Source organism: Canis aureus, chromosome 2 (assembly GCF_053574225.1).
Source record: "Canis aureus isolate CA01 chromosome 2, VMU_Caureus_v.1.0, whole genome shotgun sequence".
Classification (NCBI taxonomy): Eukaryota; Metazoa; Chordata; class Mammalia; order Carnivora; family Canidae; genus Canis; species Canis aureus.
Window position 1 is genome coordinate 55713671 of NC_135612.1, and position 144179 is coordinate 55857849.

The following is a 144179-nucleotide window of genomic DNA, read 5'->3' on the forward strand; positions in this document are numbered from 1 at the left end:
ATCAGACAGAACTGGTGGTTCCTATAGCAATCTGTACATATATCTTTTACACTTTTTATAGTAATATTTTACATATCTCTTTCTCACACTGGATTGTGGTCTTCTTGGGCAAGATGTGTTTGTAATTCATCTTTGTGTGACCACTTCTTAGAACAATGCTAGAAACATGGTAGACTCTCTAGGGATATTTGAATAAGCTTATTAGTGATTTAACATCGCACCCATTCTTAACAGTAGCTAATAGCACAGCTGGAGTCAGGTCAGTATGGTAGGAGGAGTAAGTCTAGAACCATGAGTCCAGTACAGATGCCACTTGCCACGTGTGGCTGTTGAGTGCTTGAAATGTGACTAGTCTGAAACAGGATAACTGTGAGTGTAAAAGACATAAAATTTCAAAGACTTAGTATGAAAAAGAAGTAAAATATCTCAATATCTTTGATATTGATGGCTTGTTAAAACAAGAATCTTTTGGACATATTGGCTTAAATAGAATGTATCATTAAAATTAATTTCACCTGTGTTCTTTTATGTTTTAATGTGGCTGCTATAAAATTTAAGAGTATAGGGGCACCTGACTTACTCAGTTGGTAGAGTGTGTGACTCTTAATCTCGGGGTCTTAAGTTCAGGCCCCATGTTGAGTATAGAGTTTACCTAAAAAAAAAATTAAGATTACACATGTGGCTCACATTATATTTCCATTGGACAATAATGATCTGAGCATTCATTCATTGAACGAAGATTTCTTGAGCACCTCCTTTGCACCTCCTCTGCTAATCTAAATGATAGGAACAGAACTATAAAAAAGATGGACCAGGGCAGCCCGGGTGGCTCAGTGGTTTAGTGCTGCCTTTGGCCCAGGGCCTGATTCTGGAGACCCAGGATCGAGTCCCACGTCGGGCTCCGTGCATGGACCCGGCTTCTCCCTCTGCCTGTGTCTCTGCCTCTCTCTCTCTCTCTCTCTGTGTCTCATGAATAAATAAATAAAATCTTAAAAAAAAAAAAAGATGGATCAGTACCTGACCTCAAGGAGCTTACATCATAATGGAGAGAGAGAGACACAGAACAGGAAACAGACATGTAAACAAGATGATTTTGGATAGTATAAGTGCTATGAAGAAAGCAAAACTTGAAGGAGAGAGTGAGGGAGGTTCAGGAGGATGGTCATGTGAGGTCTTCTTGAGTTGGTGGGATCAGAACCAGAGAGACAAGGGAGGGTGTAGGACATGGGATATGGTACAAATCTGAATGGACAGTTTGGATGCAAACTTAAAAGGTATTTGGACAGGAAAACTCATAGGACTATTGTAATCAGAGGAATTTGGGATTGGCCAGAACTGAGGTAGATTCCCAGGTGTCTGGCTAGGACAGCCAAGTGAGTGGTGGTGCCACAATATGTGAGAAAGCTGGCATGGTCTTGTGGCAGATGAGGAACTCCATTTTGGCCATGTTGAATGTGAGGTGTCTGTAGGATGCCCATGTGGCAGGGCTGAGGGAGGAGGCCGGTGCTAGGGCCCGTTAATCTGGGATCTCTCAGCATAAGCATGGGCACCAAAACCAAGTGTGGATGAGAAAGCAGAGAGAAAAGGTGGCAAACGGAGAGGAGCCTCTGGCCCAGGGAGCACATGGGAACATGTTTGTGCATGTGCCTACATTGAGGGGAAGTCACAAGGCAGCCAGGGAGTTCAAGATATGAGAGAGAAGGGGATCCCCGGGTGGTGCAGTGGTTTAGTGCCTGCCTTTGGCCCAGGGCGCGATCCTGGAGACCCGGGATCGAGTCCCACGTCGGGCTCCCGGTGCATGGAGCCTGCTTCTCCCTCTGCCTGTGTCTCTGCCTCTCTCTCTGTGTGTGACTATCATAAAAAAAAAAAAATATATATATATATATATTTATATATATATATATGAGAGAAATATATATATATATTTATATATATATAAATATATATATATATTATGAGAGAGAAGGTAAAACTCACACAGCCAGGTTTGGGTGGGTGTTGGTGGAGGGGCTGCATTGGCCTCAGGGATTGGCTGGGAGGAGACAAGGGGGCTCAGAGGAGGTATTTGTTGTCCAGAGGAAGAGGGAGTTTAAGGATAGTGACAAAGGAGTAGTTGTGGAAGAGGGTGATATCCAGGTCAGAGGTAAGGACATCTCTCTAGAAAACTTGGATATATCACAATTTGGGCCAAGCTTTTTTTTTTTTTTTTAATTCATGAGAGACAGAGAGGCAGACATAGGCAGAGGGAGAAGCAGGCTGCATGCAGGGAGCCGGATGTGGGACTCCATCCGGGGTCTCTAGGGTCACACCCTGGGGCTGAAGGCGGTGCTAAACGGCTGAGCCACCCAGGCTGCCCTTGGGCCAAGATTTTATCATTATGTCCTCAGAGTTGGACGTAAGCCTCCCAGAAGTACCAGGAGAGGGGATTAGGAGAACTGGCTTTGGAAAAGTTGAGTGGCCCAGGAGCAGGTAGGTCACAGCCTCTTTGTGGCTCATTTTCCTCATCTCTAAAATGAGCCGAATGATGTCGTCAGCTCCCTGGCAGCTGCACGCTTAGCACACTAAGTACATGTCACCTCTCTGGGTCGCTTGAGCTGCATTCTGTCTGAAACTCTCGGTCCTTCCCTTCGGGGACAGTAGACCAATCCAGGCTCAGTCCCAGGGGGCTTGCTGAGACCTAGTCACCAACATGGTCAAGCAGCCAGGGCGATACTTGGCACCCTTCCTCTCTACAAGCATGGGGCTTCTGTGGGACTGTGGTCTGAGGGCAGAGCCTTTGCCTTCCAGTCCTGTTCCCTACGTAGGGTCTCCCGCAGCTTGTCCTGTGGCAACCTGGCCTCCAGGAACCCTGCCTGGAATAGAAACGAATTCCCCACGCTCTGGTCTCATTAAATCCGCATTTCTCCCAGTGTCAGTTTCAGTCCAAAAAGTGGGAATTGCAGGAGACAGCGGCGTTCCGAGCAGCGCAGGGTGAGCACTTGGTGCCTACCAGCTCAGCTAATCCCACCCTACCCTGACCTGGGTCACGCCCATTGGACACAGAAGGGAAAAGAGCCGTGAGTTAAGTAACTTGACCAAGGTCAACAGCAAGTGAGCGAGCACCAGGGTTTGAACCGGGGATTCGGACTCTGCACCGATTGTGCCTGCTGCCCGCCGTTGGCTGCTCTCAGAGAAGATCCAAGGTTTCAGGATCCTCCGTGCCTCCTGTCCCTGGGCCTAGGGCTCCCCACGCGGACGATCCCGCGGCCCTTCCCGCTCGCACACCCCGGGTCTGGCTCGACCCGAGCCCCCCAGGTGGTCCACGACCGGCTCCCGGCCGGGCGCCCCCGCCCCCCAGGGCGCGCGCCTCGGGGGACACCTGTCCCGGCAGGGTCTGTCTGCCCCTCCCCCCGGCCCCGGGCCCGCTCGGCTGCAGGGAGCTCCCGGGCGGCTGCGGGCCGGCGCGTCGAGGGGGCGCTGCTGAGGGCGCGGCGCGGGACGCCCCGAAGGGCACGGCCGAGGGGCGCGGGCGCTGCCGGAAGCTGGGGCGGGGCGCGGCGCGGGATGCGCTGAAGGGCGAGCGGCGCGGCGGCGGCGATGAGTGCGTCTGCGGCCACCGGGGTCTTCGTGCTGTCCCTCTCGGCCATCCCGGTCACCTATGTCTTCAACCACCTGGCGGCCCAGCACGAGTGAGTGGGGCGCGCGCGGCGGGGGTCGCGCCGGGGCGGGGGGTGGCGGCCAAGTGGCCTCCGCGCCGCGCGCGCCCCAGCAACTTTTCCGCTGGGGCTGGAGCCGCACACGGCGGGGCAGGGGCAGGGGCAGGGGCAGGAGCAGGGGCAGGGGCAGGGGCAGGGGCAGGCAAGGGGAGGGGAGGGGAGGCGCGCGGGGGGCGCGGGGGGCGCGGGGCCCGGGGGCAGGGGTCGGGGCGGGGGGCCTGGCCGGGGCGGCGTCCTGGACCTGCGGCAACGGTGCAGGAGCCAAGGCTGGGGCGCGCCCCTGCCCGCGCGGTGCTGGGGGTCCGGGTGACGGAGGTCAACGAGGCCATGCCCCTGCCCTTGAGCAGCTCTGGGGCAGGGCTGTGGGGGTGCAGACCCCACCAGCGACCAGTGTGGCCAGGTTCTCTCGGGTCATGCCGTGCGCCTTTGCCATTTCCCAGGGACCTTTCCATGTATGGACACACACATACTTCTCATTTCTTATTAATTTTAGAAACTGTTGTGAATGACTAGCAGAAATAGCCGTGGACCAGCAGGCAGAGACCTGGGTTCGGGGCGTGGCTTTGGCACTACCCGGGTGGCCTGACCTCAGTTTTCTGGTCTGTCAAATGGCCCGTATTTGTATCGTGTTGTCCGGATCCAAAGAGACCTGTTTGTGGAGGGGCGGAGGTGGGGCGGGCGCGGGGGGCGGGGGGGCGTGTAGGACAGAGCAAGGAAGCGAGGCAGAGCGGTTCAAGGCCAAGGAAATGGGTGGGGCTGGCTTTTGGGTTTAGTTCAAAGCAGTGCCTCAGTCTTGTGTGAGGGATCCCTGGCTAAGCCACCCTGCACCAGGCAGCTGCAGGCCTGCCCAGGCAGCGGGGAAAGGTGCCAGGCCTCCGTGCCTGCTGGTGCTCCTTGTTGTCTGTGGGGACGAGGAAGTTAACCTGTTATGTTTCCCACAGCAGTTGGTGCTAAGGAAATTGCATCAGTCTGCATGCAGCAAACCCTCTCCAGACCTTCAGGCTGCAGATAAGTGTCTGCCTATAGGGCAGGGACTTCTTTCTCCCCTTCCCTCTCTGCGGGGACCACCACTTGGGGACAGCCTTATCCAGATGGGCCCCATCCATAGTGAGCACTCCGAGGCACTGGCAGTGACTGCTCGTGGTCTGTCCCAGTCTCGGGGTGCAACTCCTGGAAGACACAGCTCTGGGCAGCAGATGTCACATGGCTGTGAATATAGTGCCCTGCATTTCTACAATGGCATTATAGGCAGCTCAGCAAATATTTATTGAATACATATTCTGTGCTTGACACTGTTCCAAGTGTTGGGGATATAGCTATGGACAAGCCAGGAAAGGGGGAAAGCAGGTGTTGAGACAGACATCACTAAAATGTGGCAACATGAGTGACTGAGAAGGGGAATGGTGGTCAGGGGAGGCTTCTTGGAGGAGGTGACTTGAGGTGTAGGAGGTGACACACAGGAAGTTGTGGAGACAGAACCTTCTAGATAGGGGAACGGGGAGCAGTAAGAGGAGATGGGCACGGTGGTTGGGCAAAGGGGTATTTTGGAGGGGCAGCAGGGCCAGTTTGAGGATGACTCTGAGATTTTGGCCTCAGCCGCTGGCAGGATGGTGATGGCATTTACTGAGCACACACTGAATTATGTATTGCCGTATATTATTGAGCACATTGCTAACCCTGCAGAGTTTTGAATAATTGGTTCCAGTCATTCTTCTCCTCCCCTTGCAGGTTAAAATCGCAGTGGCTCTGGCTCCTCTGTCTTCTTCCTCCACTCCCCTCTCCCAAGTCCCCTTACACATTGGCCCCAGGCCTGGACTAGCATGTTTCCTCCCTGCGGTTCCCCCTGGCGCTGGCACTCTCTGCCCCGGGGCCATGGCACAGCCTCCCCAGGAGCTTCCTTGCCCTGGCCCTGGGATGCTTCTTAACTTCCTGCTCCCTTGCCCTTGCTCACGCTGTTCCCTCAGGACTTGACCTGAGATCTGACCTGACGGTTGAAGCCATTCCTGGACTTCATGGCCTGGGGTAAAATGCAATGTCTTTCTTTTCCAGACCCTCCCCCTAAGCACATGTGTGTTCTCCCTCCACCTAGCCCTCTTGGATTGTACTTTTCCCACGGGAGTTACTTTCCTGTGGTCAGAACGTACCTTACCAGGCCACAGCTCATCTTAGTATCATTTGGCTCTGCTCAGGGCCTTGTGCACCCCGGGCATTCGCTTAGGTCTGAATTAGTTGGATTAGTCGAAGCTTTCTTCCCACCACACCTTTTACAAAAGTCTAAAAAACAAGAAGCAAGGCAGGGTAAGGAGTCAGAAAAGATTGGGATCTCTGTCTCTGTTTCTGTTTCTCTCTCTCACACACACACACTTTCTCTCCCTCTACTCATGCTCACCCATAAATATCCCCTCTGAGTGGGTGTCCCTTCATGGAAGGACGTCAGTAATCCCCCTCATTCCCAGACTAGCAACTTTTTCACCCTTGGGTTTGTCTCAGCCCTTCCCCACACCTCACTCCCCCCCTGCCCCCCCCCCCCCAAGTCCCTGCTGGATCCATTTCTCCCTGTTCTAGGAGGTTCTGTACTTGGTAGTCACTGGGATGCATACAGGATCTGCTGCCCCAGTTTCTCTTCATTCTGTGCTCCTCCCCCAGGTGGCGAATGTGAGAGGACAGGTGAAACAGTTTACACTGCTCTCGCATACTTCAGAAGAGTGCTAGCTGCGTGGTGGTGCTGGTGTAAGTGTAGGCCCTTAGTAGGAGCAGGGATGGGGTTATTCCCTGGCCACCACCTGCCTTGGGCTGTGATTAAAATGCTTGTCAGCTTACACAGCACACCTAACCTCTTCCCTTTTCATGGGATGCTTCAGTCCAGTATCATGTTCCTGATCCCAATCAGCTTCCTTTTCCATCCTCTGCTCCTTTGGCTTTCCCCTACTGGAGGAGCCTAGAGCAGGCACTAATGTGCACCACTAGAAATTTCCTATTTCAACATCTTACCTGGACATTGACACAGTCATTCTCATCCTTATCATAGAAGTGTGTCATCCATCCACCATCTGTCATCCATTCCTTCTGCTATCCATCCATTATCCATTCATTCACCATCCACCATCCATCTATCCATCACCCATTCATTCACCATCCACCATCCATCATTTGTCATCTATTCATGTATCTGTCCATCATCCATCCATCCATTCATCCACCATCCAGTCAATTGCCATCCACCACCCATTCCCACCATCAATCATCCATCCATCATCCATCCATTCATCCAACATCCATCATCTATCAATTCATTCACCCATCCACTATGCATCATTCTTCCATGCACCATCCATTTATCTATCCATTCATCCACCATCTGTCATCCATCTGTCCATCTATCCATCCATCATCCACCATCCACCATCCATCCACTATCCCCCATCCATTTTCCAGTGTCCATTCATTCATTATCTACCATCCATCCATCCATCCATTTCTCCTTCCTGGCTTCTTCTCCCCCTCCTTCCCTCCCTCATGCATTCATCAATTCTTATATACCCTCATAGAAGTCCCCAGACAGACTTTCTTTGTCATACTCATCCAGGTATCCTGAAAAAAGTTGCATGTTCCCATGCCCCACTCCAAGGTATTTTGTAGGTGGAGAGTGGCATTTGGAAATCTGGGTGCTCCTGATGTCCAAATCCTTTTTTCCCCCCAACTCTTGGGGCCTGCGGCCAGGGGCCAGGGGCCAGGGATACAGCTTTCCTGCACCTGTGACCAGTCTCCTGGGGGCCCATCTATCTGCAGGTTGGATGGATCGCTTCCCACCTCCTGACTGACCTCTCTTATGCTGAGGGCAGGTTTTTAACACCCATTACAGCTGAAGGGTGTGGAGTGAAATCTAGCATGAGTGTGTTCCCTCAGCTGTTGGTAGGTACTGTTAGGTTGTAGAACCCATGACTGAGAAAGGTACTTTCAGAAGTTCCAGGGGCATATGGCAAAGGTTATCCAGAAGTTCTCTTGTCAAACTGTGGTGCTGTGCAGGGGTTTCAGCTGAGGAGTGGTGCTTGTGGCAGCCCTCAAAGGCTTTGAAGAGGCTGTGGTGTGCAGGCCATTGGAGAGGGCCACAGGATCCTTTGTCTAGAACTGAAAGCCCTGTTTGGTAATGGAGCTGTAAGAGAGTATCCCTGTAGGACCAGAGGTGACATCCTGGGTGAGAGAGCTCAGAGTCCATTGAAGTAGGACCCTCCACATAGACAGGGACATCCTCCATTCATCCTCAGTGCCTGGCAGATAGGAGTGCATCATAAATTTTATCCTTACTATGTTTTTTTTCCTTACTATGTTTTAAGATTAATTAATAAGCAGATGATGAAATGACATGACTTTGCTAAGGTTGCAGAGTTAGGTGGTAGCATAGTAGGTGCTGAATCCAGGTGTCTTGACTGCAAACTCAACCAAGCCTCGTGCCCTAGTGCTGCCCCACTAGGGAGGGGCCTTGGCCCCCGGTATGGTGTCTTTTCCCTATGCCCATCCTTGCCTCACCTTACTGTCTGGGTGAGGGGTTAGATGCTGGCTTGCCGGTCCTGGGTGTGGGCAGCTGGCTTTATTGTGGCCGCAGGTCTGGCCCAAACTTTTCCTTGTTCATCCTTTGGCTCCTTTGATTATATACATGACCCGTGGCCCTCCCTCCTTGTCCTCCTGGAAGATATGTGTAGTCAGGACTCCAGGATTTCCTGGAGCTCAGTCTGAAGGTTTCTGGCTAACACTGAGGGAGGGGGCAGATTCAGTGGTTAGGCCCATCAGCCACTGGGGAACAGGATTTGGACGAGCAGGTAGGTAGAGGCAGGGGGGTAGTGGCCATCTTCAGGGTGGGGTGGGATGGTGTGGAGGATGCAGGTCTGTGCAGGTGCACAGGATGGGAAGATTGAGGACCTGGTGGTTCCAGTTTCTGAAAGTCACATGGGTGGCCTGGGGGGGCAGGGGCAAAGTGCTGCAGCAAAGCCAAACCTCACTAACCCCACAGCTCTTGAACTGTGTGGGCAGAGGCAGAGGTGGGAGCGAATGCATTCAATAGCCAGGAAATTCCACGCACCAACATGTTTATTTCGATAAGTGACCACCTCCCTGTTCTGGTCGTTGCAGTTCCTGGACGATTGTAGGGGTTGCTGCCCTCATCTTGCTCCTGGTCGCCCTGCTGGCTCGTGTCCTCGTCAAAAGAAAACCACCCCGGGACCCCCTGTTCTATGGTACGTCTCCCTTGGAAGGGAACTGTTGGTGTCCACCAAACGGCACAGCTCTTGGGCCTTTGCCTTCACTGGCTTGTGCCTCCATGAAGTCGGTCTCCAATTCCCTGAGTTCCCTGGTGAAGTGGCAGGAAGTGGAGGAGTAATTCAGGACAACACAGTCCTCCGCTCCAGACCAACAGGGCCTCCAGGCCACAGACCCCGCCCCTTCCCAGTGGGGATCATGGAGGAAAGTCTTTGGCAGGGCTAGGCAGGATGCCCCTCCGTGCCTCCCCCCACCCCCTACTCCCCAGCCGTGCTCTGACCTCTGACCTCCACTCTTGCAACATCTTACTGTGCTTCCTGCCTGTGCTTTGCTTCTTGCCGCCCCCTCCACCTGGCCTGGAGCTTTGCTGCACAGTGTCTTGGTCTACACGTTTGTATAGTGAGGAAAATAATATTGCTCGCCATGGACGGTTGCTACAAACATTCAATAATATTTATAAAATACTCCAACAGTGCCTGAAAAATACACATGTGCATTGCATAAATAAAAACTCCACCAACCAAGCACCTGGCCTGGCCCTGAGCACTGTAGCCATATCAGCTTATTCAGTTGGCATAACAAATACCCTCCACTTACAGATGAAGAAGCTGTCTCAGAGACACTGAGAATTGTGGTCAAGGTTTTCACTAAGAACATCATTGACCCCAGAACCCAGAACCCACACTCTGCTTTGGGCCACACTGCCTCAGGCTAAGCTGCCCCCGTCTTCAAGTGCTTCCCTTGCCGGAAACTTGACCCGACATTTCCTCGTTCAGTTTCTGCTTCAGGAATGCTGCATATCAGATGCCTCCAGATCGCGGTGTCCTGGAGCAGAAACAGACATTTTCTGTTATCTCCCCCCACCCCCCTGCCAGCTTTACTGAGATATAATTGACATCTCACACTGTACAGGCATGAGGTCTACACTGTGATGATGTGATAGGCATCTACACTGTGAGGTGGTGACCACAACAAGGTTGTTCACCATAGGGTCCCTCGCCTCACATAATGACCTTTTTTTGGTGTGTGTTGAGAACAGTAAGTATGCAATGAGGTGTCGTTAACCATAGTCACCACACTGTAAAGTAGATCCCTATGACTTACTCATCTTTGAACTGGAAGTTTGTACCCTTTGACCAGCATCTCCCTATTTCCTCCAGTTGCCAGCCTCGGCAACCACTGTTCTAGTCTCTGAGCTCAACTTGTTTAGATTCCACAGATAAGTGAGATCATATAGTCTTTGTCTTTCTCTGAATGTCTTATTTCACTTAAGATAATGCCCTTGAGATCCATTTATGTTGTGATGGATGGCAGGATTTTCTTCTTTTTTTATGGCTGAGTAATATTCCATTATGTTTATGCATATCTTCCTTATCCATTCATCCATCCATGGATGCTTAGGCTGTTTCCATGTCTTGGCTACAAACATTTATTTTCTTTGCTCATGGGTCTGCAGGTTGGCTGAGACTGCTGTGCTTCGGGCTCTGGGGCATGTTCAAAGCTGTACCATGTTTCTCCTTGTTCCTGGGCCAGTAGCTCCCCAAGATGTCCCCTTCTCATGGCAGAGGAGACTTAGAGTTGGCCATTCCATTGGCCAAATCAAGTCATGTGGCTGAGTCCATCATTAGTGCCATGGGGAATATTCTCTGCCCACAGTGGATCTTGGCAAAGATGGGGAGGGAAGAAGAATTCTAAGTAACTGATTTCCCAACTTGCGTATAAAAACCCTGGCCCTTAGGTCAATGATGTAACTTGCCCAAGGTTGGATAGCCAGTGGGTAGATGAGCTGGACCTATCTGACTTCCGGGCTCACACCACCTGCCTTTGTCTGACCCTAGACTACCTTTCTAGAGTGGTCTCCTGCCACTGTCTTTCCACCCCACCCCATGGAGTCCACACTTAGCTGCCTTCTGTCTCTCCCAGCTCCCCAGGGTTGGGCACCTTTGCTCCAACACCCTTAGTCCTGTGCCCTAGCGTGAGCACACTGTGGCCTCAGAACCAGGGCCTGTCACCTCTGACCCAGCTCTGACACTCCCATCAGCCTCAGTGATCAGATGCTGAACGCTTTCTTTCCCGGGAGACATATGGTGGCTGACTGCCTGCTGGCTGATCTCAACTGCAAGATCTGGTTCACAGGCCTGGGAGGCACAGGGAGGCAGGGCCTACAGGGCAGGGCACATGGGGGCCTTGCACTCCTGTGGAGGGTGTGAACACTGAGGCCCTGGCTGCAGACTCGGAAGGGTTGGCTTCCCTTCTCTGGGACGTCACCTCTCCATTTATTTTATCGTGGCTGCTCTTATGTCCACCTTTGAATTCTTGTACTCCCCATGCCCACCACATGGCTTCTGGTTTGTTACAGTTTGAAAAGGTAGCCTTGCTGATAAACTGACAGGCACAAGTTTGATCCCTTGCCTTGTAAAAAGTCTAATTCCTTAGCTGTTTGTTGCTGGTGGTTTTAAGCCTGTTTAGGAGATTCTCACCACCTGAGTGAGATTCTTGGAGACAATGTGGCTTTGCTTCTTTCATACTCAACTATGCCATCTCTACCCATTTTAAACATCACTGGCCTTTCTTTTTAAAACTTGCACACCAAGGGGATCCCTGGGTGGCGCAGCGGTTTGGTGCCTGCCTTTGGCCTAGGGTGCGATCCTGGAGACCCGGGATCGAATCCCACATCGGGCTCCCGGTGCATGGAGCCTGCTTCTCCCTCTGCCTATGTCTCTGCCTCTCTCTCTGTGTGACTATCATAAACAAAACAAAACAAAAAAACGTGCACACCAATAAATAAATAAATAAATAAATAAATAAATAAATAAATAAATAAATAAAAACAAAAAAACTTGCACACCTGGGACACCTGGGTGGGTCAGAGGTTAAGCGCTTGCCTTTGGCCCAGGGTGTGATCCTGGAGTCCTGGGATCGAGTCCCACGTCAGGCTCCCTGCATGGAGCCTGCTTCTTCCTCTGCCTGTGTCTCTGCCTCTCTCTCTCTCTGTGTGTCTCTCATGAATAAATAAATAAATAAAATCTTAAAAAAAAACCCAAAAAACTTGCACACCCACTATTGTCCATCTGTAGGATCTGCAGTGTGGAGTAGAGCGAACAGCAGATATGCTGTGAGCTGGCTGCAGGTGCAGGTGGGACACAGGTGGGGTCCGGGGTGGCCGCTTATAGGTTGTGGAGGATGGATAGGGTGGCCTGGTGGGATCCTTTGGGTAAGTGTGTCATTCTGTCCCCGTGGCAGGTGTCCTCTTGGAGAGAGCACTTGGGCAGTGCTGCTGAGATCCATAACACAGACGAAGGTCCTTTTGTGCAGGAGGGACCTTCTGTTACTCCATCTTGACAAGGCCCACGGTGTCTTCTGGAAAAGATTAAAAACAAGTCATTGTTTTTGGTAAATGCCAAGGTCTTAGTCATTGCCTCCTGAGCTGCTCCTTTTTAAACTACTGCTTTATTGGGGTGCCTGGCTGAGTGCCGGTGGAGCGTGGGGGTCTTGATCCTGGGAGTTGTGAGTTCAAGCCCCACGTTGGGTGTAGAGATTACTTCCAATAAATAAAAATAAGTAAACAAGTAACTACTTCTTTCTTTGCTCTAGTGTATGCAGTTTTCGGATTCACCAGCGTGGTGAACCTCATCATAGGACTGGAACAGGATGGAATCATTGACGGGTTCATGACGCACTACTTGAGAGAGGTATGGGATGATTTAGCGAATGTGAGCCTTACGCCAAAGGATCAGCCACCCAAGTCACATTGCTCACAGATGAAATCACTTTATGTAGTGTAAGGGGGTGAGATCCATGGTATTTCTTTTACTGTTGCATACGTAGGTGGTTGATTCATGTGGAAAGTAAAGTAAAAAGTTAGGATTAGATCATGGGAGGTACTTTTTCCAGCATTCGGTTTTATATCTCCTCCCTCACACCTGGTCCACTACCTTCCTCCTTTGCTTGTATTTAACATACATGAAGTGTTCTAAGTGAATTTAGTACTTGGTGTCTTATTATTAGAACATTACTATATCCGAAAGCCCAAGTCAGTCTTATGTGTATAAACTAGAGAACACTGAGGCATTAAATGAAGCCATTTGATTGTGATGATCCTTCCCTCACTATCATCATATTATAGTGCTACCTGCCCTTGAGAGAGCTAGTCCTCTTTCCCTATCTTTTTGTGTGATGAATCCAGCCCCAGAGAGGTTAAGTAACTCGCTCAAGATCACACAGGAAAGCACAGTCTTAATCTGTGCTTTAAATAATGGAGAACTTCATATGTAAGCAAAGGAAGTTTGGACTTTATCTCACCTTTGAGGGAAGATTTTAAGTCAGGGAATGATACAGTCAGCTCTAGGAAGGATGGGCTTAGAGCGGGGTGTCAGTGCTGTGAACTGGGACACAAGTCAGGAGGCTTTTGCAGGACCAGCAAGCACATGAGGATGGCCTTGGCAGAGCCAAGCATGGGAGGTAAAGGGGAGGGAGGAACTTTGGAGACTTTGAGTGGTTGGAGTAAGTAGGACTCAGGGATGGGTTGGGGGTGATGGGGAGGGTAAGATCCAAGAAGACATCCTGCTTCCTGCTTTTGGAAAAATGCTGGTGTTATTAAAGCAGAAGAATTCAGTCCTGTAGACAGTAGCTGGAATAGACTCTGGGGCCCAGGAGCTCTCTGACCTGGCAGGGAGATGGCACAGTCCTAGGAGCAGTGATGGAGACACACATGAGGCACAGAGTATGGGCACTCCTTGGAGATACTGTGGGTTGCGTCCCAGACCATCCATTGCAATAAAGCAACAATCACAATAAAGTGAGCCACATGAATATTTTAGCTTCCCAATGCATTATTTATACTATAGTCTATGACGTGTACATAGCATTATGTCTAAAAACATACATACCTTAATATTAAAACAGTTTATTGCTCAAAACTTGCTAACCATTATCTGAGCTCTCAGCAAGTCATCATCTTTTTGCTGGTGGAGGGTCTTTGCCGTGAGGTCGATGGCTGCTGACTGATCAGGACAGTGGCTGCTGAAGTTTGGGATGGCTGTGACAGTTTCTTTGTATTTTTTTTTTTTTTGGAAATATTTAACATTCATCTGAGATAGAGAGCATGAACAGGAGGGCATGGTGAAGGGCAGAGTGAGAAGCAGACTCTCCACTGAACAGGGAGCCTGACATGGGTCTCAATCCCAGGACCCCAGGATCATGACCTGAGCAAAGGCAGATGCTTAATTGATTGAGCCACCCAGGCACCCAGGCTGTGACAACTTTTTAAAATAAGACAACAATGCAGTTTGCCAAGGACGAGGAGAGTGATGGTGAGACATAGGCAGGTGAGGCAGTCAGACCGCACCCAACAGTCACCATCTTATATGAGTGCAGCTCATAGGGCCTCCAGACAGTCACAGTAGTCCATCAGAGATCATGGGTCACAGATCAACCAAAACACAGATCACAGATTGAAATATTGCCAGAATTACCCAGATGTGACACAGAAACACAAAGTGAGCAAATGCTGTTGGAAAAATGGCCCCGTCAGACTTGCTTGATGCAGGGCTGCCACAAACCTTCAATTTGTAAAAAAAAACAAAACAAAACAAAACAAAAAAACACAATGTCTGAAAAAAAAAAAAAACCACAATGTCTGCAACACACAATAAAACAAGGTCTGCCCTTGTGCAGGGGAAGAATTGAGTCTGGAAGCAGTGAGAGTAGTCCTCATTGCATTAGTGACACTGCTCTAGCATTTTTTAAAATGGCAATGACATGGGATGATAAACATTTTCCAGATAGACAAGGGCCGTGGAGGGCATTCCAAGGAGAAGGGACAGCTGTGTCTCCTCACGGTCAGCCTGGGGTGGAGGTGTGCAGGGATGATGCCAAGTTCATCTGGGGACACGTGGAGTTGTGGGTGGTTGAGGGACATATTGGCAGATGTTCCAGCTGGCAGGGCTTTGCAGGTCTTGAGCTCAGAGGAACGTTCCTGATAGGGAGATTTGGGAGCCATCTCAGTGTAGATGGTACCTGAAGTCTGGAAAGAGCTTGCTCATGAGAAGGAGGAGAGAAGACGGCTGAGGGTGGAGTGAGTAGAACTTTGGAGGCCGTGGCTAGAAGAAGAGCCCTTGCCATGCACTGTGGGGGGATAGGCCAAGAAACAGGAGGAAACCTGGAGAGTCTGGGACCCCTGTGTCCAGAGTGGGGAGGTTTTGAGGAGCTTTCGGCTGCTGGGAGGCCTGTGGTTGAGCTGGTGAGGGTGGCAACCGGTGAGGCACACAGGGGCTGAGAAGGTAGGATGGGGTGTCGTGTGAAAAAGTCTGCAGGGCCAGGTTCTGGGTGCCCAACTGTCAGATGGAGGAGGCGGGGCCCGGGCCTGCAGTCGGCAAGCAGCTTTGGGAGCATTTTGAGCAGAAGAGCGATATAAGAGCTAGGCCTCATGAGTCTTCATTTGGCAGGTGGATTGGAAAGAGGAGGGAGACAGACTGTTTGGGACTGGCTCGGTGAGGGGCACTGTGGGCTTGAACCAGGCTGGGTGGAAAGGGAGGGTGGCCTGGGTGACCTCAGAGAGACAGAATTGGCAGGACTGGCCCGCAGACTGCATAGGAGAGAGGGATGACAAAATGGTCCTGGGGTGTTGAGCCGGGTAGGCTGACTGCTATCCTGTTCATCCAGAGGGCTGGGCAGGGCTCGAGTGGGGGGCAGAAGCTGAGGGGTGAAGGGAGTCCAGGAGAGTTTGAAGGGCCCATGGGCTGTCCAGTTAAAGACACCCATCAAGCCAGCAGGAGAGGCTGGCCTGGCTCCAGGGGCCACGTGTGCACATGAACGACCAAGTCATAACATTGGATTGTACTGTTGAGTCAGAGCGTGTTAGAGAGAAATGACTTGGGCCAGGCATGGGCACAGAAGTCCAGATGCCGTGTTATTTCTACCTCCCCTCCCCCCCCCAGTCTTTATGCCCTTGGATCGTGGGGACAGACAACAGAGCTCTGTTGCCTCTTTGGTAGAGCCGAGTCAGTTGTGTGAGTCCCATAAGGGAGTTGGGGTGCCCATCTGTCTGTCATTGGGTGTGGGAAAGATGTGCCTTCCTGGGGGTCCATACAAAGGTGAATGATGGTCAGCTGCTGGCTGTGGGAAGCAGGGTCTTCCCCGGCCACCCCTCTGGCCAGAGCCAAGCGCCTCAGTGACAGATTTGACTTGGCCTCGGTGAGTTAGCCGAGCAACCAGGGCTGCCCATAATGCCACCTGCCTTGTCTGACCCAGCGGGTCTAGGTGCTTGACCCAGCAGGTCAGCTCACAACCAGGTGTTCTGCAGGGCCCTGCACTGCGGACTAGTTGCGGCAGCTCCAGCTCACCACTGGGATTCAGCATAGCTACGTCTGGGCATGCTGACTCCAGCCGGCTCTGCTGTTTTACGTGCCTTGAAGTCCAGGTCTGCTGCTTTGTGTGGAGGTCTACTGACAGCAGACTCCTCTTTTCATCTTTCCCCAGGGTGAGCCGTATCTGAACACTGCGTACGGGCACATGATCTGCTACTGGGATGGCTCTGCTCATTATCTGATGTATCTGGTGATGGTGGCAGCCATAGCCTGGGAGTAAGTGAGTCAGTCTGCTGGGTGTGTGCCTTTGCCACCTTGGCAGCCCATACGTGGGTATGTAAGGAAGCCACGCGTGTAGAGGGAGAGACACAAATGGGACACGCACGTGAACACATGCTCTGTGGACACACGTGAGACATAGTTAACACAGGTTCTCTTCCTGGCACAGCTGCCTTTTGGACATGTCCCTTTGGATGATCCCACACCGTGGTGACAGCTTGGGCTGTCACCCCTTCAGCTTCTGACTGTTCTCTAGGAAGTCTTATTTGCAGCTGGCTTCTCAGGGAGTGTGTGTGTATGCACACAGGGATAAAGATAGAGGAGCAGAGTCTTACATGACCATTTCTGTTTCTGGGGATTGGTGCCCTAGGTCTGCCATGTGGAGCATCGCTGTGGGCTCCTTGGAGACCCCTGCCACGGGAGACTGTGTTGCACAGACCCCTGAAGTGAGCAGTGCTCTCTTTGGCTGAATTTGTGGGACCTCCCTGTCCATGGTGGTTATACCCACAGCTGCTCCCTGCTGGTGTCCCTGTAAACCCAGAACGCGAACCTTTTGGGGCAGGGTCCTTTCAAGCCCAGCCAGCTTCCCAGGCCTCCCCGTGGCTCCAGGTTAGAGAAAATGATGCATTTTTGCACCATAAGAGTTTGAAATTCAGCTTGACCTCGATCTTGAGCTCAGGGACAGCTCCAGCTGAGTTTTAGACTCTTCCAGGTACTAGCCTATCTCTTCGTGAATGTTCCTAAGCTTCCAGGGAACACATCAAGTGTTTCTGAGAATGCCTGGGCTCTGCTTGCAGGCTGCCAGGAGTGGGCTGTAGTTTCTTTGGCTCAGTTAGCATCCTGCTGGGGAGAAGATTCTTGTTTTGTCCTGCTCACAATTCCAGTCTTTGTGAATTGGCCTCATGGGAATCTGCTGCACTTGCCTTGGGGCGGTGGGGCAGGGCAGAAGCAGTATTGTCCACCTCTGGACAGGGAGAATCTCTTTTTGCTCTCTCACTGCCCCTTACGGACGTGGGTTATCAGGGTTATTGGATGAAAGAGCTTTTTGTCAACACAGCCTATTAAGATTAGGGGTCTGTGTCTAGCAGCTCCTTTAGAACACGGGAAAGGTCTCAGGATCTCCATCTTTAGGGCTCTGGCCATGATCCTGACACCAGGGAAAGTCCATTTAACATCCTGTTACTCATACTTACAGTGCTTTAAAATACGGGTCCAACTTCCTTTCTTTTTTGAAACTTCTCTTTCCTTTTCTGCCATGAATTTCATGTGACCCAGTGAAATGCAGGACTCCTTTGAATGTGACTGACCTTGCCATAGTTTAACAGATGATCAGGGCAGCAAGCATTAATTCCTATTTGGAAGGACACAAAGAGGGCTCTGTAGTAGATCACAGATGGAAATGAAATTTGAGCACTAGGGCTCCTTAGGGTTGATTTATTACTATTGATTTAGTAAGTTTCGATTCATATACTTTACTAGTTAGGATAACACTAATTAGATCATCTTTTGCTAATAGTATTGAGGATAAGTGCACCAAGCCAAGATTTTTTTTTTCGTTGCAGGGAAAGTTATAGAACCATTGGCCTCTACTGGGTTGGATCTATTATTATGAGCATTGTTGTTTTTGTGCCAGGAAACATTGTGGGTAAGAAACCTTATCTTAAAAAATTCACTTTCCTCTTCTGAAACAATGGGGGAGCACTTGTAAGTAGAGAAGTTATCTTGGTTGTTATTCCAAGCTTCCCAAGAAGCCGTTATGCAGAATTCTTCCTTTTCTCCTCTGTCATCTCACCACTTAAGAAATGCTTTTGAGCAACTCTCAGAAGTGTACACTGAACAATCAGACAATCTAAAACCAGTGATTCCTGACATTTAGGATCTAGAGGAGGTATTTGTGGCTACATGCAGTGTGCAAATATTTCTTACAACTTTTTGTATCATATGTAACTCTTGACACATTCAATAAATGTATTTGAGAATTAAGACTCTCGAAAGCTAATGTAAAAGAGGTTATTATTTATGCATGCAAAAAATCAGGGTTTTATGTTAAATATACTCTAGACATATAGTAGCTAGGACATGCCTGGTCATAAGCACCTTGTACTTTGAAATTGACTTATTTTATTTGGCCTCGTGAAGAATATTGTCTGGTCTACAGTACAATGTTAAATGACTTGAGGTTGGTGTCCTAAATGTTACTGGTGTTTTGATATGCTTTTTGGCAAACTTCTGACTTTCTTTCTCTCTTTCTTTTAAATAGGGAAGTATGGAACTCGTATTTGCCCTGCTTTTTTCTTAAGCATACCATATACTTGTCTTCCTGTCTGGGCTGGTTTCAGAATCTATAATCAGCCATCAGAAAATTATAATTATCCCTCAAAGGTGATTTTATTATGTTAATTGTAACCTGTTGCCAAACTCACAGGGCTCACTCATATTTGCTGGCTACTGAATGGCACCAGGCCTCTGTGTCCTGGAGCACTTGGGGCAGCCCATATGACCGTGCTGATTCTGTGCACTGGTCATGCCTCAGTTACAGTGGCAGAGATGGTCTGTTTCTGGCTGAGTATATCTGCTTCCATCGGCCTGGCTGTGCTTTCTGGAACTTCACACTGGCTGTTCCCATCAGAAGCTCCAGTATGGTTTGTCTGGGGCTGTTAATGGCCTGGCGTTTTGAGCATCTGGGCACCTCATTCAGAGGTACCAGTGCATTTACTGCCCCAAGGGGAGGCTGGAGAGATACTGCTGTTTGAGGCAACACACAACAGCCTCAGGGTGTAATTTACCAAGAGATCCAGGCACAAGGACATCTTCTGAGACACCTCCCTTCCATTCACAGCAGAGGTGGTCGAGGTGAAGCAATGCTGGCTGGGCAGGTACTCTGTTAAGGTCTTCATTTCTAAGCTAGTAACATCTAAGTTTCTCTTCCTTTTATAGATATTAGATCCTTAAGCAAGATCCTTTCAGCAAAGTGATATATGAAAATTTGAATTACTAGAGATTATCAGAACATGATTATTCATTTTTACTATAATATTTACAGTAGAATTCATTAAAATACGTGGTAATTTACAAACACTTCATTTGTAGACAGTTAGACACCTGCTGTGTAAAGTCAGGTTGACAGAATGACAGCCAGTACTCCCTTACATCCTTCTGAGGAATGAGGTGGTTTTTCAAAAGAAGCAAGCAGTAACCATCGCCTTGGGCTCCAATGCTTTTACACTCTCCTTGTCAGTATGTCAAGTGTTCATGCCGCAAGACACATAAAACTGTTTATCATTTTTTAAATGTTAAAACACAGTGATGGCCAGGGAGAAATGGACATTGTCATACAGTGCTGTAGGGAACATAAATTCAGACTCACTCTGCAGTCTGGCAGTGTTATCAACCTTAACAAATTTAATCGCTTAACCTAGTAATTCCACGTCTAAACCCATTCTCAGATCATCAGAGAGATGGTATCAAATATTTATGTATAGAATTGCTCATCATCACATTAATAGTGCAAATGCCTAAATGTCCAACAATGAGAGAACGGCTGAAATATGGTGCTTCCACATGACATTACATTTTAGAAGAGCTTTTAATAATGAGGGAAAGTACTTATAATATAGGTAGATGTTGAGTGTCAAAAGAATGAATACAAAATTGGTTATATATAAAGTCATAATTTTGTAAAAAGTAAATGTAGAAAATTGTAGAGACTCTTAATAGTATGTTGGGTTAATGGTTTACCTTACTTTTAAAATGAGTGTATCTTACATGTATAATCACAACACTGCTATTGCAAAAAAAAAAAAAGAAATATGACTCATAGAGCTCGAAGGTCCCTTTAAGATGACCTGGCCCAATCTCATTTCTCAGATGAGCAAACTGGAAGTGGAGGTGAGGGACATGATCTCTATGTTAGGTGGCTGGCGGTTTATGACGTGAATCACCCATCTGCAGAATTCTCTTGCCATCCAGCACCATAGCACTTATGCGTCAGTAGATCTCAGAGACTTCTTTGGCACTTTGGGACCTGCTCATTGGTTACAAACTCTGTTTTAGGTTGTTCAAGAAGTCCAAGCAAAGGACCTGCTGAGAAGACCATTTGATTTAATGTTGGTCGTGTGTCTCCTCCTGGCAACTGGATTTTGTCTGTTTAGAGGCTTGGTAAGCACAACAGATCAAAGTAACATAACAAACAAAAAAAAAGTATGTATTGAATCAGACTTCCTAATGCCCTAACAAAACATTCCTCCTGCTGGAGCCTGGAGAGCTGGCCCTGCCGGCTGTGGCTCTTTTGCCTGCTGGCTCAATCCCCAGCTTCCCTCTCATGGGGTCGGCCCAGCTGGGCCGCTGCATGCCCCCTCCTTCAGGTCTTTGGATTAAGCCCACCCAGAAGTTTCCTCATTCCCTGATTTTAGGGTGCCTGAAAAATTAGCTAGTAGAGTCTCATTCTTTTGGTTTCTTTGATGTTTCTGACTTAAATGTAAATGTCTTTGGGAAGGGTGGTAACAGAAGACTCCAAGACCACTGTGGCACAGAGCGTGTGTTGTGTTCTCAGAGGAGTAGGGAGGTGGGGTTGAAGATGGGGCCAGAGTAAGGAGTTAGGATCCTAGCTATTTACCAGCTGTGTAGCCTTGGGAAAATGATATAACCTCTTTGACCTCAGTTTCTTCTATAAAACAACAGTACGTATCTTTCGGTACTGGTTTGAAGATGAAATAAGAGAATAAACATCAAACACTTATGGAGGGCCTTATATGTGGTAAGTGTTCAATACATGGGTGTTACTATTTTCATTGATAGATCATTCTTCGCAATGCCCAGAAACAAATTTGGGCAGCTAGAATCATATGGGTAATTATATTCAGCTTTAGTGACAATCACTGTTCTAAGTCTGCTGGCATTGTTGCTGAGTTGAGCTAGCTAGTAGGAGGAATGGCAAAGAGAAGGGATGTAAAGGAGAAAGAGCTGTAGGCTTTGTTCAGACCACAGAGCAGTAAAACTTTTTTTTTTCCTTAAGTAAGCTCCATCCCCAACATAGGGCTTGAACTCATGACCCTGAGATCAACAGTCACACACTCTACTGAGCTGGTCAGGCATCCTTAAAACTGTTCTTTGGTTAGTTTGCTCTAATTTTCAAAGCGAAAAGAACAATAGTAGCAATGAAAATGGGCCCCAGCTGTATTCTTGCACAGCCATATCCATTCCTCTGTGCATGAGAAAAAGGTGTGCATGTGGGTATTTGCATGCTTGGTGGGCTTTTCAGTTTGGGTCCACTTTTACCAACTCTGCCACTGGCCTGTGTTCATAGATGTTATCTAGAAGGGACATTTATGGCCAGGGACATGAGAAGTGATGCATGAGAGATGTGACTCAGAGGGGACCTGGTTATATGCCAAAGATACTGTGTTTCTTCTGTGGCGAAGAGTCTGCTGTGCTCCCTTTTAAAGTGGACACAGGATTGGCTTCACACAAGAGGACCCTGCTTTCAGATCAACCTTCACTGCCCCCAAAGGCCATGTACTCTGTGAGGCACTGGAGAGAGGAGGCGGCTGTTTCTTAAATTCTGCAAAGCATAGTAGGATGAATTTGGTGTAAGAATGTCCTTTTCTTTCTGCAGGGAACAGCTGGCTAGTTGTTCCCAGGAAAAGTCAAACTGGTAATCTAGTGGGAGCTGTGCTTCAGCTGGTTGAAACCTAGATACTTAAGAGATACCCAAGAATACAGCATTAGTTCTTTCCTACTCCACTATTCTTCATCTCCTTTGAGCAGATCCGTAGAATATTTCTTTTCTTCCTCTTCTACAGTACACAGTTTTTGTTAAATAGCAAAACAGCTTGTGGCTGAGCCTGGAACAGTTAGCCTTATCAGTAAACACTGAGAATAAGATGTGATTGTAACTTTAATGAATTCGTTTTTTGTTCTCAGATTGCTTTGGATTGCCCAGCTGAGCTCTGCCGATTTTATACACAATTTCAGGAGCCCTACCTAAAGGATCCTGCTGCTTATCCTAAAATCCAGGTCAAGTAGTTATGAAGCCTATGGATTTCCTTTTTTTAAAAAAATATTTATTGTTTAAAATTCATTTTTATTTTTTTTAGATTTTATTTATTCATGACAGACACACACACACACACACACACACAGAGGCAGAGACGCAGGCAGAGGGAGAAGCAGGCTCCATGCAGGGAGCCTGATGTGGGACTTGATCCTGGGTCTCCAGGATCACACCCCGGGCTGAAGGTGGCGCTAAACCGCTGGGCCACTGGGGCTGCCCGCCTATGGTTTTTCCAAAGTTAATTTTCACTCTTTAAGAATGGGAACATGTAGGCCCATGTAGGAAATAGGAGTTAGTGTTCTCCAAAATAAAATTGTTAATCTTTTGTGCTTTTCATCAGGCCAAGTTAACTGTTAAGTTGCTGACAAGGTTATTTCTCTGTTAATACAGATGCTGGCATATCTGTTCTATTCTGTCCCTTACTTTGTGATCGCGCTTTATGGCTTAGTGGTTCCTGGCTGCTCCTGGATGCCTGACATAACACTGATACATGCTGGAGGTCTAGCTCAGGTACGTTCTGAATAGAACGTCCACTGGGGATCTGGCTCTCCGGGTTGAGTAACACCAACATTTCTGCTTGGTGTTTAAGGGTGGAAAACAGGTGCTAGACACATCCCCTTTTGTTCTACAATTCTTTAAAGACATTTCTGCATATGCATTTTATTCAGATCTCACAGTAACTACTTGGTGAGTGTGCCATCCAGCTGTACAGGTGAGGGAGCTTCTGAGGCCCAGTGAGGTTACAGACCTGTCTCAGGTCACACACCCAGCAAATGGCACCGCTGTTTTAGTGTGCTGTTTCCCAGTCTCTGAACACCATGGCTACTAAAAAAGAATTGAGAGCCATTATCTTTAAGACGTCTCAACATGAGAGGTCAGAATTCGGTTATACTGCACTGAGCCAGGGAAACTGGGTTTGAGGACATTCTCCTCCTGGGGAAGCAGGGCCAGTCATGCCATTCCTTCCCCCTTGCCACTTAGCCAGTCCCTGGCCTAAAGTAGGTGTTCAGTGAATGCTGACTTCATTGGACCGGAAACAAAGTGATCTATACAAGTGTATTCTTACACAAAGTACATTTTTACAAGCTAACAGCTAGCAAAACAAACTGATCTTACCAACAATGAAGAAAATTATTAAGTAATTTTATCCCCTCCCCTTGCTATAAATAAAAGAGAAACAAATGTCTTGTAACATCATTCTCTGCATCTTGCTCTTTGAGCAGGCCTAAGGATTAGGCTCATTTGGAAACTGTCAGCAAATACAGTTAATTACAGTCATGGTGTAGGAACTAGGATGGCAAAACCATACTCTGGCATTTCCTGGAAAAAGAGCTACAGTCTTTATGGGTTAACATTTTGGGCTGAATCCTTGCAGTCCAAGGTAATTCTTAATTACAGAATTTGAATATCACTATCAAAAAAGTTGGTACAGCACCTGAAGTAAGGGTTCCTGTTCTTCCCTTAAAGGATCAGTGGGGGAGAGAACTAGTATTTACCCTCTTTGCAGATCTCTGAATAGCTGGTTCCTTAGGCTTTGGTTTGGGGTCTTTATTTCCATATCTGTCAATACCAACTATAAGCTTCCAGTTCTTTTTTTAATCTTAGCCCAAACTGTTCCCAGACTCCTATGCCTAATCCCAATTTCAGTGTTTTCACTTGGCTGTCTTGCAGTGTCTAAGATAGGACCCCTGACCTTCCCTACACCTCATCCCCGTCTTCCCTCATCCCTGCAAACAGCTCTTCCCCGCTTCCGGCAGCTTGTCACACATGCAGTGCTTAAGCCTTCCCATTCCCTTAGCCCTACATCTAGCCTGTCACCAGGTCCAGGTAGTCTTTCTCCCGAGTAATCCTCAATCCCACCACTGACAGCTCATTGCCCTGCAGTGGTCCGAGCTGTCATGGGAGGCAAGCCAGCCTAAGTGTTCTACTTACCATTTGTGTGAGGATAGGCTGTGTGCTCTGCTGGAGAGGCAAATACTCAGTGGCTTAACACAGTAAAGACTTATTTCTTGGTTGTGCAAAGATTATGTGGGATATTTTCAAGAGTCTGGCCTGGCACAAGCCCGACTGCAAGGGAAGCAGGTAAATGTAGTCTTTCTGTGTGGCCCAGGAGAAAGTTTGATGAAATAGCATTATCCTGGCAGTGCCTTCTTCTTTTTTTTTTTTTTTAAAGCCTCACTTAAAGGTAAGAAAGCAGAGGTTTAGGGCAGCTAGTTACTAAATGGCAGGACAGGGATACGGAATCCTGTCTGATCCCAATGCCCATGTTCCTCTCTGCTGGTTTCCGTCTTCTCATGCAAACAGTTAGCTATGGTAGAGTCCTACAGCACAAAGCTAGACTTTGTATGAATGTGGGGGGTTGGACAGCCCCTGGGGGGTGGCAGGCGGTGACATGTGAGTGGGGCTCCGTGTGCAGTTAGGCTGGGGAAGCATTTAAGTGTTGCAGTATGCAGCAGTTCAGAGGGTAGAGTAAGCCTGGGCTTCTGTTTTCTTGGCCTTACTCTCCTGTGCTCCCCAGGAGAGGGGGCCTCCCACTAGCCTCACTCTTATCAGTCCCTTTCTTAGAGTCTGACACAATCACGGTCCCTCTATATGCCCTATACCGGGCCCCACTGTGGGAACACTGGCCATCATGACTGTCATCGTTGAGGAGGCTGACAAGAGTGAGGCCACTGCTGGAAACTGGTCAAGCGGACAGTCAGTCGTCAGGAGGTGTGGGGGTGAGCAGGTGCTTGACCTGATAGCAGTTAAGGTGAACAAACCCCAGACTCTACCTGCTGGTGAGGGCTAGGCTTGAAGATGGGCCCCTGTGGCTCCAGCCAGGTGGTTCTGGGAAGAGCAGGGTGGACAGCAGAGCTAAGGGCAGCAGCAGGAATCTCTGGGTTCATCCACCAGTGCCCAGTGTGACAAGGTAACCGGAGGCCACAGACTAGATCCTGCAAATGTGAGACAAGATCCTGCTAATCTACCCCAACCTGGTGAGTGGGGTCATCTGAGAACTGTGTCTGATGTTCCCATGACTCTGGGCCAGGTGTTCGTATCTACCTACTCAGAGTGTTTAGCGTAAGGAAACATTACACAAAACAGATCACACAAAACATGTACGAAACAGGGTACATGATGAAAATGTTAAATTCCAGTTATGTGATTGGTTTTCTACCTAGCCAGTACTTGCTTATCAAATGAGTTCTCGTGTTGGGAGGGCATGTGACACATTTATCACAGAAAACACCCTCTGTAACCTGACTCGCATCCCTTATTTCCTAAAACTGCCATTCTTCATTGAGAAGCTTTATGCACCATGATCCCACTAATTTTATCAAAACCTGCATTTCTTGAAAGGCCTAGTGAACTCCCAAGACTCTATGTGACTTAGTTAAAAAAAAAAAAAAAAATCTCTGAAAAATTTCTAGATCAGTACAAGTCGGTAGAAAATTTAAGTCCTTACTGGGTCCCTGATTTCAGATCATGCAGGAATCTGCCAAATCTGCTGTCTTGAGAAATCAAAACATCAAAAAGTAAAGCACATCAAAAAGTAAAGTAAAGTAAAATATAAAATAAAATAAAATAAAATAAAATAAAATAAAATAAAATAAAATAAAATAAAATAAAATAAAATAAAATAGAATATGCCAAGGACATTTTACACTAAAGCCTTCCAGTGGGGACTTTTCATAACTCAAATATCTTTTCATATAAAATTCTTACTGTAGGATTAAAGTTGCAAGTCTAGTTTGAAAAGTATTCCAGGCTGGTTAGATCCAGTTATTTTTAGTACTTTGTAGCAACTGAAGAGTTTTTCTCTGCTAAATTATCACTGAAAATTAGAAGAAAACAATCAGAGCCAATATAGTCAATATGGTTAAGAGCAGGAGCTCTGGAGACAGATGGGTTCATATATCACCCTATCCCTGATGAGCTTGTGACCTTGGCCACCTTGGATTCCTCTTCTGTAAAAGGATGGTATAGGAGCTTTCTCATAAAGCTGCTACAAGAGGATTAAATGAGGGAATATATGTAAAGGGCTTAGAGAGTGCCTGGCACAGAAGACGCCTTGGATCTCTGTTGCTGTTCTTGTTACAGGTAGAAGATTCTCAACAAGAGTCTAGAGGAGAAATGCCTTGTGTTGCTCAGAAGATTCATTAATCTGTAGCCATGTGTAACAGATAGTATTGCCTAAAAATCAGAGAGAGTGGGAGAAAGCGCTGGGATAGAGTCAGTGGGTTTGGCAGGGAGCCTGTTGCCCATCCAGTAACACCACGGCTTTGGAAGCAGGAACAGTCCCACTTTGGTTGGGCAATACCCCTTTCCTCTTGCTGCTCAGACTCTCCCACTCCCTGGCTACGCGGGTGCCATATACTTTCTCACAAAAGGGTCTGGAAGCTTATCTGTGGGTAATTTGGTTGTAGAGTTGACTACTGGAGGTGAATTTTATGTTCTTTCCTTATGGAAACCTCTAGGAAATATCTGAAAGGAAAGATTTAGGAAGAACATGGATAATTGGGATACTAATGCAAATCCTGTTTTAGTAGTTTGCTTCAAGTGTAATTCATCAGTAAACTTTTTTTTTGTTTGTTTTAGTTTTTTTCATCAGTAAACATCTTGATTTAGTATTAAGACTAGACTTTGGGTTTAATGTCTTCACATGTTTATCCTTTGGTGGAGATAGTCTTGAAATTGTCCAAAGGCTGGCAAGGGGATCTAAAAACAAAGAGCCCACCTGAGTTCTCAACCAAGCAGAATGCCAGATCACGAACAGGTGATCTCTTGGCACTGTCGTGATTATTCCACAAAGATCAACTTCTTGAACCGGCATAGGAATCCCTATGAGATAGGCTCCATTATTATCCTACTTTTATAGATGAGGAAACCAAAGAGGTTACGTACCTAATCAAAGGTCCTACTGCTGGTGGAGCTGGGTTCTGACACTGGTGGTCTGGCTCCAGATTCAGTGTTTTTAACCACTCAACTGTGCTGCTCAGAAAACCCTAAAAAATGACACAGTTCTGGATTAACTACTTACATTGTATCGGCCAGTGTTCATGTTAGTTTTGGCCTATAATACTTATGTGGACACATGATACTCTTTCAGCTCCTTTCTGGAACTGAGACCATGACTTTTAGGTATGCTTTCCAGACTATTTCTATAAATATAAGAAAAAGGAGCTATTAAAATTGAACCATTCTTTGCTTTTTTTTTTCCCCCTCATTTTCCATTCTAATCATCCATTAAAAAAAAAAATCAAAGCACATCTTTTAAATTTACTTAAGGTGAGAACTAATTTAAAAAGGTAAGAAAAATGATTAGGGGCCAGTGTCACATCATTGAATTTTGCAGAAATTTCTGGGCTCTATAAAGTTGTCCCTATGATTCTGAGTGACAAGTCACTGAGCAGCACTGAGCCCAGAGCCACCAGATCCCAGCCTGGCACACAGGCTGCCATCGGGAGGCCTCATGTGCTGGGGGGCACATCACCCAGGAGACACTGTGTAGGCTGTTAGCAGCTATGTGCTTGGGACGGGCACTGTTCTCAGGGGAGACGGAGGTTCTTCCGAAACTTCAGAACTCTCGGAACTGGACACCGTTAGGTGTCTGGGAGGAAACTATGGTTGGACGCTCACTCATGGCCACCACAAACACACCTGTTAGAACTACAGGCAGTGCAAGAAACTGCAGAACACGGGCCTCAGGCTTCTCTCACGTGCAGACACCTCTTTGCATTAGAAACATCAATCTATACCCCTCATCCAATAATTCTGGTGAAGAAAGACCTACTAAAATAGGTATAAAAATAGAGAAATGCTGTGTAGAAGCTTTTTGTATTTTGACAGTCACAAGACGTTATTGTTTAATGTTTATTGAGCTCTAACAATGCGAGAGGCGCCACACAAAACATTAGACACAGTACCTGCCCGGTGGGCTTACAATCTAATCTAAGGACATGATCATTTTGTAATGTTGCCATGATTTTGCTGTTTTTGAAAATGAGGTATTAACTGCACTGGGGAGTGCAGGAAAAGAGCCTATGGAATCACTGGCTTTTTATGCAGGTTTCCCTATGCAAGTAGGCATGATTGCTCATATTACTTCATCTCTCAAAGTATGGTTGGCATTTCCCCACACCTGGTGTTTTTTTTTTTTTTGTCACATGTACAAGTGTCTATAAAGACAAAGACACCAAACCCAAATTTTTGAAGATCAAGGTTCATATCTGGCCTCTAGTCCAGAAGTTTGGTTATATTATTCAGAAAAACACTGTTATTCAAAAGAGGCCCTAGGGAAAAACAGCAACAGAGGCCAAGCTCCTGGTCCATTTTCCTAGAACTGCACAAGAGCGGCTCTGCAGGGCAGCCTCTCCAACGCCGTTTGGGTGTGTGCGTAAGGGACATGTGTTTGAGAGCAGAGCCCTCATAGAGCCCTCACGGAGCCTCACGGATCACAATGCAGATGTGTACACTTTCTGTATTGGTCCTTGGTAACACACCACACTAATTTCTTATCTCCAGAGAGTAGCACATTGAAGGAGAGGTCCCTAGAATGTATCAGTAATTTGTAAAAATGTAGCCTTTGAAAGTACCTGTGTTACTGATACAAATCCACACACACGCTGCTGATGAAAGCTTGTCCTTTTCTTGTCATGGTCAAGTCCAGTGCTAAGGAACACTTTCATCTGCTAAGCATTGAGCAGAATAAACTGATTTCATACAGAAGGAAATGTAACATATGTATTTAAAGCAAATTATCTAAATTTTTCATTCTTGTTACTCTGTGACTTCTTTAGGTTATAATATCTTCTTTCTTCACTTGGATCCTGATAAACTAATAATTCATCACTTGTTTTATTTAGATTTCCAATCTTTTATTCATGTATAGCTTAGATTTCAGTAAGATATGAAAACGTAGACTCCAGGGTTGCATTTTGTAACAATATGAGAATCCTGAGGAAATCCTCACACAGAAGCCTTTTCTAATACAGTTTTCCCCTGTGCTTATGAAAAGTATCAAAAAAGATACATTCTGAATGTACGTTATGTATACTAGTACAAATGGGAAGCTCTTGCCTCAGGTAATGCTGACAAGCTATACTTCTAGACAAATTAGAATTTGATTTGAAAAGGTTGCCTGAATGGACATTTACCATTTTATAAAGAGCAACCACAGTTCTACCCCCACCCAAGTTGGTAACGACCTTACTTACAAAACAACGCTTAGTATTTTTAAAATTGTGTAAAAAACAAATACATGAAGAAATAAACAAAAAAAAATATATAACGAAGGGTTCTGAGCTCTTGTTCCAAGGAATAGGTAAAAGACTAATGAAGCTGAGGTCCTCAGTGCTTCTCTTTAAATAGCTATATTAAAAATATTTTTACTTTCTAAACTCTGTACTTTCTTCATTTTTATTGGAACACATTTAGTAAGCCACAAGTGAGTGCCTGTATAGATCTCCAGATGCAAATCAGAAACAAAAATAAAACAAAAAAACAACCCTGAGATTTTATTCAGTTTTTCTTTTAAATTGAGCCCCTAATGTTTGGTAAGGGTACTGGATGGGTGAATAGACAGCTGGCATGATAAAGCCACGCTAAGGAGGGTATACTTGATTTGAACAGTTATGTTAAGACTGGCCCTATATTCAGTGAAATCCTGAAGACTATGGATTGTTTGAGAGTACTGGCTTTGAGGGGCACAGGAAACACGGTCTGAATGAATCATCCAGAACACAGAATTCATGCTTACCTCCTCCCCCTTTTGTTTTTTAAATGCAACAGGCTCAGTTTGCTCACATCGGTGCTTCTCTTCATGCTAGAACTGCTTATGTCTACAGAGTCCCCGAAGAAGCGAAAACCCTTTTTCTAGCATTAAACATAGCATATGGAATTCTTCCTCAGCTCTTGGCCTATCGCTGTATCTACAAACCAGAGTTCTTTATAAAAACAAAGGCAGATGAAAAAGTCGAATAAAATATTATTTCATGTTTCTCCTCTCTAGATTACTGACTTGTTATCCTGGTACTGATAATTTGTCCCATTTCACTCCCTCCTGAAACGGGGATACTTCAGCATATACAAATTCTTGCTCTGCACTGTATATGTGAGCTCTCATATGGTATTGTGTGGGTAAATTTTCTTTTTTTGAAGGAAGAGTGAAGTTGAGAAACAGTTTGTTTAAAGAAATATATTCAAAATTATTTGTGAATAAACTTGACCATCTATTTCAATATTCTGTTTGCACATATTAAATATAACTGTAAACAATTACAATTTAGCTCCTACAATAGTGAGCATGAGAATGAACCTATCCAAAAGTGAATATGGCCTATGCATATTAAAAAATTCAAAACAGCAAATACATACTGGAGAGATACTTTTTGCATATAAGATATATATGCATCATTATCAACCTCAATATAAAAAGCAAATCATCACAATATTTTAAAATGTTATTTGAAAAATGTTTTCCCAAGGAAAGTATGATTATTTACTGCTGTTTTAAAAATTGCTTTTAAGAAAACTTTTTTTGTGAGTCTAAATAGCTAAGGAGGGATTGGTAACTTTATCATTACCCTTAATGAATACTTGTTTTATTGGTGACTGGAAATATTTCTATTGTATTTCTGTGTATTTTTTAATAAATCTTTGGGGCCTTTTATGAAAACAAATCTTATTAAATTTGAAACATTTTGTATTTTTCAGAAGCAATTTTGTAGTCTTTAGGATTTTTATTTTAAAAATCTGTCAGTTACATGTTCTAATTCAAAATGTCATCTACATTCTCCTTATGTTTTAGTGTGAGCAATGAAGAGGACTTTTGATGAATTAATTAAATTTCATTAATTTGAAATTAAAACACTCAAAATTAAAAAGTACTTTTCAAGGAAAAAGAACTGGATTGGCATCCCTATTATCTTTTAATGAATTTTTTGTATTTGGAATTATGAGTATAGAGAAAAATTAGTATTTGTTAAGTGAGAAAGACAAACTAAAAATACAGCCGCCTTCTCAGTGCCCTGGAGGGGTAAGTAGACTGCTGGTGCTTTCATATGCTCAGCTGCCATAACCATCACCACCATCACCATCACCATCCTCATCCTCAATGGCCCTGGGCTTTTAGAACAGCTCACACTTTCTCTTCATGTTATTCATTAGCTCTTCACCAAAATAAGGAAACAAAAAAGAAAATGGGAGTCCAAATCAATGCATGGATAATGTTAAGTATGCAAATTTACGGTCAACAGAGCTGGTAAATTTTCTCTGAGCTGTGCAAGCAATCGTGTGGCCATTCCTCTCCCTCCCCCATGGGTACAAAAAACCTAAAACCCACACAGTGTTCAAAAAAAAAAAAAAAGAAAGAAAGAAGAAAACCCCTCACCTGCACTTGATTCTATTGTCAACTTGCTGTTAACAATTTTTGCTTTAATATATGAATTACATTAATACCTCACGTTACATAGATGAAGCCAAATTACACTAACTTAGTTGTTTACAACCTCAAAATCTTACTCCCAGTACACATTCCAATAAATTTATTCTGTAAAAACAATACATTTTTTTGTTTTTGATTTTTTTTACAGTAAACTTTTCAACTACAAACCTTGAATACGCGAAAGATGTTCCAAGGACAAGCATAACAGGATTGATAAAACCCAAACTGACTAAATGTGTCCTCACAATATAAGCTGGCATAAAAATAAATAAAATTCTCTATTATCACAATAGCAACAATAATGTACACATAATAATGGTTTGTGGATGAGTATAACTATACTAATTCTAGTTCCAAAAGAAAACAATGGTTCATTTAAAAGTCAATGCTTTGTCTGGTTTCCCATAGGGCTACTGCTGATTCCAGCTTTAAAATGTAAATTATCCACCTTGAGTGATTAGCTCAAATTGTATTGGCATTGGGGAAAAAAATAAATCATTGCCTTTATTTTGGAATAACACAAAAGACTCACTAACTTCACATATAAAAACTGAGTTTGTGTACGTAACAATATGAGTTTTGAGAAGTATAAGCTGTCGACTAGCTATTTCTAATATGGAATAGATATCTTACAGTATGATTAAACTTTACACATGGCCTCAAAACTGAAGGACAATTTTAATTTCATCTTTAATATGCCAACATTATGTGTTTAGGAACTGGTTCCTGGGTTCTGTCACAGAGAGGAAATCCCTTAAGCATTATGTTGAGTGGTCATCTTTAAAAAATGCTAATTTATATTTAATGGAGTGTCTGGTGATAGAGGAGTAAAGGCAGGAGAATGATGAACGTAACTGCCTTGATAAAAGGATCCTAGACATGTATAAGTTTGTGCAAAAATCTTGATAATCCTTAGTGGTTAAGGGCAACTTCATGCAACCAAATAACGAAATCAAATCAATAACCTTAAAAAAGGCTAAAATGTCTTTTTTCCCCCAAACACAACAGAGAGGAATGTGAATAATGTACATACAAACTGGGGTTCTGTCAATGACAACAAGGAATATGTGTTGGTTCATATCAAATCCAAGATTATTAGACAACCAAATGTATAACCTTCTTGTGGTTTCTCCTAATATGCAGCATTCATTATGGTAGTTAGGTCTGTAAAAAAAGAAAGAAAACAAGCCTTTAGATGATTTAGGATATTAACAATAAAAGCTATCCATACCTATAAAGTATATAGCTGGGATTTTCTGAGATTTTAATCTGTACTGCAGCATTAAAAATACTAAGCAAGAATAGCCTGTGAGGAGGCTTTAAAATACTTATCACTTCAAAAAGCTAAAGAAGGTGCTAGGGCATTTTTAGTGTTCTGTTAAAAAAAAGGGAACAAAACAATAAACTTTGTCTACTGTCTGGCAGGGCACAGAGTGCAATAGTGTGCACTCTATACAACTCAGGACAATGTGTATTGCTGGGATAAAGTCAATGGAGAAATTGAGATAATCCATCTTTGTGAGGACTATGGTGTCAGAAAGAAAGGTAAGCTGCTTAAAATTTAAAAAGCATTTGGAATGTATGCAAATTATTCTGTATAATATTTATAGCTTAATTACTTGGGACATATGGCTCGAAGAAATTAGAAGTTAACAAAATCAAGATGTACGAAAAGAAAGGAAGTTTAGATTTCTTTTAAAATCTAGATGGCATCTGTGTGACAAAATATTTCCATTTCCTAAAAGAATTATGTTTCAGTCTGGGTCCTACTTTAAATTGTATCAGATTACATTTCCTCATAGGGATGCTGTTTTTGGTTTCTTTGTCATTAACCCAAATACATTACTCCCCCGCCCCCAATACTCCCAAGGGATGAACAAAAGAGGGAACTCGGGCCCCAATATTTTTCCTAAAACCACTTCCATTCTTTCCTTCACTAAGTGAATGAACTCGCTTGTGAGCACAACAGTTCTCACTCATGGGTATGTTCTCACAAACATAGCCAAAATCTATAGTGTATATTCTACCATATATAAATAATTCCAGGACCTCAAGGAAACCTCAAGATAGCAGAAATACATTTCTCTTACAGTGTGCTCTGTTCCTACCAGAATGAGAAAGTAAATTAAAAAAATAAATAAAAATCATGTTTAAAATCTGTGAACCTGCAACATGCAGTGACTAGTGACTCCTAATTATTTATTAGATATGATTATACCCACTGACTTAGGGGATTCTCCTCCCCTGTGAAGGAGGAAGATAGCCATTTAAAGCAATGAAAAATTGTTATTCAAAGAAATTTATTTAAGTGTCTTTTTATTAATATCAATGTGAAAGGCAATAAAATCTATATTTACATTGGTAGAAAATTCATAGTAACAACTACTCAAACTGTATTGAAGAATATTTTTGGGAAGACCGTCCCATGCAGCCTCAGAATATAATTAATGATCCAAATAAAGTAAAGGTGGTACTAGAATGTGATGACAACTTTAAGGACATGGGTGGGGTTTTTTTTTTTGGTCTTTTAACAAGGTACTTGTTAAGTGGGTGCTTATAAAAAGCAAATTATAAATCCATTTTTTTAACTTGTCATACCATAATCACTCTATTTGCATGCCTGCATCAAAAAATATCTTGCTAGTTCATAATGATATATATCCTGGACATGGGGCTTGAAGTATTTACTAGACCGGAGGTCTCCTCCAAGTCAGCAACCAGAAGTGGTTCTTTATGTGCTGGCTGCCATGCTCTGAGCCACACCACCCATGCCACTCTCTTATCAGATAATGGTGGACTAATCCAATGAGATTCGCTTCTGAGGCATGTGAATGCAAGGCACATTAAGAGGCTGTGGGTGGACGCAAAGCTGAAGGATACCCAGAATGCAGCAGAAGTTTTGAGACCATGTAAGTCATAGGATTTTTTCATGGACTGCCATTGCCACTTGAAAAAACAATGACAGATAAACTATGGTTATTCAGACACTTTCTCAAAAATAAATGAAATGAGGCTATTATATCAAGGAAGACAACTGGCAGTATTTGCTGCCAATGACAAAGTTTGAGCTTTTAAATAAAACTTAGAATTCTGGAAAACGTAATCAAAACTTGTCAATAAGGATTTTTCTGACAAGATACACCTGATATTTAAAAATGTGATTAAAAATACTTTGTAATGAAATAATTGGAAGATTCAAATGAGAACCAATATTTTCCAAATGGGTAAAAGCTAATCAAAGTGCCAGACAGTTCAATGGACTTTAACAGAATACAGAAAGTTCAGAATCCACATTGCAACTAACCTTTAAGAAACTACCACTTATATATTTGGTGTAATATCAAAGAAGAACATTTGTGATGATCTGAAGAAACTATTAAAATACTACTATTCTCACTTCCCAATTACATATCTGTGTTGAGGCCACATTTTCTTCATATACCTCAACCAAAACACATATTGCAAGAGACTGAATAAAGAAGCAGATATGAGAACCCTGATAAAAGAAATTATTTTATTTTTATTTTTAAAGATTTTATTTATTTGAGAGAGAGAGAGAGCACAAGTGGGGAAGAGAGGGAGAAGCAGGCTTCCTGTGAGCAGGGATCTGGAGGGGGGGGGCCTGAACCCAGGACCCTGGGATCATGACCTGAGCTAAAGGCAGATGCTTCACCACTAAGCCACCCAGGTGCTCTGAAAGAAATTTTTTTTTTTTTGAAATAAATTTTTTAAAATGCAAAGCAATATGGGGCGCCTGGCTGTCTTTCGGTAGTGTTTGACTCTTTGATCTCAGAGTTGTGAGTTCGAGACCCATGTTGGGCGTAGAGATAAAAAAATGAAATAAAAGCTTTAAAAAATAAGTAAAATGTAAAACAATGTAATTTTTCCAAAACAAAGCACTTTTTGAAAAATGTAGTTATTTTTCATAAAAATGTGTTATGTTAGGTAATGAATATTATTTTACAACAAATTAATAAATATTTTAAAATTAGTTTTTATTCCTAATTAAATAAATATCCAAAGGTTTAAAAAAAGCTTTTTAGGGCCCTCAATATTATAAGAGTATTAAACGGGTGCTGAGACCAAGAAGTCTGATGAACCACTGGCTTAGAAGGAATGAGTACGTGGTGAGAAGTGAGGCTGTGCATGTTGAAGGAAGGAGTCTGGACTTGATCTTGAGGATGGGGAGACAGAAGAATGTAGCCCATTCTACAGAAAGAAAATAGGTCAGCATCAGAAGAATAAAAGCACGGACACTGGTTAGCAGTTATAGCGAACATAGTGGCAGTCCTCCCAGTTTTTATTCTCTCCTCTGCTCCTCCCTGTTATTAGGTGTGGCCTTGTGATTTGGGGACTTGAGTCCAGCCCCAGGGATGGGCAACTTTCTGACATGGTCTCCAACTATCCCTGCCTCCAGGTATCCATACCCTTGTGTAATGCCCTCCCCTGGAGGGTGAGCAGGACTTGTGACTTGCTTCTAATGAATAGGATGAGGAAAAAGTGATGGGAATGTCACTTCTGAGATTAGATTATGAAGGACTAGCTTTTGTCTTGCTAGCACTCTTATCTCTTGCTGATGAAGCTAGCTGCCATGATGGAGCTGCCTTATGGAGAGGTTAATGTGTCAAGGAACCTATGGGGCCTCTGGCCAAAGTTAATGAATTAAATCCTGCCAACAACTACTGAGTGAGCTTGGAAGAGTGCCCCTAGCCGAACCTCAAAATGATTGGAGCCCCTGCTAACACAGTAATCGCAGGTTTTGGAGAGGCAAAGATAGAGAACTCAACAAGTTATGCCTGTCTGGATTCTTGATCCATGGAAAATGCCAGATAATAAATGCTGTTTTAAGCCACTATGTCTTGAGGTAATTTGTTACATGGCAATAAACAACACAGCAGGCTCAAGCCAACAGTGCACGGTATACTTGTAAAGATTAGTAACCTCTACTTCATAGCCCCATGAATGGAGAAGGGAAGCTCCAATGTTCTGAAGCCTGTCCTTTTCTGCCTCATGCTTCCATGGTTAGGAGTGAGGATGTCATCAGAGAGACTCTGAAAGTAAAGGGGGCCCCAGAACTCTGTGGGTTCCTTGTAAGAACCTCTCTTCTCCTTCCCTTCCCAATACTCATAACTTTGATATCATTTGCCTCGAGATGGCCTTTTTATCCTTATGGCCTTCTACTTATTTCAGTTACCACAGATGGGCTCTAAGCATCTGTCACTTCCTAGACTCTCATCCCCAATCAGCTTTGTACATGCTGGTTTAGGACCTCATCTCTTAAACTCTCCTCACCCAGATTCCTTTAGCTCTTCCACTAGACCCTTTGGAAATCAGTCAGCTACTAGCAAATCTCCCCTATCCCCAACTTGCATTTCTCATATATTCTGCCCCCTAATTTGTTCTAAAGGAAAGCCAGTTCTCCTTGGGGACTGTGCTGCTGGTTCTCCTGCCACCCTCACATGCTCTTTCTTCTGCCACAGCTCTTGTATCTACTGGCCTGGAGGTGAGGAAAGTGTCCTTCCTGATCTTCACTGCTGTTTCTAAGCTGCTTCTCCTCTCTCCTGTGCTCTCTCCCAACCACCCAATCCTCCCAAGTTTTGAACCTCAGTCCTGTGAGTTGCTACCCCCTGCCCCCAAGTGCTGTGACTTCCAGATCCCCTGGGTTAGTTACTCTTTAGTCTTTAAAGATTTCAGCCCTGGTCCACTGTCATTCAATATCATAACCACTGAGATGTCTCTCCATGTAAATTGTCTTTCTAAAACTCTGACCTCTCAGTCCCTTGACTTTCTCTCCTCCCGGATCTTGTCCTCCATACTACCTCAGTCACTCATCCTCCCATGGTTATTTGTTAGGCAAGTGATTCCCAACCCCTGGGGTACAGGAGTCCTTCACAGACTCGCAATTTCACTTTCTTGGTCAACTGTGATTGGGAAGCAGATGTTCTTCCTTCTGACTTTCCTTCCATCAGAAGGTCAACAGTAGCTTATGTCACAGGGCTACGGCATCCCCCTCACTTCATCTCACCTGTAGGCATTCTGTCATCTCCCTTCATCAATCACAGCAAGAAGGGTGAGAACTGCACAGGAAGGTATTTTGAGAGTCACCTTCACTTAACTTCTGTTACAGAATATTGTTATAACTGTTCTGTTTTATTATGAGCTATTGGTAACTTCTTACTGTGCCTAACTTAAGCTTTATCATAGGTCTGTACATATAAAAACACATATATGGGGTTTGTACTATCCATGGTTTCAGGCATACTCTGGGAGTCTGGGAATGCATCTCCTGCAGATAAGGGGGGGAACAACTGTATTTGCAAACATGGTTTTTAAGTCACTGTTTTGGAGGGCAAATTATGGGAGCATGTCAGGCTGTCCTAAGAATTAGGTAGGGGGCTGTCTGGAATTTTACAAGCAGGAATCCAGGAAACTTGCCTTAAATGGTGCTCACACAGTGAACCATCCTACCTGAAGGTCAGCAACAGACACCACAGCTCTTCCATAATTTGATTAAACATTTCACTCTTCCACCACCACTTAGGTCTCCAGCTCTCTCTGTTTAGCTTGGACTCAACCTCTAATCATTCTTTGATATTAAAAATCTGTTGACCCATTCCCTTCTTCAGGCCTTTCTTTTTCCTTCCAAACATATTTTGAGTTCAGTGATCCATCATGGTCACTGCTCTCTTCCTTGCACAAAATCCATTTTGTGCCTCTCTCCTCCTTCACTCTACTCTCTGGGCAAACTCCAATTCTAGTCACACTCAGTTCTATGCCTTTCTGAGGCTGCACAGTTGAATAAGCCTGGAGAGAACCACACCCCTGTTCCTTCGACAGTTTTCACTAAATCATGACCACTAACCTCAAGTGAGCCCTCACTGTTGCTTGGCAACTCCACTTCATTCCCCAACTCTATTCACTCTTCTCTTCTTCTAAGTGACTACTTTGTCCCATTTCCTATCCCTCAAAACTTCTAACACTTCTTCCCGTTATCACACTCAAATGCTGATCTTGCTTCCAAAGAAAACAGAAGCAATCAGATGAGAACTTTTACAAGCTCTCGCCCTGAGTACCCACGTACCTGCCTTCTCTCCTGCTTCAGTAATCCCTCTAGATGTGCTCTGGATCTTATGCCTCCTTGTCTTCTGAAGAGCACTGCTCTGGCAATTCTTTCCTACATTATCATTTTGTGATCATTCCTCATTTGAATCATTCTTACTAGCACACTGACTTTCTATCTTGGCCCATGATGATTAAGTATTTGAAAAGAAGTTTACGATTAGTCTACTAGCCCTACAAGACACTGGGACTCATTATACAGCTTCTATAACTAGGAAAAGTATGGTACTGACCAAGGGAACATAACAGAGAACCCAGAGAGTGAGCCATGGCTATGACAGATGACACTGCAGGTCAGAGAGGAAAGGAGGGGCAATTTAATAAATGGTGCTGGTTCCCATGGTTGTGCTCTGGGGAAAAAAGGCAACAGGATTCTACCTCATACTATACCCCAAAATCAATTCCAGATGGATCAAACACTAAAATGTTAACAGAGATTTAAAAAGGAAGTACAGGAGAGTGTCTTTCTGATCTTGGAAAAGGGATAGATAAAAGAATACTAACCATTAAAAGAAAAGTTTGAGACAATAGAGAAAGTCCATTCACCAAAAGGAATCATAAAAAAAAAAAAAAAATCAGACAAGCCACAAATGTGGAAAAGACATGTACCATGTACATGACCAACCATTCTACTTAGAATCCAGAATATGTAAAGGAGTCCTACAAATCAGTAACCCCAAAAATCCAATAGGAAAATGGGCAAAAATACAAAATCAAGCACTACACAGAAGAAGAAACATGGGTGGTCGATAAACATGTGAAAAGAAGCTCACCCTATTAATCAAAGAACTACAAATTAAGACTATAACTTACTCTCTATTAAAGGCAAAAATTTCAAGTCTGACAGTGACATGTCAGCCACAGGGAATCCATACCTTGATGGTGGTGGGAGAGTGAACTGGCCCAGATACCTAGGGATTTAATTTGGCATTATCTCACAAAGTTAAAAACCATGAGCTCATAAGTTGGCATGTCCATTTCTCGTTTACATCCCTAGAGAACCTCTTGTATATGTGTATAAGGAGGCACACAGGAGGGTGTTCACAACAATGCAGTTCATGATTGCAGAAAGCTGGAAACAAGGAACATGCCCATCAAGAGGAGACTAAATAATAGTGTGGTGTATTCATAAGGTTGGGTCTTACACAGCAATGGAGAGCGAACAAGCAACTCTGTGCACAGCTGTGAGAGACTGCTGGAAGCACACTAGTAAGTGAATGTAACCATTGTTTAAAAAGCTCAAAATAAGCAAAACTAAACAATATATTATTTAAGTATTATATAACTGTATGTTATATATGAGCTAAAATTTTGAAAATGAAAGGAAATAATAACAATACTAGTGGTTATTTCTGGGGAGGAGGAAGATGAGACAAGAGAAGAATATCTAATTAGATATAAGTTACTCTGCTTTAGTTTTCAGGTTGAGTGGTAGGGTCACTGGTATTCATTAGAATAATGTTTATTATTTTATATTTATATTACATATATATTCTTTTGTATAGGACACATATACCATTAAAAATGGGTTAAAAAGGGATCCCTGGGTGGCGCAGCGGTTTGGCGCCTGCCTTTGGCCCAGGGCGGATCCTGGAGACCCGGGATCGAATCCCACGTCGGGCTTCCGGTGCATGGAGCCTGCTTCTCCCTCTGCCTGTGTCTCTGCCTCTCTCTCCATCTCTCTGTGTGTGTGACTATCATAAATAAATAAAAATTAAAAAAAAAAAAGGGTTAAAAATAAAAGATCAAAAAAAAATAAAAGATCAGACTTTCAACAGAGTGGGTCTAAAGGGAACATACCTCAACATAACGAAGGCCACATATGAAAAACTCATAGCTAATATAATACATAATAATGTTTCTCTAAGATCAGGAATGAGACAAGGATGTCCATTCTTGCCTCTTTTACTTAATGTGGTACTAATGTCCTAGCCATAGCAATTGGACCAAAAAAAAAAAAAAAAAAAAAAAAAGCCTTCTAAACTGGTAAGAAGTAAATGTGTCACTATCTGCAGATGATATAATACAACAGACAAAACCCTAAAGATTCCACCAAAAAACTAGTAGAATAAATGAGTTCAGTAGAGTTGTAAGATACAAAATTAATATATAGAAATCTGTTGTTTCTACAAACTAATAACAAAATAGCAGAAAGAAATTTAGAAAATAATCCCTTTTATAAAGACACCAGAAAGAATAAAATAGCTAAGAATAAACTTAACCAAGTTCATGACAGACCTGTACTATGCAAACAATGAAACACTGATGAAAGAAACTGAAGATAACACAAACAAATGGAAAGATATTCTGTGTTCATGGACTGGAAGAACAAATATTCTCAAAATATCCACACTACCCAAAGCAATCCACAAATGCAATGCAATTCCTATCAAAATACCAAAGCATTTTTCACAGAACTAGAACAAATAAATACTAAAATTTGTATAGAACCACAAAAGATAACACACAGCCAAAGTAATCTCGAGAAAGAACAACAAAGCTGGAGGTATCACAATCCCAGACTTCAAGACATACTATAAAGCTACAGTAATCAAAGAGTATGGTACTAGCGCACATGTACGTGCACACGCGCACACTCTCTCTCTCTCTCTCTCTATCTATCTATCTATCTATCTATCTATCATCTATCTATCTATCTCTATCTAATCTATCAATGGACCAGAATAGGAAGCCCAAAAATCAACCCATACTTATATAGTCAGTTAATCTTTGACAAAGGAGGCATGAATATACAACAGGGAAAAGACAGTCTCAATAAATGTTGCTGGGAAAACTGAGTGGCTACATGCACAAAAATGAAAGTGGACCACATTCTTACACTGTACACAAAAATAAACTCAAAATGGATTAAAGACCTAAATGTGAGACCCGAAAGCATAAAACTCTTTTAAAAAAAATTTTTTTTAAAGACTTTATTTATTTATTCACAAAGACACAGAGAGAGAGAGAGAGAGAGAGAGAGAGGCGCAGACACAGGCAGAGAGAGAAGCAGGCACTATGCAGAGAGCCTGACATGGGACTCGATCCAGGGTCTCCAGGATCACGCCCTGGGCTGCAGGCGGTGCTAAACCGCTGCACCACTGGGGCTGCCCCGAAACCATAAAACTCTAAAAAGAAAACATAAGCAGTCATCTTGAACATCAGGCTTAGCAACATTTTTCTAGATGTGTCTCCTTAGGAGAAGGAAACAAAAGCAAAAATAAACTAACACTTCACCAAAATAAAAAGCTTTTTGTACAGGAAAGGAAACCATCAACAAAGTAAGAAGGTAACCTATAGAATGGGAGAAGGTATCTGCAAATGATATATCTGATAAGGGGTTAATATGCTTTTTTAAAAAAGATTTTATTTATTCATGAGAAACAGAGAGAGAGAGAGAGAGAGAGAGAGAGAGAGGCGCAGAAACACAGGCTGAGGGAGAGGCAGGCTCCATGCAGGGAGCCTGATGTGGGACTCGATCCTGGGACTCCAGGATCACACCCTGAGCCAAAGGCAGATGCTCAACTGCTGAACTACCTAGGTGTTAATATTAATTAACCCAGGGGTTAATATTATATATGTATCTCCTACAACTCAAACCAAAAAAACAAATACTCCTATTAAAAAATGGGCAGAGGGGCAGCCCAGGTGGCTTGGCGGTTTAGCACTGCCTTTGGCCCAGGGTGTGATCCTGGAGTCCCGGGATCGGGTCCCATGTCGGGCTTCCTGCATGGAGCCTGCTTCTCCCTCTGCCTGTGTCTCTGCCTCTCTCTCTTTCTCTCATGAATAAAAAAAAAAAAAAAAAAAAAAAAAAAATGGGCAGAGGACCTGAATAGACATTTTTCCAAGGAAGACATGCAAGAGACAGACATGTGGTCAACAGACACATGAAAAAAAGTTCAGCATCATGAGTCATCAGGGAAATGCAAATGAGATAACCTCAGACTGGTCAGAATGACTAACATCAAAAGGACAAGAAACAATAGGTATTGGCAAAAAAATGTGGAGGAAAAAGAACCCTCATGCACTGCTGATGAGAATGTAAATTGATGCAGCCCTGAAGTTCCCCCCAAAATTAATAGTAGAACTGCTAGATGATCCAGTAATTCTACTACTGGGCATTTACCCAAAGAAAATGAATAGTCAAAAAGATATATGGGAGTGCCTGAGTGGCTCAGATGGTTAAACAGCTGACTCTTGATTTTGGCTCAGGTCATGATCTCAGGGTCCTAGGATCAAGTCTCACATCAGGCTCTGCATTCAGCAGGGAGAGTGTGCTTGAAAATTCTTTTGTTCTCTCCTGTACCCCCAAACCTGGCTCATGCACTCTCTCTCTCAAATAAATCTTAAAAAACAGATATATGAACTTTTGTATATACTGCAGCATTACAATAGCCAAGTTGTGGAAGCAAACTAAGAGTCCATTGATAGATGAACAGTTAAGTAAGATACAGTGGATATACATACACAATGGAATATTACTAGCCATAAAAAAATGAGATCTTGCCATCTGTGATAACATGGATGGACTTAGTGCCTATTCTGCTGAGTGAATTAAGTCAGACAGAGAAAGACAAATACCATATGATTTCACTTATATGTGGAATCTAAACAAAATCTGGGACGCCTGGGTGGCTTAGCAGTTGGGTGTCTGCCTTCGGCTCAGGGAGTGATCCCACAGTCCTGGGATCGAGTCCCATCGGGCTCCCTGCATGGAGCCTGCTCCTCTCTCTGCCTATGTCTTTGCCTCTCTCTCTGTGTTTCTCATGAATAGATAAATAAAATCTTTAAAACAAAACAAAGTCAGACCCATAAGCACAGAGAACTGATGGCTGACTCAAGGAGGATGGTTAGGAGATAGGCAAAATGAGTAAAGGGGAACGGGAGGCCCAGGCTTCCAGTTATGGAATGAATAAGTCATGGAACAAGGTACAGCAGAGGGACTATAGTGAATAGTGTTGCAATAGCATTGTGTGGTGACAGGTAGTAGTTACACTCGTGGTGAGCACGGCATAAGTCTACACTGGTCAAATCATGGTATTGTACACTCCAAACTAAGGTAACATTGTGTGTCAGCTATACTTTAATTTAAATGAATGACTGAATGAATAAATGAATGGATCTCAGGCTCCTGCTTTACATTCAGGCTCCTACCAGCTATGTGACCCTGGGCCAAGCTTTCCATCCTCAGCTTCCCCAGGTATTATTTTATAGATATATAAATATAGATAATATAAATTTAGATATATAAATATAGATATATATCTATAATAGATATAGATTATCCCTCCATCTCTATCCTGGAATTTGTATGGGGATTAAATGAGATAGTGCACAGACAACATTTAGCCCAATATATGGCACAGAGTAAAGATGTTAGCCATTACTACTGAGTCTGCTACTGTTGCTACTTCTAACAGCAAGTATTTTCTGAAGTGCTTTCAAGATATTCAAGTAGAAATGGTTTCATTAACTGTTAGAAAAATGGGTCTACAATGCAGGCGATACAGAATGGTAAGTCATCAATAATATATAATAGTTGAAACCATGAGAGTGGATAAGATGGACACAGGAGAAGCTTCTAGAATAGCAGTATGCCAAGACAGATTGAAGGAAGGAGCTCTAGAAATAGAATGAAAAGGAAATGGATGCAGAAGCAGAAGTGACTGGTGACCTGGAGGCAAAGTCAGGAGGGGAAGTTGGCTAATGGCATTAAATGCTCCACAGGTAAAATAAAGACAGACAACCCTGGGTTTGGCAATGAGAGGATCACCACGGACCTTTACAAGAGCAGTTTCCATGAAATGGTGAAGAAGCAACACGATTGCGATTAAGTAAGGCATGAGTAGGTGAGGGAGTGGACACAGGAGGGAAGAGAACTCTTTCAGGAAGTTTAAAGATGGGACACCTGGGTGGCTCAGTGGTTGAGCATCTGCCTTTGGCTCAGGGCATGATGATCCTGGAGTTCCGGGATCAAGTGGATCAAGTCCCACATTGGGCTCCCTGTATGGAGCCTGCTTCTCCCTCTGCTGTGTCTCTCCCTTTCTCTCTGTCTCTCATGAATAAATAAATAAATAAAATCTTAAAAAAAAAAAAAAAAGGAAGTTGAGAGATGAAGAGAAAAGTGAAAAGAGTAGGATATATGAGGGAAGGAGGCCTAACACGGTTTCTGGGCAGATGGAGAAAGAAGATAAAGGTCCAGGATGACAGGAAACCACAGAGAAGGTGAGGCCTTGGAGAGGAGGAAGAGACCGTACTCTGGACCCTGGCAACAGAAAAGTGCAGAATAATGCTTCTCAGACCTTAATGTGCACGAGTGACCTGTGCATGAATCTATTTTAACTAAAATAGGTTTTAGAAGGTCTGGGGTCAGGCCTGGGACTCTGCATCTCTAACAAGCTTACAGGTGATACTGCTGCTACTTGCCCACAGATCACATGCTGAGCAGTACAGGTGTAGACTATCTCTTCCTCTGTCATAGAAATTACAGATAGAAGTATAAAGGGAGACAAATTGTGAGGGTTTTGCTGTCTCCATATTGAAGCCACCTGGGATAAAGATAGCAGGTGGGATAAAAAGAAACTCAAACCAGTCAGGTACTCAAGGCTTTGGTGACTGTTAGCAAGCCTGTTCCTGGGAGGGCTACTGGCAAAGGTAACGATAGAGGGCTCTTTACTGCAAAGAGGTCAAGAGAAGAAAGGTATGCAGGGGACTGAGTAAAGCTGAGTGGCTAAGAGGGATAAGAGAACAACTGGGGAGTAATTTTGGATAACTGCATGAAGGAGGAGTTGAGAAGTAAACAGTACTGACAAGCATAGTTAAGAACTCAGCTGAAACCAGAATCTCACAGAACAGTAATAATGTATTTTGTGGATTACTGTTTCAAAATGATTACCACTATCCAATTAGAAAAGACTAACAGGAAATGACCAAGGGCAAAATGTGCCTTCACTAACACTTTTAAGTTAATAGAGGTTAACAAAAGTTAAGATCAAAGATAGCCAGATGGCCAATAGACACATGAAAAGAGGCTCAACACCCCTCATCATCAGGGAAAAATGCAAATCAAAACCACAATGAGAGATCATCTAGCATCTGTCAGAATAGCTAGAATCAAAAAGGTTAAGTAACAAGTGCTGGTGAGGATGTGGAGAAAAGGAACCCTTGGGCACTATTGGTGGGAATATAAACTGGTATAGCCACTGTGGAAAATAGTATGGAGGTTCCTTAAAAAGTTAGCATTTCCACTTCTGGGTATTTATCTGAAGAAAATGAAAACACCAATTTAAAGAGATAGATTCATCCTTATGTTCACTGAAACATTATTTACAATAGCCAAGATATGTAAACCACACAAGTGTCCATCGATAGATGAATGGATAAAGATGTGGTGTATCTATATACAGTGGAATATTACTCAGCTGTAAAAAAGAATGAGATCTCACCATGTGTCATAACATGGATGGACCTAGAGGGCATTATACTGAGTGAGAGAAGTCAGGCAGAGAAGACAAAAAACACATGATTTCATTCTTATGTGGGATCTAAAACAAAACAAAACAAAACAAAACAAAACAAACACAACAAAACACTGAGTCCCAGATATAGGAGACAGACTGTGGTTACCACCAGAGGGAGGGGTTGAGGGGTGGGCGAAATGGGGGAACCAGTGGCAGGGGATGGAGAGGCAAAGCCTCCCAGTTATACGACATGTGAGCCACAAGGATGTCAAGTGCAGAGCAGGGAACAGAGTCAAGAACACGGCAGTAACTGTATCATGAAGGTCTGGAACCAGACAATCACAGGGAATATTCAGTAATGTCTGTAAATGTGGATTCACTGATGTGTGCCTGAATGCCTGAAACTAATACAATATTGTATGTCAACTGTCAACTATACTTTAAAATAGAGTTAACAAAATTCACAGTGGACAAGTCTTCCCCTTCTGTACTTTAAATACCAGTCTTCACATTTTGCTGGAATACTTAAATATTTAAAGTCTCCATGGGTACATTAAAGTACAAACTGCTTCAAGTAAAGAAGCTGCTGTATGAAATCCCCTATTTTGAACACGCCATTCATCTCATAATAAAGGAACTGCAACTGTAGATTTCTGAGATGGCATTTCATAATTTCACTATTTCACACCTTACTTTTTAAAAGACTCTCAAGTTGAAGTTAGTTTAAAAAAGAATAAACGTGTTCATAGAGTTCCAAACTGAGAGGGAGGTATACTCCCCGCATCCCCGCCCTGGCTCTCAGGTGTTCTTGGACACTAAGTGGCTCCTTGTTCACCAGGAGCTGTGGTGGGTCTTCCCGTGAGGCTGTGACCGTCTCTCCGTCTATGAGGACAGGGTGTACTGTCTCATGCCCAGGAGCACAGTGGCGTCTAGGCTAGAAGGTGAGGGAGATCACGTGCCCTCCTTACCCCTTCACTGGTTTTCTGCAAGTCTGAAGTCGTGTTCCTTGTGTCATTGCCAGCATCTCCACCCTCAGAGCTGCTTTTGTTTTCCTCTTCTTTGCAGTCCTTGTCATCTTCATCTCCTGGAGATTTCCGGGACTGTTTAGAGGATTTCTAAACGTTTGGACAAGTTAAAAATTATAGTCAAAAGTACAACTCCGATGCACAAGGGTAAGTAAGAAGTGTAGAAGTGGCTGATATGCCTCACTACAGGCCAGAGCAGCATAACAGTGCTGGGTCTTGAGGCTGGGCCTCAGTGTAACCAGCTGGAAAAGGAGGTAGAGGTGTGCTTGATGATCTCCTAGTTCTTTCTAGCAGTGCAATGTTAAAAGCAGAAAATAAAGATTCATGTACCTAGAGCACTGCTAATGGATAAATGATAGCTGAATGGACACCACGACACCCACTTAGGAAGCTGTAGAGCTACAGGGCATCATAAGGCCATCTTATCCTTCCTCATCGTTTTACAGGAGAAACTCAGGTCCAGAGGGTGAGGTGAACTTTCTAAGAGGTTATATAAATATTCCTGTTAAGACACCTGTTGAAGCTGTTTGGTTAAGAGAAGACATTTCTATCATCATGTGATAGAAACTAATCTTTAAATTACGGATGGTTATTGAAGAGCCCAGGGGAACTAGCCCTTTTTCTTATCACCTTGCTTTTGAAATCAAAATGAACTCTAAGGAAGATGAAAATACAGTTCTAGTTTACAGCTAGAGTTGTTTTGCAAAGCAGCATTAAAATCAAAAGCCAGCCCCATTGTGCACCTTTAGGAAAGTAAAATGTACCATTTCACTAATATGTCCTCTCTGAGGAATTTTAAGAATCTTTAAGCACACGGCAAATAAGAGCTGAGGCAAAACTGATTTAGCCACATCACTTTTGGTCTTCCAGAAATGAATTAGCAAATTGGAGCTTCCTCAGACAATCAACATTTTAAATACAACTCTCAAAGAGAAAGTATCTTCTAGCTATGCGACAGAATATATAATTACATTGCTTCTATTTTACTTAACTGAAACCACCAACCAAGCCCAAAATGTCAGTTTAAAGTGAGGTCATCTTTACTTTTTGGAGGAAGGAAAGCAGAGATTTAATAATCCAAATGTGGAATGTCTACAGTGAATGCTAAGATCAAGTATGATGATACAAAAAGCAAACTACTTTTTCTTTTCCTAGTAAGTCAGTATAATTACTAAAATGTAGTAACTACTTTATGTAGTAATTCTCAAATAATAGTCTCTGGCCTACAGTCCTTAGAGGTAATAATACACATCCCTAAAGTTCACAATGCTTAACTAAGGATCCTAACGAGCAACCCACAGTGAATTTATAAGTACTATAGTCTTGCTCGAGGACCAGAACTAGGGAAATACCAAAGTTCTGCTGAAGAGTCACACTCAGTATTCAAAGAAATCTGGCTGCCTGGCTAGATTTGGTAACCCTGCAAAGCTCTTACTGTGCTGGAAACCCACATCATGGCAATTCTCGTAATTCTGGGGAGGGACCCTCCATCTTTTCCAGCACTGTAGTCTTGAATTGGTCGTGTGTCCAATTGTTGCCAACCTTTTTTTTTAACTAAGATTACTGGTGGTTTAACATCATAACCAGTTTGCTATGTTGTGAAGCTCTCTGATTTGCCCTACTTTATATGGTAAATAATGTATGTGCAAAATATTTTGACCTATAGTTTTCCAGTATCTGTTACTGCCAAAGAGATATACACATAATCCCCTTCAAATCTGCTTTTTGACTGAGATGTAGTCAGAAGTTTGTGAACCAGTGGTTTTAGTGGCAAAGGAAGATTATTCAACCTTAAGAAACAGGTGTTAAAAAAATCACTACTATTCAACAAAAAGGAAACATTTGTGAAGCCAAGGAGAAAGGAGATTATGTCAGGTAAGTGCTTCTCTACGTGTGATTCTCAGGTCACTAGCATCAGCATTACCTGAAAATTTAATTCTCAGACCCCACACTCAAGACCTACTGAAACAGAAATTCAGGCAGTGAGGCTTAGCAACATATGTTTTAACAAGCCCTTTTAATAATGTATATTTTAATTCTGATGCAGGTCCAAGTTTAAGAACCACTGTGTTAACTTTCTCAGTCAATATTAAAAATTAAAAATCATTTGTGCTCTTCCAAAGTCTTTGTGCATAATTTATCTTGACAACAGACAAAATAGTAAATTCAAAAAAATTTAAAAATCATGGTTCTCAAGTGATCATAGAAGTTGTGATCTTGAAGGAAAAGCAAAAAAAGATGATCCCTTAAACTAAAATAGATAAACCTTAGTAAGTAAAGTATGTCTTCTTCACTGCTTTAAATTATATATCCACATCAGCTATGAGCCTGATGATTTCTGGTCTTCATAACAAGGGAGGAAATAATGACATTGAAAAGCCGGATATCCACACTATCAAATGCCTCAGATGGCTCAGGCAGCTTGGTTAATTTACAGGGGTACAAAACATCACATAGCTCAGTAGGCGATCATTAAATTAAAAATATCAATTGAACTGGGTAAAGTGAAATCCAAAATGCTAAAAAAAATTTAGCTTAAAAAAAAAATGCAATGGAAGATACAGTCTCAAAAGGAAAATTCTAATTATTTTTTGGTGATTTGCAAACTTTATCCCCATCCAAGGCAGATACCAGGTTTTTCATTAGGTGCACAGGAAGTAATCTGTATTCATACAATTTCACCTGGATGCTAGTTGGGTGGATTTTATAGATCGTAAAATAAAATGCCAATAATCTAATCAACTCCTGGTGCTTGGTTTTTAAGGAGTTGCCAAGTCTGCCCAGCCAGTAAATACCAGAATCTAAAGGGAAGTAATTTGTCCAAGTATTCAATCGTGTGACAGACCAATTATAGTGAAACCTGTACTAATCTCTGGTCTTCAAAGATCTATTTGTCTTGCTTCAGTTTATAAAGGTGAACAATTTTTACAATCTCAGTTTGTTCAACTGCGTATCTTATCTGAATTATGGTATGAAAATCTAGACTTTCAATTTGTAAATCTAGGATCATGTCACTCTTCTGTTTAAAGCCTTTAATAAATTATCATTCATTCAAATTATCATTCATATAAATCCAAATTCCTTAACATGGCACCCAAGTCTCCATCACTGAACCTTTCCCTGCCTCTCCTTCTTTGTCATGACACCCCAACCATGATTGTCTTCTTTCAATTCAGGACATGCCAGACCCTTTCTGCCTCAGATTGTGGCTGCTCTGCCCCACCTGGCCTTCTTCCTCTGCTCTTTCTTCAGGCCTCCATATAAACTGTGCATCTTCAGAAAAGCCTGGCCACTCTACCTGAAGCACATTTTCTTTCCATTCATTTCCTTCAGAGCCCTCTCATAATTTATATTTATTATTTGCCTGGTCTTTAAAGCAGAAAGACAGACCTCGCATGTATGTATTTACATATACATGTCCTGAATGGTACTGAATTTCCTATATTCCTAAAATCTTCAGAGCTCATTTGGAAGTTCTTGTAGGAGACATACCTACTACTCTTGTACCCTTAACGAAAGAAGAGTCCTTTTCCAACTGAGAAGTGGTGTCTTCGGTGCCAGACCAGCCCTGCATCGCCTTCACATCTAAGGTTATCCACCCCGTTCCCTTGCTTATTATCTTCCTGTCTCTAAAGGCAGAGGTCCCCAGAGCTAGTATACTTCTATGGGCCCAATGAATGATCAAAGAATAATCTAAAGCCTTAATGAATATGCAAATAACATTAATAATAATGGAAAAGGTTCTAGTCACCTTTGAAGTGTAGGACTTTTTCCGTTTTGAGCCTGCTTTTTCATTCTTTCTTTTGCCTTTTCCATCTTCTTCTACTCTGTCCCCTTCCTCCTCACTGCTTGCATCTGCAGTATTCCCGCCTTCTCCCTCAGTTTCTGAGGAGCTCTGCTGCTGAATTGCCTAAGAAATAGCAAGATATTGGCTAATTATATTTTTGAAAAAATAGCAGAGAACACAGACTGTGAAAAGAATCATTCTATTTTAATCTGAAAGGGTTCAGCTTACTTTTAAGATTTTAAAAATAAAGGACTGTCAACTTCAATTTTCCAGTGACCACTTGACTTGAACCTTCTTGGGTAACAGAATTACATTTAATCCAAAATGTTACTGGAGCTAAAAAGAATTTTGATTTCAAATAGATGGAGGGCAAGTACTAGTACAAAGGACATGTAAGAAAGACCCCAAAGAGAGTTAAAACCAAAGAAATGAATTCTAACAATGAAGCAAACCATTACCTGGTACCCAGTAAACTTCACTCCCGGGTTATTCTCTATTTCCCACAATCCTTCATTAAATCCTTTCCGTTTGTTTGACTTTCCAAACTTGTCTTTGTATTCCTTATATGGAAAAAGGTCTTTCGGACCTAAAAATGCACTGCAGAGATACATTAGAAATAGAATTGATACTTTAACCTTCAAATGTAAGCTATTTTTAATATCAATATCAACTAAGGTGTCACAGCATATTTCAGTAAACCAAAGTATACAGAAACCCTCTGAGTTGGGCACATATCACAAAATAGTTTACGTAAATGGGGTGCCTGGGTTGCTTGGTCAGTTAAGTGTCTGCCTTCTGCTCAGGTCATGATCTCAGGGTCCTAAAATGGAGGCCCAAGTGGGCTCCCTGCTTAGTGGGGAGCCTGTTTCTCCCTCTTTCTCTCTCTCTCTCAGCCCCTCCTCCTGTTCATGCTCTCTCTCAAATAAAATAAAAACTTTTAAAAAAGTTTACACATATGCTTCTAGGCTTAAAAAAACAGATACCTGGCTATGTAAGCCAGCAACTCTGGAGTGTGCTACTTTGATTTTACTTTTAAATTACCAATTTATTTTTTGTTTTAAAATGGATTTTTAGTTACACATAAAATTTTAAAGATGTCCAAATGCTGATCACTTAAATCATCATCTTAAACTAAGACTTATTTATGCTAATCTTCCATAGGTTAGGGTTTTGTGAGACTTACAGTAAAAATATAAATACTGGATTAAAAAAATGACTAACTCTATGTATCACATTAGTACATTTATTCATTATTCTATAAATTAAAAAATCATATTAGTGATTAATGAGGCACAAACAAGAAAACAATCAGAAGTAGCAAACAGACAGAAGGTTAGACAATTTAAACTTTATCCTAACTTAACCACAACCAGAAAAAGAAAATGAGTTTGAATAAATCCTGGGACTAGCTAATAGATCTGAGCATTCAAACTAGAGTCTTCAGCATTATTACCTATAATATATTAACCTGGTGAATGACACCCAAGAAGCTTACATTTGAAACATTCCTATATTACTCTGTTTGACAAATCTGAACACACATCTATAATGTGTCAGACACTGCTGAGCTGTTGTGGGTTCCGCAGGGAACCAACAGATGAGGATCTCTAACCTCATGGAGCACACGTTCTAGGAGTGCAAGTAGGGCTTGGACAAACAAAAGAAAAAACATAGTACCCTGTGCTAAAATAAAGCAGAGAAAGGGGATGGTAAGATTGAGAGTGGATTTGATAATTTCAGATATATGGATCATGGAAGGCCTCCCTGAGAGAGGGGAGCATCCACCAAGCACAGGCAGGGAGGGAGTTAAGTCCTGCGGTCCCCCAGGGGGAGAGCAGGAGAGGGGAGCAGACTTCAGGAGGAGCAAGTGCAACAGGCCCTGAGGTGGAAGTGCTTGCTGTGTTTAAGAAGGAAGAGGCTGGGGTGGCTAGAGTGAGAGGAGTGAGGGCAGAGCAGGAGGAGAGGTCAGAGTGGGGACCTGGTGGGAGCACAGATCATGTGGGCCTTGAAGGCTGCTACTGAGGCTCAGAGTCAGATTGGAAACCATGAGAGGTTTGAGAAGAGAAGTGACAATTTGTGTTTTCATAGGTGCATCCTGGCTGCTGTGCTGAAAAGAGACTGAAGTGGGTACCACCATAGGAAGAAGCAGGAGAGGGAGAGGCCTGGGTGCCTCCGCGGTTTAGTGCCTGCCCTTGGCCCAGAGTGTAATCCTGGAGTCCGGGATTGAGTCCCACATCAGGCTCCCTGCATGGAGGCTGCTTCTCCCTCTGCCTATGTCTCTGCCTCTCTCTGTGTGTCTCTCATGAATAAATAAATAAAACCTTAAAAGAAAAAAGAAAGAAAGAGGCAGGAGACAAACCAGACTGCTGAAGTAAGGATGAGGACTCGGGCCAGGCTGTAAGAGGTATAGTGGGTGAGAAGCTGCTGGATTCTGAATTCATGCTCAAGAAAGAGTCGATGTGACTGTTAATGGGCTGGCGATGGCACGTGAGAGAAAGGGAGGAGGTGAGTCTGTCTCCAGGGTGTCAGACTGAGAAATTGAAAGAATGGAGTTGGCATTTGCTGAACTGAAAGATTTTTGAGAGAATAAGACTTGAAGGTGAAAAGCTCGGCTTTAGCTGTGAAGTTGAGATCCTGGTTTGACATCCAAGTGAGGAGGTCAAGTTGGCATTTGGAGAGGTGATTCTGGAACTCAGAGGAAGGTCTGAGACTGTAAGTTAACAGTTCACTCTTGATCTTTATAAATTCCATTTTCTGACTGGTTCTTAGTACTGACTCTTCATCGCCTAGCTAATAAAAAACTTCCAAGTTGATGAAAATACCTGGGGAAGCTTTCTGACCCCAACCACCAAAACTCTCTTGACCTTTAATTGCCTGTTCGACAGGATTCTATCTCTCTGAATCCAGGCATAATTTATTAGGTTACTGGACATTTTAATCAAAGGCATATCACTGTCTTGCTTGACAAACAGAACATGAGAAAGAAATGGACTTCGGTATGTCCATTTTACTTTTAGAGAAGTTTGTCATGTATTATTAGACTAAGGTTTTTGACCTTTCTCCAGCATTTGACTCTGTGTGTAGGAATTCACATAGCTCTGGCTGCTAATCAGGGCTGGCCTGTACTCTCATGATGCCACAGAAGACAGGGTTCGTGGTTCAGATGGGCATGTTAGCTGCTGCCGGAAACAAGAGCCCTGAATGAACTGTTCTAAAACAACTTATTTTTTTTGGGGATCCCTGGGTGGCGCAGCGGTTTGGCGCCTGCCTTTGGCCCAGGGCGCGATCCTGGAGACCCGGGATCGAATCCCACATCGGGCTCCCGGTGCATGGAGCCTGCTTCTCCCTCTGCCTGTGTCTCTGCCTCTCTCTCTCTCTCTCTCTGTGACTATCATAAATAAATAAATAAATAAATAAATAAATAAATAAAACAACTTATTTTTGATACACAACCTTGTTTTTTCCTAGATTATAGAAAGATAATTCCACAGATCAAATCTCTCAATCAATTGGTTAACTTTCCTGCATGTTTCACAAATCTTAAAGCATAGGCCAGGAAATAAAATTTTTCAAAGCTTCATGCTCTAAGGATGTTATTTATTTATTTATTTCCTGGCCAAGACTGCCTTGAAAATTGTCCAGACTAAAACTGCTGGGGTTAAGTTACACAGAGCAGAAGAATTTGAGGGCTCCAATTACCTATTTGTGCTTTAGGATAAATTCAAGGCCATGGTCTGAGGAAAATTCTTGTCTGCTTGGGGGTGTTCCTCTGGCTGACCTGCACACAGCTTTCTTGTTAAGTTCTTCACCTTTCATATACTTTTCCCCCCTTTCATATATTTCATTTCAACTTAATTTAACTTAAATTCATCCAACAGCTATTATTTTGAACATTTACCATTGGCCAGGCACTGTGCTAAGCAGTGTGTCCCCTGGAGCAAGCATGCCCCACCCCCAAGTCAGCCTCCAGAGAGGCTGAACACTAGGTACCTCCTAAGGCATACAGTCTTAGGGGCAGGGACACCCAGTACCTAATAAATGCTCTGCTGAAGCAAACTTATGGCAGGTTTTATGAAGTTCATTTTCCTCCAGATGTTTCAAAATCTACTTTTGGATGATCAAACCAGCAAAAAACTCACATATGGACTATATTATACTGTTCCGTGGTGGAACTGCCCTTAGTGAATTGAGCATTGGAAATACTACCATTGGCTTATATTAAGGATGCTATAAGAAACAGCTCTGTGAAACCCTTCACATTGTTCACTGAAATGATCCTGTTACATTCACCAGCAATACACTAGGTGGCAAGCTCGTTATTTATAGTGCTTTAAGGAATGCCTAGAAAATGTTTACTAAGTAAATAAAAATGACCACATAATATTAGTAAATGGTTGATTTGTCCTATATAGTGGAAATGTGATAATCTTGTTTATTAAATCCTGCCTGGTCCCAGAAATACATTCAAATCATTTGGAAACAGGTCCTAGAGAAAAAAGCAAAATAATGGTACAGATTAACATGGAAAAAGGAATGAGGCAAATAGAAAAATATGTATCATAAAGCCCTTTACCCTTATAGGTAAAACATTTATCTTTAAGCTCTCTAGCACTCTAAGGAGGAAAACATGGTAAGGTGCATAGTATGTACACAGTGTCTATTCAATAAAAACAAAAGAAAATAGGGATCCCTGGGTGGCGCAGCGGTTTGGCGCCTGCCTTTGGCCCAGGGCGCGATCCTGGAGACCCGGGATCGAATCCCACGTCGGGCTCCCGGTGCATGGAGCCTGCTTCTCCCTCTGCCTATGTCTCTGCCTCTCTCTCTCTCTCTCTCTCTCTCTCTGTGACTAATAAATAAATAAATAAATAAAAAAATTAAAACAAAAGAAAATAAAACCAACTTTCTGAAAGAAACACAACTATTTCTTACATGAAGCCAAGAAATAAATATGTCTTAAGGGCTCTCTCTCCTGGTTAGCTCTTTTTCTCTCTTTTTAAAAATTTTTATTTTTTTAAAAAAGATTTATTTTTATTTAGAGAGAGAGCACAAGTTGGGGGAGGGAGAGAGAGACTCTCTAGCAGACTCTGTGGTGAGCATGGAGCCCAACACAGGGCTCAATCTCATGACCCTGAGATCATGATTGGAGTCAAAATCAAGCATCAGACACTCAACCAAATGAGCCACCCAGGCGAAAAGGTCAGAGTTGCAGAGACAACAAGCTAAGAAAAAAAATTCATGCCTGGCTCTACTATATTCAAATGAACATATGGGATGACCCTGAATTTGAAGACTTGTGAGACTTCATAGTAGTTTTTAGCTTTCCGCACATATGCAATTCCTATTCCATTTATGTCCTTGTTGTGACTGACCATACACATTTTTATTGTGTCAAGACTGCCAACCATCTCCTAGGATCTACCATCTTCTGTCTTTTATTTATGGATTACTATTTCCAGCTTTTTCCCTATTTAAGTTGCCCAGCTAGAGACTAGGTTTCCCAATTCCTTACAGTAACATGTGGTCGCATGACTGAGTTTTTGCCACTGCAAAGAATAATGAAAGTGTAAGTGATATGTGCACCTTCCTTGTCATCTCCTTACAAAGAAGTTGCTTGTTGCGCAGCCTGGGTGGCTCAGCGGTTTAGCGCCTGCCTTCAGTCCAGGGCATGATCCTGGAGACCCAGGATCGGGTCCCACATCGGGGTCCCTGCATGGAGCCTGCTTCTTCCTCTGCCTGTGTCTCTGCCTCTCTCTCTCTCTCTCTCTGGGTTTCTCATGAATAAATAAATAAAATCTTAAAAAAAAAAAAAAGAAGTTTCTTGTTCTTCATGTTTTCTCTTTCCCCCTTCCCTCTACCTGGAAGCTGCACAGATGTTGCTAAGCCCTGTTTTGTCAGTTTGTTTTTAAATAAGCAGGCAAGGGCAACACTCCAGGGAAAGGCAGGACTATGTGACTGACCCAGAAGGAACCTGGGTCCCTAGAGCAGAGTAGCCTACCCTCCTTGATCTACTTGCCCATTTCTGGACTGTTTCAAAAGAAAGAAAGAAATTTCTGTATTATATGAGACACTGTATTTTCAGGTTCCTTTACTTAACAGTTTAGTCTGCACTTTAACCAATAAAATGTTAGAACCTTATTAAGTTGGTATGTTTGCTTCAGGGTTCAACAAATTGAAAAAGCCTGAGACAACATAACTTTATTGTACAAAATATAAATGGGAACTATACAAAACCGGGGAAAGGAATCACTGAGAGTAGTAAGGAGACTACTCTAGGACTTAAAAGTGTCCTAAAGGAGATTCTGGGTGATGTCCAACATTTACACAGAAAGAACATTCAAAAGCAAAATGAATGAAAAATCTTCACATTAAGAAAAATACATTATTAAGCTCGGTAATTTTATATAATTGTGATCCTTTTAAGAACATATAAAATGTTATAGATCAGGTATAAACAATATAGTCTGGTAGAGCCAAATTAGAGCTCTTGAAGCTTTAAGTTGTTTGTTGACTTACGTTTCATGGGTGCCAAAAAAGAAGATAGGATACTTGTTTGCTGGGGGCTTCACAGCTCCCTCTGGGAGTTCATCAATCTGTGAAAGACAAATTTAGTTATTAAATATTCATCTAAATCATGTAAAAATAGCATAAACATGATATAAACATTGTTCTGATAATTTCAAAATAAAATTATTCTAATCAAAATTCCAATATTTTTTTTGAACCTTACAAATGATTCCAAAGTTCATATTTGATCCATCACATGGAGAGTAACACTATAAATTGATTATAACCATTGTGGTAATTTATAATCAGGAGCCAAAACTACTCATTTCTTTTGACTTAATAAAATTACTGCTGGGAGTCTGTCCTAGTGAAATTTTAAAAAGTATCAACAAAAAAACATAAAAAGATACACTTTGGAGATAAGTGAATTTTTACACACACACACACACACACACACACACACACACACCCAGAAATGTGTTGCATCATAGAGATTATGGAAAATTAACTTGATGGAATATATTGTCATTAAAAATTATCAACTCTTGCCTAGACTACCGCAAGTCTCTCTCTCCCATTTAAGCTAGAATTTACCTTTTTAAAAATTTTTAATTCTTTTAAAAATAGGCTTGACTCCAGTATGGAGCCCAACATGGGTGTCAAACTCAGAACCCTCAGATTAAGACCTGAGCTGAGATCAAGAGTCTGATGCCCAACCGAATGAACCAGCCAGGCACCTCTAGAATCACCTTTTAAAATGCACATTTGATTATCTCACTTTCTTGCTTCATATCCTTCTATAGCTTCTTATTGCTTATAGCATTTTTAGCTATGCATATGAAACCTCTGGAACTTAAAGAAATATACACTTCCATGCTCCCCCAGAGACCTACTGACTCTTATATATAGCTGGGGTTGAGAACCTCTAATAAGGTAAAGTTGAAATTCCTTAGCTATTATACAGGCATATTCATAATTCCTTACAGTGTTTCAGGAAATGGCCCTTGACTCACAAGCAGCTCCAGCCTTTCCTTTGAACTCCTATAATTCTGACAGGATTATGTTGAACTGCAGGCATGTAACTGCCAATGTCTACAAACCACATGCATTTACAGGTCTTTAAGCTGCCAAAATCAAAGAAAAGGCTACGAAGAGGAGGAGAGGCACACCTGCAGTTGAGAGAGCAAGAAACAGGGCTTGTCTCCTGAGGAGACCCATAGGCCTCCTTTCCTCACACAGGGCAGCAGCCTGCAGATTACACTACCGCACGTTCACGTCAGAGTAGACACTCTGTGTACAGAGGAAAGATGAACTTCAAGTCTAGAAAACGTTAAGTCCTGCTTCTGATTTAAACTGTGATAGCAAAGGTATTACCTCATATCTTGGGGCCTTGACTTTCACATCTCTCAAATGTGGTGGGTGCAGTTGGTGACTTCTAGATTTCCTTCAAGTCCTAAAATACCATGGCTTGTCAAAAACTAAATTAATTTCCCCTGTTTTTGTTTACTATCTTAATTACTGGTACAAACCTTAATCTTGTTAGTTATTTCCTCAAGCCCCGTATTCAGTTTTTCACCTAATTCTCCCAGTTCAGCTCCAGAAAGGTCTCTTAAATTGATCACCATTCTCTTAGTGAATTTCGTTCCTTAAACAAGTTCTTATGCTCTTTCAACATGGCCACTATAGTAGCCTTCAGAAGTATTTCCTTGTCTCCAAGCTTTTTCCTGTTACCTACTATATAACTTCTGTGAAAACCTTGTGGGTGTTACATTCAATACTACCCTAACAAAAACAATTTAAAATGAATTAATTTCATTTGAATCAATTCATTAAACATCCAATAATGTGTGTGAGATAATATATGGTGAAAAACATGACATAAAATTTTCTAATTTAGCCATTTTCAAATGTATAGTTCAGTAGTAATGATATTCACATTACTGTGAAACAGATCTCCAGAAAGCAGGTAACTAGATTTTTAATGGAGAAAAAATAGAACTTAAAATGGCAATGCATGTTAAGTATGTGGTAAGCATACCATCTGACAAAACACCACCACATCAAGTTTTTGTCACTCTTATAAAATAACTAAAAGTAAACAGTTCAAAAAGACATCTTTTAAAATTTTCTTTCCAAAAGAAATACAACTTTTGGTTAAACTTTTCATTTACTATAATGTTACATAAGTAATATCTAGTGCAGAGGTTGCAGAGTGATGGCCCTTGGGCAATTTCTGGCCTAAAGGTAAGTTCTGTTTGGCTCATACAGTGTTTTGTTTTTTAAAGTAAATTAGTTCCAACACTTTAAAATGAGAAGATTCACATTAAAATCCAGATTAATAGTTTCCGAAAAAAGAAACTTAAAGACAAGGATAAGCAAGCATTCCCACAAGGCAACAATTCGCCAACATTTTCAATAGTATGTGCCCTTTAGACAAAGTATGTGCCACCTTTACACAAAATATGTGCCCTCGGTATGTTACATACCCACCACTCTCTTGATGGTGTTGTAAATGCCTGCGTTCCTTACTCATATTGCTTACCTGGCCCCTTGGAATATGTGAGTTTGTGCCCCTGTAATAAATACTGTCAAAAATAGTAGAATGGGCCTTACCACCATGCTGGTTCCACAAGAAAGGTATTAAATAATGTGTTGACATGTACTCACTGCATTTTATTGAGAGTCTTGTTTTTAACTCTTTCGAATTTATACTTTGGCAATTTTGGAATAACAAGTTGTTCAAGTATATACACCTTCCTGAACCAATTAAAAAGTACCTCTCAGGACACCTGGGTGGCTCAGGGTGTGATCCTGGGTGGAGTCCCAGGGTCGAGTCCCACACTGGGCTCCCTGCATGGAGCCTGCTTCTCCCTCTGCCTGTGTCTCTGCCTCTCTCTCTCTCTCTCTCTGCGTCTGAGTAAATAAATAAAATCTTTAAAAAAAAAAAAAAAAAAAAAGAAAAGTGTTCCTCCCAGGCACTGTTTTTTGGCTCCTATAATGATAGCAAGTGGCAACAGAACTTTATTTTCAGGGGTTTTTTTGGTTTTGTTTTTTCACTGTTTCTGTTTTCCTGATTTTGTACTTTGTATTTTTACTTTTGTTTCTAGTTTTTGGCTATTTTTGTTTTTTGTTTTTTTGGGTTTTTTTAAAGATTTTATTAATTTATTCATGAGAGACACACACAGAGAGAGGCACAGAGACACAGGCAGAGGGAGAAGCAGGCTCCATGCAAGGAGCCTAACATGGGACTCGATCCCAGGACTCCAGGGTCACACCCTGGGCTGAAGGCGGTGCTAAACTGCTGAGCCACCTGGGCTGCCCCTATTTTTGGTTTTGATTCTGGTTTGCACACAGCCAATGTGTTATTCCCCATTACAAGATGATATGGTGACCTCTTGTCTTTTGAATATGACATGGCAAAGAGTCTGGTATATTAGTGTTTTACTTTGTAGAAGAATGTCTTGCTTCTACTAGAAGAAAAGCCCTTTGGAGACCTAGATCAGTGAATGTGTGTATTCTGTTTCCTTTAACCTGTAGTTAAGTTTTAGACCTGAAGTCATAAGCTCTCTCTGTTTGTACTTGAAATAGCATATTTTATCCCTCCTTCTGTGATTTTGAAACATTTTTCTACTTTGGGAGAGGGTCCTAATAAATTTGATCTAATTTTCTTAAAAGAGCTCTTTTTATTGATTTAGAGATACTAATACAACTTAGAAAAATCTAATATAAACAAAAAATATGTAAAAATATGCACATTTATATATATATAAGGTTTCCTTATATTAATATATAATATAAGGAAATATAAAAATCTAATATAAACTAAGAATCCTCAGGGGGAAAGAAAAGTGAATGTACAGTACTTTAAATTTGGTAGCCTTATTGTTCTTTATTTATTTGTCTGCTTTGATCATTGCAGAGATACTCAGAGGATGTCAGATGGAAACCAAGCTTCTATCCCTTGAGTCTACAAGTCTACAGCCCTATGGGAGGGAGGCAGGTAACCTCTTATTTCCTAGGAAACCTCAGAGCTTCATCCCTGGACCTTCACCATTAGTGTTACTTGGAACTCATTAGAAATGCTAGTTCTCAGTGCAGAACCCTGGCCAACTGACTTAGACACCTTGGGAGTTAAGTGTTTTAAGAAGCCTCCAGCTGATTTCGAAATACATACATTATAAGACTTTTCATCCTCTTACTGTTGTTCCTGTGGGTGGATTGCCTTCATTTCTTGTGATTAATATAAGTCCCACCATATCGTAGGATTTTTGCACTGAGATTGCAAAAATGCACCAATGCAGGATTGCTTTCCTAATGTTTTAAAATGTATAAAATATCAACATTTCATTTTTTTTTAAAGATTGTATTTATTTGAGAGAGAGGGAGAGCACAAGCAGGGGGAGGCAAAGGGGAAGAGGGAGAGGGAGAAGCAGATACCCCACTGAGCAGGGAGCTTGACACAGGGCTCCATCCCAGGACCCTGGGATCATGACCCAAGCGAAAGGCAGATAGATGCTTAACCGGCCGAGCCACCCAGGTGCCCCAACATTTCTATTTTTTATTAAAAGAGTATTGTGTTATATTAAGTGTGGTGACCTTCTAAGAAAAACATCCTTCTCCCAGAAGCTAATAGGTCAGAGGCATCTGTATAAAAAAAAAAAAAAAATTCCAAATTTCAGTAATCAAAATGAACAAATCAGACTGGTTGATAATTTTGGTGTAAAAACAACTTTGAAAAAAAAAAAAACAACGTTGTCTGGATTTAATCATTGTAGAATGTAATATAAGCAAATGTTTTATTTTTTTAAGTAAAATTTGGGTTTATTTTCTCATGACGAGACTTATTACATTGGAACTTCTTTTTTTTTTAAATATTTTTTTAAATTTTTATCTATTTATGATAGTCACAGAGAGAGAAAGAGAGGCAGAGACACAGGCAGAGAGAAGCAGGCTCCATGCACCGGGAGCCCGACGTGGGAATCGATCCCGGGTCTCCAGGATCGTGCCCTAGGCCAAAGGCAGGCGCCAAACCGCTGCGCCACCCAGGGATCCCTACATTGGAACTTCTTAAACAGGTTTACTAACAGGCTACTATTACTTCCACATAATGTTAAAGATTAAAGAAAACGTAAATGAACTATATTTCTGACAAACTTTTCTATATCAACAATAATTAGATTCTGTGGTATGTTAGATTAAACTTAATTTCCAAAAAAAAAATAAATAAATAAACTTAATTTCCAATCATTAACTTTAGGATGTTGGACTAGTATTGAATTGAATTAATTAATGGATAATCTTTGCATCCTTGAATAATTTCTAAATAAAATAGAATACTGAAACATTGGTAACCATGTGTAGTTTTAAAATACATAGAATTAAAAAAAATACATAGAATTTTAACTTTTATGTGTTATGTAGTGACTATTTTTGCTACTCTAAGAAGGCAGAGAAAGAATATGTGCATTATATTTGTCCATAAGCTTTGATGGTTTGCTGAAACAGTGTTTATGACAATAATTCCTCAAATAACTGACTTTCTGTGAAACAGAGGTTACTTTGTTAAAATGATAAATATGGAGATTGAGACTACTAACAATAATGGCACAGAAGTATAACCAGGTAGGCAAGGTAATGGGATGTATTTGTGCTTATTAAAGGGAAAAGATTAGTTTTGTACTTGAAGTCAAGCACCTGGGTTGTTCCAGCATGTGGGAAAGGATTAAGGAGGATAAAACCCAGATGAATATTGAAAGCTGTAGGTTTGTAGAAAGGAAAGTTTATTTGCTTTGGACTATAAAACTGCAAATAGTCTAAAAATGTTGCCAAAGTTGGTTCAGTTTTTTTTAATTGAACTGCAACTGACATACAATATCCTATTGGTTTCTCGTGTACATCATATCTGTCAACATTTTTATATATTATGAAATGATCCACACAGTTTGTTGCCATCTGTCACCACAGAGAGTCACCACAATATTAGGGACTCTACATCCCATGACTTATCACTAAATCTGTACCTTTCAGTTCTCTTCATCTATTCTGTCTGCCCCATCTTCTACCCCTCCTTAGTCTTGTAACCAACAGTTTCTTCTATCTATGAGTCTCCGTTTTGTTTTTCAATTTTATAAGTTTCTGGAATTTGTCCATTTGCTTTTTAGATTCCACATACAAGTGAAATCATAGGGGATCCCTGGGTGGCGCAGCAGTTTAGCGCCTGCCTTTGGCCCAGGGCGCGATCCTGGAGACCCGGGATGGAGTCCCACATCGGGCTCCCGGTGCATGGAGCCTGCTTCTCCCTCTGCCTGTGTCTCTGCCTCTCTCTCTCTCACTGTGTGCCTATCATAAATAAAATAAAATAAAATAAAAAATTAAAAAAAAAACAAGTGAAATCATATAGTATTTGTCTTTCTCTGGCTTACTTCACTTATTAATACCTTCTAGCTCCATTCATGTTGTCACAAATGACAAGGTTTCATCTTTTTTATGGGTGAACAATATTCCACTGTATACATATACCAAATCTTAATCAAATCATCTATTGACAAATATTTAGATTACTTTTATATTTGGCTTTATAAATGATGCTACAATAAACAGGGATGCATATATCTCTACAAATTGGTATTTTCATTTTCTTTGGATAAATACCCAGCAGTGGAATTGCTGGCTTGTACAATATTTCTATTAGTTTTTTGAGGAAGCTCCTCACTGTTTTTCATAGTGTCTGCATTTACATTCCCGCAACAGGGTATAAGCGTTCCCTTTTTTCTACATATTCGCCAAAACTTGTTATTTTTGTCATTTTGATATAGCTGGCTCAGTTTTTATGACTTACTCATAAAGATTAAAAAGGGTGAGCTTAAAAATCCACTAATACTTATTAATACAAAACCAGAATTTGGTTTTCTCTGTTAAATTACAAATTGGTGTTGGAGTATCCTGTCTATTGCTAACAAGATATGGTTTAAAAAAAACAGGGAGGTACTCCTTACTCTCAGAAAATCAGCATAGTTAGCAGATACCATATTTCACTAGAATAACTTCCTAGACTTTGTGCTATCATATCCTTAAATTTGTTTTTAAACAAACAAAAGTTCCTCGCTAAATAGTTAAGGGTTAAAAAAAAAAGTTAAGGGTTCTTAAAAAAAAAAGTTGAGTTACTATCATCTGTGTTAATTTAAAACATTATAACTTGAAGCCATTATTCATTATTCTCAAATTTCTAAGTTCCTGTCCTAATATAATCAAGTGACCCTCTCTGAGAACTCTTGTGATGCTGCTGAGATCAGAGTACTCCCTGGGAAACAAATTATTTGGCTCAGATTGTGGTGTAAGGTCTGAAGCTCAATATTGCAAGCCGACCACATTATTCGAAAAAGCCACCCACATTGTTCTATGGGAGCCCTGCTCTAGACACTACAAAGCCCACCTGCTGGTTGTTCACTTTCTTCGTCAGTGCCATTCCCGCATGGCCCTGTGTGGCACGTGGTGTCCTATTCCTCTGGGATGTGAGTGTATGTAATTAATAAGCTGTGGTCTGTCTCATCTGTCCAGATACACATTGAGGCAGTCCCATAACTATACGGTAGGGATCCTTCTCTCAGCAATAGGGTGAATGAGAAGGGATGAGAACACAGAAAGGCACCAACACCAGGGAATCTAATCAGGATACTGGGGGCAAGGAGTTCCACACTGTGGCTCAAATTTCTAAGTGTGGTAGCTTAACGGTTTCATTCATTGTAGTCCACACAGTAGGTGAAGGTGAGGGTAGAGTGGAGGGTGAGGAGTCCTAAGAGCCAGAAGGGTAAACAAAGATACCCAAGCTCTCTCCTCCAGTAACGCCTTTTCTCTCAGAAGTGCCCCCAGGCCTATTCCCTTACTTTGTTCAACTCTGCTTAAAGAGTGCCTCATCGGAGACACTTCCTTACAACGCAATTAAAAATGGCACCTCTTCCCCTGTCATTCTCTATTTCCTTATTCTGCTTTATTTTTATTCTGAGAATTGTCCTGACACTGAGTATTTTGTTTGCCTCTTCACATTAGAATATAATCCCTATGCAGGGGAAACGTGTTCCTCATCACAGCAGTTGCTCAACTGCCTAAAGCAGTGCCTGCTACATGGGAGGTACATAATAAATATTCCTTGGGGACCAAGGTTTCTTAAGACCTGAAGAAGTCTCACTCACAAAGGGAGAGAATTAGAGATCCCAACTAAGATAGAGAAGAGAAAGCATCAATAGTAGATTACTAAGAAAAATTGTTCTGAAGTTATAATCTCTCTCTATATATTTTTAAATATTTTATTTATTTATTCGTGAGAGACAGAGAAAGACAGAGAGGTAGAGACACAGGCAGAGGGAGAAGCAGGCTCCATGCAGAGAGCCTGATGTGGGACTTGATCCCGGGACTCTAGAATTATGCCCTGGGCCGAAGGCGGCGCCAAACCGCTGAGCCACCCAGGGATCCCCTGAAGTTATAATATAAAGGAGTCTCTATGCTTAAGAAAAAAAGTAGGAATAACAAGCAAACTTGTCTGAGTATGCCAATAAGAAAGATTTGGGGGGCTAGCTGAAAAGAATATTGAAAAGAATACAGAGGGGAAAAAAAAGACTATTTTAGGCATCAAAGTGTATAAAGTGAAGTTACAGAGGGAAAAAAAAAACTTGTGATGTTGTAATAAAAATGGCTTTAGATAAAGAGAGTACTACAAAGGAGTCAAAAGATTTACTGCAGGGTAAGAGGAAAGCACATTATGGAAAAAGGAAATGTGCACAAGATAAAGGTTAAAGAATTCTTAAAATGTGACTATATTTGGCTTAATAAACAGGTTATTCATCAATTTAATATTTGAAAGTAACACTCTGTTAAAGAATCACAAACATAACTATATGGAAATAGTTTCCAAAATAACAATTCAAAAAAATCTCTAGTAAACTAGACACTAATATCTTTAAGTATATAAAAACCACCTCCTATTAGCTGAAAGAGCAGTTTTATAAAGACATTTTGGTTTTTACTCCATAAAACTTTCATAAACTTTGACAATTTTATCTTTAAAGCATTTAAAATTTTTTTTATTTATTTGACAGAGGGAGCACAAGACAAGCAAGGGGGAGCAGTAGAGAGAGGGGGAAAAGGAGTCTCCTTACTGAGCAAGGAGCCCGACATGGGGCTCAATCACAGGACCCTGGGATCATGACCTAAGCCAAGGGCAGACACTTTACCAACTAAGCCTCAGGTACCCCAACAATTTTATCTTTAAAAGAATTATAAATAATTTTGAGAAGTAGAGATATACTTAAAAGGCAGTGTTTTTAACATTGTGGTAGGCTCTATGGAAGGGATAGGACAGATAATTTATTGTCATCCCTCATTAGTATTGCTGATTCTGGAGAAGGAGCATATGTTGGGTATTATGACTCATCCTTCATCCTCAGTATACCTTAGGGAGAGCCAGTCTCTGACAATTGGAAAAACTCAGGTTGAATAGTAAGAAATAAAGGATATTCCCTAAACTCTCCCTCAGTCCCCAGTCTTCTAAGCAACTGTCCACATGAATTCTATTTTGAAGAGGTATAAAATACACTCATTCTTAGGGTTTATGTTCACTTTTATCAAGGTAAAAATTTACATGTAGTGAAATATACTCATTTTAAATTAATAATAATAATTTGATACATCATAAACCCATATAACCAAACCTAATCAAGTACATAACATTTAAGTCATTTCAGAAAGTTTCCTCATACTCCCTACTAGTAATTTCCTGCCCACCAAAGGCAACCACTTTCCTGATTTCTATCACCACAGGTTAGTTTTGCCTGTTCCCAAACTTAAAAAAAAAAAAAAAAAGTAAATAAGGAAGAAGTCTTTGGTTATTGGCTTCTTTTGCTCAGTGTATGTTTTGTTTTGTTTTAGATTTATCTATTTATTTTAGAGAGAGAGAGTGAGAGAAAGAGCACAAGGAGGGAGAGGCAAAAAGGGAGAGGGAGAAACTCAAGCAGACTCCACAGGGAGCTTGGAGCCCAACACAGGGCTTGAACCCATGACCCCAAGATCATGATCTAAACCAAAACCAAGAGTCTGCCACTTAACTGACTGTGCCACCCAGGCACTTGCTCAATAAATTACATATATATAAGTAGTTTATTCTTCTATACTGCCAGGTAATCTTCCACTGCAGCTGTTCACCTGTGGATGTACTGATGGACATTTGTATTGTGTCCAGGTTTGGCTATCGTGAATGAAACTGCTATAAACATTCTTGCACTTTTTTTTTTTTTGGACATATGCTTTCACTTCTCTTGGATAAATATACCCAGGAGTAGGATTACAGGGTAAAGCACAGGTAAATGTTTAATTCTGAGAGAAACTGCTAGACTATTTTCTAAAGTGGTTATTCTATCATATTGTTCTCTCAAATAATACATGAGAGCTCCGGTTGCTCTACATCCTAACCAATATTTAGTATGGCCAGGCCTTTTAATTTCAGCCATTCTATTAGGTATGAAGTGAAATCTATTGTGATTATCTTTTAACATACCAAACTGTCACAATACTCTATGCATTGACCCCAAAGAAATTAAAGTATGTGTCCATATAAAGATTTGTACAAGGATGTACAACAGCAGGTTTTTTTTCACAGTAGCTCAAGTCTGAAAACAGCCCAGGCATTCATCAGCATGAGAGTGGCTAAACAAACGGTAGTATACTCATACAAGGGAATAATATTCAACAATAAAAAAGAATGTAGTGATAATGATACAGTAACATGGATGAATCTTAAAAATACACTAAATGATAGAAGTCTTACATAAAATAATAGTGGAATACTGCATGATTCCATTTATATAAAGTTCTAGAAAAGGAAAAGCTACTTTATGGTGAAAAAAATTTCAACAGTGTTAACTTTGGAGGACTTAGGGGTGGTGAGTGATTGGGAAGAACCATGAGAAAATTTTCTGGGGTGATGGTAATACCACATATATTGACAGGGTTTGGGTTACACAGGTGTATAATGGTGTCACAACTCACCTTACAAAACACGAGATTTACACATTCAATGTGTATCAACTTTCCTCAAAAATGTAAATAAATGTTAAATTCTAGTTAATTTTATGCATGCTGAAGTGTATAGGATGAAATAATATATGCAAATTAATTTAAACACATAAAAAATAAAATGACTTGATGGATGGAGAATGCCAGAAGGATAGAAGTGTGATAAAACAAAGCTAGCAAAATATTAATTGTAGAATCCAGGAGGTGGGTATATGGTGTTCATATTTAAGCATTTCTGTTACGTTCAAAATGTTCATATTTTGGTAAAAATAGGTTAGGAGGAGAAGGGAGAGAATACGAGGTAGCAGAGCAAGTTGGTTACACCCTTGTGTCTTATGATAGGAAGTTAACAGACACTGTCTAGTCAATAAATTAAGACGAGAAAGGAGACTGTTGTACTTTATTATAAGCAAAGGTAGATTTGTAAAATTACATACAACACTTTAGCTAAAAACAATTCAAAAAGAATTTTTTAAAACCACCAAACTGCCAATTAGAAAGACTGTAACAATTACACTTCCACCTATAATATGGGTTCCTATATCCCTGTAGCTTCACTAATAATGGGGATTAGCAGTATATCTTATTTCAATATGCTATGTGAAAATGGTGTTTTAATTTGTACTTTCTTAATTATAGATGATGTTGAGCATTTTTTCATACGTTCAGAGTTACTTGTATTATGTTTTTTATAAGCTGCTTTTCATATCCAATAGTCATGTTTCTATTGGGTTGTTGGTCTTTTGTTATTGATCTGTAAAAGCTCATTTTGTGTATATCTCAACCCTTTTTCTATCATACGCTACAAATGTTTTTTTTTTTTTTTACTTTTTTACAAATGTTTTTTTTATTTTTATTTTTTTTATTTTTTTATTTATGATAGTCACAGAGAGAGAGAGAGAGAGAGAGAGAGAGAGGGAGGCAGAGAGAGAAGCAGGCTCCATGCACCGGGAGCCTGACGTGGGATTCGATCCCGGGTCTCCAGGATCGTGCTCTGGGCCAAAGGCAGGCGCCAAACCGCTGCGCCACCCAGGGATCCCTACAAATGTTTTTTTACCCATTTATCACTTGTCTTGATTTCATCTGCAATATTTTTTTGGCCAGCAGAAATTCTTAATTTTTATATAGTGAAAGTTATTAATCTTTGTCTTTAAGGCTTATGGGCTTGTATCTTGCTTAAAAGGTCTTTCCTATTCTAAGACTATAAAAAAGTTTTCTCACATTTTCCCTTGTATCACTTTTGTGGTTTTAATGAATTATTTTCTTAAGCTAGAAATGTGCTTAACAGTAAATGTAGAGAAATCAGCACCCACATAAATGATTATATAAACAAAATGTGAACTGCTACAAACATCTAAGAAGTGGGTATGATTTCATATATTATAAAATTAAAAACATACATACCACATGCCTAACAATTCTACTTCTAGGAACCAACCTATTCTATAGAAGAGCATGAGCACGTAAAGATAAACAATCCAAGATGTTCACCAAAGTTCTCCTGCCAAAAGAAGAAACGACTAATGGGCCATCAGTATAGAAATGATTAATTAAATTATGCCACAGCCATACTAGGCACATCCATAGCCAAGATCTATATGTATTGACTTGGAAAGATAGCAGTATATCAAGACAAGTGAAAATAGCAAGTTGCAGATTAGAAAATGTTAACTACATCAAATTATGAGTGTGTATATATCTCTATATATACAAACGCTTATATAAGCATAAGGATACATTGCCAACTATCAATGCTAATTACATCAGGGTAGTAGGAATGGTAGTGTTACAAAACTACATTTCTCCTAAAATTAAAAACAAACCAAAATATTAACTATTTTTAAAAAGTAAATCAATAAAAGTATATAAATGCTTAGAGATTGCCTCAGAAAATCTGACTTAAAACAAAAACAAAACCTGCAGAATGGAATTTTTATTAGGTAAAGAACAGCTAGACAATTAAACTTCTCAGACTCTTCTATCTATGTCAGTTGAGGACGACTTCTCCGTAAGCCCATGAGAACCTTGTCTGATTGGATAGAAAGAGCATCTTTTCCCAACGTAAAGGGGGTGTGACACGAGCCTCCAGTTCCAAACCTGGTTTGAATTCCTAGGAAACTATATTTGTAAAACTTTAATCTTGCCTTTCCCATTTCCCCAGCAAGGATTCTTAGCTGGTCCTCCAACAGGAAAACTTCTGTAGCTATACACAAAATTTTATATAGTTCATTCATTCATTCAAGTATTTATTTATAAAGATTTTATTTACTTATGAGAGACACCGAGAGAGGCAGAGACATAGGCAGAGGGAGAAGCAGCCTCCCCATAGGGAGCCTGATGCAGGACTTGATCCCAACGCCCTGGATCATGACCTGAGCCAAACGCAGCCGCTCAACCACTAAGCCACCCAAGTGCCCCTGTAGTACATTTTAATAGAAACAGAGTTTACTGCTTCACCCAGATCTTCCAAACCTTGCTTCCTCTACCAAAAAACTTAAAGAAAATCATGTAAAACTAAATTTGAATACTTGTGAATCCAGTTCATAAAACTTGTGCCAATTTGGGCACATCTTTTATTTTTGGTGTCAATTTCATCAGACTTTATGTTGTCAATATAAAATGATATGCACTGTCTGCTTTCCTCCCACTTGAATTCTATTTTGTCTGATATAAATTACTGTCATTTTTCTGTTGTATTCAAATCTGATAAATAGACCTTTCCAATTTGGGAATAATTTTTACCTTCTATTTTCTGTTAGGTCAGTTTCTTACAAACATTATATTGTTGGATTTTATTTATAGGTCTAAATGAAGAATATTTATGCTTCCAGTATAATGTTTGGCTTTTTATGCCTCTTTTCTCTCTTCATGTTTACTTTTATTCTATGAATTAAACTCAAATATCTCAATTTTAATTCTATAAGTACCTCAAATATTTCAAGAACACTATTAAAACAATAGTAATTATACGATAACATTAAGACAATATTTACCTATTTATTCTAATCTGAAACCAAATAAGGTATCTAGTGCTTTCTCCTATCTTCTTCCCTTCCCTTTCTCATTATTTATTAATCTTTCTCCCATTTCTTCTCTATTATGTTCCACTGTTTGACTTAATAAATTGGTAATCATTTTTCTTGTTACAATGACTGTAGGCAACCACCCAAAGCAAATGCTTTCAAAGGATTAGGAAGAAGGCAAACAGCAGATGAAACAATGTCAATATGGAACTACTTGAATGTCAGTTTTAGCTGCAGATCCAAGAATGTGGTCAAAATTCCTTGTAAACTTTAGCTCTAGCAAAAAAAAGTTGGAGGTAAAGAGTTCAGAAAAGGCCCTCCTACCCCAAAAGCCTTGACCTAGGGAAAGAATCTTCAACAAGACCACTGGAAGAGTTTGACTGTAGAGCTAGGGAGTCACAGAAGACCAGTGATTGACTCAAGACTGAGAAATCTTGAGAAAGAGTACCGATTTTTTGGTAGTTGCTCTAGTGGCAGACTGAAATGGGTGATGATTACACTGGGATTGGCATGTACTCCCCCCAATTTTTTTTTTTAAGATTTTATTTATTTATTCATGAGAAAGAGAGAGAGAGAGAGAGAGAGAGAGAGAGAGAGGCAGGCAGAGATACAGGCAGAGGGAGAAGCAGGCTCCACGCAGGGAGCCCAATGTGGGACCTGATCCTGGGACTCCAGGATCACACCCTGGGCCAAAGACAGGTGCTAAACTGCTGAGCCACCTAGGGATCCCCTCTCCCAAATTTTCTTACAGAAGAGGATGCAAATTTTCCATGCACCATTAGCTATGGATAGATAATAGTATAGACGTTGTCTTAATCCTGTTCAAGAGGGCCATCTGGAGGTGAGGGGACCAAGCAGAAAGATGTTCAAGGAGGAGGGAGTTATAAGTGACTTAGAAGAGAGATATAATTCCCTGTATCAAAGAAGTGAAGATGAGATAATCCCAGGAATACTGGTGGTAGAATGGTAGGCTGCTTCTAAAATGGCTCCCAATGATATTTATTTCCTGGTATTCATGGCCTGTGTACTCCTCTCTTTTTGAGTGTGCACTAGATCTAGTTACTTTCCTCAGATGAATGAAATATGGCAAAAGTGATAGGATGTAATTTCCAAGACTAGGTTACAAAAGACTGTCATTTTCATGTTTTTAACTCTTCCCCTCTTGCTCTAATGAAGCCAGATGCCATATTGTGAGTTGCTCTATAGAGAAGCCTATGTGGTAAGGTTACCAAGGGAAGGCTCTAGCCCATAGCTCATGAAGAAATGAGGCCATGAGGCCATTACCGCATGAGGAATTGAATCTTGTGAACAATTACTGAAGTGAGTCTGGAAGCAAATCTACCCTAGTCAAGCCTTAAGATGACTCTGATCTTGTAGAGACATAGAGGAAGAGGGTTCTGGTAAGCCATGCCTACCTATATTCTTGATCCACAGAAATAAAAAATGTGTGTTATTTTAAGCCACTAAATTTTGGAGAAATGTGTTATGTGGCTAAAGATAATATTGGGTAGCTCTGAAGAAACTACAAAAGAGTTCATTAGTCAATCAGCTCTAAACAGCTGCCAAGTCCAAACAGAATCAACACCAGCTCACAACAGTTACAACTGAGTAAGAATTTTCCTGCCACCTTCTAGCCCACTGTGTCCCTAAAGGGCTAAAAAATGCTGGAAGAGCAGTCAGTATGTTAGGTAGAGGCAGAAAAAATAGTTAACCCCTCTTTCCCACTAAGTAGGCTGTTTTAAGGAGTTATAGGCTTCTTTGGGAGAGAAAAATTTTGCCTTTAAATAAAGTTTAAATTTTTAAATTATTACACAGAATTGACCATACTAATTATTGAATTTAGTCTGCTTGTGACTAGAACTGATTTGGGGGCTTTTCATTAGCAGACAGTGACCAGAATAGTTATAAGACCTTATCCAAAGGGACAGGAACATTGCTAGCATCACAAAATGGCTTTGAACACGGAGTAGAGGCAAAACAGCTTCAAATAAGTACAATGAGGAAAGACACAGTAGCTAAATCAGAGAGAGAAAGAGCAAAGGTGGGAGATCTGTCAAGATTAACACCAAGTAATGCACAAAGATAAGACTTCAGAGAAAATTAGCCAGGCTAGATCCAATCTTCTGTACATAGTAGTTTTCCAGCCCACTGGCTCCCACAGTGCTCTGAGAAGTCACATAATTAATGACAGTCATGATGTCTGTTTTAATTTCAATTTAAAAATCAATAAATACACTTACACCTGTCAGAATGGGCAGAATAAAAAAAGACAAGACATAACAAGTATTAGGATATGAAGGAAAAGGAACCCTTGTTCACTGCTGGTGAAAATGCAAACTGGTGCAGCCCCTGTTGAAAACACTATGAGGTTTCCTCAAAAAAATTAAAAATAGAACTACCATATGATCCAGTAATTCCACTACTGGCTATTTACCCAAAGGAAATGAAAACACTAACTTGAAAAGATATATGCACTCCTGTGTTTATTACTTAAAATAGACAAGCATTACTTACAATAGCCAAGATATGGAAGCAACTCAAGTGTCTATTGATAGATGAATGGATAAAGACATAGTATATATGCACAATGGAATATTACTCAGCCATAAAAAGAATGAGATCTTGCCACTTGTGACAACACAGACGGACTATAGGGTATTATACTAAGTAAAAGCTAAAAAACAATGAATAAACAGTAGAATCAGACTGATAAACACAGAGAACTGAAGATTGCCAGAAGGAAGGGGAATCAAGGGACAGGTAAAAAGAGTGAAGGGGAGTTGGGAGGTCCAGGTTTTCAGTTACGAGATGAGTAAATCACAGGAATAAAAAGTACAGCACAGGGAATATAGTCAATGATACTGTAATAGAGCTGTATGGTGACAGGTGGTAGCTATACTTGCAGTGAGCTCAGCATATGGTATAGAGTTGTCAAATCACTATGTTGTATGCCTTTTTTTTAAATTTTTATTTATTTATGATAGTCACAGAGAGAGAGAGAGAGAGAGGCAGAGACATAGGCAGAGGGAGAAGCAGGCTCCATGCACCGGGAGCCCGATGTGGGATTCGATCCCGGGTCTCCAGGATCGCGCCCTGGGCCAAAGGCAGGAGCCAAACTGCTGCACCACCCAGGGATCCCTGTTGTATGCCTTAAACTAATGTAACACTGTGTGTCAACCATACTCAAAGTAAAAAAAAAAAAAAAAAAAAAAAAAGCAGACAATATTTGAAAAATCAATAAGTATAATTTAAATATTTTCTCTCTAAAACTGAACAGTATGAGTCTTTCTACCTCATGAACAAATATGTACAGTAAATATTAGATAACTGTGTTCATGATTCAGATATTCAGTGAGGTTTATCACTCAATTGAACACAGCTAGCTACTTGCGGGTTTGACTGCTAATCTATTCTAATTTTTATTTTAGTTTATACCCAAAACAAACTGCTGGTTAAAGACTGAAAGCAAAGAAAGCAAGAGGAAAATGGATCTTGAAATAGAAGTTAATGAAGAGCATAAAATGGTGCTAATCCTGTAAATTAACTTAAAAATTATTTAAATAAAAATTAAAATAAAAAATAAAAATTCTTTTGAAAATGAAATTTATCTGGTTAATATCAAGATTCTCCATTTGAACCGGCATTCAAAGGAGGAAAAAAAAGTGACAAGAATACCAATTTAGCATTTTATTTTAAAAAGTTAATTTTACTTTAGAATTATAATTTTGGTGACTATCTTTTCACGTCTTTATATATAGGCACATATATTTTACATAAATGTATCACAGAAGCTGTTTTATCCTGGGGATCCTTTTTCTTTTAAATGGAGATGTGTGTGTTTATTGAGTGAGTGAATGAGTAGAGGCTTACCTCCACAATCTCCCTCAGATTTACTTATCCCCAGGCAATCATTACTTAGAACTATGCTTTTCTCCACTTCATATATATAATCATATATAAATGTTGTATACACAGGCAGATGTTTTTCTGGAAAGAGGGAGACTACTGTGTTTCACACGTGTGAACCATATTTTATAAAATTGTCTGCATCATGAGAGGTCCTTGACTTCAACTGATTGTGTAATAATCCAATAATTGGATAACCTATAATTATTCAACTTTTCCCTGAGAGATGGGCATTTACCCTATTTTTACTGTTTGTGCCCTTTAAAAAGGCTATAGTAAACATACTTAGATTTTTATGCACTGGTGCTTCTATTTCCAGGAGACAGATTTCTAGGAGTGAAACTGTTGGATCATAGATCAGAGATATTTTTCACTTTAATAGATATTGCCAGGCTGCTTTCAAAAAAAGGTTGTAATAATTCACATTTCTACTAAGGTATGAAGATGACCTCCCTTCCAAACTTTGACAGCATTAAAGTATTACTGCTCTTTTAAATTTGCATTTCTCTGATTAATGGTGAGGTTAAGCATCTTTTCATAGGTGGACTGACCATAAGGATTTACCCTTCAGTGAATTACCTATTCAAATCATTTTTGCATTTCTCTACACAAGTCTTTTTACTATTCATTTGTGATACAGTAACCTGATATCTGTAATTTCTATTGCAAATATATTTTTCCATTACATAATATGTCTACTGACACATTTTCTTCTTTTGAGTTCCCAGACACCACATCTCCTGGCACTTCTCCCCTTTCCCTCCCATCCACTTCTCAGTAGCCTCCTTTCCTAGTTCCTCTTCTACACTTACCCCTCAGTGGTCTTTTTGGACACCAAGGTTATGAATGCCATCTGTATGTTAATGAATCTCATATTCCTACCCCTGAACTCCAGACCTTCCTTCTGAGGGCTTCACTCTCACATACCTGGGTGTCCCACAGACATTTCAAATTCCAGAGATTTAAGAACAAACTCTTAATCCTATGGCCCAATCTGCTTATATTTCAGTATTCTCCAAGTGAGTAAATGGCATTACTGTCCAACTATCTGCTCCCAGTAGGAAGCTAGAAGTCTTTATTGATTTATATCTCTCCCATACAGATATATTCATCTATAATGGAGTCCTTTCAATTACACCCCCCAAATATATCATTGAACTAACTGCTGCTTTCTGGAGCCGTTGTCGATCCCTCTGGTCCACGCTACCACCACCTAATGCCTGCACTTCAACAAAAGCCTCCTAACTAGGTCTTTTGTGTCTACCTCCCAACTCCCCAATTTAGCTCCCAACAATCAGTTCTTCAGACCTTAAATATAAATCAGATTATGTCATTCTGCCCCAAATTCTCTGATGATTATCCCTATTTTAAAAAATCTTATACTACTAAAGCTGTAAGACCCTATCTGATATGAATTTTGGCAAAAAAAAAAAAAAAAAAAAAGAATTTTGTCTATCCCCTTGAACTCCTCTCCTACCCTCTTCCCCTAGTCCAGTCTCATTCTATACCAGATTCATTTGCCTTCATCTCTTCTTTGTATAAATGCCAAGCTCATTCCTACTTTCCCCCCAGAAAGTAGTAACACTTCTCCCATAGGACATTTAACTCCTTTCAACTGTTATGTTTTCAAAAAAAACCCTTCCTTAATCTGCAGAAATGCATGCCACACACACACACACTCTCCATCATATGCTATCCTCTTACCCTGATTGATTCATCTTTCTCTACAGCTTTTATGAATTACATTAAATTACATACTGCTTTGCTTATTAATCTGTCCCCCTTCCAAACTGAAATGTAAGCTTCATGAGGATAGGAAATTTATCCACCTTATTCACTACTAAATCCATAGCAGGAATTCAGTAAGTTTTGTGTTTTTCTTTTTTTTTTTTTTTTTAACAAATGAGTAAATGTTGTTTTATTATTTATTTTTTGACACTGATCATTGTAAAGCTAGCCTGACTACACTGAAAGCAACCTATGTATAGCTGTAGGTCATTCATTTTTAATGGTGAATAATAATAATAATAATATTTTTATGTCAATATACCATAACTTAATGTTCCATTCTTTGTCAAAGGACATCTGGGTTATTTACAAGTTTCTTTTTGCCATTATGAATCGTGCTGGTATGAATATTTTTGTATATACCTTCTAGTGCACATGTTTTTCTAATTTAACTTTCTAACTAGGATGTTAGATGCCTAAGTCAGTGGGGTGCCTGGGTGGCTCAGTTGGTTGAGGGTCCAGACTTCTGATTTTTAGCTCAGGCCTTGATCTCAGGATCATGAATTCAAGCCCTGTGTTGGGATCCCTGCTGGGCAGGGAGAGGAAAGGAGGGAAAGAGGGGGAGAGAGAGAGAGAGACAGAGACAGAGAGACAGAGAAAGGGAGTGAGGGAGGGAGGTGGGAGGGAGAGAAAGCAAGAGAAAGCAAGATAAAGAAAGAAAAAGAAAAGAAAGGGTGAGTCAGAAAGTACACAAAATTCCAACTTTATAACATAAAGTGAAATTGTTTTTCAAAGTGGCTGGACCAATTTATATTCCTTCAGTGGTGTAACAAGAGTTCCTGTTGATTCACATCCTCTCCAACATATGATACTGGCAAATCTCTTAATTTTGGTAATCTCAATATGATTATTAATTTGCACTTCCCTAATCACTAATCAAGTCAAGCATCTTTTCACAAATTATAGGCCTTAATGTATTTCTATGAAATGGCTATTCATGTGGTTTTGCCCATTTTTCTATCAGGCTGTTTGTCTTTTTCTTACTGATTCATTCTGTATATTAAAGCTCTATTTGTTCTGTGTGTAGCAGCATCTTCTCCCGATATGTGGCTTCTATTTTCCAGTTCATTAAGGAGCCTTTTTTTTTTTTTTGTGGAATAGAGCACCTGATTTTAATATACTCAAATTTATTAATCTTTACTTTCATGGATAGTCCTTTCTATATCTCGACAGGAAATTCTTCCCTATTCCAGGGACATATTTCCCATATGCCCTAAAAGCTTTTCAACACTTTCATCTATGTAGAAATGATTTTTGTATACTCTGTGACATAGGGATCTAATTTCTTTTTTTTTTTTTTAAGATTTTATTTATTTATTCATAGAGACAACAGAGAGAGAGAGAGAGAGAGGCAGAGAGAGAAGCAGCCTCCATGCAGAGAGCTTGACGTGGGACTTGATCCAGAGTCTCCAGGATAACGCCCTGGGCTGCAGGCGGCGCTAAACCGCTGCGCCACCGGGGCTGCCCAGAGATCTAATTTCATACAGAAACGGTATCATTAACCCACACAGATATTTAACTCATGACTTCCCCCATGTGCAATGCCACCCTTGTCACATATCATGGTTCCATAAATCTGTGGACTAGTTTCTAGGTAATCTTTCTGTTCTACTGTTCAATGTATCTCTCCTTGAAACAAATGTTGTCTTAATTTACTATTAATTACCATTTGAAGAATTCTACATTTTGATATCTGGTAGGCTAAGTCCCACTGTGTTATTCCTGTTTAGAAACATCTTGTCTTGGCTCTCCACTCATCCATATACATTTTAAAGGGCAGAAACAAAAAGAAAACATCATTTAGAAACATACACACATTTATAACAGCAGTAGAAAGTATAAGATACCTAAGAATATATCTAAAAACAGATGCATATAGAAAATTATAAAACAATTTAAAAACATTTAAGCAAGCCCAAATAAATGGAGAAACAGACCACATTCACAATATTAGAAACCTCAGTATTATAAGATACCAATTTTCCCATATCAATCCATGGATATAATCCAAGTGCAATCAAAATCTCAACATACTTTTTATTGTGAATCTCAACAAGTTAATATGATGTTTGCACTCCACTCCTTGATTAGAAGCATAGAGAATTACAAGTTTAGCATAAGATATAAGACTCTGACCAAAGTATGTCTTGGAATCCAAAATGTGGCAGGCCTTATGTATATCCAGTGTTAGGACTGTTTTTTTTTCCTATTAAAGTCTAGAAAGTTTCATTGTAATTCTGATAATCCATTTTGATCTGCCCTGTCTTCTTCTTGAGTCCGTGTTATTTGCAAGCTGACTCTGAGATATATTTGATGCCTAATTATCATCTCTTTCCTTATATTGGTCTCTAACCACCTCTTTTGCTTTCTAGATAGGTTCCGCAGAGTCTGTCTTCTATTTGGCCAATTTATTTTTCTATACCACTGATTCTGCTTGCTGTTTGGGGTGTACTCTCAGTTCTTGCCTTTCTTATTTGACAGACTCACTATATACATAACTATTTTTCTTCACCGGAAAAATCATTTGAGGAACACAGATGTCGTAGACTACCAGAAAAGAAGGGCTTTGGACTCTCATAAGGCATTGCACAAAAAGACTTTTTTTGTTTTTTGCACAAAAAGACTTTTAAAAGCCTGGGGGGAAAAATAAATAAAAGCCTGGGGGAGAAGGAAGAAACAGTGGAAAGGCTAAAGGGAGAGAACATGTGCTTTCAAAGCTAGGATAGCAGCAATTACTCTGAATACCTTTGGAAAGGGATCTGTGCTCTCTTGACTGCTGACACCAGACAAAAGGCAAAAATCATTTAATCAAAGTACAACTATGATAATTTATCAAATGCCTGAAAAATTTAACTATAGTAGAATTATGATAGAGTTTAGAACCATCTGTTAAAAATGCATCCTACTGTAATCTATCTCTTCTTAAGGATAAAAATGTGAAGATAGTTTGTCTTTCTGTCAAAAGCACCAATGTAAAAATAAAAAACAAAAGCGAAGAACAAAACAAAAAAAACTTCGATGGACATGTGTTCCTGACAGGGTTGCTAAACAAATATTTAGTAATAGAAGGCAGGCTGTAGGAAGAAAACAGCAATATATGCCACAGTGAAGAGCAGACAATGGCAAGTACTCTGATGCGGTCACTAATGTTAACTTTTGATGTTTCAGTGTAATTGTCCATAAAATAAGAACAAAACAAAACACAAAGAACAAACTGTTATAGTTCTACAAGTAGAGGACAAGACTTAGTACCTGTCACAATAGCATCCAGAAAATATAACACTTTTTGTATAATTTTCTCAGAGGCTCCTTCCTTCAGTTTCTGCATCGGAATGAAATTCATCACATGAAAATTTCAATAATTCTTGGTATAAAACAAAATTAAACCATATTTAGTCTTTTTTAATTAAGTAGGCTCCACATCTAACATAGGGCTTGAACTCACAACCCTGAGATCAGGTGTCACATGTTCTACCAACTGAGCCAGCCAGGTGCTCCATAAACCATATTTGTGAACTATGCTTGTTTTTGACAAATAAATGTGGTGGCTTAGCTGAACCATCTTGACCACCATATCTGTGCAAAAACTCATTTGATCATTTAAATAATCAGCCACAGTTATTTTCTAAATACTTCTTGTTTCCCTTGTTATCAATTCTATCCAACTACCTCATCTAAGGCTAAGACTGGACAAACTAGGGATGTTTGTCTTCAGTCTTACCTTTTCATCTGTAACTTCCTCTCTTGTTCCAGTCTATGTATTTGATAACGCAGATCACAATGACCCCAATGCCTTATTCCTTAGCTCTGGCCTTCCCTACATATGCTACCATAAAATCTGTCTTTTTTTTTTTTTTAATTTTTATTTATTCATGATAGGCACACAGTGAGAGAGAGAGAGGCAGAGACACAGGCAGAGGGAGAAGCAGGCTCCATGCACCGGGAGCCCGACGCGGGATTCGATCCCGGATCTCCAGGATCGCGCCCTGGGCCAAAGGCAGGCGCCAAACCGCTGCGCCACCCAGGGATCCCCATAAAATCTGTCTTGAAAACATCTCTTCAGAGTCCTGTTCTTTGCTTGCTTATTTAAATAAATTACAATGAGCACAACAATCAACACAGAAAAAAAGACAATCCACAGAGTAAAGACAATCCACACAATGGGAGGAAATATTTGCAAATCATGTTACTGATAAGTAGTTAACATTCAGAGTATATAAAGAACTCCTACCACTCAAAAACAGAAAATGACCAATTAAAAAATGGGCAGAGAACTTGAGCAGATATTTCTCCAAAGATATACAAATGGCCAATAAGCACATGAAAAGATGCTCAAAATCACAAATCACTAGGGATATGAAAATCAAAACCACAATGAGATATATACCACCTCACACCCATTAGGATGGCTACTATTAAAAAAAAAAAAATCCAGAAAATAACAAATGTTGGCAAAGATATGGAGAAATTGGAAATTTTGTGTACTGCTGGTGAGAATGTAAAATGGTATAGTCCCTATGAAAAAAGTCCCTATGTCATTCCCTTAAAAAATTAAAAATAGAATTATCATATAACCTAATCATATAATCATATATCATTCCACTTCTGGACATGTACCCAAAAGAATTAAAGGTTGGGTCTCAGAGATATATCTATGCCTTCATGTTTATAGCAACATTATAATAGCTAAAAAGTGGAAGCAACCAAATATTCATCAATGGATGAATGGATAAACAGAATGTGGTATATACATATAATGAAATATTATTTAGCTTTAAAAAGGAAATTTTTAAAAAAATAAATACATAAAAAATAAAAAGGAAGAAATTCTGACAAATGCTATGATGTGGATGAACCATGAGGCCATCATGCTAAGTGAAATAAGTCAATCACTAAAAAACAAGTATTGTGTGATTCCACTTATATGAGGTACTTTGAGCACTCAAATACATAGAGACAGAAAGTAGAACTGTGGTTGCCAGGGGTTTGGGGTGGGTAATTAGGAGTTATTGTCTAATGGGTACAGAGTTTCACTTCTGTGAGATGAAAAGTGTTAGAGGGATGGTTGGTGATGGTTGCACAACAGTGGGAATATACTTAATACTACTGAATTACACATTTAAAAATAGTTAAGATGGTAGATTTTATGCTATGTGTATTTTGCCACAATTAAAAAGGAAAAAAAAAAGATAACAAACATATAAATAGCTCATCCCAAGTCTGGTTTTGATCCTTTCCTTACCTGAACTTTTAATTTTCTAAATTAAATCAGGTTTCTCTCTGTCAAAATGGTTAGTGTGAATTCCATTATATCCTTTTTCTTCTTCCTCTCATCCCATGAAGGTGAATAAAGGGGGCAATGGGTTTTAGTGCAGTTCTTTCCATTAATTAGCTCTGTCACCCTGAGCAAATCACTTAATCAAAAAGATTAACGCATTTTAGTTTTCTTATCTATCCCCCCAAAATAACAACAATGTAATAACAACACTGGAAGTCATCTTAAATCCTGTCTCAGGAGGTACTATCATTTAACTTTCCATTAAATACTTCAATTGTCTGCAGGGAGTGAAGAAGCAATAGAACAAAATGTAAGGTAAGGTTCATTTAAGATGCAGTGTTATCTCTCTCTAATGAATAAAACTATATAGTCCTATCACAAATAATACACAAATAAACTTTCAAGAAACAGACGAGAAGAAATATTCCTCAACTCATTTTTTTGGGGAGTCAATACTCTTGATACCAAAACCAGACAAAGACATCACAAGAAAACAAAACTATAGGTCAATATCACTTATGATTACAGATGCAAAAATCTTCAACAAAATATTAACTAGCAAACTGAATCCAGCAACATATAAAAAGAATTATGCCCCACTAACATCAATGAACAGATCATCCAGACTGAAAATCAGTAAGGGGCAGTCACTTTGGATGACACTTTAGACCTGATAGACTTAACACACACACACACACACACACACACACACACACACACACACACATATAGAACACTCCATCCCAAAAGAGCATAATACACATTCTTTTCCAGTATACATGGAACATTCTCCAGGACAGATCATATGTCAGGCCACAAAACAAGTCTTAATATATTTAAGAATGGAAATCCTATTAGCATCTTTTCGGACCACAATGGTATAAAACTAGGTATCAATTACAAGTGAAAAAAATGGAAAAAACAAATACATGTAGTCTAAACAATGTGCTACTAAACAATCAATGGGTCAATAAAGAAATTAAAGATGAAATAAAAAAATACAAGGAGACAGATAAAAATGGAAACACAACAGTTCAAAATCTTTGGGAAGCAGCAAAAGCAGTTCTAAGAGGGAAATTTAAAGTGATACAGGCCTATCTCGGGGGATGCTTGGGTGGCTCAGCAGTTTAGTGCCTGCCTCTGGCCCAGGGTGTGGTCCTGGAGTTCCAGGATCAAGTCCTACTTCAGGCTCCCTGCATGGAGACTGCTTCTGCCTCTGCCTGTGTCTCTGCCTCTCTCTGTGTCTCTCATGAATAAATAAATAAAATCTTAAAAAAAAAAAGTGATACAGGCCTATCTCAAGTAGCAAGAAAAACCTCAAACAACTAACCACACACCTAAAGAATTATAGAAAGAACAAAGCCCATAGTAGAAGAATATAATAAAGATCAGAGCATAAATAAACAAAATAGGGACTGACAATAACAAGAGGAGTAAAGATCAATGAAACCACAAGATGATTCTTTGAAAAGATAAAATTGATAAACTTTTAGCCAGACTCACCAAGAAAAAAAGAGAGGACTCATATAAAGAAAATCAGAAATGAAAGAAAAACACCAACCAACATCACTGAAATACAAAGGATTATAAGAATCTACTATGAAAATTATATGCCAACAAACTGAACAACCTAGAAAAAATGGACAAATTCCTAGAAACATACAATCTGAACTGAGCAATTAGTAGTAACTAAATTGAATTGGTAATCATAAACTGCCAATACACACAAGTTCATGACCAGATGGCTTCAGAGTTTAATTCTACCAAACATTTAAAGAACATATACTTTTTCCTCTCAAACTATTCCAAAAAATAGAAGAGAAAGCTTTCAAATTCACTCTATGATACTAAAACCAGACAAAGACATTACAGAAACAGGTACAAACATAAAAAATCCCACTACAGGCGAACTTCCCTGATGAACACAGATGCAAAAATCTCCAGCAAAATATCAGCAAACTAAATTCAACAAGACTTTAAAAGGATCATTCACCACAATTAAGTGGGATTTATTCCAGGGATGCAAGGATGGTTCAATACCTGCAATGTGATATATTACATTAACAAAATGAAGGATAAAACTGTATGATAATCTTGATACAGAAAAAGCATTTGACAAAATCCAACATCCATTCATGATAAAAGCTGTCAACCAAGTGGCTTTAGAGGGAATATACTTCAACATAATAAAGGCCACATGTGACAAACTTATAGCTAACATAATACAAAATGGTGAAAAACAGAGCTTTTCTTCTAATATCAGGAAAAAGAAAAAGGATATCCATGCTCACCACTTCTAGTCAACATAGTAATGAATGCTGCAGCAGTAATCAGACAAGAAAAAGAATAAAAGGCACCCAAATTGGTAAAGAATAAGTAAAACTGTCACTATCTACAGATGACATATTATAGAAAACCGTAAAGATTCCATCAAAGTGTAGCCCTAGTGGCTCAGCAGTTTAGTGCCGCCTTCGGCCCAGGGCCTGATCCTGGAGACCCAGGATCAAGTCCCATGTCAGGCTCCCAGCATGGAGCCTGCTTCTCCCTCTGCCTGCCTCTCCCTTTCCCTCTCTCTCTGTATCTCTTATTAATAAATAAATTTTTAAAAATTCTAAAAAAAAAAAAGATTCCATCAAAAAACTACTAGAATAAATGAATTCAGTAAAGTTGTAGGATACAAAATTAATATAAAGAAATATCTGTTGTGTTTTCAAATACTAATAATGACGTAGCAGAAAGGGAGTTTAACAATCCTATTTACAATTGTACCAAAAAAAAAAAAAATACCTAGAAATAAATTTAAGGAAGTGAAAAGACCTGTACTGTGAAAACTATAAAACATTGATGAAAAAACTGAAGACAACACAAATGGAAAGATATACTGTGTCCATGGACTGGAAGAATTAATATTGTTAAAATATCCACACTGCACAAAGCAATGTACAGATTCAATCAATCCCTTTTAAAATACCAGTGGTATTTTTCACAGAACTAGAGTAATCCTAAAATTTGTGTAGAACTACAAAAGACCCCAAAGAGCCAAAGCAATCTTGAAAAAGAAAAACAAAGCTAGAGGTAACACAATCCCAGATTTCAAGATATACTATAAAGCTACAGTAATCAAAACAGCATGGCACTGGGACTGAAACAGACACACAGTTCAATGAAACAGAACAGAGAGCCCAGAAATAAACCCACGTTTATATGGTCAACTAATCTATGACCAAGGAAGCAAGAGTATACGATGGGTAAAAGACAGTCTCTTCAATAAATGGTGCTGGGAAAACTGGACAGCTATATGCAAAAGAATGAAACTGGACCATTTTCTTATACCATACACAAAAATAAACTCAAAATGAATTGAAGACTTAAATGTGAGACCTGAAGCCATAAAACTCCTAAAAGAAAACATAGGCAGTCATCTTTTGAACACTGGCCTTAGCAACATTTTTCTAGATTTGTCTTCTTAGGCAAAGCAAAAATAAACTACTGAGACTACACCAAAATCAAAAGCTTTCTGAGAAGGAAATTGTCAGCAAAATAAGAAGGCAATCTACTGAATGGGAGAAGGTACTGTTTATATGTAATAAGGGGTTAATACCCAAAATTTATAAAGAACTTACACAACTCACAACCAAAAAAAAACAAACAAAAAAAAAAATCCGATTAAAAAGTTAGCAGAGGACACAAATAGACATTTTTCCAAAGAAGACATACACATGGATAACAGACATGTGAAAAGATGCTCACCATCACTAGTCATTAGGGAAAATGCAAATCAAAACCACAATGAGATATTACCTCATACCTGTTAGAATGACAAGGATGTTAAAATGTTAAAATGACAAGAAATAACAAGTGTTGGCAAGAATGTCAAGAAAAGGGAACCCTCCTGTGCTGTTAGTGGGAATGTAAACTGGTGTAATCACTGTGGGAAAATAGTGTAGAGGTTCCTAAAAAAAATTAAAAATAGAAATACTCTATGACTCCAATAATTAATACCCAAATAAAATGAAAACACGAATTCAATAAGATATATACACCCTTGTATTTGCTGCAGTATTATTTACAATAGCCAAGTTATGCAAGCAACTTAGGTGTCCATCAGTAGACAAATGGATAAAGATGTGGGGTGTGTGTGTGTGTGTGTGTGTGTGTATAGCTGTGTATATGTATATACATAGCCATATACAAAAGAATGAAATCTTGCTATTTACAATAACTCAGCCATAAAAAAGAATGAAATCTTGCTATTTGCAATAACATGGATGGACCTAGAGGGTATTTTGCTAAGTGAAATAAGACAGAGAAAAACAAATCCCATAATTTCACTTATGTGTAGAATCTAAAAACCAAAACAAACAGAAACATCTTAAATACAGAGAACAAGCTGGTTGTTGCATGAAGGGATGGGTTAGGAGGATAAATGAAACAGGTAAAGGGAATTAAGAAATACAAACTTCCAGTTATAAAATAAATAAATCACAGGGATGAAAAGTATAGCATAGGAGAACAGAGTCATTAATACTGTAATAACATATACATCTGTATAGTGACAGATGTAACTACATTTATAATGGTCAGCACAGCATAATGTATAGTACTGGTGAAACACTGTCATACTTCTGAAACTAATATAAACACTGTGTGCTAACTATACTTCAAAAACAAAACAAAACAAAACAAAACAAAAAAGCACCAAGCACCAAAGGACTTAGATGCCACTTATGGAAGGAATTTCAGAACACAAGATAAAAAGGGACAGTAAGGAAAATAATCAAATTGCTAAAACTAGAACCTGCTCCAATGTAACAGAACATTATAAAGCAAAGAAATGAAACCAAATCATTTAAGAAGTGAAAGAAATAAATTCACCTGTAGGAAGAAAGACCAAAAGAGAAGACAATTTGTAAAGACATCATTTGGAAGAGAAAGTATTTAATTCTATTGAACAGAGGGGAATGAGGTAGACACTGATTCACTGACATTTTTAAGATTAATTTTTAAGATTTCTAAGAGGACATTTTTAAGATTAATGGGTTAGGACTGTTATCAGGTTTCTCATTCATGAAACAATGTATAATAAGGGTCAATTTGTATTTAATTTCATGGGTACCCACCCATGTGTGCTTGCAGATTCGGAAAGCATGAATGACAGGGAAAAAAAGGACTTAGACTTCTTTAATAAAAGTGGTTTTTGTCTTTTTAAAATAATTACGTATCATGACCAAGAGACTTTATCCCAAGAATGCAAGGTTGGTTCAACATATCAAAATCAATCAATACAATATACCGTATTACTAGAACCAAAGACAAAGACCACACAATAATCTCAAGAGACACAGGAAAAACATTTGAAAAGATCCAACAACCTTTCATGATAAAAAACATTTGACCAACTGGGAACAGAAGGAAATATCCTTAAGCTGATAAAAGGCATCTATAAAAAAAAAAAAAAAAAAAAAACCCACTAACCTCATACTTAATGGTGAAAGACTAAAAAATATCCCCATCAGATCAGGAACAAGACGAGGATGTTCATTCTCATCATTTGTCAACATTGTACTAGAGGTTCAGCCAGGTCAATTAGGCTACTAGGAATGTAAAGTAGTAAGCAGAAATGGGGAAAAAAAAAAAAGTCCAGCAATTTTTCAAAGGGCTAAACATAGAGTAAAAATATGACCCAGCAATTCCATTCTAGGTATATCTTCAAGAGACTGAAAACATTAGATCCACATAACAAACTGTTCCAAGAATGTTCATTGCAGTATTATTCATAACAGCCAAAAGTGGAAACAACACAAATACCCACAAGCTTGTGAGTGACTTTAATGTGGAATATCCACACAATGGAATGTTATTCAGTTATGAAAAGGAATGAAGTACTGATATTTGCTATACATGGATGAAATATGGATAAACATGATGCTAAATGAAAGAAGCCAGACAAAAAAGGCCACATATTCTATGAGCCTATTTAAATGAAATGTTCAGAACAAGTAAATTCATAGAGATAAAGTAGATTTGTGACTGGCAAGGGTATGACTGGGTGGGGAGTGACTGCTTTATGAATATAGGGTTTTCGTGTGGGGTGATGTGATGTTCTGGAATTAGTGATAATAGTTGTACAACCTTACGAATGCGATAAAAACCACTGAATTACATAATCTAAAAGGGTGAATTTTATGGTATTTGAATTATATCTCAACAAAGAAAGAAACATACACATACATGTATACATGGTATACATATATATACCAAGAGAGCGTAGGTAAATTCCAGGTATGCAAGTACAATTTAACATTTAACATCTAATTATATAATCAATACAAAGGTTAAAAGAGAAAGCTTATATAATTATTACAATGGATGGTCAAACAGGCATTTGACAAAATTTAACTTAATAAGAATTCTTAGAAAAACAGGAATAAGAGAATATTTCAACATGATAAAGACTATCTATCTGAAAATAGCCAAAATTATAGAGTAATAAAGACATATTCCTAAAAATCAAGGAGACAAGGATGTCAATTACCTCCAGAGCTTAACACTGTTCTGAAAGTTCTAGTTAATATATTAAAAGAATTCCCACCCCACCTTCCAACAAATACTGAAACAGGAAAAAAGAATGATTATTTGTATATGATTTAGGAAAAAGTATATAATTAGAAAAATAGAATTAAGGTATAGCAGAATGGGGTGCCTCGGTGGCTCAGTCAGTTAAGTAGCCAACTCTTGATTTCAGCTCAGGCCATGATCTCAGGGTCCTGTTATTGAACCCTGCATTAGGCTCTGCACTCAGCAGGGAGTTTGCTTTAGGATTCTCTCTCCCCTTCCCCCCTCTCCCCACTCGCTCACTCTCTCTAAATAAATAAATTAATTAATTTTTAAAAAACCACACAAAACACCAACGTATAGCAGGATGACAAGTGAGTAAAAATAAAAAGCTTTGGCATATATCGCCAGAGACCAGGTTGAAAATATAAAAGACTGAATTCAGTCTTTAAATAAATATTATTTTTTTTGTGAGCCAGGCACTGTTATAGGTGTTAAGATACAGCAACAAACAAGGGGCAAAATAAAATAGAAAATAACTCATTAATAAGTAAATTATTTAGTACATAAGAATGTAAAAAAAGAGCTATACAAAATTAGAGCCAAGGATGAAGATGGGGTTGTGATTTTAAACTGGATGGTAGGGATACCTAGGTGACTCAGTGGTTGAGCATCTGCCTTTGGCTCAAGGAGTAATCCCAGGATCCAGTCCTGCATCAGGCTCTCCTTGCATGGAGCCTGCTTCTCCCTCTGCCTATGTCTCTGCCTCTCTGTGTCTCTCATAAATAATTTTTTAAAAGAACCCCCCCCCCCCAAAAAAAAACTGGATGGTAAAATTTCTCAAAATGTGACCTGAATAGAGAATTGGAAGAGATCTGGGAGGGATCTAGGGGGAGGGCCTGAGTAAAGTCCCTGAGGCAGTAGCAAGCCTCACCCTTTAAGGAGCAGGGAGGAGGCCCTGGGCTGGACTAGAGTAAGGAAGAGGGGAGGCTGCTTGTTCATTCCATTTTACCAGGTGGCCATGCCCACACTGCTAAGAACAGACTTTCAGAGGGCAAGAATGGAAAGGGAGACCACTAGAAATTGACTCAAATAATATTTTTAAGAGGCAATGGGGACTTAGATAAGGATGGTGGCTATGAAAGTTTTTGGATTGTACATATACTTTGAAGTTAGAATTAACAGGACTTGCCAGCACACTAGGTGTGGGAGAAAAGCTATGATGTCGGGTTAAACCAAAGTGTTTGTTCTGAGCTACTAAAATTTCATGTATAATTCCACCAGGAACAGGAAACAACACCTAGTAATTTGTGTGTGTGTGTGTGTATGTGTGTGTATCCTTTAGGAAGAAAACTACAAAACTCAGACAGAAAAATAAATAGAAACATTCCATGCTTCTGGCGGGTCCTTTTTCCTATTAATTTACAATTTAACTCACTTCAAACTAAAATTCCATTGAGATTTCTCTTGAAACTCAAGGTGTTTCTAAAGTCCATCTAGAAAAATAAGTGAAAATGGTTAAGAATAATTATTCTTAATAAAAACATTCATTATGAGAAACTTGCTCTTTTCTGCCTAAAGTGAATATCCACGAGGCTCCCTCCTTTCCTTCAGGTCTCTGCTCAAAGGCCACCTTATTCGAGGCTTTCCCTGAACATTCTATGTAAAACACAGCAAGATCCTCTTTACTCTGTACCACTGCTAGCACTCCCTGTCCCCTTCAACTATTTTTCATCTTAGAGAAAAGTCACTGGAAGGTAGGTTCTTTGTCACATTCTGTACTGGAAACTGCTGTGGAGCACCTGGAGTAGAGTAGGTGTTCGATCAACAGCTGTTGAATGAATGGATGAATAAATGTGCATCACCAGAGATCAAACACAGTGCACTGCAGTGGTTCAGAGTACAAGCTTTGGAGCCAGGAAATCACTTACTGTAAAACTGGGTAATCTTTGGGAAAATACTTAAAATCTCTCTGAACTTCAGGTTTTTACCTGTAAAGAGGGGGTATCAACTTGAATAACACAGGCTTACGTGATGACAAATGAAGTAATGACATACAAGCTCTCAATAATTAATGTGAATACTTCCTCTCTCTTAATTGTTCTTTCCTACAATAAGCCTACTTCTAAATCAGTTCCCCCAAAATTTCTATCCCCTAACTCTAGTTCTACCCTTTAAAAAAAAAGAAAGGAAGAAACTAGTATTTGTTTATCAGCTTCAACTATGTGTCAGGTATTAAGTTCTCTCATTAACCTTGCGGGGGTAGTAATACTAACTTCGCTTTAGGAAAGAGGAAATAGGCTAAGGGAGAATTAGGTAATTGCCCAAGATCACACAGTTCTCAGTGGTAAAGCTATTTGAACCTATACCTTGACTCCAAAGTATATGCTCTTTCTGCTACCCCAACATCCTATTTCTTCTTTCATATGAGTCCCTTAAATATTTGAAAATCACTGTTAGCACAGACATCTTTCCTTCTCTGACTAAACGTTCAAATCTCTGATTATCTCCTTATATGTCTTTATTTCTAGGTCCCTCATCAAGAATTCATTCTAATTTGTTAAGGCTCTTAAACTATGGCATCTTAAATTACAGCTGACCCTTGAACATGGGTTTGAAACACATGGGCTCATGTATACCTGAATTTTTTCCAATAAATACAGTACTGTAAATGTATTTTCTCTTCCTTATAATCTTAACACTATTTTCTTTTCTCTAGCTTACTTTATTGTAAGAAAAAACATATATATATGCATTAATCAACTGTCTATGTCGTTGACAAAGCTTCTGGTCAACAGTAGGCTACTTGTACTTAAGTTTTTGGGACGTCAAAAGTTCTACTTGGGTTTTCAACTGTGGGAGTCAGTGTCCCTTACCCCTCCCTCCTCGTTCAAGGGGCAATTGTAATCATTTTTAAAGGGAACAAAATCATGTAGACCTCCAGCTGTCACAAAAGTTTATCATTTTAAATATCAATTCTAAAACATGCACAAATATAACAGCAGTACTATTATAACCATATACTAAAAAACCAAAATTAATCTATATATTAAGTAGAAATAAAATAACATCAATAAAATCCAAATTAATCTTAGTTTAATGTCTTATTATTCTGCTGAAATTATATCCTGTGTACAACACAAATCTGCCTCAGGTTCTCTTGCATTTAGCGTCCTTACTTTTTTTTTTTTTAAAGATTTATTTATTTATGATAGACAGAGAGAGAGAGAGAGAGAGGCAGAGACACAGGCAGAGGGAGAAGCAGGCTCCATGCCGGGAGCCCGATGTGGGACTCGATCCCAGGACTCCAGGATCGCGCCCTGGGCCAAAGGCAGGTGCTGAACCACTGAGCCATCCAGGGATCCCCTTAGTGTCCTTACTTTGCTGTAGGCTGTGTGATTAATGAGATATCACACTACTTTTCTCCATCTGAAATACCAGCAGGCCTTCATTTGCATTGCCCATCTAGATATCATTAGGTGACCAGTAGGAAGTGGGAGAGGAAGGAAAAAGAGCCCCTAGGATAATCTGAAGTGTCTTTTTTTGGTAACTAGTGGAATAGTAATCTTCCACTGAAATAGAAATATTTAGGTGGGGAGGGGCAGCTAGAGAAGTTTTGACAATGAAGTTGTAGTACCTGACAGACGGCTATATAGAGCTGTTTAGACAGTAAATAGATGTATGGGTTTGAGGCTCACAATAGTTGAGTCTAGGCCTGAAACAGGTTTAGAAGATATTACTCTGCAGAATGGTGGCTTGAACATAAGGAAGATCCTGCAAAGGCACAGTAAGAGAGGAGAAGAACCTTCCGAGAAAAGAAATACATGAGGGAAGCCAAGGGAAGAGAATGTTTTAAAAGGCAGCATTAAATTCCACAGAGGCAAAAATAAAGACTGAAGTGTGTTCCTTGGATTGGGAGATCATGGTGACCTTTGGGAGAGCGGCAGAATGACAGTAAGGTCAGTTATTTAAGAAGCTGAGCTACCGGGGATCCCTGGGTGGCGCAGCGGTTTGGCGCCTGCCTTTGGCCCAGGGCGCGATCCTGGAGACCCGGGATCGAATCCCACGTCAGGCTCCCGGTGCATGGAGCCTGTTTCTCCCTCTGCCTGTGTCTCTGCCTCTTTCTCTCTCTCTGTGACTATCCTAAATAAATAAATAAAATATTTAAAAAAAAAAAAAAAAAAAAAAAAAAGAAGCTGAGCTACCAAGGAAAGTAGAGGGAGCAGGGCCGAGAAGATGGGAGAGAGGATTATTTCTGGTCTGAAGAGAAAAAGCCAATGGAGGAAAAAAGGCTGTTGAGGTCACTTCTCTACTCCAAGGATCAATTAGAGCACCTATTAGGGACATAGCAAACATTTCAAAAATATTTACTAACTGCTGAACACAAGAAGGAAAAGGGTAGAGTCAAGCAAGAGGAGGGTCTTGGTAGGGAGGACAAAGAAGAGGTGAACAGGAGGGAAACAAACATTTTTTAATCATGTTAAATTCCAGGCTATTTATGTTCCAAATCCTTGATCCCAAAAACAAACCCGAACTGTCTCCATTTTACCGATGAGTCCACTGAGGCCAAGATATTAGGTGATTTACCCAAGGTCGTTTACCTGCTGAGGGACAGAGGTGACAGGCAGATACTGCTTCATCTGTCCACTAAGCTCTTGCTCTTCCATTTCACCTTGAAAATGAACATGTGGAATATGAAGATAAAATGATTTGCTGAAAACGAGGGGAAAGCACCAGAGTTGGAAGAGAAAAGTAATGGTATCTCGGAGTACCCAAGAAACATGGACAAGGAGCACTGAGAACCTAGATACAAGCAATCCTGGGGCAGGCCCAGGTTGCATGTCTTTGTGATTACACCCACTGGTTGCAGTAGGCCACCTGCTTAAGCAGACAAGGCAGACTCGAAGAGTGACCCAGGAAGGGGTTTCTAGGATGAACATACCAAAGTAAAAAAGGAGACTAGGGTGAGAGCAGTTCAAGTGATCATGTGGGTTAAATCAGGATAAGGAGGAGTGAAGCCCAGAGGCAGTGGACTTAGCAAGAGAAAGCGGAGAGGTCCAGACTCACTCAGAGTATACAAGAACACCGAATGAGAGACACCTCTACTGAAGCAATGGAGGCATCCTCAATCACTGTCCACTCAGTGGCAAACTGCTCCAACTGCCCACTCTCGTTGAACTGCTCTACTCCTGTAATTTGCTCTTAGGACAACATAAAAATAAGGGACACATTTGTTCTGGGTTACCTGATCCCTTGTAGTTAAATAAATCTTTGCCCTAGACAAGGAGCTTATTAAAAACAAACAGTGGAAACCATCCTATTTCATGGTTCTACCATGGGCTCTGTCTTTACTCTCCCACCTGGCCTGGCACAAGGCAGGGCCAGCAGACCACAAGAGCAACATAGGACTGAGCTGGGACATCTGGGTGGCTCAGTGGTTGAGTGCCTGCCTTGGGCTCAGGGCGTGATCCCATGGTCCAGGGATTGAGTAGCACATCAGGCTCCCTGTGAGGGGGCCTGCTTCCCCCTCTGCCTGTGTCTCTGCCTCTCTCTGTGTCTCTCATGAATAAATAATTTTAAAAAACAAAACAAAGAAAACACAAAGGACTGGGCTGGCGAACAACCAGAGCTCTTGAATATCTGGCATAGCACAAACGCTAACCTAATAGTATCCTCTTAGTTCCAAGATATTTCCATTTAGTACAGTGGGGTTATTTTCTCATAGAAGTATATTTATTTTGTGAGTCAACCTGCCAGATGTGAGATATAAAACTTTGCTTACTATACCCTTTCAGAAAGGTATCTTTTTTTTTTTAAAGATTTTTTATTTTTTAAGATTTTATTTATTTATTCATGAGAGACAAAGAGAGAGAGGCAGAGACACAGGCAGAGGGAGAAGCAGGCTCCAGGCAGGAAGCCCGATGCGGGACTCGATCCCAGGACTCCAGGACCACACCCTGGGTTAAAGGCAGGTGCTAAGCCACTGAGCCACTCAGGGATCCCCCAGAAAGGTATCTTTTATAGAAACTTTAGAATGCCTTACTATCATCAATATTAGGTTTTCTGTACTGAGGCTGTTCTATCCAATAGTAGCAAGGAAATCTTTTTTTTGATTGGATAGTGATTTAAAAAGAAAATACAGAACCATTAGAAATGTGTTAGTCCCATAACTTTACACCCACCTCAGAAGGTACCACTCACGCCCCATGTACATGTCTTCTGGACTTCACAAAAGCACCTCATCCTCAGTCATGGACAGCCTAATACCCTCCAGTCTAGTCCCACAAACCCAAGACCCCAGAGCCTCAATACCATCAGCCAGTGAACACTACCTAGTCCAACAGTATACGTAGCTGGGTAATTAAATGCAGAGAGCTTATCATCTTTAAGAAGACATATATATGGGCAGCCCGGGTGGCTCAGCAGTTTGGCACCACTGTCAGCCCAGGGCCTGATCCTGAGACCCGGGATCGAGTCCCAAGTTGGGCTCCCTGCATGGAGCCTGTTTCTCCTTCTGTCTGTGTCTCTGCCTCTCTCTCTCTCTCCCTGTTTCTCATTAATAAATAAATAAAATCTTAAAAAAAAAAAAAAAAGAAGACATATATATGAAACTAGCTTTGAAAGAGTTGTAGATTCATGTACAATTCAAAGATTAGAAAGAAGTTGAGAGTAGAAACACTGGATTTATACACCAAGCCTTTTGAGATCAAGGGCAATACTGTTCTGAATGGGTAAATGACCTAAAATAATATAACTTTCATTGTTTATGCTCATGTGATCTTCATGTAAGATTGTGGCTACAGCAGAATGAAAAGCTCAGGACTGCTACCTTATCTCAAAAATCCAACTACTGTCGGGGCACCCCCCTGTGGCTCAGTCAGTTGAGCATCTGCCTTCTGCTTGGGTCATGATCCCGGGGTCCTGGAATCAAGCCCACATTGGGCTCCCTGCTCAGCAGCGAGTCTGTTTGTCCCTCTCTCTCTGCCCCTCCTCCTGGCTCATTCTGTCTCAAATAAATAAATAAATAAACAAACAAATAAATATCTTTTTTAAAAATCCAATTACTGTCATAGATACACACACACACACACACACACACACACACACACACACAGAACTCACATAGATTAATTTCCCTTTGGCCTAACAGACCAGACCACTGCTTTTCAAACTGCAGGGAGTGAAACTAATTTAGTGGATTGCAACCTGATTTTCTGCAAAATAAAAATATTAAAATATCAGAATGTATCACATATAGTATGATTTGGTGAAGACTTATTTCTCGTGTATGAAATTAGTAGTTATTTCTTACTATAGGCTTTATTTCTTACTATAGTAAAAAAAAAAAAAAAAAGGTCTGAAAGCCACCAGACCTGACTGCATCAGGATCAATCAGCAACAATGACTCATTTCCAAGATCTAAATATTTTCAGAGTTATTGACTTAATCCTCACGTAGCAGTTAAGTGAGGGAAATAAGAACAGTTATGCCTTGTTTGAAAGCAGCTGGTCTCATTCTGAAAGTCAAACAGAGGCCTAGAGGGATTTAATTTTCAATCCATTCAACATATAGAACTCTAAAAAAATGAACTGAGGATCTGTCATACTGCTCCCTCTGAATATGCATTTCCTTCAAAGTTAAAGATGTCATTAACACAGAAGTTCTACTTTGGTGACAAAAAGGTAAAAGAGCTCTAAAGCCATTAGGGTTTCTTTTTTTTAATGTTTCTTCCTACATAAAAATTTTTGAATTTTCTGTGACATTCATTTTTATATTGGTAACTTCTTCTGAACCTAACAAACCCAGCACCACTTCTAACACACTCATCTTAAATACATTTTGCAATAGAAACTGAGAAGTTAATGCTATGTTATTAAGAACTCTCCAGCCTCATGGAGCCAACTTTTTTGTTAGCATGGACTTCCCTCCACTTTTCTTTCTCTCCCCTCCACTTTTGACACCAGATAACTTCCACTTCTGCGTAGGCTTACAGATTATACTCAGAGAGTCCACTCAGAGCTCTAGTGTCCGTGATCAAGTGGGAAGAGTAGTTTTCTCACAGATCCTTTCTATAGGCCTACATAGTCTAGTTTAGTTTGCCCCCAAGTACTAAAGCTATCTGGAACCTCTAGAAATGGCCCACCACATGCAGGACTCTGAGGGACAAGGACCAATGAGAAGTGCCCAGAGCCAACTCAATATTATAAAGCCACAAGGAAACTACTGAAAGACACCTGGTAAACCACAAAAGCATTTACTGAGACTTCACTAGGTTTCTACCATTGTATGATAAGGAGTTTGGTGCTCCTGGTAGGTAATTGTTTTTTTTTTTTTTCTGGTAGGTAATTGTTAGGTACATCTTAACACATGATGACAGGGAAAAAGAAGGGAAACTGAGTAAGAATTCAATAAACACATTTTTAAAAAATTTAAATTCAAGTTAGTTAACATACAGTGTAGTATTGGTTTCAGGAGTAAAATATGGTGGTTCATCATTTACATATTAACACCCAGTGCTCATCACAAGTGCTCTCCTTAATGCCCACCATCCAGTTACCCCATCCCCCCTCCCAGCTCCCCTCCAGCAATCCCGTTAGTTCTCTATAGTTAAGAGTCATTTATGGTTTGCCTCCTGTTTTTATCTTATTTTTCCTTCCCTCCTATGTTGATGTTTTGTTTCTTAAATTCCACATATGAGTGAAATCATATGGTATTTGTCCTTCTCTGACTGATTTTGCTTAGCATAACACATTCTAGTTCTATCCACGTTGTTGCAGATGGCAAGATTTCATTTTTTTTCCCAAGATTTTATTTATTTGAGAGTGCACGAGCAGGGGGAAGGGCAGAGGGAGAAGCAGACTTCTTACTGAGTAGGAAGCCCAACACGGGACTCAATCCCAGGACTCTGAGATGACAACCTGAGCTGAAGGCAGATGTTCAACCTACTGAGCCACCCAGGCATCCCAAGATTTCACTCTTTTGATAGCTGAGTAGTATTCCTGTGTGTGTACATACACACCTTCTTTATCCATTCATCAGTTGATGGGCATTTGGTCTCTTTCCATAACTTGCCTATTGTTGATAGTGCTGTTATAAACCCTGGAGTGGCATGTGCCCCTTTGAATCAGCATTTTTGTATCCTTTGGATAAATACCTAGTAGTGCAATTTTTGAATTGTAGGGTAGTTCTATTTTTTAACTTGGAGGAATCTCTACTATCCTCCAGAGTGGCTGCACTAGTTTGCATTCCCACCAACAACGCAAAAGAATTTCCCTTTCTCCACATCCTCACCAACATCTGTTGTTTCCAGAGTTGTTAATATTAGCCATTCTGACAGGTATGAGGTGGTTATCTCATTGTGGTTTTGATTTATATTTCCCTGATGAGTGATACTGAGCATTTTTTCATGTGTCTGTTAGCCATTTGTGTGTCTTCTTTGGAAGAAATGTCTGTTCATGTCTTCTGCCCATTTCTTAACTGCATTATTTATTTTTGGGGTGTTGATTTTGATGAACTCTTTATAGATTCTGGATACCAGCCTCTTACCTGATGTCATTTGCAAATATCCTCTCCCATTCCATTGGTTGTCTTTTAGTTTTGTCGATTGTTTACTTCACTGTGCAGAAGCTTTTTACTCTGATGAAGTCCTAACAGTTCACTTTTGCTTTTGTTTCCCTGGTCTCCAGAGACATGTCTAGTAAGTTGCTGCAGCCAAGGTCAAAGACGTTGCTTCCTGTTTTCTCCACTAGGATTTTGATCATTTCCTATCCTACATTTACGTCTTTCCTCCATTTTGAATTTATTTTAGTGTTTGGTGTAAAAAAAAGTGGTCCAGTTTCATTCTTCTGCATATTCTACTCATTGATGTCTAGTTTTTCCAACATCATTTGTTGAAGAGACTGGTAGATATTCTTTCTTGCTTTGTCTAAGATTAGTTGACTATATAGTTGAAGGTCCATTGCTAGGTTCTCCATTTGGTTCCACTGATCTATATGCCTGTTTTTGTACAAGTACCATGCTATCTTGATGATTACAGCTTTGCAATACAGCTTGAAGTCTGGAATTGTAATGCCTCCCACTTTGCTTTTCTTTTTCAACATTACCTTGGCTATTTGGGGTCTTTTCTGGTTCCATACAAATTTTATGACTGTTCTAGTTTGTGAAAGACACTGGTGTTACTTTGATTGAGATTGCACTGAATGCGTATATTGTTTGGGATAGTACAGACATTTAAATAATATATTCTTTTAATCTAGAAGCATAGAATGTTTTCCCATTTCTTTGTGTCTTCTTCAATTTCTTTCATAAGTGTTCTATAGTTTTCAACATACAGATCTTTTACCTCTTTGGTTAGGTTTATTTCTAGATATCTGATGGATTTTGATGCAATTGTAAATAGGACCAATTCCTTGATTTCACTTTCTGCTGTTTTGTTACTGATGTATAGAAATGCAACAAATTTCTTTTTGTTGATTTTATATCCTGAGACTTTGCAGTATCAGTTTTAGCAATTTTTGGTGGAGTCTTTTGGGTCGTCTACATAAGAGTCTCATGTCATCTGCAAAGAGTGAAAGTTTGACTTCTTCCTTGCTAATCTGGATGCCTTTTATTTCTTTTTGCTGTCTGATTACTAAGGCTATGATTTCTAGCACTATGTTAAACAACAGTGGTGATAGTGGACATCTCTGTTATGCTCTTAATTTTAAGGAAAAAGCTCTCAGTTTTTCCCCATTAAAGGTATTAGCTGCGGATCTTTCATATATGGCCTTTATGATGTTGTATATTAATAAACACAAATATTTAACTGAATTAATGTCTTTGGTTACAAGTTAGCAGACTATAATATAGGGTCTATGATCCCTAATTAGCAAACACTTATTTCATATACATTTCAACATCTGATCCCATAGGAAAAAGGGGAAGAGAATAAGAATTATCCTCCCTGTTTTACAAAGAGGCTTGATGCCCAAACCTGACAAGCCAAGACAATGGTGGGATGAAGTATGTGTCTTTTAACTCCTCTGTCTCATTGTTCTTCCCAACATCACAGGAAATCTTGCTCAGTTATCTAGAGGATATCCTTCTAAAGGCTTAAGCTCACCAATTATTAGATTACTTCATTCTTTTTACCTGTATGTGGTTCTCTGTGACCATACAGCTATTTACCTCAACTACAGCAAATTCCTATTTGGTAAGAAGATAGAATAGAAAAATTCACTTACCTATACAGCTGAGAAGTGATTACATATATAAGTAGCAATGAAATAACACATGAAGATGCTATTATAGGGATTAAGAAGACAGTGGCTAGTAGTAGTTCTTAAGATTTAGCTTCTAGGCTGTACTGAACCAGTAACACTCGTAACTGCCCTACTGGTGTTCAAAGTATATGTATTGTTTCACACATAAAGGTTTTAGAACCTATACTGAGTCAGCACTGTGCTATTCATTCATAATTGATTTTAATGGGTCTCTGCTTTCTCTGTATGCATAACTAATATCTTGTTTAGTTTTATACTGCCTTGTGTCAAAGGGCTTTCAAAGAGATATAGGCTAGAGGAAAATAACATAATAAATGTCACAATAAATGCTGACTTCTGAGTGCCAGCCTTCCACTAGCTTCTGAGTACTACATATATACACATATGGTCTTCTTACCACCAAATACGTCTTAAGCCCCTTTACTTACTCTGCATTTCTTATGTTCCTGTGACATTCTTAATGGTCTGGGATTAGCACTCTTACTCAGTGTATAACCTTAGGTGAATTTATTAAGTCTTGGTTATCTTATGGGAGTATCTACCTTATAGCAGTGTTATCAGATATTTGTTCTAACTTGTAATCAAGACATATATGATACATGATTCAATATGTTATATATTATATATATATATATACACTCTGCCTAACTTGTAAACAAAGAAATTAATTCAATTAAACATTTGTATTATTTTTTTTAATATTTTACTTATTTACTCATATGAGAGAGAGAGAGAGAGGCAGAGACAGAGGTAGAGGGAGAAGCAGGTCCCATGCAAGGAGCCTGACATGGGACTTGATCCTGGATCTCCAGGATCACGCCCTGAGATGAAGGCAGCACTAAACCGCTGAACCACCCAGGCTGCCTGAACATTAGTATTTATTAAACTGACAAATATTTTTAAAAATTTGAATCCTCAAATTTTAATGAATATGTGAGAAAATAGATATTCTCTTATTCTCCTGCTGGGTAAGACAGTCAAAACTTCTCTGGAGAACAATGTGACAATAAAAATCCAAAGTTTTAAAACATGCACACACCCCTTGACTGAGAAATATAATTCCTGGAGAACTGTCCTGAGGAAGTAACTAATGATTTAGCTAAAAGCATATTTCTCGGGGATCCCTGGGTGGGTAAGTGGTTTAGCTCCTGCCTTCGCCCAGGGCGTGATCCTGGAGTCCCAGGATCGAGTCCTACATAGGGCTCCCTGCATGGAGCCTGCTTCTCCCTCTGCCTGTGTCTCTGCCTCTCTCTCTCTGCCTCTCATGAATAAATAAATAAAATCTTAAAAAAAAAAAAAAGCATATTTCTCAGAGTATTATTTTATAGTATGAAACTGAAAATAACCTAGATGTCCTATAACAGAAACTGGTTATAATTTATGACAAACAGATCTATACTATAAATTACCAGATGGCTATTATAAATAACGTTATAGGAATATATTCATTGCCATTGAAAGTCATCTAAGATATAGTGTTTTAGTGGGGATAAAAGGCTACAAAACTATATATATTACAAATATGTACTTACACATGTAGGTGCATATTCATGATGCTTATGACTAGGTAGAGGGGTATTAATCTTTCTATAATGAATATTATGACTTATGTAATAAAAACTTTTTACATGGACACCTGGGTGGCTCAGCAGTTGAGCATCTGCCTTTGGCTCAGGGTGTGATCCTGGAGTCCCAGGATCGAGTCCCACACTGGGCTCCCTGCGTGGAGCCTGCTTCTCCCTCTCTGTTGTCTCTCATGAATAAATAAATAAAAATCTTAAAAAAAAAAAAACTTTTTACACAGATATTTATAACATAAAAGTCAATCCATTCTCTCTTTTAAATAATTAAAGATATTTTAAAAGTCTACGGTATGAAGAGGGGTGCCTGGCTGGCTCAGTCAGTGGAGAGGGTGACTCTTGATCTCAGGGGTTTGAGTTCAAGCCACATGTTGGGTATAGAGATTACTATAAAAAAATTTTTTTTTTGGAGAGTATGAACAAGCAAGCTGGAGGTTTGGAGGGAGAGAGACAGAGGGAGAGAGAAAGTCTCAAGCAGGTTCTACGCTCAGTGCAGGCCCCATGTAGGGCTTGATCTTATCATGACCTGAGCCTAAACTAAGAGTTGGATGCTTAATGGACAGCCACTCAAGTGCCCTCAAAATAAAATCTTTAAAAGTTTATAGTACGAGAAGATTGTTTTAGATGCAAGGAACACTAGTGACTTTTAAGGATCCTCTACAGTCAGTACTCTGTGGTAAAAGACCAGGTTTTTTAAAATCTCTAATTTGTTATAGACTGACATTTTTATAAAATATGTGAAAGATGAATTATTAGAAAAATAGAAGTTTCGTTTTAAAAACTAGATTCACAAACATAAAGTCATTCTATCAGATGGCTTTAAAAAAAAATTTCTAAACTCTTACTCTCAACTCCTGCACCAATCTGGTCATTGACAGATAACGTTCTGCAGACCATGCTCTCGGTAAGCAAGGCTCTGAGTGATTAAGAAGCCTTTTTGCACTGGACTAATCACTGCATCAAGTAGACTGGATTCTCATTGAACATCTGGACAATCTTCTGCAACAGAAGAGAACTTTCTCCAGTAAACAGGAGCATTTGGGCTCTTCCCCTATTATGTTTATCATATTTACTAGCCTACAATGTTTTTCTTATGCTAATAGACAATTTCAATTAAGTCATATATAATTTTAAACCACCAGTCATTTTCCAAAAGAAGCAAACACCATCTCATATAGTAAAAACCTGACTTCAGAGAATTAACATTTTCCAAATCCTGGGGAAACAATAGTCATTAGGGCAAAGCAAAGGGATGATGTGCCAGAAATACAGATTCCTCTGGTTGAAATGGGAGCAATGAAAAATGTTCATGTTGATACTGAGAGTTTAAGTTGCCTATTTGCTCCCAGAGTTAAGCAGAAGAAAATGAGACAATTTACCAATCCCTTGGTGACATGAATATAGTCCCCGGGGGAAAGCCGAATGAATCCCTGCCACTCTGAGGAATGAAACAATGATGGACTTCTCTGGACTCATGCCAAAAAAATTGGGAATTACAAACATCTTATTTTATGTCAAGATTAAAAAGAATTTAAGTCCCAAGTGATTCCCTGAAATTATGTAGCCTAGCCTCTAGAAATAAAGGTTCACAGTTTAGTAATTTATTGTCAAAAGCAAAAAAATTCAAACTGCTATGGATCAGAACTAAGGATTCTCAATCTGTATTTATACTAATAAAGGATATAGAAACACTTTAATTACGGAATTATATTTTTAAATTGCTGCAAATTTAATCTGTTTTAGAAAATGAAACTCTACCTAACACAGTACCTTACATACAGTAGGTGTTCAGTAAAAGTCTGGCTAAGAGTTTAGCTCTTCAAGCTGTCCTAGAATGGTTAAGTCAAATGCTTTATTTTTGAGTTGTATCAGGTAAAAAGTTGAGAGCTAGATCCTAGATCAAAAATAAGATAAGCAGGGACGCCTGGGTGGCTCAGTGGTTGAGCGTCTGCCTTTGGCTCAGGGCGTGATGCTGGAGTCCCGGGATCGAGTCCCACATCGGGCTCCCCGCATGGGGCCTGCTTCTCCCTCTGCCTGTGTCTCTGCCTCTCTCTCTCTCTCTGTGTGTCTCTCATGAATAAATAAATAAAATCTGGGGATCCCTGGGTGGTGCAGCGGTTTGGCGCCTGCCTTTGGCCCAGGGTGCGATCCTGGAGACCCGGGATCGAATCCCACATCGGGCTCCCGGTGCATGGAGCCTGCTTCTCCCTCTGCCTGTGCCTCTGCCTCTCTCTCTTTCTCTCTCTGTGACTATCATAAATAAATAAAAATTAAAAAATAAATAAATAAATAAAATCTTAAAAAAAAAATATGATGAGCAATGATTTAGTAGTGAAAGGAATAGCAGGACCCAAATACAGTTAAACAAAAGATAGGCGGAAACCAGAACTAAAAAGAAATGTAAAGAGAAAGCTGTGAAGTAGTAAATGAAGTTCTAAGACAGTCAAAAGGGAACAGGAAGATGCAAATTGGGAGCACTGAAGCCTTAAACAAGAGAAACAATTTCTCACTGAAAGCTAAGAATACAATACATGAAGAATACAATACATACAATCCATGAAGAAGACTGGAGTATTAGATTCTTTCCCCCCAATTCATACAAAGTATGTATTTTTTAAATTGAGGCATAACTTACACATAGTATAATGTGCAAATCTTAAATGTGCAGTTTGGGAAGTCTTTACAAATGCACACATCCAGATCATGATAACGAACATTTTCAGGGCTTCCTCCCAGTCATTAACACCTTCCTTCACTCATCATGAACAGATCACTAACCAATTTTGCATGTTTTTGTATCATACAGAATGTACTCGTGTTGGCTTTTTCCACCCAACCTCAAAATTTTGAAATACACCCATATTTTTGTGGGCATCGGTAGTTTGTTCATTTTTACTGCTGAGCAGTACTCCATTGCATTAACAGGCTACAATTTGGTTTAGCCATTCTACTGATGGACATCTGGGTGTTTTTCAATCTTCTGCTAATATGAATAAAGCTGTCATGTATTAGCATTCTTGTACAAGTCTTTTGGTGGACATAAACACTCGTTTCTCTCGGGTATATGCCTAGAACAGATTGCTAAATTACAAGGTAGGCATGTGTTTTACTGTAGTAGATTGGGCCAGTTTTCTAAAGTGATCGTATCAATTTACTCTAGATTAGCAATGCTGGCACTTGAGTTCTCATATAAAGTTTTTATTTTTATTTTTTTTAAAGTTTTTAAATTTAAAGAAAGCTCTCTGGTTGAAACACAAGAGTTTTGCTTTTTATATTTCCATCTTTTAGAGCAGGGATAACATACAGAGAGTGCTCACACCTCAGGATATACAAGATTTGGAGGGAGGGTGTGAGAAGAAAATGTACAAGTTCTTTTTTTAGTTTCTTCTTTTTTTACCTAAAAAGTAAATTTTACTAATATTTAATACATAAATTGACACTAGTGTCCTTATTCAGATGGTTATATTTATTCACTTTGGGCAAACTGTGATTTATTGCCATTTGAGAGTGCTTGGTTGAACAAAATTAGGGAATATTCACTTCTAAATGAACTCTTGCCAAATGAACAAGTGGCTAAAAGGAGTCCTGCAAAGATAATACCAATACTGTAAGCACAAGCAAACAAGAAATGGCCAAACTGACAGTTCTATTATGGAAAAGCTCTTCAGAAAAATTGTGACTATCTAGTCATCTCACAAGAAACAGGCAAAGAATATTCCAAAAGTTAATATTTAAAAAAAATATAGACTTAATCTATTACTATTAATATTTTGCTAATAAGAATTTTTTTTGCTAATAAGAATTCTAAAACACAAATTTTATGTCATCCCCTTTAGTTTCTTTTGTATTTACTTTATAACGTATGTAATAGTACAAAGTATAATTTAAAGTAAATTTACAAAAAAAAAATAAAAATAAAAAAATAAAGTAAATTTACAATTAGGGCTACATGTTCAAATTTTTTTTTTTTAACTCATAGAGTCACAATCAAAAGGGTTCATTCAGAGACTCTTGTTTTAGCATTTAATCATTAGAATACAAATGAACTTGTATTTTTAAGTCATACACAATATAAAATATACTCCATTAAGAGCAGCTAGTGGGGGCACCTGGGTGGCTCAGAGGTTGAGCGTCTGCCTTTGGTTCAGGTCATGATCCTGGGGTCCTGGGATCAAGTCCTGCATCCGGCTCCCTGCAGGGAGCTGCTTCTCTTCTCCCACTGCCTATGTCTCTGTCTCTTATGAATAAATAAACAAAATTAAAAAAAAAGAAAAAAGAGCAGCTAGTGGGCTACCAAATGTTAATACATCTGAACAAAGAAGAGGACAGGGATTAACTGGGAAGAGCCACAAGGGAACTTTAATGGGTACTGACACTACCCTTTTCTTGCAAGGGGTATGGATTATCCCAGGGCATACATGTCAGACTCACTGAATGGTACGTTTGAGTGTATTTCAGTTTACATAAATTTTATCTCAAGAGGCAAAAAAAAAAAGGGGGGGATCTATAAAAAATATTGACCTCTAGTTAATGATAATATATGCTGAAGTGTCTAGGAGTAAATTATACTGTCTGCGGCTTACTTTAAAATGCATTAAAATAAGATGGACTGCTGTATGGATAAAGGGATAGATACATGAATAACATGATAAAGCAAGTACGGTAAATGTTAATTGTAGAATTTAAGTGGTAGAAGGGTGTCCACTGTACAATTATTTTAACTTTTCTATACCTTTGAAGTTATTCATAACTTGGTGGGAAAAATAACCTGTTTACTCAAAAGTTGAATATTAAAAACAGTGTGGTGAAAACAGGGGAAAAGTTAGAAATTCAAAAAGGAAAAAAAGGTAAGAACACCCAAGCACTGCTGTTTGGTGCTTTTACACACACAATCTGTGATTTGAGAACTATGCCTATTTCTCAGACTAGTAAATCAAAATTTAGAAAGATTACAAAATATGCCTACCGTCACAACGTATGAAGCCCAGACGAAAGCTGAACGCAACCTGACCAAATGTGCTGGATGTCTGAATCCTCCAGGCCCATGTTCCATACAAGGGGCTGCCTTGGATCCAACGTCTTTCCTACAGCAGGGAAGTTGCTTCTCTATTCAAGCATGGACCTTCTCTGACGGAAGAGTCCTTCCTACAGTCTGAACTGCAATCTGTCCCCCCATGTTTTTCCTCCGAGGTCTGACCCTTTGGGGCCATACAGATTCTAATCCCCACATGACTGGCCTTCAGATCAAGTGACATTATTTGAAATTTGATTAAGTAGGGTTTTCTGCAGTTAACATTTTGTAACATCATCTACAATGCTATAGCTAGGTGTAAAATGGGGATAACATCTCACAGAACTGGAGTGGAAATAACATGAGAACATCTATGAAGCATAGAGCACAGTAACTAGTAGAGTCGGGACTCAAAAATCTTTTTCTTACACTTACATTTCCTTGGAAATTATAATATGTCACTCATCTCTTCTTACATTATAAAAAAAGAGAGAGAGAGAGATGTTCTTTCCTTGAGGAGTTTATGTTAAAAGGGAAGAGACATAGATTTCATGTACTTATTTTATCTAACAACCTGATTTTATTTTCCATTTTGCCTTGGTTTGGAATTATAACTTCTAGGAATTTCATGTGCAATTAGATCTACAACCAGAACTTCTTCTGCAGCACTTTTTTGTTCCAAAACTACTACAGGTGGCCAATGTACATAAGTAACTTGTTAATGAAATTTTAAGGTTTTTTTTTGGGGGGGGGACTCTCAAGATATATTTCCAAAGTAAGATTAAAGCAAGCTATTGGATTACAAGGAACTGACCAACTGGTGATAACAATCTTTAATTCACTCGTGATCACCTACAGGCACATGCACCAAAAAGCTATTTCTTGATAAATATATTCAGGGATCCCTAAAGGACTCCTGAATTCACAAGTCTTGCCCCTTTTAGCAACATGGCACAACAGTATGAAAAATAATCAGTTATTCCCTGCCCAATGAAAACTCTGCCTTGTTTGAGGACAACCTACAGCTCATATGAGGACAAAAGTTATTTTCACAGCCTAAGGGAAACTGAACCTCACTTGAAATCTGAGGTTGTTGGCACTAGAATGAATCCTAGAGATGATCATTTTATAGTTGCAGAAATGGATATTCAGACGTTGAAATGATTAGCCCATAACAGAGCCAGGGCCAAATACCAGGCCCCCTCCCCCCCAATTCTGGGCCCACTGTTCTTTCCATTTTACAATCATGCCAAACTAAATACAAAAAAAGTGATGTCCATCCATTACTTCAACTTCACTAATTTCAGCCTGGCCACCCGTGATGTCACTTCCTTTTGTGAATGGGTGGGTGTGTTGTGTGTGTGTGTGTGTGTGTGTGTGTGTTTTCCCCTTTCCTGGGTCTAGCTACCTTCCCTGGACTGTAACACAACATTTTAGAGCTCACACTCTTTATTTATACTATTTCCCACATCTGCTTCAGTTCCCCACGGATCCCAACGGAGCCTCCAAGATGCTCTGACCCTCCTTTTCACTGTATTTCTGATTCCAAACAACCGCCAACCAGGATTAAAAATCAAAAGTAAAAGCGATCCGTTTTTAAAGCACAAAGCACATACACACAGCGGTGTTGATCTCCTCACTCAAATGGCCTGATTAAAAATCATCATCATCATCATCATCTGATGCTGTGCATCACACGCAGATGCTTTCTAGAGAAAGCGCCCAGCGACAACCGCTGCGGGCCAGGAAGGGAGCGCTATTGTGGGCTGGGGCCGGGGGGGGAGGGGGGGGGCCGGGAGGCCGGGGAGGCCGGGAGGCCCGGGAGGCCCGCGAGGCCGGGGAGGTCTGGGATCCGACCTGGAACAAACATGGAGGTGGAGAGGCACGCGGAGCTGCCCGGACCCGCCGGCCGCGGCCAGGCTGCGAGCTCCCGGCCGCCGGGGCTCCCGGGACCGCGCTCCGGGAGAACTCAACAAGTCTGGATGGCGAACGAGGCGCCGCGAGACGGGTGCGCGGCTGCCAGGAGGCGCCCGCCGGCCTCCGGGTGACCGGCGGCCCTTTCCAGGACTGGCGGCCGCGGCCGCCGCCGGCTCGCAGACAGCCATTTGCATGACGCTCCCCTACGTGCCCCGACGTTCGCCCGGGACCCGGCTGCCCAGCCGCTACCCTGCCCGCGGCGGCGCCTCCGCCCAGGCCCGCCGCCCGCCGCCCGCCGCCCGGCCACCCCGCGGCGGGCCTGCGCCGGCCCGAGCCGCCTGCCAGAAGAGGCGGAAGGATGGCCGCCCTCGCCGAGCGGGCGCGGCCCGGAGCCATCCCTGCGGCCCGGGCACGTCCTCCGTGCGCCGCGCCGGCAGCCCCGGCAGCCCCGGCAGCCCCGGCTCCGAGCCCCCGGCGCCCCGCGCCCGGCCGAGGCGGATGGCGAAAGGGGGCGGGCGCGCCATCATGAAGGGGAAAATGGTGGGCGGGCGGGCCCGCGGCCGCCGTACTCACCCGGGCCGGCCAGTGCGGGTAGCCCTTCATCTTGGCGAAGACCAGGTCGCCCGCCTTGTACTCGCGGGGCCGCGGACGCGCCATCCCGGCCGCTGCCTCCCCCGCTCGTCCTTGGTCGCCGCGAAGATGCCGGGAGGCCGCCCCCCCGCGGGCCGACGGACTGCGCCGCGCTCCCCGCGGGCCTCGAGCGGGCGGGCGAGCGGCCGCTCCGACGAGGGGAAGCGGCGAGGCGGCGGCTGAGGCGAGGGGTGGGCGGGGGGCGCAGCGGGCCCGGCAAATCACGGCCCGGCAGCGGGGGAGGGGAGCCCCCGGCCGCTCGGCTGTCGCCCGCGCCCAGGTCCCCGCCGCCGCCGCGCGCTGCTCACAGGCGCCGCGTCGCCTGCCTCATGCCGCCGCCGCCGCCGCCGCCGCCGCCGGCCTCCGTCCCGGGCTCCCGGGCGCGGCGCGAGCGCCGGGCCTCGCGCCTCCTCCGAATTCCTCCTCGGGCAGCGACCGCAAACACGATCTTATTATTGTTCTCGCGCGCGCTCAGCATCCCCCCCCCCCCGCCCCGCTTCCCGCTCCCTCCCCTCCCGCGCCGGCCGGTTAATTCCTAGGTACACAGCCGGCTTTCGCCCAGAAACCGCGCGCGCCAGCCGGGCTGCTCGGCGGGCGGGCGGGCGGGCGGGGGGCGCGTCTCCCCCCAGCACCCAAGCCCGCGCGGGGCGGGCGGGAGCGCCTACTCCGGAGGACGCCCGCCGCCCGCTCTCTTTTGTTCTGGGCCCGGAGCTGCCCGCCGCAGCCCAGCCAATCACCACCTGGCCGCCCCCCTCCCCGCCGGCCCGCGCCGCTCTGGGGGGCGCCCCCCAGCCCCCCGGCCCCCGGCCCTGCGCCCCCCGCGGGCCGCTGCTGCGGGTGCTCTCCCGGGAGTGGGGTACAAAGGCGCTGCAGGCCTGGGAGACGGCCGCCCTGAGCATCAGGCTGACTGCACAGAGCCCCCCGCTCTGCACTCCGCGACCTTGGTGGGTGCTCGCCCCAGGTGTGCCCTTGACCTTGCACTGTGACCGCCCCCCAGGGCGGGCTCTTCAGCCAGAGTCACGCGACGTGGCTCTCAGCGGCAGGCGGCACCGTCAGGATTCGAACGCGGAGCTGCACGGTTCCGAAGTCCAACGCGGTTGTGCTGTTCCCTGAGTGGGTCTTGCAGGCCTGGAGTTCTGTGAGACGGACTTCCCTCTGGCCACAGTCACTGGTTTCCAATCCTGGCAACATTTTGGACAACGTGTTCTGAATCTGCCTAATGGTGAAGGCGGCTTCTTTTTCATCATCCAGAAGCCCACCTGCAAGCAATAACTGGCACAGCCCCTGAATGTACCCTGAGTGTGGCCATCATTTGTCCCAAGGACAGTTCTTGTCTGTCCCCTCTTCTGAGCTTTCCTGCTCTTCCTGCTTTTACAGAAGCTCTTCCTTCCTATCGGCGTCTGCCTCCCTCACTTGCCTTGGAGAGTGTGTGCGCTGGCCTATGGAGTGGACCAAGCCCTGCACCTGTTCTTGGTGCCAGGCCTCCAATCCTGGGGCTTGAAAGTCTCCAGCCACCCTGAAGATCGTGTGCGTCCTTACTAGCGCTTGACATGACCTACTCATGCATTTCTTTCCTATTTGTGTCTGCTGATTTTCCTTTCTAGAGATCACGCCTTCCTCATAGGTCCTGCAGGTTCTCCTGTCCTCTCTTCTCACTGGAGAAGATGTGTCTAGGTCCTTTTGCCTCAGTTGTAATAGCCGGTGTTAGTCCCTTCAGGCTGCTATAGCAAAATACCACAAAAAGGGTGGCTTATAAACCAGGGAAAGTTTATTTCTTAGGTTTGAAGACTGGGAAGTCCAAAAACACCGTGCGGGCAATTCTGTCGTCTGGTGAGGACCCACGTCCTGGTTCATAGACAGTCTTTATCCTGTGTGCTTCCACAGGTAAGCGGTGGAAGAGGGCATGCCAGCTCTCTGGGGCCTCTTTTTTTTTTTTAAGATTTTATTTATTTATTCATGAGGGACATACACAGAGAGAGAGAGAGGTAGAGACACAGGCAGAGGGAGAAGCAGGCTCCATGCAGGGAGCCTGATGTGGGACTCGATCCCAGGTCTCCAGGATCACACCCTGGGCCGAGGGTGACACTAAACCCCTAAGCCACCCGGGCTGCCCATGGGGCCTCTTTTATAAGGGCACTAATTCCATTCATGAGGTCTCCACCCTCATGACTCAGTCCCCTCCCAAAGCCCTCACTTCCAAATACATGGGACATTAGGATTTGGCACATGAATTTTGAGAGGACACAAACGTTCAATTCGCAGCAGTCTGCTAATGGGTCTCCCGCTTCCATGACCTGTCATGTGTATCTGTCATCATGCCCCATTCATGAACTTGTGAACAGTTCCTATATGCTCTTATGTCAAACTGAAATCCCTCTGATTAGTTGCCAAAGCCCTCGCTGTTGGCTGCTTGCCCCTACGAACTGGTCTCCCCGTGGGCACAGGGTAGGAATTGGGGAGAGGAAAGAAATGAGAACAGAAAGGTGGTCAGTTGGAAGCCACAGGGAGACTTTCAGCAGAGGAGGGACATGATCATGGTTTGGGTCTAGACAAATTACTCTGGTGGCCAGTGTGGAGGTGGATTTGAGGGTAAGAGTCTGGAGACAGAGGCTCAGTTGGGGGGCTCTCATAGGAGAGAGAGGGGCCAAGACAGGGCCTGCTGACTCACTGGGTAGGAAGAATAAATCAAAAGCCATTCCCTGGTTTCTGGCTTAAGCAACAGGATGATTAGTTTTGGCACTCGTCGAGGAAATCCATGAAGAAAGGGCAATTTGGGGATGAGATAATGAGTGGTTTTGTGTGTCGAAATTTCCATGGGGCATCCAAAAAGAGATGTTTCACAAACAGCTAAATATACAGCTTAGAGAAAGAAGTCAAGGCAAAATATAGAGATTTGAGGGACATCAGTATCCAGGTGGCAGTTGAAACCCCTTGGGAGTTTCCCAGAAGACTATGTCGAGTAAGAAAAGCAGTGGCCAAGGATGGAGCTGGGTAACACTAAACCTTTAAGCGTCAGGCAGAAAAGAGAAGAGGAGAGTAGTGCTGGAGAAGTAAAAAAAAAATAAAAAATAAAAAAAAATTCAAGAATTTCCAAAAGGAGGGACCTGTCCAGATAGATGCCTCAGGAAGGTCAAGTGAGCTAAGAAAAGATGTGGATGCACTGAATCTGGTGACTGAGACATCCTTGGTGACCTTGGTGAGCACTATCTCACTGAAACAGTGATGGGAAGAAACCAGGGAGCAGTGACTTGACACATGAGTGAGAGGCCAGAATCTGGAGTCAGGAAGTATAGACACCTCATTCATTCCTGGCAGTGGAGAAAGACTAGCAAGAACGCATGAAGGGTGAGTTGTTCTGCTGTGATAGGCTACTTTGTCAAAGATTGGAGAAATGTAAGTTTATAATGAGGAGAAGCAGTCGATGGAGAGGATGAAGACAGAGGCCAAAGAGGGGATAATTGATAGGGTTTGATTGATTGATTTTGAGAATGTGGAGATTTCTCCCAGCTAGGCTTTGGTATCAGGATTTCATCAGAGCCTGGTCTCCCTGCTTAGCGTATACATCATCTGCCTGCCTCTCATGCCCTGACCAAGTCAACCTTAATAACCAACGCACAGGGGATCCCCTTCTGACTGGTCCTCAGGAATCTCCTAATGTGCTTGGCTAAGAGCCCATCTGTCTCCGCAGCCAGGTTGGATGCAGACCACCTTGTCAACACAGTGTTGCTGGGATTGAAGCATTGCCCTGTGGCTTTCACTGCAGACAGAGCTTTCAGACTGGTTCCTCTGCTTTTATGCAAACGGCTGTTCCTGTGGCTATTCCAGAACAATGCTCTATTCAAATATTTAACAGATAATAAGTAACCCTTTAGAGATACCACTAAGACCATTAAGAGTCTGATGTATTTTATTTTAGTTTGGCCCCCAAGAGTTGCTCTCTTTGCTATGTCAGAATAGAGCACATTAATTTTACTTCTGAAACTTGGAAAGAACACATTTCACAAATGATAATAATATCAATATCCTTTGGTCACTTTTGATTTTATTATCCTAAGATCCCATAGAGATCTTCACCCTGCCCTTGGCACTTTGGTCTGCTTTTTGCCATTCCTCTTCTTGCTCACACATATCCATACATTTTGTTGGCTCTGTCTGTTTTTCACCTTCTCCTTTCTTTTTTTGTTTTTGTTTTTTTAAGAGATTTTATGTATTTTTTTTTGTTTTGTTTTTTGAGATTTTATGTATTTATTTGAGAGAGAGAGAGCAACAGAGAGAACACAAGCAAGGGGAGGCGCAGAGAGAAAGGCAGACTTCCTGCTGAGCAGAGAGCGTGATATGGGACTTCATCCCAGGACTCTGAGATCATGACCTGAACCAAAGGCAGATGCTTAACTAACTGAGCCACCCAGGCACCCCTGCCTTCTCCTTTCATATCGACTCAAGTTCCTAATAAACCTCTAACAGTTCCTTCAGATCTGTCCCTCAGATTCACCCACTCTGTGATGCTTTCGTTGCCTAAAATCGATTCTTCAAATTATGTACGAGATGGTATATATAAAGCACCTAGAACAATGCCTGGCAAATAGTAAATTCTCATTAACTATCGGTAGTGTTGTTATATTTGTTGTTGTTAACATGGTACGGTGAAAAGAACTGTTGAAAGGGACTTAGGAAAATTTGGTGTTAATCTCTCTCTCACACACACACCAGGATGTCCGAGGGAACTCCATGGACCTTGCATCAGAGTCCCCTCTACTTCTCTACTTCTTTTTGCCGCTAGAGGCATCTTTCAATGTCTTCTAACCTGGTCCCAGAAGAACTGATCTCATATTCCTTGAACGAGAGAGGGCTATAAGATATTGACACTTTCTTGAAAGTCAGTGAAAGGACTGCCATGTACTACCTATGCTGAGAGAGAGAACACCCACCTTGGTGTAAGCATCAGGCGGTTGTCAGTTGGTAGAAGGAACAATAAAGTCAACATGGACCATGATAGGACAAGATAGGTGTCAAAAATAGAGGTCAGTTGGGCAGCCCCAGTGGCCCAGTGGTTTAGCGCCATCTTCGGCCCGGGTTGTGATCCTGGAGACCCGGGATTGAGTCCCACGTCAGGCTCCCTGCATGGAGCCTGCTTCTCCCTCTGCCTGTGTCTCTGCCTCTCTCTCTCTCTCTCTCTCTCTCTCTCTCTGTGTCTGTCATGAATAAATAAATAAAATCTTAAAAAAAAATAGAGGTCAGTCTCATTGGTAGCTATACCAGCAGCAACTGCACTCAGGCCACCAAGGAGAGAAGAGACACCCTGATAATGATCCCAAGATGCATGGTATACTCTCTGAAGATACTATGTAAGTCACCTGCGATCTTGTTTGCAGAAGGAAAGGAGGAATGTTTCAGGTCCTGGGAAGTCTCCTCCCTGACACTCAAAGTCCAAAGGCTGTTTCCATTGCGATTGCTCTCCTTCTCACCCCCTCACTGTCCTGCCACTGAGGAGCAAACTAGAGAATGTTAATGAGTTACTAGCTTTTTGTGGAGGAAGGGATTCAAGATGTAAACGACATTAAAGGCTTGAAAGAACTTGCAGCGTTGGCCAACATTTTGGCTAGCATGATTCCAATCTTAGTGTAGACGCTGCTGAAGAGAGCATTGGATCAATAGTTTGCATTCATTTCTTTGTTTATTGAAAACATATTTGTTGAGTAACCCTATGTACCAGTCATTTCTTAGCTCTAGGAGCCATGGAGAACTAGGAGGATGGTGAAGGAGTCAAAACCATGCCAGGTGAAATAGTGTTGCAGAAGTCTGGGGATGGTATGGTATCTAAGTTCAACCATCTGATGGGCTACTGTGTGGAGTGAAGGGTATGGGAGAAATGGTGCCTGACTAGTTCTAGGCCTAGACAGTAAGAGTGTAGCAGCTTCCATCTTCACCCTCTTGGAGTTCCAATGTACCATATATATATTTACAAACATCCTGTTGGTATGGAAGGGGAAGAGCACAGGGAGAAAAGCCCTAGAGAATGAAAGAATGCAAAGAGACAGAGAGAGAGGACACCCACCCAGTCCCCAACTCTTCTATTCCCCCTTGTTGAAGTGGCAGAAATGTGAGTGAAGGGGATCTTGGGTGGCTCAGTGGTTTAGCACCTGCCTTCGGCCCAGGGCGTGATCCTGGAATCCTGGGATCGAGTCCCACATCAGGCTCCCTGCATGGAGCCTGCTTCCCCCTCTGCCTGTGTCTCGGCCTCTCTCTCTCTCTGTGTGTCTCTCGTTAATAAATAAATAAAATCTTTAAAAAATGTGAGTGAAGTCATTTTGGATCCCCCAACGGCAATTAAGCTACCCTAGCCCACATCACATGGCCCAGAGACATACTTTCCCCACTGAACCTTGCCCAAATTGCAGAATCATGTGCAAATAAGTGGTGGCAATTGTTTTAAGCCACAAAATTTTGGGGTAGGTTATTATGTGGCAACAGATAACTGAAACGGAGTTTAATAGTAGATTAGATACAGTTAAGGAGAGCTAGTGATCTGGAAGATAGGTCAAGAGGAAAAATATTCAGACTGAAACCCAGAAAGATAAAGGAAAAAAAAAAAACCCGGAATATACCCACATTAGCTTTTTATTGGTTTGTGTTTGTAAGGTATTTTCTATTTGTGTGATATGATTGGAAAGTCTAATATGGAGTTCCAGATGCAGAGGTAAAAAAGAGAATGAGACAAAAACAACATCTGAAGCCACGATGGCCGAGAATTTTCTAAAACTGATGAAAACTCTTATGCCAAGGGTTAAAAAGTATTTTGAGTGCCAAACCTGGTAAATATAAAGAAAACCACACCCAAGAACATTATAGTAAAATTGCTGAAACCCCTAGACAAAGAGAAGACAAACACAAAACCACATTCTCTTCAAAGGTGCAGCCAAATCCTGATTTATCAACAGAAAGAAAATAACCACAATGAGAAATTCCAAACCAAGGGAACTGTCTTTCAAATAAAAGAGAAAGATGATTGTTGGGCAAGTATAAATCTAGAGAATTCAGCAATCCTAGGTCTGCACTAAGTGAAAGACTAAAGGGAGCTAGTCAAGTAGAAAGAGAATAATCCCAGGTGGAGGCAGGGAGATCAGGGAAGAAATGAAGAATAATGGAAAACATTAATATTTGAGTAAGTCTAAGTAAACGTTGACTATATAAAATTAAGAAATGATGAGTTACTTTGGTTCTATTTATGGAGAAATAGTCCACAAAATGTGAGATTGAGGTAAATAGAAGAAAAAGGTCTAAGGTCCTACTATAGAAGATATTCAGGTACTAACACAGAAGGTGGCACAAATACTAACAGGACCTTTTCATAAGTTAAAGATATATGTTGTAACCTCTCAACAACTAAAAGAATAATAAAAGAATGCTCAACTAATGGGAAGAATAACAAAATAGTGAAATAATACAGAACCTAAGTAAGCAGGAAAGGAGAGAAAACAACACAGAATGACACAAAAGGGATATAACAAAGAACATAAAACATGGGTTGAATATGAAATTGATAGTCATATAGCATATTTAAACCCAAACATCAGTGATCACATTAAAGGTAAAGGGGACAGATACTCCAATTACAGTGAAAAGATTGTCAGACTGGATTTAAAAAATAGTCAACCTAATACTGCTAATATGAGACACTATCATGAGTAGGGAATTGAAAGGTTGAAAGTAAAAGTTTTTCTATTGCAAATACCAATATAAAGTGTCTTTATTAATAATCAGATAAAATCGACTTCAAGGCACAAAGTATTGCTATAGATAGGTCAGTGGCTCTCAACTAGGAGCGATTTTGCCCCCCAGTGGACATTTAGCAAGGTCTAGAGATATTTTTGATTGTTGCAACTGGGGGTGGGGATGCTACTGGCATCTAGTGGATAGAGAACAAGGATGCTGCTAAACATCCTACAGTACACAGGATGGCACCCCATCCCCCCAGAAAAGATCTATTCTGCTCAAAATGTCAATAGTGCCACAACTGAAAATTGCTGCTATAAAGAGACATTACATAAAAATAAAAGGTCCATTCACCAGAGAGAAATAAAATGTATAATTTGAATACACTAATAACACAGCTTCAAAATATATAAAGCAAAAGGTGGCAGAAATAAAAGAATAGACAAATCTACAATTATGATGGGAGATTTCAACACAGTTTTCTTGAGAGCTGATAGAACAAGTAGATGAAAAAATCAATAAGATAGATGGTTCAGATAACAGAAGTAACAAATATAATCTTATTGTTTTTTTAAATTTTTATTTATTTATGATAGTCACACAGAGAGAGAGAGAGGCAGAGACATAGGCAGAGGGAGAAGCAGGCTCCATGCACCGGGAGCCCGAAGTGGGATTCGATCCCGGGTCTCCAGGATCGTGCCCAGGGCCAAAGGCAGGCGCCAAACCGCTGCACCACCCAGGGATCCCAAATATAATCTTATTGTAACTCAGTGCCAAATATCTATAGAATCACAGCATTTTTAAGTATATATAGAATATTTACCAGATTTGACTATGTGCTAGCTCATAGAGTTAGTCCCAGCAGCTTTCAAAGGATTAAAATTAGGCATGGTATATTCTCTGACCACAGTGGAATTAAGCTAGAAATCAACAGCAAAAAAGAAACTAGGAAATTCCCAAATGTTTGAAAATTAAACAATATTTTGTTGCCTAATCTTGAATAACCTATGAGTCAAGAAAGAAATCACAATGGAAATAGAAACATATTTTGAACTGAATAACACTGGAAACACAAGGTACCTAAACTTCTAAGATGAAGCTAAACCTGTTTAGAAAGTCTTTTTTTTTTTAATTTTTATTTATTTATGATAGTCACAGAGAGAGAGAGAGAGAGAGAGGCAGAGACATAGGCAGAGGGAGAAGCAGGCTCCATGGAGGGAGCCTGACGTGGGATTCGATCCCAGGTCTCCAGGATCACGCCCTGAGCCAAAGGCAGGCGCCAAACTGCTGTGCCACCCAGGGATCCCTAGAAAGTCTTAAATGCATATGTTAAGAAAAAGATAAAAAGCAATGGTTTACACATATATCTCAAGAACGTAGAAAAATAACAGAAAGGTAAGCTCCCTCAACAATAACAACAAAAAAGACAAGGGAATAACAAAGAGCAGAAATTAATAAGCTATAAAAATATATCAAAGAGGGGATGGGGCACCAGTGTGGCTCATTCAGTTTAATGGTGAAGTATTTTTTTATAATAAATTTATTTTTTATTGGTGTTCAATTTACCAACATACAGAATAACACCCAGTGCTCATCCCGTCAAGTGCCCCCCTCAGTGCCCGTCACCCTTCGTGGATGTATCTTGCAAGAAGTTACTGTGGCTGAGTTCAAAAAGGGTGTTGCTTGTGTTCTCCTCTAGGATTTTGATGGAATCTTGTTTCACATTTAGATCTTTCATCCATTTTGAGTTTATCTTTGTGTATGGTGAAAGAGAGTGGTCTAGTTTCATTCTTCTGCATGTGGATGTCCAATTTTCCCAGCACCATTTATTGAAGAGACTGTCTTTCTTCCAGTGGATAGTCTTTCCTCCTTTATCGAATATTAGTTGACCATAAAGTTCAGGGTCCACTTCTGGGTTCTCTATTCTGTTCCATTGATCTATGTGTCTGTTTTTGTGCCAGTACCACACTGTCTTGATGACCACAGCTTTGACCAACCTGAAATCTGGCATTGTGATGCCCTCAGGTATGGTTTTCTTTTTTTAAATTCCCCTGGCTATTTGGGGTCTTTTCTGATTCCACCCATATCTTTATTTTTATTTTATTTTTATTTTTTTATATATTTTTTTGATTCCACCCAAATCTTGAAATAATTTGTTCTAACTCTCTGAAGAAAGTCCATGGTATTTTGATAGGGATTGCATTAAACATATATATTGCCCTGGGTAACAATGACATTTTCACAATATTAATTCTGCCAATCCATGAACATGGAATATTTTTCCATCTCTTTGTGTCTTCCTCAATTTCTTTCAGAAGTGTTCTATAGTTTTTAGGGTATAGATCCTTTACCTCTTTGGTTAGGTTTATTCCTAGGTATCTTATGCTTTTGGGTGCAATTGTAAATGGGATTGACTCCTTAATTTCTCTTTCTTCAGTCTCATTGTTAGTATATAGAAATGCCACTGATTTCTGGGCATTGATTTTGTATCCTGCCACGCTACCAAATTGCTGTATGAGTTCTAGCAATCTTGGGGTGGAGGCTTTTGGGTTTTCTAAGTAGAGTTTCATGTCATCGGCGAAGAGGGAGAGTTTCACTTCTTCTTTGCCAATTTGAATGCCTTAAATGTCTTTTTGTTGTCTGCTGAGGCTAGGACTTCCAGTACTATGTTGAATAGCAGTGGTGAGAGTGGACATCCCTGTCTTGTTCCTGATCTTAGGGGAAAGGCTCCCAGTGCTTCCCCATTGAGAATGATATTTGCTGTGGGCTTTTCGTAGATGGCTTTTAAGATGTTGAGGAATGTTCCCTCTATCCCTATACTCTGAAGAGTTTTGATCAGGAATGGATGCTGTATTTTGTCAAATGCTTTCTCTGCATGAGAGAATCATATGGTTCTTGGTTTTTCTCTCGTTGATATGATGAATCACATTGATTGTTTTACGAGTGTTGAACCAGCCTTGTGTCCTGGGATAAATCCTACTTGGTCATGGTGAATAATTTTCTTAATATACTGTTGGATCCTATTGGCTAGTATCTTGTTGAGAATTTTTGCATCCATGTTCATCAGGGATATTGGTCTGTAATTCTCCTTTTTGGTGGGGTCTTTGTCTGGTTTTGGAATTAAGGTGATGCTGGCCTCATAGAACGAATTTGGAAGTACTTCATCTCTTTCTATCTTTCCAAACAACCTTAGTAGAATAGGTATGGTTTCTTCTTTAAACGTTTGATAGAATTCCCTTGGGAAGCCATCTGGCCCTGGACTTTTGTGTCTTGGGAGGTTTTTGATGACTGCTTCAATTTCCTCCCTGGTTATTGGCCTGTTCAGGTTTTCTATTTCTTCCTGTTCCAGTTTTGGTAGTTTGTGGCTTTCCAGGAATGTGTCCATTTCCTCTAGATTGCCTAATTTATTGGCGTATAGCTGTTCATAATATGTTTTTAAAATCGTTTGTATTTCCTTGGTGTTGGTAGTGATCTCTCCTTTCTCATTCATGATTTTATTAATTTGAGTCTTCTCTCTCTTCTTTTTAATAAGGCTGGCTAATGGTTTATCTATCTTAGTAATTCTTTCAAAGAACCAACTCCTGGTTTTGTTGATCTGTTCCACAGTTCTTCTGGTCTCAATTTCATTGAGTTCTGCTCGAATCTTTATTAACTCTCTTCTTCTGCTGGGTGTAGGATCTATTTGCTGTTTTTTCTCTAGCTCCTTTATGTGTAAGGTTAGCTTTTGTATTTGAGTTCTTTCCAGTTTTTGAATGGATGCTTGTATTGTGATGTATTTCCCCCTTAGGACTGCTTTTGCTGCATCCCAAAGATTTTGAATGGTTGTATCTTCATTCTCATTAGTTTCCATGAATATTTTTAATTCTTCCTTAATTTCCTGGTTGACCCTTTCATCTTTTAGCAGGATGGTCCTTAACCTCCACGTGTTTGAGGTTCTTCCAAACTTCTTGTTGTGATTTAGTTCTAATTTCAAGGCATTATGGTCTGAGAATATGCAGGGGACAATCCCAATCTTTTGGTATCAGTTCAGACCCGATTTGTGACCCAGTATGTGGTCTATTCTGGAGAAAGTTCCATGTGCACTTGAGAAGAATGTGTATTCAGTTGAGTTTGGATGTAAAGTTCTGTAGATATCTGTGAAATCCATCTGGTCCAGTGTATCATTTAAAGTTCTCGTTTCTTTGGAGATGTTGTGCTTAGAAGACCTATCGAATATAGAAAGAGCTAGATTGAAGTCACCAAGTATAAGTGTATTATTATCTAAGTATTTCTTCACTTTGGTTATTAATTGATTGATATATTTGGCAGCTCCCACATTCGGGGCATATATATTGAGGATTGTTAAGTCCTCTTGTTGGATAGATCCTTTAAGTATGATATAGTGTCCCTCTTCATCTCTCACTACAATCTTTGGGGTAAATTTTAGTTTATCTGATATAAGGATGGCTACCCCTGCTTTCTTTTGAGGACCATTTGAATGGTAAATGGTTCTCCAACCTTTTATTTTCAGGCTGTAGGTGTCCTTCTGTCTAAAATGAGTCTCTTGTAGATGGGTCCTGCTTTTTTATCCAGTCTGAAACCCTGCGCCTTTTGATGGGGTCATTAAGCCCGTTCACGTTCAGAGTTAGTATTGAAAGATATGAGTTTAGTGTCATCATGATATCTATTCAGTCCTTGTTTTTGTGGATTGTTCCACTGAACTTCTTCTTAAAGGGGAATTTTAAGAGTCCCCCTTAAAATTTCTTGCAGAGCTGGTTTGGAGGTCACATATTCTTTTAGTTGCTGCCTGTCTTGGAAGCTCTTTATCTCTCCTTCCATTTTGAATGAGAGCCTTGCTGGATAAAGTATTCTTGGTTGCATGTTCTTCTCATTGAGGACCCTGAATATATCCTGCCAGCCCTTTCTGGCCTGCCAGGTCTCTGTGGAGAGGTCTGCTGTTACCCTAATACTCCTCCCCATAAAAGTCAGGGATTTGTTGTCTCTTGCTGCTTTAAGGATCTTCTCTTTATCTTTGGAATTTGCAAGCTTAACTATTAAATGTCAAGGTGTTGAAAGGTTTTCATTGATTTTGGGGGGGAATCTCTCTATTTCCTGGATCTGAATGCCTGTTTCCCTTCCCACATTAGGAAAGTTTTCAGCTATGATTTGTTCAAATAAATATTCTGGCCCTCTGTCCCTTTCGGTGCCCTCAGGAACCCCAATTAAAGGTAGGTTTTTCGGGATCCCTGGGTGGCGCAGTGGGGGATCCCTGGGTGGTGCAGTGGTTTAGTGCCTGCCTTTGGCCCAGGGCGTGATCCTGGAGACCCAGGATCGAATCCCACATCGGGCTCCCAGTGCATGGAGCCTGCTTCTCCCTCTGCCTGTGTCTCTGCCTCTCTCTCTCTCTCTGTGACTATCATAAATAATAAATAAAAATTAAAAAAAATAAAGGTAGGTTTTCTTCCTCAGGCTGTAGTTTATTTCCCTTAATCTATCTTCATGGTCTTTTAATTGTTTGTCTCTTTTTTCCTCAGTTTCCCTCTTTGACATCAACTTGTCTTCTATGTCACTCACTCGTTCTTCCATCTCGTTAACCCTCATCGTTAGGACTTCTAGTTTGGATTGCATCTAATTCAATTGATTTTTAATTTTTGCCTGATTAGCTCTAAATTCTGCAGTCATGAAGTCTCTTGAGTCCTTTATGCTTTTTTCTAGAGCCACCAGTAGCTGTATGATAGTGCTTCTGAACTGGCTTTCTGACATTGAATTGTAATCCAGATTTTGTAACTCTGTGGGAGAGAGGACTGTTTCTGATTCTTTCTTTTGAGGTGAGGTTTTCCTTCTAGTCATTTTGCTCAGTGCAGAGTGGCCAAAAACAAGTTGTATTGGGAAAAGGAGAAAAAGAGAGGGGTTAAAGAAGTAAAGAAAAGAGAAAAAGAAAAAAGAAAAAAGGAAGAAAAAAAAAAGAAAAAAGAGAAGAAAAAGAGAAAGAAAAAGAAAGAAAAAAAAAGGGTGGGGGAAGCAAACAGAAATCAAAAAGCAAAAAACAAACAAACAAACAAAAAACATGGGGGAGTATCTTCTGATTCTGTGTACTTTAAGTCCCTTGGCTTCCCCTCGAAGTTGTCCGTCTAGCTGGTCTTCTGGGGGAGGGGCCTGTTGTGCTGATTTTCAGGTGTTAGCACTTGGGGGAGCTGCTGTGCCCCTGCCTGGGCAGGGCTCAGTGGGGGTTGTTTACCCCGTGAGGCCCCGGGAGGAACAACCGCAGTTCCGGGGCCAGCTTTGGAGCCCTGGATTCAGCCCCCGCAGGAACTACGGAGCTCTCTGTCTGCAGGGCCTGGAGGCTCCGGGCGGGCCCGCTGATCTGCTCAGCTCGGGGCAGGAGCGTCCTTGCTGTCTTGGGCCCTTCCCGGCCTCTGCCTGTCCTGGGGGGGAGGCCGGATCCTGGGCTGTGTCCCGGCGCTCTGTGCTCCCGGCCTGCGCCGTTGGATTCGCTCCCGGCCGCGCAGCCCCCTCCGCACGGAGCCTCTTCCTCTGCCAGAGCCGCCTCGAGCTGCTCCCGGGACACGCAGCCCCCTCTGGGGAGCTGCCGCCCGAGCCCCTCCGAGCTGCTCCGGGTCCAGCCATGCGCGCTGCAGCCCTTAGGGAGCTCGGCGCACTCTCCCGGGGCGCAGGTGTCTGTTAGTGTCCCAGGGAGCCTGAGGGCATCCCCGCCCTCCTGGGTCCTGCTCCAACTCCCTGCGAGGCCTTTCTGCCCGGGAAGGTTGGTGCAGCTCCTGCTTCTCCGGGACGGGGCTCTCCTGTCCTGGGGACACTCGCCCCGGCCTTAGCCCGGCTCCTTGTGGGCCCCCTCCCCCTTGGATGCCTTTTGTTTCTTTCTTTTTTTCCCGTCTTCCTACCTTGATAGAACCGCGAACTCTTCTCACTGCAGCGTTCCAGCTGGTCTCTCTTTAAATCTCAGGCCGAATTCATAGATTTTCAGGATGATTTGAAGGTTATCTAGGTAATTTGGTGGGGACAGGTGATTTGGGGACCCTACTCTTCCGCCGTCTTGCCCCTCCTCCTAATGGTGAAGTATTGAAAATTTTCTCTAGGATTGTGAACAAGGCAAAGATATTTTCACTATTACATTTTTTCAAGATTCTTATCCTGTGAAATAAGATAAGAAAAAAATAATAAAACTATTATTTGCAGATGACATAATTATGTATGTAGAAAGTGTAAATGAATCTATTGGTAAACTAGTAAACTAAATGAATTCAGCAATGTCATTGCACAAAGTGTCAATATAGAAGAAAATCAATTGAAATTCTGTATCCAGCAATAAACACCTAGAAAATGAAATTTTATAAATGTTACCATTTCAATAGCAATCAAAAACATCAACTATGTAGGAATAAATCTAATGAAAGATTTGTAGGAACTTTACGCAGAAAACTATAAAATATTATTTAGAGAAATTAAAGAAGACCAAATGGAAAGAGATACCATTTTCTTAGATTGGAAGAGTTAACAGTATAAATTATAAATTGGGGAGGATTATAAATTAATCTTGCCCAAATTGATCTATGGGTCCCAAGTAAACCAATTAAAATTCCAGCAGCTTCGTGTGTGTGTGTGTGTGTGTGTAAAATGATAAGCTCTAAAACGTATGTGAAAGGCAGAGTCAAGAATAGCCAACACAACACTGAAGAACAAAGTTGGAGGAATTACTTTATCAGATATCAATATTTATCAAGGTGAAGTGTTTAAGATAGTGGAGTTATAGCACCAACATAGATAAATAAACAGTGAGACAAAATTGCAAGAGATATCAACCCATATATATACAGATATTTGACTTATGAGAAAGATACACTTTGGGGAAAGTCCTGCCTTTTATATAAATAGTTGCTGGGTCAATAAAATTTTTTGACTTTTATCTCAAAATATATGCAAAAATCAATTCCAGGTATATTGTGGTTTTATTGTTTAATATTTATTTATTTATTTATTTATTTATTTATTTATTTATTTATTTATTTATTTTTGGTTTCATTTTTTTAAAGGTTTATTTATTTATGTATTTGAGAGAGAGCAAGAGGGAGGGGGGTGGGAGAGGGAGAAGCAGACTCCTTGCTGGGCAGGGAGCCCAACACAGGGCTAGATCTCAGAACCCCAAGATCATGATCTGAACTGAAGGCAGACACTTAACTGACTGAGCCACCCACATAGCCCTTTGTTGTGATTTTAGATGTGAAAAGTAGAAGAATAAAGTAATGAATGTGGGAAAAGCAAAACTTTCTTAAATAGGATACCCCATCCCCAATCCCTGAATAACTATAAAAGAAAGAATTAATTCATGAAAGTACACTAAAATTAGATATTTAGACACCATTAAGCCAGTAAAAGGACAAACTACCGAGTATGAGAAAATATTTGCAAGACATGTAATCATCAAGGGGCTTATATCTAGAATATAAAAAAGAACTACAAACCAATAATAAAAAACAACAGCCCAAAAGAAAGATGGTTGAAAAATTTGAACAGGCATTCTCAGAAGGTTTTGGATATATGGCAAAAGAAACAAATGAAAAACTTCTCAAATCATTAGTTATCAGGGAAATGCAACTTATGGTGATGATGAAATACCACTACACTTCCTTCCACAAGGCTAAATTTATAAGTACTAACACTACCAAGTGTTGCGAAGGATGGAGGGTAACTGAAGCTTCCAAATGCTGCTAACAGAAGTATAAATTGGTCCAACCCATTTGGAAAACAATTTTGCATTATTTCCTAAAGTTGAAGATATGATCCACTGAAATTTAAGATAAAAAAAGATTCACTCTTTAGATATATAAATGTGAACATATGTGCAAAAAAGTCATGAACAAGAATTTTCTTAGAAGCATTCTTCATAATTGTCAAAACCTAGAAATAATCCAGTTGTCCATCAACACTACAGTGGATAAACTATGAAATAAGGTAAGGAAAAAAGAAAGAATAAAACATTGTTATTTGAAGATGATGTAATTATAATAGTCATATAGCAGAATATTTCATAGGGATGAGGATATAGTAACATGGATTAACCATAATATGTTGGACAAAGAAGCCAGACACATGAAAGTATCCATACTTTGTGATTTCACTTACAGAAAATTCAAAATGTGTCTTTGATATTAGAATTCAAGACAGTAATTACCTTTAGGAAGGCAGATGCAGATAATTGTAGGAAAGCAGCACTGGGAACTTCTGGGTGCTGGTTATGTTCTTCTCCATCTGGGGGAGTATTCACACAATTCTTTGCACCTTAAGACAATTAATCACATTGTGCATGTTTATTCCCACATCTTTATAATTTCCATAGTTGAATAAAGTTTATTTAAAAATAAAGTAGCTGGCTTGGTCAGTGGGGCAGATGACTCTTGATCTTGGGGTTGTGAGTTTGAGCCCCACGTTGGGTGTGGAGATTACTTAAAAAATAAAATATTTTTTAAAAATATTGTATTTATTTATTTATTTGACAGAGAGAGAGAGAGGGAGGGAGAAAACACAGCAGGGGCAGTGGCAGGCAGAGGGAGAGGGAGAAGCAGACTCCCTGCTGAGCAAAGAATCTGATTCGGGGCTCAGTCCCAGGACCCTGGGATCATGATCTGAGATGAAGGAAGACACTTAACCAACTGAGCCACGCAGGCATCCCCATAAAATAAAATCTTAATAAAACAAAATGAATGTTGGGTTTTTGGACCATGGCTAAAAATTCTGAAATCAAGTCCATTTAAATGCTTTTATGTCCAATGTTGGTTTCCTTGAACAAATTCCTAAAGAAATGAAGGGGATTTCTGGCTTTCAAAGGAGCTTCAAGAACTGGAGGTAATTAGTAGGTATATGGGTTTCCAGATCACTAAAGGGCCACTTACCAATAAATTTTGAACTTCTCAAGGAGAGAAATTATTCCATTTACTTCTGGATGCCCAGCGCCCATCACACGAGCTGAGGCAGACCTAGGCCAGGTGTAGCTGATAGGTTTTACCAACTGTGTCAACTCTAAACTATTAGCAATGGCTTCCTAGAACTTGTGTAGGAGACTGCCTTCTGCAGCTGTACCCACGGCCAAGATTCTACGATTAGTTAGTAGCGTCTGCCATGAGTACCATTATTTTTTTTTTAATTTTTATTTATTTATGATAGGCACACAGTGAGAGAGAGAGAGGCAGAGACACAGGCAGAGGGAGAAGCAGGCTCCATGCACCGGGAGCCTGACGTGGGATTTGATCCTGGGTCTCCAGGATCGCGCCCTGGGCCAAAGGCAGGTGCTAAACCGCTGCGCCACCCAGGGATCCCTGCCATGAGTACCAAAACCACAATGGTGATATATGCAACACATACGAATCTCCTGGAGCTTAACAGTACAACCATGAGGTCTTGGCCAATGATGCAGAGCACTGAATTGAGAGCATCATTTATGCAGGAACTCACCATAGGACCAATGGCTTTGAGGCTAATAATGCCCATTACAAAAGAAAAGTCAACAAATCAATCAGGAAAACTAGTGACGATGGAGGAAGTAATGTTTGATGGAGAGAAAAGTAATAGTAAGGGAAGATGGCTGTGAGAGTGACATGGAAAGGAATTGGAAACAGTACTTCTGATCTCCAATATTTACACATCAACTCTTCCCCAAAGAATGTTCTGCAGAAAACCCCGCTTTAGGACATTCATAAGCAGGTTTGCTCTTAACATTGAGATACCCCAGGCAAGAATAGGAAGTGAAGCCACATAGCAAATGAAAATACTTAAAATTTATAAATCAAGCTTACATATTGTTAGATGAAATGTGTTTTACCTCCCTATTTTGGGAAATGTACTTTTGAAATGATAATGTTGAAAAATGTATAAGTAGCTACAGTCTGTATATGATTAAAAGATGACCAAAGATGATGAATATAATTATTATCATGTATGTCTGGCTGTTATGTAGATGGTCCAGTGATGTTTGGGTGAGTAATAACATAAAGGCATGCATGATTAATCAATTATTTTATATTTATTCCACAACCTTTATTTCCTTGTCTTCATTTCAGCAAAATCAAGATTTGTATAACATGCATTTTACTGGTAATAATGTTGAATTAGACATTACTAATGTCTGTGATGTATCACTGTAGTTCTTGGGTGATTTTTAAAAATTATTTCATTTGGGAGGAATGCTGCTCTGCTGGGGCAATAACAATTATAATTGCCAATAATATTCCCAAAGCAATATCTAGATTTGGGAACAAACTCAGAATGTTACACGTCATGTATATCATGATAAGCAACAATAGGATTGCATACATAAGATGATAATTATTACAGAATTTTTATAAAAATATTTTTATTTCATCATATATTATTAATATTTATATAATAGTTTTTTATTATTTCCTAAAGGAATGACTGGATACACATGGCATTTCTTCTTTTATTTTTTATTTTATTATTTTTATTTGAGCGAGAGAATCAGCAGGGGGAGCTGCAGGCAGAAGAGGGTGAAGCAGACACCTCACTGAGCAGGGAGCCCGATGTGGGGCTCGATCCCAGGACCCCAGGATCATGACCCCAGCTGAAGGCAGACCTTAATCAATTGAACCCCTCTTAAGTTCTTTTAAAATCTTTTTCAATGTTCAGATATTCTATAGAAAACCCAAAATACCAGTATCTTGCCTAATTGGCTCAAATTTTTCTTTAATTGACATACTTTTATCAGAAAGTAGCCTCCATAGAAATTAGTGTTAGGATCTTTTGCAAGTAAATCTTCTTCTTCAGAATCATACAAACTGTTTCCATGTTCCGATATCTTAATATTTTATTGGGCTTCCCCTCATTGTTGTAGATTTAATATACACTTTCTCTTGATGTTGAAAAGCATTTTCTGAGGGCACCTGGGGAGCTCAATTGGTTAAGGGTCCAGCTCTTGATTTCAGCTCAAGTCAGGATCTCTGGGTCTTGAGATCAAGTCCCACCTCTGGGTTTTGAGCTCAGCAGAGAGTCTGCTTGAGATTTTCTCTCTCTCCCTTTGCCCTCTCCCTGCTCATGCTCTCTCTCTCTCTCTCTCTCTCTCTCTCTCAAATAATAAATAAATAAATCTTAAAAAAAGAAAGATATTTTCTCTAAAATTAAAAGAATCTAATCCTTTAAAAAGTGAAACAATTTTTTTTAAATAAACTTTTGCTAACATGGTTAGTAGCTAGCCATGGTTTATGCCAAATAACTGGATAGTGCAAATTCAAAATTATTTTTATTTTCCAGTGAATACCATGACTCATTCTTAATTTGAGAATTTCTAGTTATTTTGTTGAACTCTTGTGGACATTTCATATCTTGTCTATATGAAATCTAATTGTCTTAACAACATTTAGTTGGATTACTAATTAGTGTCCTAAAATGGGTTTAAGGTCAAATTTGATTTATTTTCATCAAGATTGTCCTATCTTTGAGAAGATCTAGAAGATTTGTAGGGAAAGAAAGAAACTACTCCTCTACCCTTTTAAATTCTGTGACTGGGGCCTGAGAATGAAGCCAGTAAAGACAGATTAACAGGAGAAAAGGCACACACATTTTACTTGAAGTTAATATTTTAATTTTTGTGTGTATACAGGCCTTCACAGAAAATGAATTAAGACCCCAAAGGAGTGGTGAGACTGAGTTAGGGTCAAACAGGGCTAGGCAGGGTTAGATAGGGAAGCAGGCTCACAAAAATCCCCAAAATGCTGAGGTGTAAGGAAACCAGAGATAAAGGAATAAACCAGACCACCCTGCCCTAAGATGTGTGTGGGGAGGGTATCTTGTCATAACAGCTACTTGTGACCAACAAAGAATAACCAGACCCCAAAGAAGAAGTAAGCCATTAAAGATGTTATCAATAGTCCTTACTCAATGGTGATGTCAATAGATAATGTTAAAAGGATTTAGGTTCCCTGATTAAGCTCTCAATAAGAGACCAACTCTACAAGCCCTCTATGGCAACCCCATCGGGACCCCTCTCACTCCTGAGAGCTTTATCTGTATCTTTACTTAATAAACTTCTATCCCTTTACACAAGAGACACAATTTCTTGTGTCTGTGAGGATTCATTCTTCCACTCTGTGAGACAAGAACCAAGCCCTCCCGTAGCAAGACCTGGGGCTTACACACCATTTTAACAAAGCGTGATGAATTCAGAGAAGCAAACAAGACAAATGGAAAAGGGGGGTCAGAGGCCTCTAGGGGTGCAAATTGTGGGAAAGGAAGTATATGGGGGAGCTGATTAGTAAGATTTATTTGTGCAGACTCACCCTGGTACTTTCTGTCTGCAGTGAGAATTGTTCTCCTGATGGGGAGAGAAGAGGAGGAAAACCTTCACAAAGGGAAACTGATGTCTTGCTTTTAGGAAGATAGGGGGAGGGTAAAAAGCTGGGTTTTGTGTTTGTTTTCTTTTCTTTTTTTTTTTTTTTGTTTCTTGGGTTTTTTTGTTTTGTTTTGTTTTGTTTTGCATTTGCTGTCCTATTGCCTTTGGCTCCAAATAATCCTCATGTCAAAGAGGCATATTTTGAGATGGCATATTCTGATGTCCTTCAATATCAGGTGAGCCTTCAAACTGATTCAAACAATGCCTCTATCAAACAGATGAGGCCTCATATCAAATTCACACAGTATGCCATATACGATGCAAAGAACACTTCTGGATCTGGGGGCCAAGGTTCTGGTTTATATACTCTTTTCTTTATTAACTGTGAGTGCCCTTGACAATTTTTTTCCAGCTTTATTTTTTTTTAAGACATTTTGGTGTTTTGTTTGTTTGTTTAAAGATTTTATTTATTTATTCATGAAAGACAGAGAGAGAGGGGCAGAGACATAGATAAAGAGAGAAGTAGGCTCCATGCAGGGAGCCCGATGTGGGACTCGATCCCAGAACTGGGATCACGCCCTGAGCCAAAGGCAGATGCTCAACTACTGAGCCACCCAGGAGTCCCTTTTTCCAGCTTTATTGAGATATCATTGACATATAACATTGTGAAAATTTAGGTACATTAAGATGATGATTTGAAATACATATATGTTGTGAGATGATCACCACAGTAAGGTTAGTTAACACATCACCCCAAGTAGCTACTGTCTTCTTGTGTGTGGTAGGAACTTTTAAGATTTACTCTCTTAGCAACTTTCAAGTATAATTCAATATTGCTAACTACAGCCACAATGCTGTACATTAGGTCCTCAGAGCTTATTCATCTTATAACTAGAAGTTTGGACCCTTTGACCACCATCACCCATTCCCCAAACCACCCCAGCCCCTGGCAACTGCCAATCTATTCTGTTTCTTTGAGCTGAGTTATTTTTTAGATTCCTCATATAAATGAGATCATACAGTATTTGCCTTTCTCTGCTTGACTTATTTCACTTAACACAATGCCTTGAAGTGTCATCCATGCTGTTGCAAATGGCAGAATTTCCTTCTTTTTTTATGGCTGAATTATATTCTATTGTGTACACACAAACATACACACACACATACTGCACATTTTCTTCATCCCTCTGTTGATGGACACTTAGGTAGTTTCCACATCTTGGCTGCTGTGAATAATGCCACAACGAACACAAGAGTACAAATACCTCTTAGAGAGTGATTGTATTTCCTTCAGATAAATAACCAGAATTACTGGGTAATTACTAGGTAGAATTATTGGGTGGAATTACTAGATCATAGGGTAGTTCCTTTTTTTAAAGATTTTATTGAGTTATTCATGAGAGAGAGAGAGCAAGAGAGGCAGAGACACAGGCAGAGGGAGAAGCAGGCTCCTTGCAGGGAGCCCAATGTGGGACTCCATCCTGGGTCTCAAAGATCACACCCTGGGCTGAAGGTGGTGCTAAACCCCTGAGCCACCTGGGCTGCCCTGAGTGGTTCTATTTTTATTTTTTTGAGGAATCTCTGTACTCTTTTTTTTTTCTTAGTGGCTATACCAGTTTGCATTCCCACCAAGAGTGCAGGAGGATTCCCTTCTCCCCACATCCTAGCCAACATCGGCTGTTTCTTGTCTTTTTAATATTAGCCATTCTGACGGGTGCGGTGATAGCTTATTGTGGTTTGCATTTCTCTAATGATTAGTGATATTGAGTACCTTTTAAAATACCTGTTGGTTGTACAGCCCTCTACAATTTTTCATATTATTTACTTATCTGTATAAAACCAAAATGTTTTAATCTGAACTTTAGTTAAACTTTATAAAATATTTTCATGAAGATAAAACTATTTCCCATTCAAGTATAACATGTCTATTTAAAAAAAAATAAAATAAAAATAAATGTCTATTTTATGCTAAGGTAAATATAGATAGTTTGAGAGGGAGGCAAGACATAAGAGACTCTTAACTATAGGGGAAAAACAGGGTTGCTGGAGGGGAGGAAGGTGATGGGGGCATAGGGCAACAGGGTGATGGGCATTAAGGAGGGCACTTGATGTGGTGAGCATTGGGTGTTACCTGCAACTGATGAATCACCAAATTCACCCCTGAAACTAATAGTGCACTATGGTAACTACATTGAATTTTTAAAAAAACAATTAGTTTTAATTGTTTAGTACTGCAAAATATTCTTCAGCTACCCCATGCAACTGTTGGCTGGTAACTTTGTTAATGCATGGTAGAATGATGAATTGGAATACAAAGAAAGGAAAAACAGGAAGCTTAGTTCTACCTGGAAAGGATATTTTGTTATGCAAAAATGTATTCAACTATCAGAGAAGGATTTGACAAGTTTATTTTTCTTTTCTTTTACCTAAGTTCTTCTCCCACTCAGATGTTCTCCAGGCTCCCAGCCAGAGTTTATCATTCACCCTGGCAGCAGAGCCACCCACAAACTTCTATGTTTTGACATAGTCACCTTTGATTTTGAGGCTGCAGGGAAACTGATGGACAGAAACTTTGCTCTGAGTCCTAAACACTGTTTGCAATAGGCAGGGCCCAGGGCAACATTCCCTGTTGCCTGGATCAGTGACTGGTACAGTAATAAGTGTAGGGCAAAAAGAACCTCATCGTATATAAGTTTGTTCGATTTAAGTTAATGCACAGTTAAGTCATTTTACAGTGGACATTCTTAGAGCTTCTAATTATGTTAGAGAAGCTAACAAAAGGGCTATAAATCTAACAAAATTGGGAATCTTCAAAAGTGGGACAAAGGATGTAGCTCATCCCAAACAAATTCACCCATGGGGTCCTTTAGTTTTAAAACAATTCATAGGACTGGTGTGCTCCAGGGAGCAGAGTTTGGGAATGTGGCTATACATTAGTGTACAAAGTTTCCTCTCCACAAGGGCTGGGAGGGATCAGAAAGCCACCTTGTAGAGCCGTGCAGTGTATGTGAAGAAGCTCTTCCTGCCACCTACTTCTTCAAAGCCAAGTCAGGGAGCCCCAAGAGAATCATTCCCAGAATCTGGGGAGTCTGTAAGGAGTGGGGGGGGGACTGGGGTTTCCATCCTGATGTGTGCCGGATGACTCACTTCACTTGCTTAACTTTCTCTGTGCTATTGGAGCAAGGGAAAAGAATGTTGAAGTGTGTGTGGGATGGTCAGACAGAGAAGGAGCCAGTACCACTTTCTCTACTGCCCAGAAGCCAGGACAAATGAAGAGAAATCCCACACAAATCCAAGGGTCTGCAGGTTGCCCCCGAGAGCAGATGACATAAGGAGCTTGAAGCTTGCAGGGACCACCTGCCAGAGGAATGAATTGGTACAGACATCTTAGGAATGCAACATCTTAGGAATGCATCTTAGGAATGTACCACCAGCTGGAGATCATTGTAAAGATGTGGCTAAGTCTCCTAAGGCACCAGTGCTAGGCCCGCCCCATCGCCCATACCAAGCCAACGGACAGTGAGCTCAGAGAGGTTTGTAACATGGAAAGCCCCAATTTTCTATCCCTCCTCCTGCCCTGGAGAGAGGAAGTTATCAGGAAGAGGTGCCATGGGAGCAGACCTGCCACTTGCAGTAAGACTTCAGTTTGGGAGATGAAGTGGAAAGGAAGGTTTAAGTCAGGTTTGTGATTGACACATTAAAGTCAACTGGACTGAATCTTAAAAAAATCAGAAATTCCCTGAATTTAGGGAAATAGCTTGAAAAAGGGCCTGCTACCCTTCCAGTAGGAAAGGGGTTTCCAGTAGGAAAGGGGTTTCTCCAGAGAAGAAGATAGAAATAAAATTATTTCATAGTAGTGGTTAAAAGCATAGATTTGGGAGCCAGACTACCTATGCTGAAATGTTGGCTCCTCCTTTTATTAGCTGAGTGACCTTTGGCAGATTACTTAATTTCTCTGGGACTCAGCTACCTCCTCTGTAAAATGGGCTTGATAAGAGTATCTCTTTCATACAGTTATTTTGGGCATGAAAGAGTTTCTATTTGTAAGCACTTAGGAATGAGTGAGGTACAGAGTAAATTTTGTTTTAATAAAAATAAAATAAGTTGGATTTTTTTTTTGACAAACCAGTTATAGTCAAATGGCTACAGGGCTAGGCAAGAAATGTTAAGTGGTCGAAAAAATTAAGTGTAAGATAAGGAATGGTGGGGGCTGTGGCAAGCTAGGGGGGGCACTCATAAAGGGAGGCAGCTATGCTTAGCTTCAGCTGATTGTGACCATGTTGGAATGAGGTCCAAGTATTTCTATGGCTTCTAATGTTAAAAAAACAGTGTGTAGAATAAAGAAGTACATTCACAAGCTGAATGTGATTCATGGGCTGCTAATTTGCATTTGGCAGTTACCTGAGGAGGGCACACCCTACCTATTAGGAGCAAGGGTTTAGTGCTCATCAATGCAAAACCAACTGGAAATGGTTTATGACTATTTACAAAGGAAAAAGGGGTTCATGAAGACTTTTCTTTTTAGATAGGTATGCTAGACACACTCGTAGGAGAATGCTGAAGGTATCATGTGTCCAATGTCTTACAAAGACACTTAATGTGCTTTGATAGCAAAGCAATCAATTGGACCTGATTAAAAAGTAATCTTATCAAAAGAGTATTGATTAATGGATTCCTGGCAATCTGGAGACAGACTCTGGTGATATGTACCTGGTCTCTGCTTTTGGCCTTAGACATGATTTGAACATGTGAATTAATGTTCTGAGGATACTTATTTATTTACTTATTTAATATTTTATTTTTAAATAATCTCTGCACCCAATGTGGAACTCTAACTCATAACCCTGACATCAAGAATTTCATGCTCCACTGACTGAGCCAGCCAGGCACCTCTTTATGGTTTTTTTAGATTATGTAATTGGAAAACATCATTAACACCTTGGAATAGAAAAAAAATAGATTTTAAAATTTTGTTAAAAATGTTAGTATCTTTGTGTTAATTTTAACACAGAGAGAAAGAAAAGCAAAATATCCCCCTCTACCCTCTCCTATTTAGTCCAAATCCAATTTCACTCTCTAGTTCACTGTTAACATCTTCTATTTACAAAACTCATGAACAGTATCCTACTAAACATATTGGTCTACAACTTGCTTGTTTCATTTAGCAATCAATGGCAGACATCTTTGGTGTCAGGAGATAAAGATGTATCTTTACATTGTTTTCAAATTTTCACTAATATATTGTTTCCAATGTTTTACTCACAATGCTGCAGTGAATATTCTTGTGCATATTCTTCTCCATAATTTTAGAAGTGCTTCTGAACAAAATTCCTAGAAAGAAATTTGCTGGGTTACAGGTAGAGCTAACCCTTGAACAATGCAGGGGTTAAGGCTGCCAGCCCCTGTGCAGTTGAAAATCCATACGTAACATTTGACTTCCCAAAAGCTTAACTACAAAGAGCCTATTGTTGACTGGAAGCCTTACCTTTAACAGTCAGTTGATTAAGACATTTTGTATGTTATATGTACTATATATTGTGTTTTTTATTGTAAGAAAATCAAAAGGAAGAGGAAATATATTTACAATACTGTATTTATCGAAAAAACTCCATGTATAAGCAGGCCCACACAGTTCAAACCCGTGTTGTTCAAGTTCAACTACACATGTATTTGAATTTTTTATCAACATTACCTCCAAAAGTTTACCAGTGGACCATTCCACTGCAACATGTCTATTTCTCAACACATTCTTGGACACCTATCTTTAAATCCTTTGCCAACTTTAGAGATAAACCCATTGATCTTTGTGGTAGCCAGCCTCCAAGATGGCCTCCCATCATCCCAACCTACTGGTATGCACACCTGTGAGTTTCCTCTCACAGTGAATTGGAGTTCATCTGCATGACCATGGCTGGCTGCATCATTTGTAAGGCTCAGTGAAAAAACGAAAATGCTTGTTCAAAAAGCAGGAAAAAGTGCCACAAAGGGACTAAAGGTACTATAAATAAAAGTTTTTCTTCTGCAATCTTTCTCTTAACGTGTCATGTTTTTTTTTTTTAATTTGCTAATTAATGCCATCTTAAGTAAAGAAAAATCACAATGGTAACATGTTAGCACATGTTACTATTCATCTTTATATATGCAATACCAGTTTTATTTTACCTTTAATTTAAAAAAAATATTTTATTTATTTATTCATGAGAGACCCACAGAAAGAAGCAGAGACACAGGCAAAGGGAGAAGCAGGCTCCATGCAGGGAGCCCAACGTGGGACTCATGGGACTCGATCCCAGGTCTCCAGAATCATGCCCTGGGCTGAAGGTGGCGCTAAGCTGCTGAGCCACCTGGGCTGCCCAACAATGCCAAGTTTAAATGCAAATTATGAGAGCATTTAACTCATGCAGAATCACCCAAATCACACAATTCATATTTTATAGCCTGTATATGCATATGTATTTTTTTCTTACCAGAGTAGTAGAAGTGATGTACAAAATTAACTTTTTATTTTGCTTTTTTTTTTGAGAGAGAGAGAGAGAATGAGCACATTCAAGTCAAGGGAAAGGGCAAAGGGAAAGAGAATCTGGGCAGCCCGGGTGGCTCAGCGGTTTAGCCCCACGTTTAGTCCAGGGTGTGATCCTGGAGGCACCCTGGGGTTAAGTCCCATGTCAAGCTCCCTGCATGGAGCCTGCTCCTCCCTCTGCCTGTGTCTCTGCCTCTCTCCCTCTCTCTGTGTCTCTCACGAATAAATAAATAAAATCTTTAAATTAAAAAAAAAAAAAAGGAAAGAGAGAATCTGAAGCAGGCTCCACACCCAGTGAAAAGCCCAATACGGGGCTTGATCTCACCATGACCCGAGCTGAAATCAAGACTCGGATGCTCAACTGACTGAGCTACCCAGGTGCCCCCTTTTAATTTTACTTCTTAATATATGCATATTTTCCCAGCATTCTGGAAGCTGGTGGCTTCCTAAACATACTGACTTTGTCCATGCTTTGAGTCTCATTGAGTTCCCACCAAAATTCTGGGCATAGCTAACACTATATGCAAAGGGGTGGCAAAAAAATAGTGGTGTGCACACATATTGCATGTATCCCCTCTGCTCACATGTCATCTCCATTGTTCCTATGGACTTTCCTTACAAAAGTCCAATGAGAAAATTATTAAGAATATCAATATGGCAATAGCAGAGCTTTAAGCCAAATGCAGGACTCTTCTGAATGCAGATCCTGTGTGACTGAGCAGACTACATGCTCATGAAAGCAGCCCCAGGTAACCAAAAGTGATATATATGACTGCCAAAGGGAGGTCAGAACTTCAGAAATGCCTACCTGGGGATTGGGAGGATCGGAAGCCTTTTGCCAACAGCTAGCACCAATTTAATAGCCATATGAATAAACCATCTTGTAAATGGATCCTCTGGCTCTATTCATGCCTTCAGATGAATTCAGCCCCAGGGAACATCTTGACTACAACTTCAAGAAAAAACCCCAAGACAGAATCTCCCAGCTTAGCCACTCTGAATTCTCACCTACAAAAATCAGAAATAATAAACATCTGTTGGGGTGCCTGGTTCTGACTCTTGATTTTGGCTCAGGTCATGATCTCAGGGTTGTGAGATCGAGCCCTGTGTCCAGGTCTGTGCTCATTGGGAAGTCTACTTGAGATTCTCTCTCTCTTCCTCTCTCTCCGCCTCTCACTACCTACCCCCCCCCCCATTAAAAAAATCTATATGTCTATTGTTTTCAGTTACTAAGCATTGGGTAATTTGTCACATAGCAATATATAGCTAAAACAGTGCTTTAATTCATATTTGCTTTAATTTGAATAAGATTTGGCATCTTTCTGAATGTTTGATGGCTACTTATTTTCTTTCTTCTTTGACTTGCTCGTTTATTTTTACTGGTAATATATAAAGAGCTATACCAAGGAAATCAGCCCTTTGTTGGTCATATGTACTATACCATGTTTTTCACAGTTGATTATTTTTTGACTGTATTTTCCATTACAGAAGTTTTATTATTGTGGCTTAATTGACAATTTTATTATTGTGGCTTAATTGACAATTTTTTTTCCATTATACCTTTTAGATTTTGATTCAAATTTATGAAAGGTTTTTCTCAATTCACAGTTACAAAAATGTTTATCCATGCCTTGTTTTAGTACTTTGATGATTTCATTTACATTAAAATTTTTGATTATTTAAAATAATTTTTTTTTGTGAGGGAATGTGTGTGATGGAGACAGAGAAAAGAGAGATACAATTTCTCCGTTTCACAATTGTTAGTTCATTATACAATTTCAATTATTAAATAATCCTCTCCCCACTGATCTGAAATACCATTTAATCACATCTCAGACACCTGTCTATTTTGGGGTTTATTTCTATACTCCCAATTGTTTTCCATTGATTTGTCTATTCCTATGCCAATGTTACTCTTCTATTTCTGGGTAGCCTGGATAGTCTCATGGGTTTAATTTTTTCTAGAATAATTTTGGAATCATTTTTCAACTTCAAATAATTAAGTGAATCAATATCCCTTGATGTTTTTATTGCACTAAATTTATGAAATCGAGCATCCCCATGAGATTAAAGTCTGCCTTTCCATGGTTCACATCTATGTCATGTGTTTTGATAGACTTTCAAGACTTTCTTCATTTAGGTCCTACATATTTCTTATTAGGTTTATTTCTAGGATTTAAAAAAATTGAAGTATAATTGATATAGAATAAACTGCACATTTTTAAGGTGCACAACTTGATAAATTTTGACGAATGTGTGTAATCATGAAAGCACTAATGCAATCAAGACAATGAACGTATCTGTAACTCTCAAAAGTTCCTCCATGACCCTTTGTAATCATCACTTCCTCAAGGAGCTACTAATCTGCTTTTTGTCACTAGAGATTAGTTTGTGTTTTCTAGAATCGAATATGTGATATGTACACAAATGGAATCATGTGATGTATACTCTTTCATGCCTGGCTTCTTTTACTCAGCATCATTATTTTGAGATTCATTCGCATTGTTCCATGTATCCATAGTTTGTTTTCTCCATTGCTGAGTACTATTCCTTTGTATGAATATACCACAACTTGTTTATCCATTCAATTGCTGAAGGCGTTAGGGTTGTTTTTTAGTATTTGATTATTACAAATAAAGCTGCTATGACTACTTGTGTACAAATCTCTTTTTAGACATGTACTTTCTCTTTTCTTTGACTTATATGGAGGAGTGAGATGTTTGGGCCATATGATACATTTACGTTCAACTTACTAGAAATTGCCAAGCTGTATTGCAAAGTGGCTGAACCATTTGACATTCCCACTAGCAATGTAGGAGAATATTTTAGATCTTATTTTTTAAATTTTTATTTATTTATTTTTGTATATTTTTTTATTGGAGTTCTATTTGCCAACCTATAGCATAATAGATCTTATTTTTAACTCATTTCTAGTGTTATTGCATTATTAAAACAGAATGGGGTCTGATTTTATTCTACTTCTTTGAATTTACGTAGGTTGTCTTTATGGCATTATAAGATTGATTTTTATAAATGTGTTGATACTTAAGCAGAAAAACTTCAGTGTGCTCAGGTTATGGAATGCAACCTTATTGATTATATAACTCAGAACTTTTATAGCTCTTATTTTGGTGTCTATTGTATCTGTTACTTGCTCAGAGAAATGAATTATAGTCTCTTACTGCTATTATGCTTTTGCCAATTTCTTATTATTTCTTTGGAGTTTTGTATTATGGAGTTTATTTATTGCAAAAAGAGTCACTACTGCTGTAACTTCATTGTGGATTGTTCCCTTCAACATTCTAAAGTCTTTTGGTTTTATAAACTACTTTTTCACTTGATTTACCTTACCCAATTTTAAATTATTGCCCTGTATATTATTTTTATGAAATCCTTAAAGCTTTTGATTGAGGAAATTTTCAAACATGTGCAAAATCATGAAAAAATAGTATAATGAACCCATATTGCATTTAGTATGCAGTTCCAACAACTATCAACTGATGGCCAATCTTGTCTGTCTCTGAAAACTCCCTCTATACCTGGATTACTTTGAAGCCAATCCCCAATATTATATAACTTCATCTCTAAATATATATCTCCAAAAGATAATGACTCTTTAAAAGTAACCATAAGTGGGAGTGAATGGGTGACGGGCACTGGGGGTTATTCTGTATGTTAGTAAATTGAACACCAATAAAAAATTTAAAAAAAATAAATAAATATTAAAAAAAAAGAAATGTTATCAAGAAAAAAAAGAAAGTAACCATAAGATGACTATCCATTCTTTAAACAATTAACAGTCATTCTTTAACATCATTATGAAATAACATGATAGCATTCAAACTCACCTAATAGTTTCCTAATTACTTATGGTCTATCCAAATCATGATAAATCCCATTGTGTCTTTTAGACTATAGGTTTTCTGCTCCATCCCTTTCTTTCCTTGTAATATATTTGTCAGAGATACTATATTTTTTCCTCTGTAGCATTTCCCAGAGCTTTGACTTTAAAGAGTTTTCCTTGATAGTACGTCATGTGTTCCTCAATCCCTTGTGTTTCCTACAAACTGGTATTTAGATCTAGAGGCTTGATCAGATTCAGGTTCAATATTTTGGCAAGAATACTTCACAGGTGGTGTTATGTACTTCCATCAATCAGCGTAATGTCTACTTTTCTCATTTTTTTTCTTTTTTAAAAAAAGATTTTATTTATTCATTCATGACAGAGAGAGAGAGAGAGAGATGCAGAGACACACGCAGGGAGCCCAGTGTGGGACTCGATCCCAGGTCTCCAGGATCACACCACGGCTGAAGGCTGCACTAAACTGCCGGGCCACCAGGGCTGCCCTACTTTTCTCATTTTAATAGTACCTCATTTTTATTATTTTTTTGAAGATTTTATTTGTTTATTCATGAGAGACACATAGAGAGGCAGAGACATAGGAGAAGCAGATTTCCTGCAGGGAACCTGATACAGGACTCAATCCCAGGACCCTGGGATCACGATCTGAGCCAATGACAGATGCTCAACCACTGAGCCACCCAGGTGCCCCAATAATACCTCATTTTTAAACGATCCACAATACATTCTAAGTAACAAAAAGGTACAATATCATATTCTATAATTTCTTCTTCATTTATTAACTGGATTATTCCTCAAAGAAGAGACCATCTAATCAACTATTTGGTTACGCTGAGGTACAGTTCACATGGGAAAGTCAGTTTCCATTTACTTAAGTTTTCAAAATAATGAGTTGGTTCTCTAGCATTCACCAAAAGTAATCTATGAACTTCTCCTTTTCTATATTTTGCAGTGTTATTATGAACTCGCAGATTTAAACATATTTGATGTGCTCAATTAATTGGAAATTGTCATTTTTTATTGATGTTGGAGTTGTCTCATCTTTGAACTTTGGGTGCTCTTCAAGTTACATCATGAGTCCCTTTGATATGACAACCATAGAAGAAGTCTTTGATATGTTCCTTGCTTTCTGGTATGACAAGATGTCCCACATGCAATTTTCTTGTCCCAGGTATGAAGTCAGTCATTTCCCCAAGAAGCTCTGACTCTCTTCAGCAGGTAAAGATATTTAGAGATGGTAACTTGAGTGTTAAGCACCGTGTTTTTTATGTTTTCATTTTCCTGCTATGTCTATGTCCATACTTTGCCTTTCAACCTTTCAGAGATGTTTTGTTTTAGATACATGAGTTAGGTTTTGTTCATTAATACATTTTGAGGTTAACAAAATAAACCAGGCTATTTCCATAGTTCTTTAATGTATAATTGAAATGGACATGTTTGGCAGCTGTAAGACCCCTACATTGGCTCTCTGATCAATTGAATGAGGACTATTATGATAGGAAGAGCCAAGTAGAAGACCTGGAACCCCTCCCCTCCACCAGGATGTAAGCCAAAAACATCTCTGGAGGTATTTCTGAGATCAGTGCCACCTCAAAGAGTTAAAAGCCACAGAGATGTTAATTCTACTGCGTGTCCATTTACCTTGCCTAATTGACCTGCACAGAGGCGGTTTGATCTTGAAGTTTAACATTTATTGTCATATAATCAGGTGGAGCTACCAATTGCAGTTGCTGTTACGGATGTATCATCTTTTCTGAAGCAAATCAACTCAGCTCCTCCTTATACTTAGTACACAGCCACTGAGATGGCAAATTCTTTTCCTTCTATATCAGTTTGCAAGGTCTCCTGTAGCAGTTTGCTTTTATCTAGCAGAGATAATGGTACACTTGCCTTAGGGCCACGATAATTCTTCTGCTCTCTACTATAATCTAATCAGCAGGGAGATCTTGGTTGTTTTGACATCCTATAGAAAATCATAATAACCTACTACATTGATGATATAATGATGACTGGTTTTGATGAACAGGAAGTAAGAAGTAGCTTAGATGTCTTATTAAGATACATGTGTGTCAGAAGATAGGAAATTAGAACCACAAGATTTCAGGGGCATATTTAACAGTTTTGGTGAGTTCATGGGTCTAAAACATGTTGGGATATCCCTTCCAAAGGGATTGACACAGTACTCTATCTTAGACTGCCTACCATTATAAAAGAGACAAAATGCTTGATTTACCTCTTGGAGGTCACATTTGCTACAATGTATTCCAGCTCAGCCTCTAACAAGAAAAGGTTCTGTAGCAGGTCTGAGAACTGCCTCTTCAGTCCCAGTTACAGACATGTGGTAGAGTAGCCATGCATACTTTTTCCTTGCTTGATATATGCATATACATCTGCATGTATATTATTCTTTCCTTCCCATTTCTCCTTGTTATTTTATATAAGGCTTTCTGTTAGTCTTCAGGTTCCAAACAGTTCACAACATGGATTCCAACTGAATTAGAAGAGAAATTAGCCTCATTCAGAGATGTGTGTGGGGATGGTTAGAATTTTGTGTCTCATTTTTTTGGGAAAAGGCTGAGGGCTTTGATGTACAGGAAATGGTCACCTCTTGTTAGGTGGAAGCATGGAGCTGTTATTTTTGTCTTGCTCCCCTGTCTTCTGGCTTTGTCCTTTTGGAGATGCTTGCCTATGTACCAACACTGTTCTTCATCTTTAGAGCTGAGAAACTTCTTCAGGATAGGTCTCAGTTTTGATATTACTGTCTTTCCCCTCAGCAACATTTCCATGGCCTGACTTTGATGATAATTCTTTCTTCATTTCAGAAATGTTT

General features: G+C 40.5%; 2 protein-coding genes and 1 long non-coding RNA gene across 12 annotated transcripts; 1 reads left to right on the forward strand and 2 right to left on the reverse strand.

Moving 5' to 3' along the window:
- The first annotated feature begins 3497 nt into the window (after positions 1–3497).
- Positions 3498–62215, forward strand: TM6SF1 (transmembrane 6 superfamily member 1). Of its 10 annotated transcripts, none has more exons than XM_077873841.1 (11): positions 3500–3668; positions 8823–8926; positions 12543–12640; positions 16428–16531; positions 18097–18179; positions 18795–18916; positions 20588–20692; positions 22457–22549; positions 22977–23096; positions 33439–33558; positions 61828–62215. In XM_077873841.1, the coding sequence occupies exons 1-10, from the start codon at positions 3577–3579 to the stop codon at positions 33520–33522; spliced, it is 1005 nt and encodes a 334-aa protein (XP_077729967.1). In that variant the 5' UTR covers positions 3500–3576; the 3' UTR covers positions 33523–33558; positions 61828–62215. The 10 variants fall into 10 exon arrangements, with proteins under 10 accessions (XP_077730036.1, XP_077730027.1, XP_077729983.1 ...); XM_077873850.1 differs by lacking the exon at positions 61828–62215 and adding an exon at positions 34800–36004; XM_077873867.1 differs by lacking the exons at positions 33439–33558; positions 61828–62215 and adding exons at positions 12192–12341; positions 30360–30567 and having other exon boundaries at positions 3650–3668.
- LOC144298706 (uncharacterized) lies at positions 11754–26165 on the reverse strand. The gene is made up of 3 exons (XR_013365634.1): positions 25361–26165; positions 17728–17885; positions 11754–12308 (listed from the first exon to the last, which is right to left on the reverse strand). It is a non-coding gene; the product is annotated as an uncharacterized LOC144298706 (long non-coding RNA).
- Positions 28429–110072, reverse strand: HDGFL3 (HDGF like 3). Its single transcript, XM_077873926.1, has 6 exons — positions 109865–110072; positions 57918–57994; positions 51863–52001; positions 51369–51527; positions 47561–47707; positions 28429–33177 (listed from the first exon to the last, which is right to left on the reverse strand). Exons 1-6 carry the CDS (start codon positions 109946–109948, stop codon positions 33172–33174), a joined length of 612 nt encoding a protein of 203 aa, XP_077730052.1. The 5' UTR covers positions 109949–110072; the 3' UTR covers positions 28429–33171.
- Positions 110073–144179: the final 34107 nt, after the last annotated feature.

Excerpts from the sequence above, each read along its gene's own strand:
- TM6SF1 (XM_077873832.1), top strand. The coding sequence starts at position 3,577 with ATGAGTGCGTCTGCGGCCACCGGGGTCTTCGTGCTGTCCCTCTCGGCC. Across the intron at positions 3,669-8,822 it reads CACCTGGCGGCCCAGCACGA|TTCCTGGACGATTGTAGGGG; the intron begins GTGAGTGGGGCG and ends TGGTCGTTGCAG. Across the intron at positions 8,927-12,542 it reads CCGGGACCCCCTGTTCTATG|TGTATGCAGTTTTCGGATTC; the intron begins GTACGTCTCCCT and ends TCTTTGCTCTAG.
- HDGFL3 (XM_077873926.1), bottom strand. The coding sequence starts at position 109,948 with ATGGCGCGTCCGCGGCCCCGCGAGTACAAGGCGGGCGACCTGGTCTTC. Across the intron at positions 57,995-109,864 it reads ACCCGCACTGGCCGGCCCGG|ATTGATGAACTCCCAGAGGG; the intron begins GTGAGTACGGCG and ends TGTCTTTCACAG. Across the intron at positions 51,528-51,862 it reads TGAAGTTTACTGGGTACCAG|GCAATTCAGCAGCAGAGCTC; the intron begins GTAATGGTTTGC and ends GCTATTTCTTAG.